This window comes from Rhopilema esculentum, chromosome 8 (assembly GCF_057945365.1).
Source record: "Rhopilema esculentum isolate cy_ngs chromosome 8, ASM5794536v1, whole genome shotgun sequence".
In the NCBI taxonomy this organism is placed as follows: domain Eukaryota; kingdom Metazoa; phylum Cnidaria; class Scyphozoa; order Rhizostomeae; family Rhizostomatidae; genus Rhopilema; species Rhopilema esculentum.
The window spans coordinates 11,223,306-11,366,929 of NC_142822.1; the positions used below are offsets into that span (position 1 = coordinate 11,223,306).

At 37.0% G+C, this 143,624-nt stretch overlaps 9 protein-coding genes across 18 annotated transcripts in view; 2 read left to right on the forward strand and 7 right to left on the reverse strand.

Annotated features, from left to right (window-relative positions):
• Positions 1–8,852: 8,852 nt before the first annotated feature.
• Positions 8,853–26,346, reverse strand: LOC135694683 (uncharacterized). Of its 2 annotated transcripts, XM_065213511.2 has the most exons (3): positions 25,041–26,346; positions 17,403–17,446; positions 8,853–12,505 (listed from the first exon to the last, which is right to left on the reverse strand). In XM_065213511.2, the coding sequence occupies exon 3, from the start codon at positions 12,483–12,485 to the stop codon at positions 9,165–9,167; it is 3,321 nt and encodes a 1,106-aa protein (XP_065069583.2). In that variant the 5' UTR covers positions 12,486–12,505; positions 17,403–17,446; positions 25,041–26,346; the 3' UTR covers positions 8,853–9,164. The 2 variants fall into 2 exon arrangements, with proteins under 2 accessions (XP_065069583.2, XP_065069582.2); XM_065213510.2 differs by lacking the exon at positions 17,403–17,446.
• A 7,626-nt stretch (positions 26,347–33,972) lies between these two features.
• Positions 33,973–43,259, reverse strand: LOC135694682 (uncharacterized). The gene is made up of 2 exons (XM_065213509.2): positions 42,891–43,259; positions 33,973–37,440 (listed from the first exon to the last, which is right to left on the reverse strand). The coding sequence occupies exon 2, from the start codon at positions 37,418–37,420 to the stop codon at positions 34,160–34,162; it is 3,261 nt and encodes a 1,086-aa protein (XP_065069581.2). The 5' UTR covers positions 37,421–37,440; positions 42,891–43,259; the 3' UTR covers positions 33,973–34,159.
• Positions 43,260–45,559: 2,300 nt separating this feature from the next.
• Positions 45,560–50,765, reverse strand: LOC135694687 (N-acetyl-D-glucosamine kinase). Its single transcript, XM_065213517.2, has 4 exons — positions 50,569–50,765; positions 48,177–48,506; positions 47,522–47,926; positions 45,560–45,799 (listed from the first exon to the last, which is right to left on the reverse strand). The coding sequence occupies exons 1-4, from the start codon at positions 50,702–50,704 to the stop codon at positions 45,630–45,632; spliced, it is 1,041 nt and encodes a 346-aa protein (XP_065069589.2). The 5' UTR covers positions 50,705–50,765; the 3' UTR covers positions 45,560–45,629.
• A 124-nt stretch (positions 50,766–50,889) lies between these two features.
• Positions 50,890–83,042, reverse strand: LOC135694680 (uncharacterized). 4 transcript variants are annotated; one of them, XR_010517189.2, is made up of 18 exons: positions 82,704–83,042; positions 78,140–78,206; positions 77,055–77,512; positions 76,558–76,743; positions 75,029–76,264; positions 74,369–74,486; positions 73,893–73,972; positions 72,540–72,986; positions 71,423–72,121; positions 71,036–71,074; positions 70,330–70,503; positions 69,192–69,545; positions 68,523–68,823; positions 67,955–68,079; positions 67,640–67,738; positions 54,970–55,292; positions 54,020–54,405; positions 50,890–53,533 (listed from the first exon to the last, which is right to left on the reverse strand). XR_010517189.2 is itself a non-coding variant. In XM_089109626.1 (17 exons), the coding sequence occupies exons 1-17, from the start codon at positions 82,893–82,895 to the stop codon at positions 66,110–66,112; spliced, it is 4,626 nt and encodes a 1,541-aa protein (XP_088965752.1). In that variant the 5' UTR covers positions 82,896–83,041; the 3' UTR covers positions 64,436–66,109. The 4 variants fall into 4 exon arrangements, 2 of the variants coding, with proteins under 2 accessions (XP_088965752.1, XP_065069577.2); XR_010517190.2 differs by lacking the exon at positions 54,020–54,405; XM_089109626.1 differs by lacking the exons at positions 50,890–53,533; positions 54,020–54,405; positions 54,970–55,292 and adding an exon at positions 64,436–66,190 and having other exon boundaries at positions 75,029–75,825; positions 75,856–76,264; positions 82,704–83,041.
• A 1,719-nt stretch (positions 83,043–84,761) lies between these two features.
• On the reverse strand, positions 84,762–119,425 carry LOC135694686 (venom phosphodiesterase 2). 2 transcript variants are annotated; one of them, XM_065213514.2, is made up of 20 exons: positions 119,316–119,425; positions 113,883–113,956; positions 109,740–109,830; positions 108,386–108,416; positions 107,510–107,601; positions 106,177–106,256; positions 105,648–105,767; positions 94,010–94,085; positions 92,924–92,957; positions 92,685–92,750; positions 92,444–92,516; positions 91,863–91,971; positions 91,132–91,175; positions 89,575–89,644; positions 89,117–89,148; positions 88,466–88,539; positions 87,907–87,960; positions 87,503–87,569; positions 86,788–86,875; positions 84,762–86,462 (listed from the first exon to the last, which is right to left on the reverse strand). In XM_065213514.2, exons 2-20 carry the CDS (start codon positions 113,907–113,909, stop codon positions 86,383–86,385), a joined length of 1,308 nt encoding a protein of 435 aa, XP_065069586.2. In that variant the 5' UTR covers positions 113,910–113,956; positions 119,316–119,425; the 3' UTR covers positions 84,762–86,382. The 2 variants fall into 2 exon arrangements, with proteins under 2 accessions (XP_065069586.2, XP_065069587.2); XM_065213515.2 differs by lacking the exon at positions 119,316–119,425 and having other exon boundaries at positions 113,883–113,971.
• Positions 98,098–102,610, forward strand: LOC135694688 (uncharacterized). The gene is made up of 3 exons (XM_065213519.2): positions 98,098–98,543; positions 98,976–99,236; positions 101,424–102,610. Exons 1-3 carry the CDS (start codon positions 98,350–98,352, stop codon positions 101,590–101,592), a joined length of 624 nt encoding a protein of 207 aa, XP_065069591.2. The 5' UTR covers positions 98,098–98,349; the 3' UTR covers positions 101,593–102,610.
• A 125-nt stretch (positions 119,426–119,550) lies between the features above and the next one.
• Positions 119,551–125,066, reverse strand: LOC148959882 (uncharacterized). The gene is made up of 2 exons (XM_089109631.1): positions 124,150–125,066; positions 119,551–123,256 (listed from the first exon to the last, which is right to left on the reverse strand). The coding sequence occupies exon 2, from the start codon at positions 121,568–121,570 to the stop codon at positions 120,728–120,730; it is 843 nt and encodes a 280-aa protein (XP_088965757.1). The 5' UTR covers positions 121,571–123,256; positions 124,150–125,066; the 3' UTR covers positions 119,551–120,727.
• A 131-nt stretch (positions 125,067–125,197) lies between these two features.
• Positions 125,198–138,338, reverse strand: LOC135694685 (neutral amino acid transporter 9). 4 transcript variants are annotated; one of them, XM_065213513.2, is made up of 14 exons: positions 138,182–138,338; positions 136,074–136,249; positions 134,265–134,350; positions 133,196–133,259; positions 132,665–132,758; positions 131,713–131,883; positions 130,351–130,419; positions 129,826–130,008; positions 129,266–129,370; positions 128,781–128,887; positions 128,085–128,189; positions 126,955–127,103; positions 126,354–126,443; positions 125,198–125,716 (listed from the first exon to the last, which is right to left on the reverse strand). In XM_065213513.2, the coding sequence occupies exons 2-14, from the start codon at positions 136,242–136,244 to the stop codon at positions 125,548–125,550; spliced, it is 1,563 nt and encodes a 520-aa protein (XP_065069585.1). In that variant the 5' UTR covers positions 136,245–136,249; positions 138,182–138,338; the 3' UTR covers positions 125,198–125,547. The 4 variants fall into 4 exon arrangements, with proteins under 4 accessions (XP_065069585.1, XP_065069584.1, XP_088965756.1 ...); XM_065213512.2 differs by having other exon boundaries at positions 138,178–138,337; XM_089109630.1 differs by lacking the exons at positions 125,198–125,716; positions 126,354–126,443 and adding an exon at positions 127,893–127,977 and having other exon boundaries at positions 126,962–127,103; positions 138,178–138,337.
• A 1,936-nt stretch (positions 138,339–140,274) lies between these two features.
• The window catches only part of LOC135695208 (calcyphosin-like protein), a 6,210-nt gene continuing 2,860 nt past the window's right edge, over positions 140,275–143,624 (forward strand). The window contains exons 1-2 of one of the 2 annotated variants that reach the window (XM_065214204.2): positions 140,275–140,480; positions 142,853–142,949. In XM_065214204.2, the coding sequence (XP_065070276.1) occupies positions 140,338–140,480; positions 142,853–142,949 (240 nt within the window). In that variant the 5' untranslated portion in view covers positions 140,275–140,337. Of the gene's footprint in view, positions 140,481–142,423; positions 142,601–142,852; positions 142,950–143,624 lie in introns of those variants that run through there. The other variant, XM_065214205.2, reaches the window with a different exon arrangement.

Genomic DNA, 143,624 nt, shown 5'->3' on the forward strand with positions numbered 1-143,624 from the left:
CAAATCTGCAACACTGTCGATAGCCATTTAGACGATAACAGCATTGTGACTGACATGCAGTGGGGATTCGCCAAAGGAAGATCTACGGAGGGTATCCTCTTAAAAATGACCGAGTCATGGAAACAATCAGTTGATAACGGTTTGATTGTTGATGTGGTGTTTATAGACTTCCAAAAAGCTTTCGATACGGTTTCCCATGAAATTTTGTCGTATAAATTGCAAGCAGCTGGAATCTCTGGAAATTTACACGCATTGATTATGAATTATCTTACAGACAGGACTCAGTATGCTGAAATTAATGGTGAGTGCAGTTCAACAAAACATGTTAGGTTTGGTGTTCCCCAAGGATCTTTACTAGGCCCTAAGCTGTTTACATGTCAATGACTTACCATCTGCAATTACGCAAGGTGAAATGTACCTCTTTGCAGATGATACAACCGTTTATTGCACAGGCAAAGACTTGGAAAGTGTTGTAGACACATTAAACAGCATAATGGATGAATTACATAGTTGGTGCATATGGAACAAGTTGAAAGTATATCCAGGAAAATACTTTGCAGCGATGCTAATACACAATCTAACTCGAAACTTAAGTAATGAAGAGAGCCTTGCAAGAGCAAATTGGCAGCCAATCTCGGAGGCTGCTCACATTAATGCACCAGATATACTTTGGATCAGCTGATCAATCTATTGCATAGATGTTTCAGAAGAAAGACCCGGAAAAACAAAGAACAAGAAATAAACTCCAGTTCGAAGTGAAAAGATATAATACAAAGACTGGCAGAAATAGTTTCACATACAAAGCAACAATGATTTGGAATTCTATCTCAGACCAAATTAAGGACGCAGAAAATGTACAAACTTTCAAAACAAGACTAAAAAAGGTGCGTCAGACAATAAATGACTTCACTTTTCAAAAAGGATTAACTGGATTTTTAAACAAAGAGAATGATTTTAAATATTACTAGACTGCTAGTAAACAATTTTTAAATTTTTTTTATCTTTTACATGATGTAATTATTATTTCCTTTAGCCTTTAATTTATAGCAGGTCCACATCAGCTCTTTTGAATTGCCAGACTTTCTAACCTGCTTTGAAAAATAAACAATGTATGTAATGGCTTTCAGCTGATTGCCTACCTCTAAAAGGTGATGATGAGATCCATGATTTCAACCAAGTCCATTATGGTTGTGTTTTCCGGGAACAATTTAAAATCTGGTATTTCAACTCAAACGAGAACTTGCAGCCCTTGCAAAAAAGAAACCACGCAACACCAAGTATTTGTCATCTGACATTTAGAATGAAAGTGTTCAAACCATGGCCGATATAGGAAGGAATCTCCATGCTTCAAAAGTAAGACAATCAGAGCTTTTTTACTATAATGATTGATGGAACCTCCGACAGCAACAACAATGAGATGAAGGTTGTTGTTATTCGATTTTTTCTTTCAAGAATGGGGAAATTGAAGAAAGTGCACTTGATGTTGGTGAATAGGGTCGATCTGTTAAAGAGATCTTTGCATTTGTACGGAAAGCATCAGAACAGTGACATTGGCTTTGATGGGTTAGTATCGCAAGCGTTTGATGGAGCTAGTGTTAAATCGGGAAAACGAGGAGGATTGCAAAGCTCGATAAGACAATTCTGCCAAAGAAATGTTCCGTACATTCATTGCTTTTGCCACAGACGACACCTTGCTGTAAAAATGTAATATAAGATATTCCAGAACTGAAAGAGTTCCTTGGTACCGTTTCTGGCTTAAAAAAAAATTTCAAAATTTTTAGCTGCCGTAAAAGAACAGTATATTGGAGGAAGACTAAAGAGATAAATAGAGACGAGATGGTCTGGACAATTAGTCGCGTGCAAAGCAATTGAAGACAATGGCGGTGATATACTCAAAACATTGGAACTAGATTCAAAACATTGGAATTGGTTTCTTATACAAACCGTAACTGATCAATTCAGTTTCCTAAAACATTTTATTCTGGATGTGCTAAAGCCTTGTGAAATCGCAAACAAAGCTTGAATTCAGCCATGTCATGGATAGCCTCGGTCCATGAGACGATAAGAGAAACAAGAGGAAAGTACTATGATGTCAGGATTCAGAGAATCATAGAAAAGAGAAATGGGGGTAATCTGAAATTTTTTATTCTATTTTTAGTTAATTTCACCTTTTTGATTCATTTTATTTCATTTTAATTCATTATATTTCATTTTAATTCAGTTTATTTAACCATTCAAATGACTTTTTAATCATAAAATTTAAGAAACTCAGCGGTCTGTTTTTAATTTGTTTCAGTGGCGTGTTCCTCTCGGTCACCTCGAAACAAGAGCCTGCCTTCTCGTCGGCATGATAGCGTGTTCACATATGTTATGCCTTATCGCTACATTAATAATATGCGATCAGTTGTGACCAACTGTATCAACCATATGGAAAAAGACTTTAGTCGCCGATTTTCGTCAGAAATTTTTTAAGGGTGGCATTCAATAGAATACCCTCTTCGAAATTAATCAAAACCTTGAAACTTTTCAGATTTTCTGCTGATTTTAGTTGACTAGGTAATCCATTCCGAATCTGGGGTCCAATGGATTTAAAACTAGGTCTATGAAAAGAGCAGCTAGAGAAGGGGCAATGTGTAATCGTTTGTGGTCCATAACTCAGTAGTTGCAGGAAAGGGAAGTGAAGCCCACGACCCATGATTATGAACAGTTTTTTGTCACCATTATTAGATTAGGTTATTTTTGTGGTAGGCGCCACCTGAAAGCAAACAAATTGCTGTGGTTGTTTTCAACTCTCCACATATGTAGGGGTTTAGAAAAGTGATTGTGGACGGTAATCTATTGGAGTCTAAGGGGTGAAAACTGAGGTAAAACAGTTAGCACTACAACGTTTTGCCTCTGCGGAGGAAAACTTGGGATATTTGCATTATTTGCTTTACAACCGTTGGTAAGACCATTTTTGAGTGCATTCAGTTGAAAACGATCCCCTCACGCAAAGAAAGGACAGGTGATCACAATTTACCCTTGACCACATTAACAAGTCTTGGCTCTTTGCAATCAACCACAATAATGATGCTATAATTATTTTAACAACTTCAATGGTTAGTTCACGTTAAACTACATAATTTCTTATGCTGGTATTTTTTTGTAAAGTGATATAATTTACAGGAAAAACTAGCCGAAACAACGGTACTACAAGAACCACTGATCTCAAAAAATAAGTCTTCCGTTTGACTTCATTGTTGGAAATGCCGACAGAAAACAATTTTCTGGGTATAGAGATTTGTGTGGCTTTATCTGATAAGGATGCAAATGGAGAAATAAACAGCAAATATCAAAAGCTAAGTTGTTTTTAGATTAAGCGCTGACTGACTTTTACTATAATTCTTCTTCAAGGTTTAGCTTTTCTTTGGTTTGCTGCATGAATTTGACTTATTTTATTTCTTCCAACGAATTCTGCATGCTCCGTGAATTATTCGAGATGGCTGATTTTTTTACAGCACCACAAAACCACAACACCACAATTCAGATTTATAATTTCACTAAACGGCAACAAAACAACATTAGAATAACCCCTGAGACAAGATGAAGTTCTGAAGTACCCTTGACCTTATGTGGAAGCTTTTCGTAGTTAAACGTAAGAAATATATTATTCCATTTTCTATGAAATCAAACAATCTCTTGCACCCCATTAAGAGTTTTGAGCCCCTGCAAAGAGTTTTGGAAGTAAATTATCTTTCCTTCTCAATCCAAAAATTGCATTCTAGTCTTCAATAATACTTTAATCGTCATTCTTTTTCTCTTCTTTAAACCAGTGTCATCGTCAGTTTGCAACAAAATCCCAGTTTCACTTGGAAAGCCCTGTTCGATTCACATTGTAGCATGGCTCTTTTAATTCATATACAACGTTTCAAGAATATGCTTTCTTCGCTTCAGTCACTTTCTTTTGACTATGATGATATTTTAATGTTGATGATTATATTAATATTACAGTGTTTCTAGACCTACAAGATCGGGGAAGCTGTTCTCTTTGAGGAGAAGTTTTGTGTCTTTTGTTGGAAGCAACATGTTGTTTTATCCTATCCCCCAATCTTTGGGTTGTGCGCAGTGGCGGACTGTCTACCATTTGACCCAGCGGGAAAGCAATCAAAAGGGCGCCAATAGGTGCTAGAGTTGCTTAACTTCGAGGCTTGCAAAACGGGCTTTTTAGAATGTTGGAACATGCTCCACGTTGAGTATCAAAGTTTTTTATTGACAATTGGCATTGGCATGAAGCAGATTTTCAGTCAATTTGCCTGTATTTGAAACGAATATAAAACATCACAATAAGGGTCGGAAAAAACAAGGTAGAAAACTCGATGCAAAAATTAATATATATATTCTCCACCCTGTTCTTTCGGATCTTTTTCCGTAATTTAATGCTCTGAGAATTGTCAGCCGAAAAAGCTTGTAGTAAGTTGTCAAATGTTTCCTTTTTAAAAGCTATTTTAAAAAAATACACCTCTTTAAAGGATTTCAGAAAATATTGCAAAATTTCCTGAACAAACTTTAGGCTTCGATGAATTTTATAATAACGGGAATTGGGAAACTATGCAATTAATTTTATTATTCCTCAACTTAATAGTGAACTTAAACTTGTTATGCAAACGTACTTTGGATAGGAGGCCATTTGATTACTGTAATCAATTATAGTTCTATGCGAAGATTATTTGCCTCCACTTTTTCAGAAAAAATAACTTGAGGCAAAGGGTGCACCGGGAAATTTCCCGGCGTTCCGGTCCCGGTGGGCCTCTAGTTGTGCGTCCTACATATAGCCTGCGTGCAGATTCTATTGTTTTCAACTCGGTTCATTAGTTTCTGCCTTTCCATTGAGTTGAATTATAAATTCATTGTTATGCTCCCAGTAAAGCTCAAATATCAAGTGATCGAAGCAACAGTGGAGAAATTAAAGCCAATTTCCGTGGTTTGCAGTCAAGGTATTTTATTTACCAGATAGTTTTTTGTGGTATCACTGCATAGCAACATTCTTATCATGAAGCAGGTGTCCAGGGATTTACATGCAATAGATAATTCAGCATTTTGCATTGTATAGCACTGACATGCAGATCCAGCGCTGAAACACAAAAATGGTCAAGTGCCTTTCTAATTCGTTACCTTGCAGGACCTTCTTATTAAGTTAATCGATTCATTATATGTTGTACTGTTTTTCTCAAGAATAACAAGCTCAATTCATTTGCAGAAATCTAAATTCTTGTTTAGCCATACAATTCAATCAAGTTTTCATACCAAGCCTGTTTTGCAAGATGCCTTTTTTACCTTCCAAAAAAGACGTAAAAGTTGTGATGTGATATGAGTGCATTATTTTGGATCACTTGTTATATTTTTCTTTAACATTTTTCGCGTCTTGAAAAAGAAAAGGGTATGCAAAGTTTTCATGATCTATCTGCTAACCTTTAAATTCGCTTCCAGCTTTAAAGTTCCCCAACCTGTTAGGTCAAAGCTTTCCTTTCCTTCACTGCAAGGCTCTTCGCAAAGGTTGCATTTGTCACCATCATATCTTTTCATTGTTTTGTAACCGTAGAAGCCAATCGTATCAAATTCCAGGATTTTTTTTTGTTCTAGACGCTCAGTTTACTTTCCTCTCATCCGGGGGGTAGACGTAATAATCTTGAGAGTCTGAATTAACTATTTTTTGTGCCAAAAATGTTGAACTGCAGAGGAGCTTAAAACAATATTCTTATAATGCCATTTGCACCAGAGTTTTATATTTTTGATAAACAAAATTGAATCGTTTACATCAATTGCAGCATAAATGATTTGAATTTCTCTTCTATTTTCATAGAATAGCCTCAGAATGAGCATTTAACGCTTTTTGAGCCACAGCCATCTGTTTGGGCCCCTGCGGAGGTGTTCCTGGCATTTTCAAGAGGAACCCCCAACTTTATTTTGATGCTTTATCGAAACAAGCAATTATTATTTCATGTTCTGATATCTGATGCCAAAACAAAATCCCGGCAATTTGATTACGTATCCTAAAAAATTTTCCTTTACTTTGAAAAGCAAGAAAAATATTGTTTGCAAGAAAAATTTTCTGACAGCATGAATCAACTTTTCTGCTTTGCCTAGGACCTTTCACTCTTGCAAATTTCGACTTGATCCTAGCCATGGAAGAACTCTAATTTTCCTCAAAAATGGTTTCTTCTCACTCAGGTAGCTTTTCGTTTCGTTTTTCTGTTTAATGCTGATTATTATTTGTCTGGAAGGATTTGAGCTGCACAATCATCATTTGGGTTTTTTTGTCTTTTAAGGGTTGTAAGCGCAAACGCCGTAATACTTTGCCACTGAAAAGATTGAGAATCTTTTTAAAAATTAATGACAACATTCCTGTAATTCTTTGTGGCAACTCGACTTTCGTTTGACAAATTTTTACCTGCTGGCATAGTTTTCATTTTTATTATTTGTGCCATTTTTCCAACTTTGTTCTCTATAGCGTTAGTAATCAAGAATTTTGCTCATTAAATTTCAAACGCATTCAAATGTTTGGTATTTTCTTCACAAAAATTCTCCTGAAAAACTTTCCACAAGAAGCTTGTTGTTTCTGTTTTCGGCGTTTCTGTTTATAAATATTCCTGGCATTTCTGTTAAAGGTTTGCCTCCTCTTTTATTGCTGTACTCAGATAGGACAACATCATTATCTTTTTTTGATCATAATCAATCAGTTTATGAGTTTTTATCTTTTTCAACATCAAATTGATTTTTATTTTTTCCCTTGTATTACTGGAGTTTCTGAGTGCCCAGTACTGGTTTCTTTTGTCAAGTTTTTTATAAAAAATAAGTGTATAAAGGCTTCAATTCCTATCTTTGTACCCCCAACGTTGTCTAATTTTTGCAATAACTTTTTAATTTAGGAATTACTTTCTTAGTTGTAGAAAACCTTCTTTACAAATTCCAATTGACAGAATTACAGGCTTGTTGAACCGTCGCATAACCACACAACTCCACATTCATATGTGATAGCAATGGTTAATCAATGGAGTCCTCATAAACATCGGACACAACTAATTAAAGTTCCTTTTTTATAAGATATGTGTAAAGCAATTTAGAGGCTAAGATTTCCTATGAAAAAAAAATACATATATCCCCATTCCCCAACATTGTCAAAATGAATGCAGCATTATTCGAAATAGTTTGGAAAAAAGGATTAAGTTTCTTATTTATCAGTTTTTCAATCATCTCTTTTCACTTGACAACATGGCTTTATGCCCCATAAAAATTTTGGAAAAGGCGTTTTTCCAAGAAAATAATTCTCACTTTCAGCGATTAGAATAGCAAAGCTCTTTGCTAATTAGGATACTATGAGCTAAATTTGTTTTAGGCATGTTAATCATGTTTTATTTTTTCTTCGTTTCGATTGCCTTTTTATTCCTGCTTGCTAATGTTGTATGGACATTGTTAGCCAGTTTGTAAATATTAATTTAATTAAAGTAAACATGGCCTATTTTGGCCTACTTGGAAAAGTGACCTACATTCAATATGGACAAATTTTCAGCCTAAATTCAAAATGGACAATAGGTTTTGCGTTGTAAAGCTACCTTACAATATCTGCCAATTTCGACTTCGGTATGTCTGAACCTTGCTGACACCTTTCTAGTGCGCCTATCAAATAAGCGTGGAAAAGATCTACGATTGTTTACATCAACCGAGGAATTACGCTTGTTAACTGGTGAAATTTGTCCTATTTTATTGATTAGAGACCTTCACAGTAATTTGATACTTGATTTGATATAAACTCGATATCAAAGAACGCCTTTTAAATAGTTATAAGATTTCAGCTTTCTTAGCATATGACCTGTTTTTTGCTGTGTGTATTAAGTCTTCTCGACCGGTTCCTTAAAACAAGTAGGAAAAGAAACTTCGAGTAAGCGTGTAAAAAGATTGCCTAGCATAAAAAACACTATCCGGGACTAACCAAACAAAAGCGACATTCATACGCTCACGTTCTTGTGCAGCGAATCGTTTTATTGATGCGAAAAAACTATTTTGCACAAAAATCAATAACTTGATAGTACACTTAGATTACTTGAAATTCATTGAAATGTAAGTTCTGTAAGAGGCTGATTAAAAGATGTCTTGATGCTGCGTAATATAGTATTTACATAAGACGAGTTGATTTGTGATCGAAGGATTCAAAATGCAAGGACAGGAAGGACAGGAAGGACAGGAAGGACAGGAAGGACAGGAAGGACAGGAAGGACAGGAAGGACAGGAAGGACAGGAAGGACAGGAAGGACAGGAAGGACAGGAAGGACAGGAAGGACAGGAAGGACAGGAAGGACAGGAAGGACAGGAAGGACAGGAAGGACAGGAAGGACAGGAAGGACAGGAAGGACAGGAAGGACAGGAAGGACAGGAAGGACAGGAAGGACAGGAAGGACAGGAAGGACAGGAAGGACAGGAAGGACAGGAAGGACAGGAAGGACAGGAAGGACAGGAAGGACAGGAAGGACAGGAAGGACAGGAAGGACAGGAAGGACAGGAAGGACAGGAAGGACAGGAAGGACAGGAAGGACAGGAAGGACAGGAAGGACAGCCTGCACTTTGTCCTAACCTTATGACGTTTGATTTGGTGCCTACGTGCCTTCTGTGAATGTAAAAGTTTAATGCATTCTCAAATATTTAGCTAGTTTCATAGAAATAGAGAATGTAATGAAGGATAAAAAAATTGAAATGAGAAACGATAATCGCAAACAATCCGCGGCTGAGCCGTGTTTGATAATTTATGGGCTCATCAGTTATTTGTAGATTGTTGAATTAAAATAAATGTGCTTAGAAATAAGTAGTGAATAATTTCGGTATTAAACAACAAATAATGGGATTATTAAAACTAATTTTGTATCAATATTGACGACGTTCAGAATTGCAATTCGTACCAGAAACGTGGTTACAAATATTCCATTTAGAATCATGGGAGAAGTAGAATTTCAACAGAAACGCATTTATTAATTCAACATTGAAGAGATTGCAAGGAAACAACCACACTGATTCAATATGCATTTATCTTCAATCATTATCCCAAAGAAAAAATTCGTACATTTAAGGAAAAGAAAATTGTTTTGATAGTTTTTAAATGGCTTCATAGTCAAAGATTCGAATCACCAAACACACCGTCACAGTATCAGTTTAAACTTCGAATACCTGATCAAATGCCACAGGAAAAATGCATTTTCAAGGGTTGATCTTGCAGCATCTGTAATGGTAGCGAAAACTTCCTGCACCCCACCATTTCCCTCTTCTATGCTGCAGCCTGAAATACGACAGGAAATAGCGGTGGCCGCAAGTGACATACTGTCGATCCAGATAGACGATATTGCCTTTACCATCACTTGTCCAGCGCGTGTACCTAGAATAGCAGTAAGAGCGAGTTTTGTGTCTCTGGAAACGCAAATAGCAGCAATTGTAGATGTACCTGATTCTGTTACCAGATCGATTCCTGGACAGACTAAAACCGGAGAGGTAGGCTGAACCCGGACAATGAACCGATTGTGCAGCAAGGCTCTGTCCACGAGAATTGTGAACGGCATACGAGTATCTATTATATTTTGCACGGTTGTAGCAAATGTACTTATTGAGCCTGCAGCGAAAATGAACCGGTATCTGATCCGATTTCCAATCCTTTGGAGCCCAAATGACTTCATTACTGATCCGGACGGACAGTACGGTCGTTGTCTATCAAGGTACACTACCCTTCCTCCTCCGTAGCTATTGAGTCCGGTATATCGCCAAAAACAGCGCTCATTGCAATGCTGCTCATCTTGCTTGTCTCCACAATTGTTATCATAATTGCATCTTTGGTAAGAAGGAATACACTTCCTTCTACGAGAGCAGTGATATTGGTTTCTGCAACATCCCCTAAAACATGGTGCATATGAATATCTTGATCCGTAACATCTTCTCCCTGATCCCAATTTGTGTATACGAATTCCACGATGACGCTGTTTCCTAGCGCCATAGCCACACCTCAAGCAATGTCCATACCGCGACCAGTGTCCCCAAACACAGTCTCTGTTGCCACAGTGATTGCCATAAAAGCCTCTTTTACAATGACACCTCCCATTGAAGTTAATGCATTGCGTGGTTGTTGATCCACGTCTATAGCAACGACATCGATTGCAGCCTGAAACTTTCCTTCTGCAAGAAGTCCGCTTGGAGCCAACAACATAATAGTTTCTGTTACATCTGTTTGTAATTTGCATCCCAGGGTGTAGATAATGTCCTTTGCAGTGGATGTTTGCAGAGTTCACAATGCTGTATTGGCATGTTTTTCCCTTAATGCTTGCAAGCTGAGCAGCTATTCGTTGCTTGTAGAATTGGTCAACTATGTTTGTTTTCCTCCCAACAAACTCAAGTGCTTGTGCCCATACCATATAGCCAATCTGCTGTAGAAGAATCAGCTGTCGCCAATAGTTATCAACTCTCCGCTTGTAGGCCGATGTACAAGGCTCTCCTGCTTTGTTTTTGGATTCCATGAAAGTCAATAGCAACGGTTTATGCCGTAAAAGAGGCTTGTTCAATTTACCGACTAACATCTGATTGAGAAGGAATAACGGTTTACGTATACCACGAGAAACGTGGAGTACCTCGTTTGCTAGAGTCTTGCCTGCGACCTGAAGATTTTTCTCGTCCTTGTGTTCTACTGGAAGTTGTTCGAAACGATGTGAAAAATATTCGATTGTGTGAATTGAATCTTTGTACTGAGTTATGAAATTTGCCCACTTGAATTGATTCGCAATGCCAAAGGATAGACTGTTGAATTTTCGTTGAATGCTTGCTTCCAAATTGCTGATACCTTTCTGAATATTAACAAAATTGATGCCAACAAACCTTCTGAGATCTTTAATATCAAAATAGACATCGCTAAGAACTGGTATTTGAAGTGTCGTGGTAACCATCATGTCGATTGTTTTGGCAAGAGCTGCTTTCGAGTGCTTTTCACAAAGGTTCCCTTCGTAAAACGGTTTGCATTCACAATACTGTGCACTTGAGTATGGATACTGCTTACATTGTCCTTGATTCTTACATGCTAACATGCACCCTCTTCTCTTTGCTTGTTCCGTTGACTTTAAAACCACAACGATGTAGGCCAAAAAACTTCTTGTTTGGCGTCTATTTACTTTGTAACGAATAGTGTACTTCCTGTTGACAATTATCAAGTCACTCGTTTTCGTAACCGCCAATTCACCATTTTTCTTCCGAACTGTCAAACTGACAACATACTTCCATAGGTTCTTCATTTTCAAATGCTGTCTAATCGTAGCAAGAGTCTTACAGTAGTCTCTACTGGTTCTAAACAAAGCTCGATTTGTCACGATGTCATGTAATCCGTTTAGAATGTCATATTTCTGCCTATCATATGTGCCTCTTTTGTCAGCAAAGCTTACGATTAGATTTCGTTTTCTAGCATTCTTGTCACTTGGCATGTACCAAAAAGCACCGTATACATTTGTAGTGCAGTGGTTCTCTTTACCATAAGCGTCATATGAAAATGCAACGACATCAAGCCAAGGGTATTTCAACTCCAAAAATCTTTTCACTTTCGCGTTTGCTATAGCATTCGTGCTCGATCCAATTTGGTACTTACTGTTCCGTATGTCCTTGATCATCTGTGTCTTAATGTTATTAAAGCACTGCTGTTTCAACTTCCAAGACATGCCCCGCAAGTCATAAATACTTTTAAGCCAATCGCTCATACTTTGGGTAATACTGTGTTTGCTACCAGTCAATTTTTCATACAAAAGGAGAACTTGTTGGCCTTTGAAAGCTAGCTTAAACACACCGTTAGCAAATTGGTTGATCTTTGAAATGTCACATTTGAACGTTTTCTTCACAAGAAGAAGAAGTGGATCTCCAAACAATGAAGTGGGCTTGCTTGAACCATGCAAAATTTTGTCGAGATGAACTTTGACGTTAAGTGACGCAATATAACGTTGGGCGATTCCTGTGCGAATTCTTTTGCAGTTGGCCTTTGTGGTGCATCTTGTCTTCTGCAGTTCATTGAAGAGTCGCATCATTTGCTTATGTCCAAATAGTATGGCATGGGCAGATGAGTGGTAAGCAGCTCTTTGGTTTTCATATGTAATTAATCCTTTGATGTTATCTAGCTCAGATGTGATTTGGTCGAGTTTGGTATTGACAAGAGTAAACTGTTTCTTCATGTACGCCAACTCTGCAGAATCCTGTTGCGGAAGGAACGCAAGAATAAGCGATACAAATCCTCCAGCTGCACCAAGAAAACTTGTCATTTTATCAATCACCCCAAAAACCTTCGATGTTTTAGGATCTCCAAACTTCGCTATTGTCTCTGCTATTTTTTCACCAGTCGTGAATCCAGCGGTTATTGCTGTCTTTTCACTGCTGGTGAGATCCTCTGCTGCATTCGAGGCAATCACCACAGCAACGAGGCATAGAAAGATGCCTATTTTGAACGTCATTTTGCAATCGGATTTAGGGCCTAAGAAAGTTATATTCTTTGTAAATATTTTTGTTCATAATATATCGGGGCATAAAATTTATAATCTTATGGTGCATAATCTTATGTTTATATAAGTAAATCAGTCAGAAATTTGGAAGAATTGACATAGGAAAAGCAATAAAAGTAAGAAATGGAAGTCTACAGTAATTAGATTGAAAAAAGAGTATGAGTTAGCGTCCCTTTTGTTTGCAAGAAACAAATTTGTCTCATAAAGAGGCAGGAAATTATAAGAGCCGAAGCATTAAAGAAAACAATTTTGACCTTCACCCGCACTCCCCACCTTATTAGCATCACTGTCTTGCCAGTGTTTTCGTTGAAATCACGCAAATTCTGATGATTATGCCCCCTTTTTTCTTATTTAATTTTGTTTTTTTTAACAGAAGTGCCTTGCTGCAAATTGCAGAGCAGCAAGGATCTTTTTAAAAACGGTATCCAGATTAAAATCTCATAAATTGTGTGCTTTAAAGAGCCTCAAGTCCCACAAACAGCTAATAATCTCATAATTTTTTTTAAATTGGGCAGGGCTATTTGGAGTTGTTGCCTAAATCTTTACTCAACACTATTTGGAGTTGTTGCGCAAAACTTCTGACACTGATGTTGCTTATGTCTTTTTCTAAACAAACTATTCATGTCAAGCAGCAAAGGTTTTATGCGGCATATGCCAATGACAAGTTCTTACAGTTTGTTTGGAGGAAAAATCAACTTGGTTACTAGTTTCATCCAAGCGAGTGAAGCTGCGGCCCAACCTGCGGGAGCAAGATGTGGAATGGGACTAGTATTTCGCGGCAAAATGGTAGGAAATGCGCATGCTCTATTAATACACTTTCCTCTGATTGGATTTAAACTTTGGGCGATAAACAAACGGAATAGACCAGGCTGTGGTTACGGCAAGTACCACCCGGGCCCGGAGAAATTGTGATTGGCATTTTCAGTTAGCTATAGACCTGGGTGTTCAGAATCGCGATGGTTAACGGGAATCTACTGGTGCGTCTTGGACCTGGGGGGCCTTTCTTCTTAGCCTCTTTGACCTAATGCCTCTGCGGAGGAGTTTTTTGATAGTTTGTTGTTTTAAACCACCAAAACGCAATCTGACTATATAATTTTATTGACAACACATTGATAATCATCAATTACAAGTTTAGGCACCACTGGGGGAGGGGGGGGGGTGATTTTGCAGGTCAACTGACTTATAACAATACCCTTACGATAGCAATTCTATATTAAAGTGCCTGTGACATGATTCTTTTTATTCTCTTAATTGAAGCGTTGCACTGCTCTCGTAGTAGATCTGAACTTTTTTCTTTAAATAAAAGCGTTTTGATATTGAAATTAAGCAAAATAGTGCGGCCTATCCAAGTCGCTTTATCATCATTCACCGTTCTCTTGTGACGTCATGGGAGGAACTCGTTATTGTAACAATGTAGGCGCAACCTTCAAAAATCTCATCCTCGCTGCCATTACTTTCTCTGGAAATATCGCTCATCTTGGACCTGTTAGATTTCCCTCATTGACTACGATATAAAAACTCGAAGGAGGGGGCGATCGGGTCCCTCCCGTGACGTCACTGTCTACTCATTCTGAAAATCAAGATGGCGAATTTTGGCGTAGAAGATCGCCAATAACTCCTTCATTTCTCTCTAAACGTAAAAACTAACCTCAGAAATAAAAATAACAGGCCTTTTTACATTAGAACAGATAAACCCAAAAGTACGAAAATCATGTCACAGGCACTTTAAGGAATCAGCACAATTTTTGGATATGTGATTTTATTGCCATTAAGCTGTTATTTTTCGGGGAAATTCATCTTTGGGCTTATTATATCACCTTTTATCATCAATGAAAAAACTGCTAAACATGGCAGATTTAAAGTCCCCCGGAGACTTTTATAAATCATTTCGGTCTTTGCGAATCTCAAAAACTGAGTCCTTCGCAAAGACGCCTGCTAAAAAACTAAACCAATAACACACAAATCCTTTTGGATCTGTTTGGACAGAGGTTCATTATACAACTTAGGTTCTGACCTGCCTCTGATAACGTTTCTGTGCAATGGCATGCTAAAAACTGCTCGCGATATCAGCAAAAAGAGAAAGGATTATCCCCTTTGCATCATGCCAGATAGTATTGCAAATGCAAATGGTTCTCAACGAAAAACAGCTTATAAAAGCAAGCAAAGCAAATCTTTTTCAAGAAAGCTAGTTTGGTATTGATCCATCAAAGAGAAAGTCAGCCTCCAAGAAAGATGTCTCAGCGTTTAAAATGGAACTGATGGCAAGCAAATGGAAGCTGACAGAGATTCCTCAAACACATGAACAGCTTACATTGACATTTTAAAAAGTATACCTACCGGGTAAAGTAAGGTAGATATAGTGGGAAGAACCATACCGGTATGATTATGCTGTTAAGAGAAGTAATTTTGGGTAGCAGAGGGCAATGCTTGGAATTGGTAGGTTGCAATGAAATTTACTTCTCTAAGGAGGTGTAAAATTTAACCACATGAGTAACCTGGTGAGTAATGAACTGATGGGTAGCCAAGAAGAAGCGGACGATAAAGTGGTTCTATGCTTAGGATAGATCACCTGACAAAGCAACCACTGCTTGATCATCCTCCGCAAACACAGCTATCAATGTCATTATGATTGGAATCTTTTAGAAACGGTAAAAAACCAAGGGTTTGCTCCTGAATAAAATTGACCTAGAGCCCGAGGTGAAACAGAGCCTAATAGGCTTGCTTTCATGCTTTTACTGTAAAAGACAATGTTTGATCCTACGCCATGCAAATTAATATTATTGCAAGAATCTAGAGATGTTCTGATAGTGCACAGCTAAAGACACAGGACATTTAATTGCACAGTTTGAATTCTAATTGAAAAATCAAATGGCTCAATAAATAATTTTCGGATGAAACGGAAGATTGTTGACCTACCCAGCAAGGGATCTATAATTTAATTTATTTTGTTCGATTTCTTATACATGCTGTAGATCGATTGGTCGAAATTGGGAAGATGAACAAAAATAGAAGTTTTCACTGCATGTTCCGTATAGTGGTTCTGTACATATTTTTCTTTTATGGTAAAGGGCGACAGCCTGTCAAGAAAAGAAGTCATACCTTATGGACAGAATTTTTCTAAATTGAAAATAGCAGTTTTCCAAATCGCACCTATAACCTTTTTAAGCCTTATAGTGTAATTATCAAGCCTCAATGACATACCATTACCATCTATGGCAAAGGGTATTATAAGTCAGGTGGCCTGCACATCAACCCATCCCCCTCCCTTCTGTGATGCCTAAACTTATTATTGATGATTATCAATGTGTTGTCAATAAAACATATAGTTAAATTGCATTTTGGTTGTTTAAACAACAAATTATCAAAAAAGTCTTCCGCAGAGACATTAGGTCAAAGAGGCTAAGAAGAAAGGCCTCCCAGCTCCAAGACGCACCAGTAGATTCCCGTTTACCATCGCGATTTGGAGCACCCAGGTCTATAGCTAAATAAAAATGCCCATCACAATTTCTTCGGGCTCGGGTGGTAATTGCCGTAACCACAGACAGTAGAAAGACAATAGCCGTTTCAGATAGTATCCCCAACAATATCAGGATCAAGGGGCTAAGGATCAAGTGATCAGCCCCTCTTATTCTGAAAAATTAAAATTTTATCTAAAATCACACTGATGGAAAATGAAATGCTTACTACAGAGTACAATGAGGTAGCAAAGACTTTTATGAATACTTTGTTAACAATAGGGACCTATTGCAGTTTGTTGAATTATAGAGGCAGTTTACACGAGTTAGTTAATGTTCCTCTGACTGTCATTCTTCCAGAGCTGACGCTTCCAGGGGGGAGTGATCAGTGGCGGGGTGGCTATGTTTTCCCTGGGGTGGCCAAGTCGATTTTTGCGCCCTATCGATATATCGTGATTATATAAAAGCATGTGTTTCTAGAAGGGAAATCGATTTTTGCTACTTGAATCCAAAATTTCATAAATAAGTTTTGACTAAAAATGCGAATATGAATGGAAAAGTTATGTAATCCTAACACTCGGTAAAATATCAAGCTATTTTGAATTGTCTTATTTTCGAGAGTCGGCCTATTTTCGAGGAAATACGTAAGGAAAACATAAAATACTAATCAAAAGACATTTTGTTCAATTACACTGATGTTTCATACAGGCTACTGGTTTATTATATCCAGAATACCAGCTTCAGGGTAAAATAACGTGGAGTAAATTTTTGTTTCGGACTCCTTTCTTTTTTAACGAAAGGTAACATTTCGCCACTGCTTATGGGCGATTTTATCAGCCTAGTGTCATCGCATATATGATGTATGATATACAAACGTGGTTCAAGTTTTGTTATTCTTTAGTGGTTATTAAATAGTAGTTCTTTCAATGAATGACTTCAAAGTTTCAAGAATTGAATCGCACTATTGAATCGCACTATTGAGGCGGCACGCACAAAATTGAATCTGGGGTTGGGCTAAGGATCAAGTTTAGTGACAAAGGAGGACCTACCATGGTTGGGTGCGACGCGGAAGAAAATTTTTGAAATCAAGCCTTCTAGAATGGCTAAAAATGCATCTCCCAGAATAAAATTTAACAAAATACTACGTGTACGATCATTTTTTATGTTCCTAGCCGAATATTACAAGCAAACAATTTTGGCGCCGCTTTATCTCCATTTGCGCCCCTATTCAGGGGGCAATGGCCCCCATGGCCCTCCTGGCCCCCTGGCCCCCTGGCCCCCTGGCCCCCCTGTCACCACGCCACTGGATTGATACCTCTTAGACCCTTGCCTTCTCGATTAATCTATCAAAATTGTGTCAGCAATCTCTTAAAAATTTGCAAATTTACAGAAGAAAGGAAGAGAATTTTCTTACATTTGAATAGATGTTCTCGGTTGTTGATACTGTTGCACCAATCACTGTTAGTAGAAAAGAACGCATAATTAGCCGAGTGAGATTTATGAAAACTGACGAGAATGATTGATTCATCTCTCTCTTGCTAAAGTTCAGGTGTAGTCTGGCCCGGGTGGTAAAGTGGCAATTTCCATCAGGCTCTCAGACACGAAAATTAAGATAAAATTACGGGCCTTTTCTGCAAAAGTTGGAGGACATAAACTGAGACACTAAAGTCACAGCCAAGGCCCCTAACATGCGTGCTGGCTTCTCAGCTACGCAGGAAAATGAAGTCTCCGCGCAAGCCTAAGGGCCCGACAACATCCAACATCCACTATATAGAAATTCTATTTCAAATTTTACACAACGACGAGTCCGTCATGTATCCTAGAGAAATAATTTGAAACCTGCATGTAGAGATCAAGGAGCTGTTGGTTTTAGGTAGTCGTCTGGAGTTGTTAGTGTTATAATTTAGTTGCAATGACAAAATGACCTTCGATACATAATCAGACGTTCACCAGGGACCTGATCACAGAATAGAAATAGAGTTGTTTCTATTCTCTGGTCATATGCTTCTTGAATTGAGAGAAGCGCCAAGTTTTTGGAACCAACTTTGGCGAAAGAAGCAAAATAGAAAATTGCGAAAACAAATTTGAGGTTTCCTTTCATTTTAATTCCATATGATACCAACAAAACAACAAAAGAAAATATATTTTATTTGTCCAACGCAATCAACAGCTAAAATTTTCTGGATATTTCACAAAAAAACTTTCCCAAATTTATTATGTAAGGAAGTTTCGCGTATCAGTCATTCGCGAAATTATACCAGAAACGCTAAAAGGCTTTCTTCCCTCGGCTTTCTTCCCTCGAAAATCTCTTTTCAATAAGTCAGTTGTACTACATAAAGCACCTGAAAAAACTCAGAAGAGCTTTCCAGCCAGGTGCTCTTTTCTCAATTAAAAAACAATTTCTAACACAAATGAATTGAACAACTTTGAAAATGTTTTTTTCCTGCTATTGTTCAAAATTTCACTTAGATGTCATGCCTGAACATCATTTCTAGGGCACATCGCCTCAAGGGTTGAAATCATTAGGGACCCCGAGAGAGGGTCACTAAGTATGTTAGGCCTTCAGACTGTTTTTGAAAGCCAAAAAAATATGCCTCTAATTTTTCTGGTGTTGGCTATAAATATTTTTTTCTTAAAAGCAATCATTTGTAACGCCTGTCTTTTTTATAAAAGAAAAATAGTCTTCACTTTCCAAATCTCCTAGCTATAAAGAGAGCAATTTAAAAAAGAAATTGAAGTAGTGTCTCAATTTTATCACAGTAGAACAACAAAACAGTTCTATTCTATGGAAAATAGAGCGTCAGTTTTATTTTCTGAGTATGATTCTCAACTTTTGGTTGATCGGTAAGGAATTTGAACAATTTTAGAAACCCAAAACACCCAAGCACAAAGTAAGTATCTTTGGGTTTGAAATCACCATAACAAAATCCATCAAAATTGTGCAAAGAAAAGCTCTTTTATCGCAAATATTTTAAAGGAACGCCTTTCATCAAAGCACTATTTTCGTGTTTTCGCAATCACGGGTTTCAGGAGTAGGAGAAACTGGAAAGTTTTTTGTTCAATTGATATCTTAGTTACAAGTCCTTGATATATTTTCTATCATTTTACTCGCGAACTGTCAGCTTAAAACTTTCTGTTACAGCTATTTTAATTTTATTTAGCTAAAAAGAATAATGCGGCTGTAAGACCATTTTTGGTGAAGTGTGCAATACTGTCTGACCATAATTGTAAAACTTTAAGAGAATATTAGAGCATAACTCCTTATGAGTGTATGATGAGGTATACATACTTTTTATAGTTATAGTTAGAACTTCTTAGGTTAAATTTCAGGGCCAGAGGCACTAGATACGCCCCTCTGGCTGAAGGATTAGAATTACCAATGTGTTCAAAATGTTCCAAAGATTCAATAAAACAAAAGGAAAGATTATATATAAAAGGACTGTATATATTAACTCAAAAAGATAAAGCAATTTAAAGCATAAAATCCATAATTTCTTCTTTGTTCGCTCACAGGGCCTCTTTTAACATTGCAACTAGTGGGGTTTCTGCCCCAGTAGGCCCTTCATCTGGCCCAGTAGTGAAGCAAAAAAATCTAATTTTGCCCCAGTAGTTAGGGGCCCTTTTCACATTATGTACCATGATTTGTTTTGTTGTTTTCATTTCCATTGTTCTTTCAACTTTGTGCAAGGGTCTGCGACTGGGACAAGTTTCTCCCGTCTCTTCTCTCGAAGCTTTGACTGCCCTCAAGAGCCTCAGTTTCGCCTTTTGATCTCGATTACCAGGAATTGGTCAATTCAATTCAATCTGCGAGCCTGGTACACATGCCACTCAAGCACGTGCTTTTAATATTTTTATTTTCGATCTACCTATCTCAAATGACCTATATCTAATCTCGTAATTTCAAAATGAAGAAAAAAGAGAAGAGTGGACACCAAAAGCGACTCGAAAGCAAGAAAAGAGCTTTGAAGGATTGTGCCTCAGCTGTGGGTCAGAAGTCGATTTTCTCAATGTTTGGAAAGAAGGATAGCGACACTGTTGAGGTTGAAAATACAGCAGAAGTACTAGAGGAAGGCCTACTACATGATGAATCCTCGCCACCCCCCAGCAAAGTGGCAAAGAGTGACACTACAAATGTTACAACTGAAAATGCAAAACAACAAGATGAATTTGGAACTCACTGGTACAAAGGAAAGAAATTAGACTTAAACTGGCTTATTATGTCTGAGAGCTGTCTTGAAGTTAGATATGAAAGAAAAGACAAAAGGCAAAGGCCTATCATGAAATGCCTTGTTTGTAACCAGCTTGAAATGCATGTTAAAAGGTTCACCGTCAATGGTCGAATACCTGTGGCTCAAGGAATTCGTGTTGATGGTAAGGACAGGCTTCGTTTGATAGTTGACCATTTATGTTCTGCTGCCCATGAAGAGGCATTACGACTCCAAAAGCTTGATGATGCTTGGAAGGATATGTCAGATGCCCATCCCTGGGTACGAATAGTGAAGAAATGTAAAGCTGAGACCTTACAATTGCTTCTAAAACTTGCAGTTGATGTATACAATGACTGCAGAGTAGAAACTGTCAGTGCATGGAGCTGGTCATCAAGATCTTTGTCTGGTGATCATAGCAACAATTTGTTGCACATATTTAGAGATAATGGATGGGATGCTGATTTTGTTCCTTACAATCAACCAGGCTCTGCCTACCATTACAGAGACCCTATGACATATGCTGAAATTATCAGTGAACATGAAATAAAAAAAGTAGCAGATTTGTTAAAAGAATGTGTCTGCTATTCAGTACAAATTGATGGCAGTTCAGACAAACAACAAGTGGATTCCAAATTCATCACTGCAAGATTTCTCCCACAAAATGAAGTTTCTGTGAAAACTGTATTTCTGGGTATTTCAAGTAGTGACCTTGGGGGTGCAGATGGTTTGCTTGATGCACTTACCACTTGTTCAAAGAGTGTGGGAGTTGATACAGAGAAACTTGTTGGAATAACTACAGATGGTGAAAATGCCAACACTGGTAAGAATGGTGGACTCTGGAAACTTCTAAAGGATTACACTGGAAAAGAATTGCTCACTGCATGGTGCATATGCCATCGCTCTGATTTGGCTTTGGAGTCTGTACAGTCTGAAGTTCCTGAATTGTCATTGTGGATGACCAATGTACTTGCTGTTTCCAAATTTTTCAGACAATCACCTCGCAGAGTAAAGTACCTTCACAAAGAAGATCCCAAATGTCTGACATTTCCTAAGCACTTTGAAGTGCGATTTGCTGAGCACACTTTGAATGTGCTGAAGGCAGTGCTAAATAATCTTGAAGCAGCAAAGCAAGTGTGGACAAAGATGTGTTCTGGTGAAATTCACGCTGAAAAAATTGAAAAAAGAATGGCTCAAGGCTTTTTAGATAAATGGAAACATGATGGTCAACAGTTTTGGTTAACAACTTTGATGTTTGATTTGTGCAAAATATTTAAGAATCTCCAGAAAATTTTTCAAAGGTCACACCTAATTTTGTTGGATATTATAACTGCAAGAGATGCTGCAGTTGAGAATCTCAAAGTAATGAATGAAATACCAGTACCAGGTGGGAGAGAGGAGAAATGTCGTGGAAACTTTGAAGAAGTTTCTTCTCCAACTAATTCAAGACAGAAAAGAAACATAATGAACAAATATGTGACAACAACACACAGGAATGACATGGCAGTGAGAAAAGAGATTGTCCAATCAGCAATAAATTTTTTAGATGAGAGAATGAACCTTGAAAATGATGGAACTTTAAAAAATTTGATGAAAATTTTAGATGTCAAATCATCTACAGAGCTCATCACAGCAAGCAGAGATTTAGCCAGTCAACTATTTGGCCCAGAAAAGATTGAAGATTTTGTCTCTGACACATGTATGTCATGGAGGAAGATAGTTGCCATTGAAGATCCTGCTATTGAAGACAATGGCACATTTTACGCATTGAAATTAAGAAAAATGGTGCAAGCAAGCTGTGGTCTTTTGAAAACATTTCTAGCATCGTTTTTAACCTTAACCCCACATAGCATGGGGACTGAAAGAACAGTCTCTCATTACAACAATATCAAGACCTCAAACAGAGCTTCACTTAGCCAACAGTCAATAAACAGCATTATGCACATCTCCTTAAATGGTAAAGGAACAGCCTTTTATGATCCAAGAAATGCAGTTGCTGAATTTTTGAAGCAAAAAGAGAGGCGTGACAGACAGCCTGACCAAGAAATATATCAGACTAGAAGTTTTATTAAAAAGTTTTTTCAAAAAGACAATGGTTGTTTATAATTGCTATTAGTAACTTTTTCAAAAGTGTGGACCTCAATTTGAACACTTAAAATGGTTTTGCATGTTAAAATTTCTGTTATGTCATATACATTTTATTCAAAGTTATTATAACAATGGCGCTATTTTTTCTGTGTACTGGCTTGGGCCCTAAACTAAGATTTTCCCCAGTAGTTGGTTTTGCTTAAAAGAGGCTCTGTTCGCTCATGAGGGTTCATCGTTGTTTTCATCGTTTGGTAAATAAGAGTCCATAGTTTCACCTGAGAGTTCTTTCTTGCTTCGATTTCTTGAATGCGTTCAAATTTCATTATACTTCCATTCCACTTTTGGATCACGTTCGATTCAAAAGCCATGCAGCAATCACCGTCAATCAAATCATACAAAAATTTAACTCAATAAAAGATAGCTTGTAACTAAAAATGGAAAGGTCAAGAAGGAAGCAAGGGTCAGGGGCTAGCGGCCACTTTTTCCCACAAAGACAGGCTTTACAAATACTTGCTTTTTGTGAACAAATGTTTATAGCCAACACCAGAACAACTAGCGGCATATTTTTTTATTTTAAAAAACAGCTAGAGTCTAAAGGCCTAACATACTTAGTGACCTTTTCTATGAGTCCCCCATATTTTCAACCCTAAAACGATGTGCCCTTAGAATTATGTTTAGGCATGACACGCCCTTTCATCAAGCATGACACGCCCTTTCATCGGGCATCTAAGCTTCATACCCCCCGCCATATTCAAGTTTTGTACCACCAAAAGATTCTTGGAATTCAAAAATTTATAATCCCAGATATAAAATGAGAAAAATAGGATTCACTACAGCATTCTCTTTTTCTTTTATTTATTTCCATTTTTCTGAAAACACTTTTTTGCGAATATTGAGGGGGATGGTTGGTTTTGAAGCCCAGCAAAATTTCGTTTCAGCAACAAACTCAGTTCAAAAGCAAAGAAGAAGCTAAATTTTGAACACAATAATTCACTGCCTGACAGTCTAGTCAAAAGACTAACTTCAACATGAAGATTCTAAGCCTACAATCCATTTTTGGCAGACGAGAAGAAAAGAACTGACCTGAACAAAGGATTGTGAAATGAAAAGTGTACTTAAATGACGCCGGACCGAGGTTCTTCTTCTGCAGATGAATTTTCACTTGAATTCAGTAAGAAGCAAATTTTAAATTGATGTCTATCTTTTGAAAAATAAACCTATACTTAAAGACGTCCTTTAGGGTGCTTACTTTTCAAACAAATCTATGTTAAATTGTAGTAAGCCTCTACAGCTGAAGTAAAAGTGGGTAGGGGTGACATTTGAAGTTGCATATCATATATTTGTGGTAGTTGAAATAGTCTAGTTAGACTATTCAAGATTTTGGTCCAATCTAGATCAATCTAGACACTCTATTAAAATACCTGACCAATCTAGGTACTCTATCAAAATAATTTTATTTAACAACAAAGTTCAAAGTCTGTAGGGGCAAGTTCACGTATTCTGCAGAACAACTATTCTGCAGCTGATAAGGAGAGGTACAATTGAATAATGTGTCGCATTATCAATGAAAACAACTTCATTAGCCAAACCATTAGACGAGTAAACAATTCAGGTAGAAAAATACACTTTCATACTAGCAGTTCAGCATTCAGTTCATCGGTATTCAACATAGCAATCAGTAGCCCGTCAATCTCTTACAAATGCAAATTCCGCTGACATTGGTTCATTCTCCAACTCCAAAATTTCGATCACACAACAGTAAATTCAATTATGCTTTCATCGTCCTTGTCAAAGTCTAAGAAAATCTAATTTATTAGGCCACCATGATACACCGTGCCTTATACGAAGGCCAAAATTTTGCTGTCAATATCATTGGTATTGCCAAAGCAAAAAGGAAATCCAAATTCACATCACCTCACCATAATACTTGAACTGGCCTCCTTGCAGAACGAGAATGCACAGGGCAATTCTTGCAGTCCTGCTCTCCGAAATAGCAGGACCACAGGTTTTCAAAACAATGCTCTCTGACTACGTAGGTGAACCCTCGACCAATCAAATCACAACTGCTTACGAAATGTTATGATGATCATTTCGATGAGGTCCGGCTCCTGAGATTGAGCAGGACTGCTCTTTGTTCTAGCCTATCTTGAATCAGGACTAAATTTTCAAAAGCACGGGACCTTGAGATTAGCACGGGATTCCTCTATCAGCTGACGGAACTGGGGACTGTTTATCAAATAGAATGTGAAACTTTATTTTTGCAAAGAAAAATTGTTTATTGTTTACAGTAAATCTAATCTTTGGAAATTCTTGGTCCTGCTTAGCAGGACCAGCCGGACCTTTGGCTTCGCCACTGGCTGACTGTATTTTGAAAGCGAGAAAGGCGGAGGTATCAGCAAAAAGAAAACTTCCGTGAGTCACAAGTAACAACTTTATTTTCCATTCTGCTAAAGAAGTAGAGTTGTCCCCTCTTCCTGTTACCTGTGTCTACGTCAGTATTTTGGAGAAATCTTTTGGTTCACCATTATTAGAATGGCCTGCTGGGCACTTATTTAAAGTTAGTGAAACTTGATGCCGATTGTATGCATAAAGTTTCTTTGCTCAAAGCCTTTCGCTTTGTGCAGCGTAATTCGCCTGGGACTCTGAACCAAACTAATTTTCTTTGCATCGTTTTCATTATCGTCTGAATCAAACTGAACATATCGTACGGAACTTTAAGATAAAAATGTATCGATTTAGGAAAATGATTGAAAGCTTACCTTTATGTGTCAGCCCTTCTCTCTTCCTTCTCTTGAATTTTCTTGGAAGAAAAAAATTTGGAGAATGAAAGACCTTTTATACATTTATCTGCCGGGGGTTGTTGAAACAAGATACTTTACAAGGTCGTAGTCCAGACGGAAGTATCACCTATCAACTGATACATTGTAATACAGACTCATGGATGGATTGATAATTTTTGCAGTCTCTCTACGTTTTTAGAAGCCTCTTTAATTTCGCAGTAGGCTATCCTCTGCGCAGTCCTTTTGCTGTTGCTGTCTTGTAAATGAGCGAACAGGACATGCACATTTACATTTCAGCAACAGCAGAAAACATCAGACAAGCAACATTATTGTTCTTTTTATTGCAAAAGGAGATTTTTGTGCCATAGATGTAGCAGATCAGTCAACTCTCCTGGTTACGCCGGTAGACCTAAAGTTTTGCTTGCTTTCTCCCAGTCTCCCGATTTATTAACTTTTTCTCCCTGTTTTTCCTTGTCAACAAAGGTATTCTGATAACAAAAATGATTGCAATGGTGCTCTTCATGACAAACTTTTTGCCAGTGTTTACTGTCATGGCCTTCATCTCTACCCTGCTCTTAGCTGTCTTAATCAATTCTTTAGCTTCTACATTTGCCCACGTGCTCAAAGCCTTCACATATCCAATTCTTGGTCATTCTCTTCCTTTCTTTCCTTCTACCTTTCCAGTAACTGCTAGTTGTTCCAAGCCTTCTCTTCTCATTACGTGCCCAAAAAACTCCATCTGCCTTTTCCTGATTGATGTTAGAAGTCCTCTTTTTGATCCCGCTCTTCTCAAACTTCCTCATTGCTTGTGTGTTCATTCCATGAAATCCTTAACATCCTCCTCAGAAACCACATTTCCGCTGCCTGCACTCGTTCTACCATTGTTTTTAGATGGTCCAGCATTCACAGCCATAGGCAAGCACAGGATAGATGTAGCATTTCAGAATCCTGATTTTAGTGGTCATTAGCATTTTTCAATCTTTGAGTATGCTTTGCATTTTGTGAAACGTTTGTTTGGCAATACCGATTCTTCTTTTTATCTCTGCATAATATTTACCGTTTTTCTGTTATGAAACTTCCTAGGTAGATGAACTTTTCTACTTGCTTGATGTTGTTCCTCTTTACCTTTAGATTACATCTTGGGCGTATTCTGTTTTTGCTGATGAACATGTGACAATGATACGGATATCACTATATTAAGGCAGCGAACAGCTTCCTGTTCTGGAGAAAATGTTTGAGGAGCTTGGTGTTTCCCTCAAACAATTAGCAAAATATTGTTCTCTTCACCCAAGATTTTTTAGGCCTTTTCTAACCAACCTCTCAACTACAAGATTCCACCAATTCCATTTTCAAGCGAGATAATTCTCGGAAATAGCGTTACGTAATATTTGTTTTAATGAGAAACAAATGTCAAGATTGTGCGCCCCGGTCTTATATCGATTAGGAAATTCCGATTCGCGTTGATTTTTTACTAGGATAACCTCGAACTTGCTTGAGAATTTTTCTGCAGGGGCAAACAGTGTCAATTTTTATTGTTCTGATTGTCTTCAATGCTTGTGGCATTTCTGTCTAAAGATTTGCTTCCAATTTAATGCTGTACTTAGACGGAAAAAATATATTTTCATCTCTTTGTCGAAAGTTTTTGTGGATATTTTGAACTGATATGAGGCACTTGAATGTACCTGTTGATTGTGGGGAATTTGGTCTATTCACTTAATTTGGGGCATAAATTGTTCCATTAAACCCCCAGTCCACCCTTTTGCATTGTCCATGCATGGACACCGTTTCTGTCAGCGGAAACACCTCGTGCTTATCTCGAGATTCTGCTATTTGCTATTGTATTTTGGTCACTTGTATGATACCCTATGTTTGATCCTGTTTCACAATGGGCTTTTGAAATTTGATCCTGCTTTACAGTAATAAAGTACAAAGAGCAGCAGAACTTAGTCAAAATGATCATCATGATATTTTTTTAAGAATTGCAACTTGATTGGTTGTCTTCGAGGTTCACCTACGTATTCAGATGAGAATTTTTCCTGAACAATTTTGCACCTGCCGTTTCTGAGAGAAGGACTACAAGGATTACCCTGGACACTTCCTTGTCCCTGTGCAGTGCCAGCAAGTAAGCCAGTTCACAAACCATCGCGAGGCACTATTAGGCAGGGAATATTTCCTAACAAACTGGCTGAGAGGGTAACTGGAGGCTTTTTATTTATCTCAACTTCTTTGGAGTAATACCCTTCAGAATTTTTAGATATTAGGTATGACTCATATGAAATGAAAAGTTCACGTTTGCTGAAATGTGGCAGAAATTAGAAGAGACATTCCCTTAGCTTAAATCAACCCAGTGATGTGCTGACCAAATTTCTTTTTCACTAACTATTTCTCCATAGAAAATGTATTAAAACAATAAAATGGATTAATATATACACACTAAATGAGACGAAATAAGAGCAAATAATGACATGAAAGTATAAGGGAAATTAAGCTTGCGGAAACTTATATCTCAGGATTTCGCGTTTTTGGGTGAATCCATGAGCTTCTTTTTGCGAAAAGCCAATTATAGGTTAATCTTTTGTTTGTTATAATCTAACTACAGCTTCTTTTGTTCTCCTTACAACAATAACTCCACTTTATTCAATTAACTTTTTGGGGAATCCTGCTTGTCCGCTAACACCATACTGCTTAAAAGAGTATTCAACCTGCAAGAAAAATGACCAGGTAATATTTAACAACATATTAAGAGCTGCCAGAAATCAGATTTAATGTGCCTTTGGTCGGCTTAAATCTCGTTGGGCTATCCTAAGAAAGCCAATTGACATAAAACTGTTTCATATACCAATAGTTATCTATGCATGTTTTATGCTTCAAAATTTCAAAATTTCAAAATATCAAAGCTGAGCATCGAAAAAACTTGGTCAAAGCACACATGACTGAAATTTATAAAACGGTTGATTGCCAAGCTAACAAGGACGATTCAATTTGTTTATGTGACACTGACGAAGGAGAATTAGTCCAAGAAATTATAACTGTTTCCCTTTGGAGTAGTAAGAATGGTGACAGCCAGACTGAAGTATATATCTGATTTGAAATAAAATTAAAAATTTATGTTTTAGTACAGAAAAACGATACAGACACATAGGAACTTTTAAATGCTTTATAGCTAAAGAGCTTGTTGTTAACAACAATTGCAAAATTGGAAAGCAGCAGATGGCTTTTGTGTCTGCCTATACTATGGTTTCCTTTTAACATAACAAATGTGTGTTTTCTCAGAATATACTGTCATGAAGTAAACAATCTTTAGGACAGGTTTTTATACAAAGAGTGACTTTTTCAAACTCATCAGTCTTCAGTTTCATTCGAATTCAAATTGGTGGAGTGCTTTCCTCTCTGCCTGTCATATAGCAGCGACAGCCTTAACATTCCTTTCATTGTAAATTGATGCAGAATTGTGTGGCTGTGGATAGTTTTGATACTCCATTACTGGCCTCTGTTGAAACATACTCCGCTTTAAATCTGAATTTGGATAAAACATAGACTGTCCTGGTGAAAGACAACGAGCTAAGGCTTGCATGGAATTTGCCCTTTACTTTTCATAGCATCTGTGAATGCCATTGGAACTTTTCATTGCATTTGTTAGTTCATAACTGAGAGCAGCATCTTTTTTGACTTCACTTAATAACACAGCATCTCTCTGAGAGACTGACAACTTCTTCTCCAGTTGTTTTCTTTTGTTTTCTACTAGTTTTTGTATAATTGGTGTAATTGCGTTTCTTTTACCAGTTTTAGGTGTTAGATCATTATCATCAGACAATGGAGAGTTTTGGCAAAATTCTGGCCATTATTTATCATTTCCATATCCTGAATAGTCTGAATTTTTAGTAATCTCATTTCCAGGACTGCCCATAAAATTAACTTTATCAGTTTCAACGCCACATTCCAAACGTACTGCAGATGGAGACCCCCACAAATAGCTTTCAGAATGTTGCAATAAAATCTTTCTACTTCCACTCGAACTATTAGAGAAACGTTGTCAAATGTATCCTTACTTGATACTTCCTATCTAAAATTCATTTTTTTTCTCTTTTCCTTTCTTTTCCTCGTCTGATAATTGCTCAAACTCCTCAGGTGTAGTTTGTTAGCAATAGTAGTGCAGAGTATCGGGCTGGCCTATTTTCATCGAAATCTTTGACTTTGAACTCCTTTGCTGCACGGTAGTTTTCTAAACAGCTTAGTAGGTAATCAATCATCGATGACATCCACCTGAAGGTCTTTCTTCTTTTGTTTTTGTCAGTCATACCCTGGGTCACATTTTCTGGCTCAATTTGAGTGGAAGCCATTTTGGAAAAACTCAAGAATCCCGGAAAATGTCCCGTCTTGTCGGGATGATCTGAGTTATACTAGAAGTTATTCTGAAATATTTTGCAAAACAGTTGAGCTTTTTTCAAAAACTTTTCGCATGGGTGATAATTTTTCCCTTGGCCCCCCTTTCTTTCCAACCTGTGTCGGAGCCTTTGATGCAGAGAATAGACACCTTAATTGTTTTGAATTAGAGTAAAAATAATTTCTTACTTTCAAAATCAAAATTTATTATCACGATTATCATTAATTACCGCTTGTATTTTTAACAAGCTGAAATTATGATTACATTAACTCAACATAGCCGTACATTTTATGTTAGCGCATGCCTGAGGTCTGCGCTCACGCTACGCCACTGACGCAAAAGCCTTAAGCTATCCAATGCTGTCTCTCTACATTGGAAAAGTTCCTTGATGCAAAGGCAACCTTGATGCAAAGGCAACCTTGATGCAAAGGCAACCTTGATGCAACGACTTGATTGTGCCATCCCCTTGATGCTGTGAATGTTCAGTGCCAAGCCCAACAACAGATGCATCTGTCGTTAATGGCTTTCTGCTGATTGCCTACATCTAAGCGGTGATCAGGGGCGGTCTGGCGTCAAAATCGCAGGGTGGCTAGAAAACTCAAAAGGCCCGGTTTAGGACGTGGCGGAAAAATTGAGCCACACCGACGAAAAATGTGGCCTTAAAATACGATTAATTTAATAAAAATTGACAATAAAGCAATGCGCTAAACAGCAGCAGTATATCGATTTTAATTCTTAAATTCGGACCCAATTGGATCCATACCTTTCCTCTCGTGTAAACAGGGTTTAAAAGCATGACGTTAAGTTAAGTGATGTAAAGTTAAGAATCAAGATCAAAATTTATTTAAGTTCTCAGAGCTTCAAATCTTTTTGAAGAAGTGCAGATGGATCAGCGAATTGGTCAATAACTTGCTCGAAATCAAGTGGAAAGTTTCCTCTTCGTTTGAAATTATCAATAGCTCTGAATAATTTTTCACAGGAAACTTGGGTGCAGCTAAATGTCATCAAGCATTTATACGCGTTGTAGAGGGAAGGGTGTGCTGTTAGGTGCATGTTGTATTCACTAATAGTTTTATAAGAACCAGTATATTTAGGTACAGGCTGACTGTTCTTAATTTTTGCAAAAATCCGAGGCTGGATTGTCATTAATATGTTCTTAAATTAATAGGGTGTAAGCAGTGCGATTGCTAGCTTTTTCGCTCTTGGGAGGTATTCAGGCATCATTTGTTAACAACATGAGTGAGGCAGCCTTCATTTGACGACAAGATTGAATATTCACCGAAAAGCACCCACATATGGCTAAAAATTTTCGTTTTTGGGATAAAATTTTGTTGATAATTGCATTATACAGTAACTCAGCTTTAGCTTGTTCTTAATTTGATTCCCACCTTGAAAGTCACATTCTTTTCTCTATATATTTCTTCTCTAATAGCTTGTTCCTTGAAATCATCTTTTTCTGGATCTCCATTTGCACCAGGCGTTGTTTTCAATTGAACGATAAGCTGCTAGTATCAATTTGCAAACCCAGCAATTCTGACATTGTCTAAACGAGAAATCTTGAAAAGAAGGCTCTCATTGCTCTCCTGCTTCATTTTTGTGTCAACAAATCCTCTTGGCTCTAGCATTGCTAAATCCTGATACAGATCTTTATTCTTCGAAAACCTTCCGTCTGTCTCCTCGACTCCTTTCGACCCTTCTCTTATTTCCTTTTCCGAATATTACACTATTTTCACTTATTGAAGCCCTCTCCCAATAATTGCAGCTTAAGCTTTATGTCCTGTATAACAGTGTACTAAATGGAAATAGATACAATGAGCAGCCGCCCCCTCCTAATATGAATTTCGTTCCCACAGTACTGTTTCTGACATTTAAATCAATTCTTAAATCAATTCATAACTAAAACATGGATGTTTTTTAATCAATCAATTTTTGTCCATTCCAGGTCAGATACCCTGGGTACAAAAGCCACATAAATTAGAGGGCGGGAAAAGAAATTAAGAGTACGCTTATCCGCTTCTCTGCTTGGCGCTCGAAATATTGTGGCTTTGGTACCCAGGGTACACGTAAGATTGAACACATGGCTGAAATAACGGAAACCAGGGTTTGGGGTGGATTGAAGTGCGTGTATTGGGACTTTAATCGCAATATAATCAGTCTAGGGCATTAAGTATTTGACATTAAGTTGTAAAATGTTCTCCAACCCGGAAGGGCCCGTAAATATTTTGTACACAGGGCCCGGGTGGCGATCGCCACTTTGCCACCCGGCCCAAACCACCCCTGAGACCCTTCGCAATGGACAACTGAATGAGGGAATTAGGTGGGAAATGAAAAGGGGGCTCAGGGGCTTGTCATCGGAAAAACTTTTAAATACGCTTTTTAAAAGTCGAAACATGCTCCAAATTGAGTATCAAAATTTTTATTAACAATTGGCATTGGCATGAAGAAGTTCGCAGGTAATCTGCCTATATTTGAAACGTTTAGATCCTTTCACTCTTGCAAATTTCGACTTGATCCTAGCCATGGAAGAACTCTAATTTTCCTCAAAAATTGTTTCTTCTCACTCAGGTAGCTATTCGTTTCGTTTTTCTGTTTAATGCTGATTATTATTTGTCTGGAAGGATCTGAGCTGCACAATCATCATTTGGGGTTTTTGTCTTTTGAGGGATGTAAGCGCTAACGCCGTAATACTTTGCCACTGAAAAGATTGAGAATCTTTTTAAAAATTAATGACAACATTCCTGTAATTCTTTGTGGCAACTCGACTTTCTTTTGACAAATTTTCACCTGCTGGCATAGTTTTCATTTTTATTATTTGTGCCATTTTTCCAACTTTGTTCTCTATAGCGTTAGTAATCAAGAATTTTGCTCGTTAAATTTCAAACGCATTCAAATGTTTGGTATTTTTTTCACAAAAATTCTCCTGAAAAACTTTCCACAAGAAGCTTGTTGTTTCTGTTTTCGGCGTTTCTGTTTATAAATATTCCTGGCATTTCTGTTAAAGGTTTGCCTCCTCTTTTATTGCTGTACTCAGATAGGACAACATCATTATCTTTTTTTGATCATAATCAATCAGTTTATGAGTTTTTATCTTTTTCAACATCAAATTGATTTTTATTTTTTCCCTTTTATTACTGGAGTTTCTGAGTGCCCAGTACTGGTTTCTTTTGTCAAGTTTTTTATAAAAAAATAAGTGTATAAAGGCTTCAATTCCTATCTTTGTACTCCCAACGTTGTCTAATTTTTGCAATAACTTTTTAATTTAGGAATTACTTTCTTAGTTGTAGAAAACCTTCTTTACAAATTCCAATTGACAAAATTACAGGCTTGTTGCGCCGTCGCATAACCACACAACTCCACATTCATATGTGATAGCAATGGTCCTCATAAACATCGGACACAACTAATTAAAGTTCCTTTTTCATAAGATATGTGTAAAGAAATTCAGAGGCTATGATTTCCTTTGAAAAAAATACATATATCCCCATTCCCCAACACTGTCAAAATGGATGCAGCATTATTCGAAATGATTTGGAAAAAAGGATTAAGTTTCTTTTTATCAATTTTTCAATCATCTCTTTTCACTTGGCAACATGGCTTTATGCCCCATTAAAATTTTGGAAAAGGCGTTTTTCCAAGAAAATAATTCTCACTTTCAGCGATTAGAATCGCAAAGCTCTTTGCTAATTAGGATACTATGAGCTAAGTTTGTTTTAGGTATGTTAATCATGTTTTATTTTTTCTTCGTTTCGTTTGCTTTTTGATTCCTGCTTGCTAATGTTGTATGGACATTGTTAGCCAGTTTGTAAATATTACTTTAATTAAAGTAAACATGGCCTATTTTGGCCTACTTGGAAAAGTGACCTACATTCAATATGGACAAAATTTCAGCCTAAATTCAAAATGGACAATAGGTTTTGCGTTGTAAAGCTCCTTTACAATATCTGCCAATTTCGACTTCGGTATGCCTGAACCTTGCTGACACCTTTCTAGTGCGCCTATCAAATAAGCGTGGAAAAGATCTACGATTGTTTACATCAACCGAGGAATTACGCTTGTTAACTGGTGAAATTTGTCCTATTTTATTGATTAGAGACCTTCACAGTAATTTGATACTTGATTTGATACAAACTCGATATCAAAGACCGCCATTTAAATAGTTATAAGATTTCAGCTTTCTTAGCATATGACCTGTTTTTTGCTGTGTGTATTAAGTCTTCTCGACCGGTTCCTTAAAACAAGTAAGAAAAGAAACTTCAAGTAAGAGTGTAACAGGATTGCCTAGCATAAAAAACAGTATCCGGGACTAACCAAACAAAAGCGACATTCATACGCTCACGTTTTCGTGCAGCGAACCGTTCTACTGATGCAAAAAATCTTTATTGCACAAAATCAAGAACTTGATAGTACACCTAAATTAGCAGAGACGTGGTTACAAATGTTCCATTTAGAATCATGGAAGAAGTAGAATTTCAACAGAAACGCATTTATTAATTCAACATTGAAGAGATTGCAAGGAAACAACCACACTGATTCAATATGCATTTATCTTCAATCACTATCCCAAAGAAAAGATTCGTATATTAAACGAAAAGAAACTTTTTTGATAGTTTTTAAAAATGGCTTCATAGTCAAAGATTCGAATCATCAAAAACACCGTCACAGTATCAGTTAAAACTTCGAATACCTGATCGAATGCCACAGGGAAAATGCATTTTCAAGTGTTGATCTTGCAGCATCTGTAATGATAGCGAAAACTTCCTGCACCCCACCATTTCCCTCTTCTATGCTGCAGCCTGAAATACGACAGGAAATAGCGGTGGCCGCAAGCGACATACTGTCGATCCAGATAGACGATATTGCCTTTACCATCACTTGTCCAGCGCGTGTACCTGGAATTGCAGTAAGAGCGAGTTTTGTGTCTCTGAAAACGCAAATAGCAGCAATTGTAGATGTACCTGATTCTGTTACCAGATCGATTCCTGGACAAACTAAAACCTGAGAGGTAGGCTGAACCCGGACAATGAACTGACTGTGCAGCAAGGCTCTGTCCACGAGAATTGTGAACGGCAGACGAGTATCCACTATATTTTGCACGGTTGTAGCAAATGTACTTATTGAGCCTGCAGCAAATGAACCGGTATCTGATCCGATTTCCAATCCTTTGGAGCCCAAATGACTTCATTACTGATCCGGACGGACAGTACGGTCGTTGTCTATCAAGGTACACTACCCTTCCTCCTCCATAGCTATTGAGTCCGGTATATCGCCAAAAACAGCGCTCATTGCAATGCTGCTCATCTTGCTTGTCCCCACAATTGTTATCATAATTGCATCTTTGGTAAGAAGGAATACACTTCCTTCTACGAGAACAGTGATATTGGTTTCTGCAACATCCCCTAAAACATGGTGCATATGAATATCTTGATCCGTAACATCTTCTCCCTGATCCCAATTTGTGTATACGAATTCCACGATGACGCTGTTTCCTAGCGCCATAGCCACACCTCAAGCAATATCCATACCGCGACCAGTGTCCCCAAACACAGTTTCTATTGCCACAGTGATTGCCGTAAAAGCCTCTTTTACAATGACACCTCCCATTGAAGTTAGAGCATTGCGTGGTTGTTGATCCAGGCCTATAGCAACGACAACGACTGCAGCTTGAAACTTTCCTTCTGCAAGAAGTCCGCTTGGAGCCAACAACATAATAGTTTCTGTTACATCTGTTTGTAATTTGCATCCCAGGGTGTAGATAATGTCCTTTGCAGTGGATGTTTGCAGAGTTCGCAATGCTGTATTGGCATGTTTTTCCCTTAATGCTTGCAAGCTGAGTAGCTATTCGTCGCTTGTAGACTTGGTCAACTAGGTTGGTTTTCCTCCCGACAAACTCAAGTGCTTGTGCCCATACCATATAGCCAATCTGCTGTAGAAGAATCAGCTGCCGCCAATAGTTATCAACTCTCCGCTTGTAGGCCGATGTACAAGGCTCCCCAGCTTTGCTTTTGGTTTCCATGAAAGCCAATAGCAACGGTTTATGCCGTAAAAGAGGTTTGTTCAATTTTCCGACTAACATCTGATTGAGAAGGAATAACGGTTTTCGTATCCCACGAGATACGTGGAGTACCTCGTTTGCTAGAGTCTTGCCTGCGGCCTGAAAACTTTGTTTGTCCTTATGTTCCACAGGAAGTTTTTGAAAACGATGAGAAAAGTACTCGATTGTGTGAATTGAATCTTTGTACTGAGTTATGAAATTTGCCCACTTAAATTGATTCGCAATGCCAATGGATAGACTGTTGAATTTTCGTTGAATGCTTGCTTCCAAATTGCTGATACCTTTCTGAATATTAACAAAATTGATGCCAACAAACCTTCTGAGATCTTTAATATCAAAATAGACATCGCTAAGAACTGGTATTTGAAGTGTCGTGGTAACCATCATGTCGATTGTTTTGGCAAGAGCTGCTTTCGAGTGCTTTTCACAAAGGTTCCCTTCGTAAAATGGTTTGCATTCACAATACTGTGCACTTGAGTATGGATACTGCTTACATTGTCCTTTATTCTTACATGCTAAAATGCACCCTCTTCTCTTTGCTTGTTCCGTTGACTTTAAAACCACAACGATGTAGGCCGAAAAACTTCTTGTTTGGCGTCTATTTACTGTGTAACGAATAGTGTACTTCTTGTTGACAATTTTCAAGTCACTCGTTTTTCCAACTGCAAATCCGCCATAATTCTTTCGAACTGTCAAACTGACAACATACTTCCATAGATTTTTCATTTTCAAATGCTGTCTAATCGCGTCGAGAGTCTTACAGTAGTCTCTACTGGTTCTAAACAAAGCTCGCCTTGTTACGATGTCATGTAATCCATTCAGAATGTCATACTTCTGCCTATAATATGTGCCTGTTTTGTCAGCAAAGCTTACAATTAGATTTCGTTTTCTAGCATTCCTGTCGCTTGGCATGTACCAAAAAGCACCGTATACATTTGTAGTGCAGTGGTTATCCCTACCATAAGCGTCATATGAAAATGCAACGACATCAAGCCAAGGGTATTTCAACTCCAAAAATCTTTTCACTTTCGCGTTTGCTAAAGCATTCGTGCGCGATCCAATTTGGTACTTACTGTTCCGTATGTCCTTGATCATCTGTGTCTTAATGTTATCAAAGCACTGCTGTTTCAACTTCCACGACATTCCCCGCAAGTCATAAATACTTTCAAGCCAATCGTTCATACTTTGGGTAATACTGTGTTTGCTGCCAGTCAATTTTTCATACAAAAGGACAACTTGTTGGCCTTTGAAAGCTAGCTTAAACACACCGTTAGCAAATTGGTTGATCTTTGAAATGTCACATTTAAATGTTTTCTTCACAAGAAGAAGAAGTGGATCTCCAAACGATGAAGTGGGTTTGCTTGAACCATGCAAAATTTTGTCAAGATGAACTTTGACGTTAAGTGACGCAATATAACGTTGGGCGATTCGTGTGCGAATTCTTTTGCAGTTGGCCTTTGTGGTGCATCTTGTCTTCTGCAGTTCATTGAAGAGTCGCATCATTTGCTTATGTCCAAATAGTATGGCATGGGCAGATGAGTGGTAAGCAGCTCTTTGGTTTTCATATGTAATTAATCCTTTGATGTTATCTAGCTCAGATGTGATTTGGTCGAGTTTGGTATTGACAAGAGTAAACTGTTTCTTCATGTACGCCAACTCTGCAGAATCCTGTTGCGGAAGAAACGCAAGAATAAGCGATACAAATCCTCCAGCTGCACCAAGAAAACTTGTCATTTTATCAATCACCCCAAAAACCTTCGATGTTTTAGGATCTCCAAACTTCGCTATTGTCTCTGCTATTTTTTCACCAGTCATGAATCCAGCGGTTATTGCTGTCTTTTCACTGCTGCTGAGATCCTCTGCTGCATTCGAGGCAATCACCACAGCAACGAGGCATAGAAAGATTCTTGTCTTGAACGCCATATCGCAAATGGATTCAGGGCCTAAAATTAAAAGTTAATTTCAATAACAGTTGACATGCATCTTAAAATTATACTAAAACTGTTGTAAGTTTAATGAGCTGAAAACTCTAGCATATTTTGATTTGAATTTAATACACAAAACACAATCAATGTGTCTACTACGGTACACACGCATTTAATCAAACATTTAGCTCTTGTTGTGTTCGAAACTTTTTTACCTACGACCTACGTATGATCATTAATCTTTATATTCCAAGGAAACATCTAAATTTTTAGGTTTATGAGTTACTTAGGACCCCAAGGTTACTTAGAGCCTGCAAACTTGTGCGAAAATGCCTTGACAAAGATATCTGTGAACCTTTTCAGAATTACTTTACTTTATTATGTTTTGATGGAAAAAATTTGAAGCTAAATATTCAAAAGGATATTCAATAGCTATTTCAAAAGATTTTTTCAGTTCCGATGTCGTTATGTTATGTTAAAATTTATGAAAACAATATAGAAGCTTGTTAAATTTTTGTCGGAAAATCCATGTTTCTCACCCCTCCTGTGAATTAGAAAGAAATAAAAAATAACAGGTACAAGATGAAACGTTTTCATAACTGAAAATAATAAACAAGTGGGTTAGGCAAAAGATTTAGGGATATTTAATGGAAGTGATATAATTTATCGCAGGTACATTTAATACTTTTGGCAACTGTTTGTTCTGCTTCTTCCCAATCGCACTGCTTCATTTAATCTCGAACTTCTTAATTCTTAAATACGATCGAAATACAATGTACGCATCAAATATCATATTTACCATACCTGATCCGCTGTTTGATATAATTTAAGCATAACTGATAACTTAGCACCATAATTCATGAAAATGAAATTTTCTTAGATATTCTTAAAATTTAGAAAAAGGAAAACGTTCCATTCATTAACAAAATTGGACCACAACCGACACACTGTTGCAAATAGATGCGAACGCCATAGTGTAAATCTGTATGACATACATACTGCCCTGTATGTTGCCTGTAATCACATTTTTTGGTAACATTCAGCAGCTTAAACTTCTTTAGCCCAAGCCCACAAAGATGAGAAATTCTTAACAAAATTATATTTAAGACTGAGGCAGTCAACGATTTCATGGACCTTTGTCATTATTGTCTCTAATATTATGTTATGCTAGTGTTGATGGAGAGGCTGGACTATTACTTAGACATTTTTCAATTGAGTTATTATTTATGGGCTCTAAAGCCAAGGGCCCCCGGGTCAGTGACCCCCCTGACCCCCTCTCTTCAGCAATGCTGATATTGTGCCATGTATTATGATAAAAATATTACTTTAAACATCAAGCTGTCTCTTTGAAATGAATATCTTTCGAGATAACAACCATTTTTTATGATATTTTTTTGAATCTTTACGATCGTTGCGTCGTGTGGCTTGAAGCATCTAACCTACACTCCACGCTCCAAGTCTAAAAGGCAGACCTTTATCGATCAACAATTGGTAATGGAAAGGAGTTATTTTTCAGGAATTATTCAAACTAGATAAAATTGGTTTGTATTAGCTAAATATCATATTTTAGTTGATTTGTCAGTTTTAGTTGTTGAGCTCTGTCACTTAATTTGGTGGCAATTTTTTTCATTTAGTCATTGCAAATATTTGGGCAATTTTTTTCATTTAGTCAAAGCAAGAAAAGAAAATGTCCCTACGTTTTGAAAGCCAAATAAAACAGGCCATAACAAATTGTTTCTTCGCGGTTAACCCACGTGTTGTTTACAGTACAAAAAAGGCCCTTCCGTCCATTCAAAAGGACTGCGTTCCTGCCACAAAAAAAGTTCTGTTGTGTATGAATTCACGTGCCAGTGTGATTCTGGCTACGTAGGACGCACCACCCAAAGATTGGAGGATAGGATAAAACAACACGTTCCATCTTATATTAGAAACAAAACACATCCCCAAAGAGAACAGCCACCTCGGTCTTGCAAATCCAAAATTACTAATAAAACCTGCGATTCTGCTATCGGGCAGCATTTGCTAGAAAACCCAGATTGTGCAAAAAACTATAATGGCGACATGTTTCGGATTATTGGTAAAGCCCGATCGTCGTTCCACCTAGCAGTTTTAGAATCTATCTACATAAGCACGAAAAAACCGCTACTGTGTAGACAAAAGGAGTTCGTTTTCACCTTAGGACTCCATTGGTAACATTCTAATAGGCAAGCGGCACTGATTGGTCAACCTTTACAGTCATGTGCTCGTGTTTCTGATTGGCCTATTTCGATCCACAACTGGGTATATATATTTCTTAGCGTAGAGTTTTCGATCTATGTTCTGACGTTTTAAACTCTGAAGAGTGTCAGACGAAAAGCTTTAGTTTACTAAATGTTTGCTTTTTTCAAAGCTATTTACAACTTTTGGGATATCAAATTTGGTCCAATTGATTAGCAAGTTCCACTTAATCGGAAGTTAATGTTATCGTCCTTAATGATTTTTACAGTAATTCAATCCATCTTTCAGGAGCAAGGAACGTGCTTAGAAAACATGGAACTGGTTAATGCAACCACAATGAAAAGAAACTGCCACGTCAAATAGAACTCGAGGATATCAAAATGGATCTGGGTGGCAATTCTGAGTTTAATGCTATGCTATCATCAAGCAACTGCCTACATGGCATCCAGCACTTTGTGACAGACCGGCAAACAGACTGGTAAATCGGTAAAATTCAACACAAAGACAGTTTGCAATGTTGAATGTTGCAACAAGGGTACAAGGATCCCTAAAATCACATCTTTTTTGAAAGATGGCTGCTTTGAAATGGTACCAGATTTCTATAAAGCTTTTTGTTGAATTGCTCGATGGACAACGCTTATTAAATACATCTTAAATAGAATACACGATGACTTCTGCTGATTGAATCAGTTTTTTGTTATGCCAAGTGCAGACATTTAAAAATCTCCTTCTAAGTCTTTTCTAAATCAAAAACAGCCCAGCCCCGAGTTGACTTTCCTGCGGCCTTGCAGCTCCCTCCGATCCCCATCCTTTCAAAATTACAGTGCTATATTGCGTTTTGAAACTTAGGGACAAAGCCTTATAATACTTGCTGTTGAAAAAATGAGAGGGCATATCGGTTTCTCCCAAAATGTTCCAACAGTGGGGTCCCTGGTTTTACACTGTCACTTTGTAATCAATTGAAATTTTTGACAATTTATCAAATCCTTTTAAGTTCAGAAGCGGCATTGCTGGTTCAAACGTTCTTTTTATAGGGATAGCAGGTAAAAACTAAAAACCAATGTATGAATAAATGTGTGAAATCCAAAAGGAAAAATGAGAAAAATATAGATAAGGAGTAGTCACTACCACCTGGTTACAGCCTCAAGATCAGAAAGGGAATGATTGTGTGTGCCTCTTGTATGTTTGAGATATTAGCTTGAAAATGGTCAGAAAATTATAAAAAAACAACTCAACAGTCAGAAACCTGCGAGGGACAGTTCAGGGCATTGATTCGATATGTCCATTTCTTGTAGACGCCCCTAGCAATCCTGCGTCCAGAATCACGGTTGCAAATGTAAGGCGATACAGATATGAAATATATATGTTATAATATTCAATGAAAAGTGGCTATTGACGCAGAGTGCTTTAAAAAGTACTTTAGAGTGTAAAAGTACATTAACATGGTACGGCGTGGCTCTGGGAACGATGGGCTGGGAGAACTGGAAAGATAAAGTGTATAGGCGACATAAGGTCAGAGTCGGCGGGGTTGGATGTGGATACGGGAAGGGAGGGCCAAATGGGTTGGGAAATGGAAGAAGTAGGGTACCTGGTCTGGAAATGGGTTCGTTTGGATAAAGTGGATGGAAATGGACAGGGCTGTTGAAGGCTTGGGACAAGGGGGAGTTGTGGAATGCCTTTTCTGTTTCAATCTGTTTCTTATCATTTCACTGGGGGTGATAAAATACTTTATGAATTGAGAATAATTGATCTTTATTTCATTTTGGTTGCTCTGGGGAGAAGATTATCTACAAGGCAGCAGGCACATGGGAAAGTCTTTTAGAATGAGAGATGCTACATTATTGTATTGGTTCAGAATACGAAAAGAAAAAGAATAGAATAGAGCAAGAAAAGAAAATGTCTCAGGAGAAAAAGAGCCCTTTGAATCTGGTAAACAAATTAACAACGAACGTGCAATGAAGAGGCACTCGATGGGGCTAAAGTTTTGCTTAGCGCATTTCTCTGATATACAACAAGCTCCGAAAAACCCCTCTCTCTGCAAGCCTAATTCTAACCGTCTAATTCTAAAAGTCTAGCCGGCCCATATTCCGCGCCCAACTGCATGATTAAACAATTTAGAATAAGTTTAGCACATTGATTCGATCTATTGATTTATTTTGTTACATGATGCCGTCAAAGGAAGGCCAAGTGGAATGGCTCTTCTGTATTTCAATAAGATAAATCGTTTCAAACTCATTAAAAGTTGTTGTCTTCTATCTGGCCTCCGGTTTTGAAATCCAGGTTGTAGAGATATTGACACGTAAAGGACCCTTAACTTCAAATAAAAGACTCCCTGAAACGAACATACTCCTTGAATTAACCCCTTTTTCAAATAAATAGCTCCTTCAAATGAACGCTCTACCCCAAGCAAACAAATTTGAAAATCTCCAAAAGGTAAGCAAGAAACAGAGAAAAGAAAAAAATGAATAAAAAATCAAAACGATTTCAACTTGTAGCGAAATGGTAAGGGAATATCGGCCTAAGAATCTCAATATTTTCCCATCCATCGTGCGAGCATTGTGACCAACTAAATTTAGACTAATATGTGGCAATTGTGTAAAAGCCATGTCTATGGCAAGAACATTTCGGTATTACAAGCACCGCTTAAGGTGACAGCAAACACGGTCGTTAAAATTAAAGTCGTAGAAATTGGCTGTGTGTATAGGGACACTGGCACTATATTAAAATGGAAGGGACACAAATGGAAAAGGGCACTTTGACTCAAAGAAGGAGTTATTTAAAAAATTTCTTAACCTAATAAATGAGGTTAATCTAAGGAACATGCCCCTCACTTCCGAAATTCCCGGGCGTGTGTACGTGGCGTTTTTATTGCAAGCTTCGACTCTGAATGATAATATAGAGTGAATTCCACACTATGCGCTTAACCAGGTTCGTTAAAAAATCTTTTTTTTAAATGTGAGTCCATAAATTTGACTTGAAAATAAGTCCTTGAATAAAAAAGTGAGATTTTACGTAAGATAGTGTTTCGTTGTGCCACTAAATACATCTCTTTAGCAATAAGACGACGTTAAGAGGTTTCTAGATGATGAGATATATTTTATGAGAGAATCACTTAATATTTGCACGCAAGAAAGTGTGGTATTGAAATTAAACAACATTATTTTCGCTTCCAATGAAAAAGTTTTAATGAACAATAAAACATTTGTTCTCCATTTGTCCTAATTTGCAACGCCAGACGAAATGTCACTTACCAAGTCTATAAAACGTCTTGCCCACTGCCCACCTCTTTTCTTTATCCAACAATTCTCTTTACTTCAACCCTGCTTATCTTGGTGCAACCTGGTGGAGAATACCGAAGTCAAGTTGAAGCATCCTTTAAATGTTGTTTGCGCTGCAAAGGTTGTTTGTCGTCGCAGTTTTTCACAGCCCAAAACTCACAAGATTTCAAAAATAAAAGATTCGTGCTGCTCTGGTGATGCCAAAAAGACGCCAACGGCAGATACACAGGGTAAATCTCCCGACGGCGTGCGTGGGTTTTCCAAAGGGGATTTATCTCATGCCTTTTTCTTTTACTCGAACACGCCCGACTTTCCCAATGGACAATGTCCCATTTGGAAAATAAGGATGAAAAACATTGTCGGGATCTGTTTTTATGAAGGGGGCCTTTTCAAAACAGCCTTTGAAAAAGTAGTAAATTGGAAGAAATTTATACCTCTTTTAGGGGCCCCCCTCCCCTAAAAACATCAAGTTTTTCCCAAAGACACCGAACAGAGTTTGTTTCCCAAAAATAATCTATGCTGTGATTTTTGGATGACTTTTTATATCAAGCAAAACTATAAACTCTATTCAGCTAAGGAGCTTTGAAGGGATGGGAAACAAAGATTCAACATACTTAAACGATAGACTGTTGATGGATATTGCAAATTGTATTAATAGATCCAGTGCGAGCAAAAGCCCAAAGAGGAGGGGCCTGATTGCCTCTGAGACAGTAGGCAAAAAAGGGGTCACTAGTCATAAAACTGCATCCATTTGAAATTCTTATCAACATGGAATTACAAATCAAATCTGTACTGGGAAAGTTCAGCAAGGCTTTAGGAAATAAAATTCAAAGTAAATAAAGAAGATTTTTCCAAATTATATGAAATGAATTTTAGGTTTTTTGCTTTGGGTAGGATGGGACCCATGGGACCTAAGCATTGGGGCTACCCCTGGGCCTTCCGTGGCTCGCGACAGCTCGATACCTGTTAAACAACTACCTGATAGAAAAAAAAATTTCACATAACATTAATATTAATAAAGACACAAAAACAATAGAAAACAGATTTAAAAACCTTTTTGCATAATTACCGAATGCTATTCAATTTTTTATCAAAACGCCTTTTATAGGGACAATTGATGCAACGATTTTTTGAGAAGGAAGGGTAAGCCAACAATCCACTGTAAAAAGTTGCAACAAACTTATGCTTGTAATATATAAATGCATGAATGCCACTTGCCTCCGTTTCAGGTTGAATTTTTCAAACCAAAGAATACTCACTACAACCTAAGAACAGATAATTTTTTGAAGCTCCCTGAAACAAATACGTTAGTTTATGAGAAAAATTCTTTATCACTTAGATAAAAGTGCTAAAAGCACTAAGCAATTCAAAAACTTGAGCAAGAGCTAGACGGGGAATGAAGTTGCGAAACCTCCAATTTATCCTGTATATGATCAAGTTTTTATCTTTCATGTATCTTTCCTTTGTTTTGTTTATATTTGTTAAAACTTCTGCCTACGTAACATTTAAATAAATTAATCCCTATTTTGCTTTGTTTTCGATCATAGCCAAGTCAACTCGTGGTAGATGGTATGGGAGCATGATACCTCCTTAAACAAGGGTTTATAGCAAATCGTTGTCTTCCTTTGCAAATAAAGAAGATACCACTTAATAGAAAGTTTTATGATAGGCAGCAACCATTCTTTGCAATTTCAAACATAACAATCTGCCTTAAAAAGAAAGATCTTTGCATTACAAAACAAACCCTTCAATAAGCAAAGAGGTTTTTGACATTTAGTGCAGCTTTTTTCCCCTTTTGTTCCTTTCACCCTCAAATATTATTTTCTTCGTTTCAAATAAATTTTTCTTCGTTTCAAAAAAGATCACGCGACTTGGATATTCAGTGCAAAAATTCACATGCAAAACTCTGCCTTTCCAGGCTTTCCAACTCTTGTCCCAGCTGAGAGTGCCAAAAAGCCACCCACCTCAAGGTCGGATTATCGAAAAGCATCAGTGATCTTTGCCAAGACAGCTCAATTCTTCGCGGTGGATACATTTAAAGACAACAGCTTGGCATACTTTTCCAAGAGAAACCAGGTTTTTTTCCATAATCTATGATATTTCAAATTCAGTATTTGTTCAAAAGATTGGTAATTTTGTTCTCTGAAACTGGACAGTAAGCCTGTTGGTACATATTATCACTTATTTGAAAACGAGGGCATTTCATTATTTTAGAATATCTTCAAAAGTCATTGGATCACTGAAAAGCTGCTGTTTATCAAAAACTAACTCTTACTGCTGCAGCCAGGTGAAAATGATCTCAAAATATTTTCCGGAGAATATCGAATTGGAAGGCTTTCATTTTGGCGAATGCTAGGCTATGTTCTTGTTTCTAATTATTCAGTTCACAATGTTGATGGTTTTCAATATCTGACAAATTTAAAAAAGATGACAGGAAAAAGACTTCATGTTCCGAAGTATTAACATAAATATCATCTTATATTGTCACGAGATCGAAAACTCATCAAGTTGGAAGATGTAAATAGTTACATGAACTGACCATTAATTGTATAATATTTGTGTGTGTTTGTACTTTATTATAACAAACAGCTCTTTCAATAGTCTTGAACAACGGAACACTAGAAGTGAATATGCTTTCTCTTTCCTCTCCGCGGAACATTATTCTTTAATAAAATATTTGACATTCTTCGATAAAAATTTGTTTGACATTATCTACGCTTTGTAATGAAAAAACTCTTCCACCATGACATCGTGATCGGCTGGTAACGCTATCCCAATCTTCTTTGCAGCCCACCAAGTGGCACCAAATGATGCCTTTGCACACGGACGGTACTTCAACAAGACAAAATCTTTGATTGGCTTTGCAGCACCATTAGAAATACCTAAGAAAAATTAAGAAAATACACAGCGAGAGTGTACTCTTTGGTGTCTAGTTGGAATAAGCGAAGGGGGGGGGGAGGGGGTGGAAAAATTTACGAAACATAACAAGCGGATGGGGTGGAATAGCTGAGGAGGGGGAAGGGGGTTGGGAAAATTCCCAGGAACTTAATAACCAGGGGGTGGAGAAAAGCAACAATTCTTTAAATATTAAATTTTCTTATAGAATACCACAGAAACTGTAATAAAACAGAAGGTATCAAATATTCTATTTCAAAACTTTAATAGCCGAGGGGAGGGGGGTTGGAATAAGAATGTCCTGGGTGGAAAAAATCAAAAAATTAATTAGCGGGGAAGGGACGTCTATTAGGCACCAAAAAGTATACAAGATAGCCTCCATTAGCCAACATGATTTCCCAAAGCAGTGAATAAGTGATACAGTGGAAACCTGATATAACGGACTCTGAAAGGAACCAGGAAGTAGTTCGCTCTATCGAGAGTTCGTTACAGAAAGAAGAATTTTTTATTAGGTCTTTACACGGTATGCGCCTCAAAAACCCTTCCGTGCGAATGTTAAGGCGATGTTCTGGATTTTTAAAAATGCTTTCTCAGAATAAAAGCTTGCAAGAAGAAATTTTCTAAATCGAAACACCATCTTGGCAAAAAATAGCTGAGCGCATTTGAACGAAAAAGGAGTTCGCGTGCTCTATCGTCATATTATACGCGCTGGTGACCTAAACCCTAAACCCCCTCCCCCCCCCGGGGGTCAATGTTGGTTTAGGTGGTTACGGAATAAGTGGGGACTACAACATTGGCTACCAATCCCATCACAATATTGATTCGATGGGAAGGGGGGAGGGTAGGTGATTTGTAAGTGTCATCTTCTTTGCAAGTGTTTTAGCATTTTGAAAATCAATTACCTTCTTTTATAATGTGTAATTCAAATTACTCTTAAGGCAATCTCCTGAAAAGTTTACACATGGAGGGGGATTTTCATGAAAGGATCTGAAATTGGGCACGAGAGTCCATTATATCTAAGGGTTTGTCAAACTGTGAAAACTTTAAAAAATTGTAAGGCAGAATCGAAGAGAACAGACATTTAGTTTGTTAAACCAGGTACTTCGCTATATCTGGGGTTCGTTATAGCTGGGTCCGTTATATCGGTATACCACTTTGAGACATCAACAATGTTGTCAAAACAGATGAAGTCATAGAGTATATGTATCTTTGCTCAGAAAGAGGGCAGCTTTACACTAAAAAGGGGTTCATTCAAAAAGGGGACTAAAATAAAAGGGGCCTTTAGGACTCAGAAAAGACCATCAAATGTAGATTTCACAAATAAAATTACAGTGATTTGAAAGTGGAACTGGATTGGTTCAATGCTCTCTAACTCAGCCAACATTAGTTTCTTCAGCTGTTTATCACAAGTATTGTTACCCGATTCTTAAGTTATGAAAGTTGAGGAATTCCAAAAAAATAGAGTTTTAAAAGCATACAGCACAAGATTTGACCAAATATACTGAAGGAATAGTCAAGGTATTAGGAGCACCAAGATGTGTTCACAGTGACTGCAAATGAAATTTGTACAAGATATATGATCTAAAAATTCAGCTTCAGAAAATCTACAATAAACTGATTGAGAAACAAAAAAGTGTTATTCAAATTTAAATATATATACGAATGGGTTGTACTTGAAGAAAATCAGGAAAATGCTCAATAAAACATACCTTCCAAGAAGCCATTTTTCAAGAAATCCCAGCTTTTCCAAACTGAGCCAACACACAATATTTTCAAACTTTTGTCTTTCTCGAGCATACCACACTCCATTTTTGGAATAAGGGCCTTGATGTGCTTTCCTAGCCCAACCCCTGCTTCTTCAAGCACATGTAAGCAAAGAGCATCACCCATTTCAGCTCCTTTTACAACAGCCTTCCCACAAAACTTTGCATATTGCTCTTTATTAAAGCCATACAAATGTGTCAACAAATCTTGTTTATGCTTCAAATCAAAGTATGCAAAGAGTTCTTTCTGTATGTAATCCACAGGAAATGGGCTGATTTCAAATCCATCATCATGGTTGAAAAAGATTTTTACTGCCCTATGAGTGATCCAAAAAGCTGATCCTTCATCGCCTACAAAAGAGTATTTACTAGATAAATCTGATGCAGAATTTATTTCATTTTGAAGTCCGACCGTTTCTTATGTTTATTGCATGTTATAAACTGATGTAAAGATAATATTCAATAATAAGCATTGAATCTCCTTCCAGTGCACAAAGCAAATTAAAAGTTTTGATGATATGTCCTGTGTCTTAATGAATTAACCATGAACTCATTCACTCTTAACTCATTCAAAAAAGCAAATCAAAGAGGATGTACTCACCCAGCATATGGCCCCATCCTCCACATTTGTACATTGATCCACAAGGGTTCATGAGCAAACAGTTGCTCCCTGTGCCAGCAATCAGAACAATTCCTCCCTTGTCTGTTGCTGTCTCCAATGATCCTACAGTGTCATTGCATGCAAAGCACGCCTCTGTGGCATTTGGAAATCTTGCAACAAGCTTCTCTTCCATCTCTTTCTGCTCTTCTCTCTTATCAGCACCACTTAGTGACAATCCAAGAGATTTCAGCTTTGTTTCCAATGGTATGCCTGCCTTTTTCTTAGCTACCTCGACAAGTTCATTAATTCTTTCAACTGTTTTGTCTAAACCTGAAAAAATAAAAACAATGGTCAAAAGATTTAAGTCTAACCTGCTAAAACTAACCTAGTTGGTCTTGAATTTGTTGCTACCTAGCTTCGGAAGGGTTGCTTTAGGATACTGACAAGCTATGCTTATTGAGCAATCTCCTTGTCTTTTTTCTCAATTTTTTTGAACACGCCTTGTTATTCCTGTATTTTGAATCATGCAATCTGTACATGGCCAATAGGGGACTTGCTTGGCCGATGGAATGCTTGTTTGGGCAATGGGGGGCTTGTTTGGCCAATGGGGGCTTGTTTGGCCAATGGGGGCAATGGAATCCAAAACTTTCAGATAGTAGACTGCTCCAGGAACCAGCGGGCTATGCTCACAGATACCATCAGGCAAACATGTCCTCTTAAACTTGCAAAAAGAAAATTAGGATAGAAGCCCAATTCAGTGTGTTGAAGCTACTTCAGAGGCCGTTTTCATGGAGATGAATGCCAGCTGTTTTTAATAAATTGCCTTGTAATTTGAAAAGTAACAAATTGTCTTTAAGCAAATTGGCTATTGGAGGCACCTCAGCATTTTAAACAAGTTATCTGTTGGTGTTCTAAACTGTATCAAAAGAAGATGAAATAAGACTCAAAAATGCTTTACATTATAATTTAACTGTTTAAATAATGCACCTCCAAAAAATGAAGTACTCCCTCTCAAGTTTTGCCCAACTAAGCGGCATTGAGACAACATGAAAAAACTAGATAAAATGAATATATATATATATATATATATATAATAAAAAATAGAATATAGACTAGAAATGAGACATGTTCTCTGTTACTCCGAGTTTTGTGCTTGAGCACTCGTCAGACAGACTATAATGAAGAATATTCCTGTGATATAGTTGGTAAGAATAATTCCTGTGAAGAATATTCCTGTGATAAGGTGTGATAAAGTTAGACAAAAGAAATTTTATTAGGTACAGGTTAATTATTTAGGTGGAGTTCTATTGTTCATGAGATAATGAATGTGGTTTTCATGCAACAAATAATTTCTACATGATTTTAGAAGAGGTTTCTGAAAATAAAATAATTTAACAAGAAAAATGCAAGCTTTTAGGAGCTGTTGCATCTTTTTGTATCATGCTTTCACATAAAAACAAGAGCTAAAAGAATCCATTTTAAACTTTCCATTCCAATTGATATGTTTGAAAACAGGAGTAATTTGAAAAGAAAGACATATAATACATCTTTTTTATGAAAAAAAGCAGAAACAGTAATTGGATAGAAAAAATAAAATAAATGCACAGAAAAAGAAATAAAAAGTCAACTTCAGAGAAAATTAACAAGAAATTAAAAGAAACAAAAGAGAAAAAGGTCAAGATATGGCCCTGTGCATGCGATAAAAAGCATACCTGGGGAGTTTCAGGGGTGTGTGTGGAGGTGTGCAGCTAATACTACCAGGACTGTGGGGCTCTGGGCTGTTAGCATACCTAAGGTCATATGTTGAAAGCACAATAAACTCCCTGACTCCCTGTCATCTGTGAATTTTACCAATTTAACCTATAATTATGACACCTTGTCACAAAATGGATCCTTTTAGCACCTTTCCTCCTCTCGTGACGTCACCTGAAAACAGGAGGTGCAAAAGGGAGACACTTTGAAAGAAGTTGTAAAATATTTATCGTGCTCTTCATATTTTTATGTCATGCTAAAGATCTAGGCCATGTATAGAACTAGAAGCTTTCTTCTTGATCTTTGCCTCCTCCATTCTAAAGTTGACAAGATTCATCTAGAGTTTAAGGTTTCTCACCTCAGATAAAACAATGGTTTCTAAACAAAAGGTGAACGAGATTACTCGTGAATGATTTGTCTCTCCAAAGTGTTAAAAGTGTCATGTTTTAAAAGGATAATGTTCCACCCCTTTAGAATAGTGTCACACTTTGTCAAATTCTGCAATACAACGAATCCCCTTCTATTGCATGATGCCGTTTTTGTTACAGTGTCATTTCGCTTGACTTCCTTGTTGTTGAGAGAAGATATAACGCACATTGTGGATAGCTTGAAAAGGCAGAAAAAGCCCCGTACTGCATACCTACAAGCCATTGATTGGTCGATTCACCCTCCGATCTGGCAACAACAGCACCCGTTTCGTCTATTAAGACCAAGTTAGATCCTGTTCCACCCCCTTCTATGCCTCCAAAATACATCTTCTCGGGTGCAACTGCCATTTTCGAGGTGAGTGGAGTGGATTCGAGAAATCACATGATAGCTCCCCCACTGGTTTTTCTATTTCCCTGACCTCATTTCGACATTGTCTCGTTCTAAAGAACAACATTTCTTGGAAACATTAAACATGGTAACCTCGCTTCCTCGAGTGTTTACATGTGACATTAGCACCTCTAATTAGAGTCATTACAAGAAAGGATGGTGCAGCAAATTAAGTGCACACTAAATTCATGATAACTAACACAAAAAATGTCAAAGTAATTTTCCAATAGCCTTAAATTTTTGATCCGAGATTTCCTTTACATTTATTTCTCTTAATAGAATAAACAAGTCTTTAGAGGACCAACAAATTAACGCTTAATAATTGATATCAAAGGGTCCCTGAATATATCTAAACTTTAAAAAATTAATTAACCGTCATATCAACACAATATACCCCTTAAACAAAGTAAACGTTTGCATATACACAACACAATCTGATTCAAGTAAAGCTTTTCCATAAACATTGAACGAAAACTCTCCGGCGTCATCGACAAACACTTTAAAAACAGGCCACAAAACATTTCAAAACAAACGCTGTTAAAGATAAAGATAAATTGGGAAGCATAATTAAGAACCAAAACAACGACATTCACACTAACGGAAGAGCGGTAAGAAGAAGACCTACCATTGCGAGAAATGGACAAATGCCAAAGGAATGGGGCCGGCCAGACAGGGCCAGTCTAACAGCATAATATACATTGCATTGGTTTACAGCATAGAGGGTAACGTACGTCACTCTAACCTGATTAAATTTTTCAGGCATTTCCTATCAAATTGACAGCAAGTATATGGCAAAGGCCTATTCTTACCTTCCAAACGATGTCTACATTGTCAAGAAGAAAAACTTCCCATATTTAATTTTAGCACGTGTTCCATCTTAAACGAAAAATTGGGATATATTCCTATATGCCAAGAGTCGTAAGATTAAACAATGCCAACACTCTTGTTGGGTAATTCAAATTATGGACTGATAGAGATTAGAAATTTTCGACAAATTCAATGAGTTCTTACTAATCAAACCAATCAAACACACAATAATTCCTGCAAAGAACCATCTCTCCAAACAACAGCTTGATACATACTTCTAATCACCTTTGGTAATTATCCAATGTTTTACATTGGCGAGTGTCACAGGGAAAGTGCTTCAGCATTTTGTGTCTCCTCGTTTCTATGAAATTTTCAAAGCGGTGAAAATTGATAATAAGCCCCAGCCTTGGCATGCCAATTTTTCAAAAATCTTCTTTGTAATCAATAATAAATTGGGTTTTCATTGATAAGTGACAAACTAAAACAAACGAATGATATTTCGATATATTTATGGACAATATTTCATATATGTATACTAAATGTTTCAATATTTCATAAGTTTCGTTTGCCATATTCTGCCATAAAAGCAGAAGAAAGATAAACAGGAATGACAATGCGAAATTGTAAATATTATACAATTTCTTTCCAATATCATAATAGAACATAACAGACCAGAATTCCCAGTTCCTCAATAGAATGTCATGTGTTTGTAGAGGTGGTGAATATTTTACATTGAAGTGGCAAATAAGAATGAACTACACTGGAATACCGATACAAAAAACCCTGAAGGGAACCAGAAAATGGTTCGAAATATCATTGTTATATCAGGAGTTCGTTAGACCGGGAGAAAACTTTGTTTAGGTCTTTTCGCAGTTCATTTTGTTGTTTAGGCCTTTGGTGGGCTTGTTTAGGCTACCTCAAACTTCTGTGCAGATTTTACTCCAAAACAAACAAGCTGAGTTCAAATATTACTACTTTGTTTAGGTCTTTTCGCAGAAATTTCGATAGAAAACTTTGTTTAGGTCTTTTCGCAGTTCATTTTGTTGTTTAGGCCTTTGGTGGGCTTGTTTAGGCTACCTCAAACTTTTGTGCAGATTTTACTCCAAAACAAACAAGCTGAGTTTCAATATTACTACTGGTTCGTCATTGAAAATGAAAATCTTAATGTTCCTCTTATGATATTGGAACCAAGAGATTGGCAAAGCTGGTATCACTTCATTTCTAGTTGTCGGCTGAATGACGTCTTCGACTGCTTCACATTTTTATTTGTCTTCTTCTGCTTCTCCATCTGGGTCTTTCAATAAAACCTTGTCATCATTCATTGTCAATGTATCATATGTATGAATGTATTCGTTAGTGTCAATGTCCTCATTTGCAGATATTTTTGAGGCAATCAAACTTTCATTTCGTGCTCCAATTCTTTCAGCCAGTGCTTGAAATGTATCATCAGCATGTTTTGCTGATTACAAAATGATATCCCAAAGATAAAGTGATAAATGAATACGGGGGATAAACAAATAAAAATTGCAGATGAAAAATTTATGAAAGTTCGTTATATCTAGGGTAGTTGTGATGAAGAGACATAAAATTTGGTTCGTAATAACGAGATATCGTTATATCCGGGGTTCGTTATACCGAGAGAATTTTGTAAGAGTTTGTTAGGCAGAATCTAAGGGACCAGACATTTAGTTCGTTATACTGGATTCCACTGTATATGATATTGCCAAATACGAGATAAAATAAAATTGTTCAATCTTATTACAAGTTTATAAAATCTTTGACATTCTTCAATAAAAATTTGTTTGACATTATCTCTGCTTTGTAATGAAAAAACTCTTCCACCATGACATCGTGATCGGCTGGTAACGCTATCCCAACCTTTTTGGCAGCCCACCAAGTGGCACCAAATGATGCCTTTGCACACGGACGGTACTTCAACAAGACAAAATCTTTGATTGGCTTTGCAGCACCATTAGAAATACCTGAGAGAAAAGATTCGTAGAAATACATTTTATGATGTCATCATTTGAACAATCCTTAGGTTCCACTGTAAAGAGTATTCTTTCATGTTCAAAAAGTCAATGAATAAATGAATAAAAAACTGCTTATTGATACCAAATTGGAGCTTTAGAATATAGCTCCTCTCCTCGGCTATATGCACTTATGTGAGCAGGGATTTACGCGAATTCTTCCTAATTTTGATACATAACAGGATGACCCAAGATGAACTGCTTTGTAAAAGCGGTTTTGGAGCATTAATGTAATGCTATTTCAATCCGAACAGAACTGGACACCGAGACTAAAACGGCAAACCAAGCTCTGAAAATTGACAATTTTCTCCTTGCTTAAACAAGAAACGAAAAGCACGGTGATTGACGAACAGTCCAATAGATTTCATAAAAACGGAATGAAACCCTTTGAAACAAAATGAATAACATGGACGGGCAAAAGATCGGAAAAATTCTCACATCTTTCGAGAAGCAATTTTCAAGAACTTCTTGCTTTTCAACTGAGCCAACACACAAATATTATCAAACTGTTTTCTTTCTCGAGCATGCCAAACTCCATTTTTGGAATAAAGGCCTTGATGTGTTCCTTAGTTCAACCCTTGCTTCTTGAAGCAAAGTGCATCATCCGGTTCAGCTCCTTTTACAATACCCTCCCAGAAAACTTCATGTACCTTCCTTTGTTGTAGGAACTATATGTCAAAAAATCTCGCTTGTTGTTCAAATTGAAGAATGCAAAGAGTTCTTTCCGTATGTAATCCACAGGGAATAGACTGATGTTAAATCTATCATGATGACTCAAAAAGATCGTCACTGTCCTGCCCTCCAAAAAACTGATCCTTCCTCAGCTACAACGAAAAACGGATTTTACTTAAAAAATCTGTTCAAAATACTGCATAAAGAGAAGAAAATACTCTTTTCGATAACCATTTCATTTTCTTTCGATGCACAGAAAAAAGTTTCGAATATGAAAGTTCCGCTATCCTCCACTATCTTGTTTTCTTCCAGAAAGCTTTGAGGCACTACAGAATACTGTAAAGATGCACCCTAAACGCATTTTCAACATTTTTACTTCCTCAACAGAAGGCTCTCAGAATTGCAGCCCTTGAAATATTATTTCTTTATTCCTCCTTCCATTTTCACTACTGGCATAAACATTTCATATCCAGCATCATGCCCATGCTAATCAGGTCAATAGAAAACAACTCAACACATGCAATAATCGTCAAGTTAGTGGACGCTTTGAAGAGACTCTTCTTTTACCATATTCCCTCTCCCCCTTTCGTCTTCCCAAAGCTCTCTATTTAAAGACATAACCACTGCACATGCTGGTTATGGCTACTCAATACTGACTTCCTCCCACAATCCATTATCTTTCCAACAGACCAATCAATACAAGAGGAATTACTCACCCAGCATACACATCCACGTTTGTACATTGATCCACAAGGGTTCATGAGCAAACAGTTGCTCCCTGTGCCAGCAATCAGAACAATTCCTCCCTTGTCTGTTGCTGTCTCCAATGATCCCACAGTGTCATTGCATGCAAAGCACGCCTCTGTGGCATTTGGAAATCTTGCAACCAGCTTCTCTTCCATCTCTTTCTGCTCTTCTCTCTTATCAGCACCACTTAGTGACAATCCAAGAGATTTCAGCTTTGTTTCCAATGGTATGCCTGCCTTTTTCTTAGCTACCTCCACAAGTTCATTAATTCTTGCAACTGTTTTGTCGAAACCTGAAAAGATAAAAACAATTGTCAAGTACATAAACAGTCTACGTTTTTTTTTCTTTGGCCAATTGTACGAGATCGTAGAGAAGGCCTTAATTTATGAAGAATTTTAGGTATAATTTTAACACAGGAGAGTTGAATAGACCTACGAAAAAGCCCAACACATGATTAGCCTGATTTGTATTCACGAGATTTTCGCAAATTTCACAAAAATATAATATAATTCAACGAAATTAAGATGATTGATGGATAATAACATCTTCTTCACTTAAAATTATAGAAATAAAGGTTCTTCAATCAGGCTATGTAGCATCTCAATTTAGATTTTGATTTTTAATTGGCGTGTAAAAATAAAAAAACATGCAACGAAGTCTTTAGAGCCTGGCGACCAAACCCTTCAAGAAGTAGTCAAGTAGTCAATAAAACTTAAAAGACACTGAAAATTCCTTGTTTTGCGATAAATAATACAACAATAAGGATAACTAGCATCGATGTTTGCTACATGACCAATACCCGGGACAAATACTAGAAATAAGTACTGCACCGTACAGAAAACGCCTATTTTCCAATGCGCCAAATTTTCACGAGCACGACAGTGCGTTTAACCATTTGAGCTATTTGTTATTTCAAGGTACATTTACTCCATGAGGACAACGTGCCTCGAAATTCCGAATAAATATACTTTATCTTAATACAATGGGGGCGCCAGCCACTAAGCTCTGGGGGCTGGGACAAAACAAAAAATTTAGGCCTCGCCGATTTGCTATCAGAAAACGCCCTTTTACCAACAGCTAACGCCAATCTCATACGAATGGAACGCCTATGACGAACTTTTGGTTATGTAGAGACAGTTTAAAAATCATGGGACTATTTCACAAAAAGTAAGTTGTCAAAATATTACTCCTACTTGTTGTATTGTTTCCCAAATCATGAAATTTACCCCCTATACTTTACGTCTATACTTCTTAAAACCTTGACTCTTAATTTTTAGCAACAGTATCTTTAATAATAACAATGTCCCCAATTTCAAAAAATCCACTGTTTTAGGAATTTAATAATCAAGGTGATTTTTCAAAATGCTCTGGCATACCGCCTATTAAAGATGGATACAATCTTAATTGGTCGTAATTTGTTCGGTGTCATAAGAGTTCTCTTGGAATGATCAACAGATCAAAGAAAAAAAGTTCAGGATAGCGGGCCTCTATTTCTCCTAAACCTCATGAAAATGTTAAAAATCAGTTTGCCTGCGAAATGTTCGCATTTCCTTGCCTCCTCTCTAAAGATTTAAGTCGCATTTCTTAAAAAATGTCGGCAAGACATTAATTAAAGTTTCAAAAGCTGTTTTGTTGCTCACTCAGTTCAGGTCATGTTTCTACAAGGGAAATTTAGTTTATAAATCTGAAACATGATTTCATTTCCTTTCAAGGCTACAAAACAAAATTTGTTAACACAAAAGCAAATACCTGATATCAATTTTCTTTATGGCTTTACCGAATTTCCTCAAATAAACGTCTATTTTAAAATGTCTATTTCCCCTAAAGTTTCTCGGTAGAAGCGCCAGCTGCAATTCACAACGAGTTCCAGACCTTATTTAAATTCAAAAGGATTGCGAAAAAGAAAAGCGGGATCTAATTTGACAACTAGTGCCTGCTTGTTACCTGGCTTTAGGAGTAACGCAAGAACATGGGTATTTTCAAGACCACGACGATATTGTACCAATTGTTTTTATCTGCTGTACAGTCCGTTTGCAAAAATAAAAGAACTTTCAGTAGGATTAGGAGGATTGTTTAAGTAAAATTTGCTTAAAAGAGTGCATTTTCCAGGGAACTGGAAGAATCTAAATTCAAAAATTTTATAGTCCTTCGGCGGCACAACTTTGGTGCTGCCTAGGGTAGTAACTAGATTCATTGCCCATCCCGATGTACTGTTTTGACAAAACTATTAGAAAAAGTCTGTCATTATCATATAAGTCGCAGTTGCGAACTATATACCACATAACTAGATAGACCAAAAGTGATTCAGAGGTTCGTGTCAGCAACAAAAGAATTTCAGGTAATTATTTTTTAATTAGGTAAATTCGTAGTCCTTCCCCCTCCATCCACTCCCCCCTCCAACAAAGCTTGCCTCGCGAAGGCCCTGATTCCAACATTTAATATATTTCAATACTACAAACATGCAAATTAGTTTATCATAATATTATTTGTATAATACATTTAATTATTTATTAAACAACAAGATAAAAAGCCCTCTTAATGAAACAGCATGCTTTACCCTGGGTGCAAAAGCCTAGAGAAATAGGCGATGAGGAAGAAGTGAAAGAGGGAGAGTGGAGGAGGGCGACGATGGACTTTTAAACAAAACAATACATGTGCTGTTCACCTTTATAAATGAAACAGCATAATGTGGTTCTAGGACAAATAAATGGGTTTCAATGAATTTTGTGAATGAAGAAAAGTGAATTTTTGTAACTCAAAGAACTTTTTAGCTTGTAGGTGAATTAACGTTAAAAGCAGCCTCTGCCTACAAAAAAATTATCAAATAAAAAGTAGCTTGGTTTCCTGGTTGCTATACTGTTAATAACGAAGTGTGACTCCTTCCTATCCAGGATTCCTTCCTATCCTCGCAGAACTTCTTACGGCCAGAACAAACTCTTTGCATCAACTTCCTTTTTATGTACGAAGAACTTATTAAGGGGTACTTTTTCAATATCAAAAATGCGGAATGATCGGTAAAAATGTTCACAAAAGGTGCAGTACTCATAATAAAGGTGACTAAATTTTCCTTTAATTAATGCCTAATTTGAGTTTGGCAAGAATTCCAAATGCGAATTGACGTCCAGGAATCGAATAAAAGTAGTGCTCAATACTAAAGTGTCTGCAAATTACAACTGAGATCTTACGTTTATTAATTATTGAAAACTTAAAACAACTATATAGGTGTAAAATTGGAGAAAAAATAAGGGCTGAAAGTAAAAACTAGATGAAATCGTCAAAATGTAATTTAATGTAATAAATAGAAAGTTCTTTACAAGGAATTAAAAGTTGCATTACTGGAATGATTTCGACTTACCTGCGCTTCGTCATGACCGTGAAATTGAATTCCAGGTGAAAGATTTATGACGTCATTTTCGCCCAACGCCCATTGAAAATCAGAATTCACTCGGTCACTTTGTCTATTACTCCGTAATTGCATGAATTCGTTTTATATTTTGCGTACCCATTAATACTCTCGAAAACGGAGTCATTAGATACAAAACGGGAACCATTCGAAAATGGAGTCGTTTGAAAACGGTGTCATTCTTTCTCAAATTCAAAACGAGTCCGAACGAGGAATAGGAAAATGGGCAAAAAAATGATGCTAAGAATGATGTACTTGCGTACCACAGCAAACAGCTTGGGAGAACCAAACCAGAAATGGTGTATATCAAGGTACCAACTTTATTAGCATAATATGTCTATTTCACTAAATTAAGTATATTTATAGGAAAGCGATTGCCTTACAAAATCTCGAAGGATGTGCTGGAGTTGCAATAATTAGCCAACAAGATTACAATTACAATTAGCTGTTGATGAGGGGAATCTGCTTGCCTATTCTGAAGCCACCTCATCACCCCGTTAACACATTCAATTCAGTAGTAGGTTAGAATCATTTTGAGTCAGATTTTCATTCAACTACAGGTGGTAAAATAGAGCTGCTGCCTTCAAAGGCAAGCGCAACTATAAGTCTTTGCACAAAGTTTTTGCACAAAGTTTAAAGTTTTTGCACAATGTTTTTGCCAGATCATGCGCTTCTTCTTCTTATAGAACAAAGGACTCGTGACGGTCACGGTCATAATGCAGTCGTTCTATCAAAATGGAACTTGGCTTGAATAATGCTAAGCTTAATTTTCTCTACGCGTAAAGTAGGGAGCGTCGAAATACAGAAAACATTTTTGCTAAATTAATGCCATAAATATAAAGAAACATCATTTAGTTTTTATCTTTTGGTTTGAGTGTTTTCACCAACGGAAAAAGAAGCTCACTAAAATCTTGGAGAGGGAAGAGGGTTAAACTCTGCTTGACACCCTTGGAACCACACCTGGATGCATGTCTTCAGAACAGAAGGCCTTTTTCAATGCAGCGGAAAATTGATGACAGAAAAAAATAAACTTCCTGTTCTCACAGAACACATAGAACATACTGGACTGATTCTAATAGGCAGAAAATTCAGGCAAAGAAAAGAGAGACAAATAAAAAACTTTTTGGCTGTGGGAAAATTTGAAAATGGCTTTGGAAAAAGCAAACATTTCACAGCATATTGAAAGCTTTTTCGGCTGACACTCCTCAGAGTATAAAACGTCAGAACAAGGGCGAGATGGAAAATATATATGCAGTTGTGGATCGAAATAGGCCAATCGAAAAATGATCTCCTAACTGCTTCTGTCTACACAATGGTGGCACATTTTATATGTAGATCGATTCCAAAACTGCTAGATGAAAAGCCGACCGGGATCTGTCAATTATCTGAAACATGTCGTCATTATAGAGTTTTGCACAATCTGGGTTGTCTAAAAGGTGTTGTCCGATGGCAGAATCATTTGTTTTAACGGTGTTTCTAGGCCTACAAGATCGAGGAGGCTGTGCTTTCCTACGCGCAACGGAAAATTTGTTAGTGTGACCTTCACAAAACTGAAAATTCCCTAGGTGAGAGCCAAAATTGAGATCTCTGAAGTCCTTGGCCGCATGTTAATCTTTTGCTTCATGCTTCTTTGAAAAAAGCTTTGAGCAAAGTAAATAAAATAGTACTGAATATGCCAGACAAGTAATAATGAATAATTGAAAACAATCAAGGATGTGCCTAGATGTATGAACTAAGCGAACCAGTCAGCTTTCAAATGGAAATATTCATTTGATTTGGCTGTTGAATCTCTCTGTCAAGTATAAAAAATTCCACAAGCACTTTCTTGTAAAATATCCGCATTTCTATCAACATTCAAAGAAAACTCCATGTAATTTAACAGAGGCTTCAACTGTCAGTAGCTCTTGACAAAAATCTCTAAAAGAAAACTCTTGACAAAAAATTAACTATTTCGCTACTAGTTGGCATCCGAAGGAAGTTTTTGTGACACTAAAAACCTGTGCTTATCAAGCAATTTTCTGTTGCTTTCTTATATATGACAAAACTATTTCAACCTCAAATACCTTTAAGCATTTTAAGATGCAGTTCATTGAAGAAAGACATTTTCGACAAACTTGAGCTCATTATTATGCTTCAATTCTTTATAGTTTGTTTTTCTACAATAGCATATAAAAAAACTCCAAACTCCAACCTTGTTAGTGCGCCAGCGTGTTCACGAGGCTGAAGATTCGACATGAGCTTCAGTCCGGGAATGTATAGGATTGTTGATGAAAGCCCAGGCAGAATTGAGTTGGTTTTGACAACAAAAATTAGATATGGAATTAACTATTTCGATAAAACTGTTTTTCTAAGTGAAGTAATTTCTTGAAACAAAAAATGATGACATACTTTCTACAGATTGGAAAATCCTCTACTGAACTTCCTCAATTTTTTTTAAACATGCATGGCATAAAAATTATTTTTCTGACAAATTTAGCTCCTTTAACAGTGACAGGGCCAAGCGCATTGATTTTCCTTGTTTCAGCGGAAACTTCTGCCTGAGGCGCTCTTTAATCGTTTTAGAAAGTCAGAAGATAGTCATAAAAACCAGTTTCTAATAGAACCTTTGCAACAGGGTCGCTTAACGTAGAATCGTTTAAGGTAAGGTGGCTTTCGGTAGGGTCGTTTTAGATAGGATCGTTTTTGATAGGGCCGTTTTTCGAAGCAGCATTTAAAGGACGCGTATTTGCATTCCAACATTAAAAAGGGGGCTTTCACATGCCCCCTCCCAACTTTGAATTGCTTTAGACGCGTATGTCCCCAACCGTCAGGGGATACATTAAAAGTCAAAATTAACGAAAGGTACGCAATAGTGACAAAGCTAAACAATATAAACATTGCACCTGGCGAAAAGTATTGTAACGAAATCAATCCCGGTGTCAAGATCTAAATATCTGCCTGGTCTGGGATGGCATCATAATTCAAATTCCATCACTAGATTAACAAAGAACCGTGGTTCAATTTCATTTCAGTTCCCTGTGTTGTAGTAAAGATTTCGAATATTCTCCAGAGTTTAGACACATGCTTTCAGGAACTGACTAACATACCCAAAAATCCATAGATATTTTGCCTTACCCTCTGATCTGGCAAAAACAGTCGTTACTTCGTTCAATAAGTCCCTATTCATCCTGCAACACCCCCCTTCTACCCCTCAAAAGTAGATCTTTGCCATGAAGCATCCACCACGTTCTATCTTCTCATTGTTTTACACGAAAGATGGTTTAGCAATAAACACAATCCGGAGGAAACCCGGGTTCTTTTCATAGCATTAAACCCCTGAAAGAAACTCTCTTTTTATCGGAAGCAAGCAGGGTTCACGATTCCGTTTTTGTGATTATATCGAGAATGAGATGTCAAACCGGACAAGATAACTCAGGATGTTTAAACGTAACAATGCACGTAATCAGTGAGAAATAGCTTTTTGTTCAACTCGGAAATATTTCAACAGTCGGGACGTTGCATTATCCGAATTTCTAAATACGGCAGAATTAAAGATCACTAATAAAGATAGTAAGTATTGGAGTATTAACACACTTCAACCAAATAAATTATCGAAAACCACAAGTTAATTGCAAAACAGAGTTGGAGACCGAATTTCAGCGAGATACATGACTAGAATAGAACTCCAAGCTGCGACCGTGCATCGATGTTCTACCGAGATGTTCTACCGACTGAAAAAGGAAACTTTTAAATAAGGAAAATCCTTGAAAGGGAAGGTCCTAAATAAGGAAGCTCCAATATCAAAAAGCCCGTAAACTTTTAAATAAGGAAGCACCCCAAGAAGAAAGCTTTTGGAACTACTTAACCACTTGTTAATAAGAAAAGTCCTAATTATGGAAAGTCCTAAATAACGAAACTTCAAAACTGGGAAGAAAACTGCTAAACAAAGAAAGCTTCCTAACAAGGAGCTTCTAAACAAGGGAACGCCTTAAAAAGAAAATTCCTTAATAAGACAACTCCTAAATAAGGCGATTTCTAAATAAGGCATTTCTAAATAAGGTAACTCCATAACAGGAAAAGATCTTTATAAGGAAGCTGGAAACTCAAAAATAATGAAGATCTAATACAACGAAGGTCCTACATCAAGAAGCTTCTGATAAGAAAAACTCCAAAAAAAACTTTGCCTCAAGGGTGGTGAAGAGTTGTGTTGCATCTTTACCATAGACAAGCAGATTTTTGATATCTTGTTATATATTTTCCACCCCTTCCGTTTATCAACGTTTTCTAACATTTTGAAAAAATCTTCTTCAAAATAAAAAGCCCAGAAACACCAGATGCCCATTGAAAACAATAATAGACCATAGAAAATCTGTTCTGGCCATTTCCATAGCACTGCTTCCCACAGTTTAGATAAAGATACAAAGCAGGATGAAAAATTGGTATGCCATGCAAGGCAAACAAAAATGAATCAGTTTCTTTTTTTTAATTTCGTTCTTCCCTTTTGATCTTGTAAAATCCGTACCGATTATTTGTTTTTGCACAAAGTGCAGCTCGTGACCTGGAACAATACTTATTTTGCTGTGCTGACCAAGAATATCAGTGCTGACCAAGTCTCGTCAAACTACCGGAATTATTTTAAGAATGCTTCACATGAAGATGCTTTTCAAATAATTGTTAGTGGATCTGACGATTAACACGTTCCACAATACTCTCTTTTGGGCTGCAGGCTTTTTAATATTGATTTGCGATTCTTTATTTCTACAAGCAATGTAATACAATCTTTTAGATTGCCAAAGATTCGCCAATGGATTATTCCGGTGCTTACAATTACGTTTTCAGAAAAAGGAGGAATATCGACCGAGAGAAGGGTTAAAGCTTTTTTGCTGACAGATTTCGCCTTTGAACCGAAAGAGTTCCAACAAAAGCATTCAAAAAGTACCAACGAAAGCATTCAAAGGGTGTCAATGTTTGATCATGCATATACGAAAGTGCTTTTTTGGCCGATGGCTGTAATCTTGCAAATAGTTGGCAGACATAATTTCATATAACGGAAACATCCTGAATTGATCGTAGACTCTGACTTGCGACGAAATACGTTGAAATACATTAAATGAAAACCAGCTTTTATCAACTTCACTTTCCTGGTATTTATTTTCATTCGGAGAGTATGAATTGACAGATAAGGCTTCTCAGTCCATTACCTTAGTTTAATTCTAAAGCAAATGGTCGTCCTTGCAAAGGGGTCATCCCATAATTTCATGTCAGAATGAACGGTTTCTTTCCAGGCAAAAAAAATTGCCAATGACGATTTTTCTAGAATCAAAGAAACGTGTCCCTAAAACACAATTTTAAAATTATTTGCCCGACAACATTTCCTAATGTTTCAAAACTTTCAAAATTTTAAATATTTGCGTTTTTTCTGTGCTTCTTTGCTTGGGCAAATAAATACAGGTAAAATCAGAACTTAAGGGTGAAAATTTTAAAGTTTATGCTGTTTTTTCTGTGCTTCTTTGCATGGGCAAATACAGGTAAAATCATAACTTAAGGGTGAAAATTTTAAAGTTTATGTGATGAAAGAAAGAACAACATGGAAAAAGACTGCGATTGTGCGAAAAGAGAAAGTGAATAGAGAAAGCGAGAATGAAGATAATTTTACATGAATAATAGGATAAAATGGAAACTGAAGAATGAATCGAATCGTATGCCATTTAGGAAAGAGAAGAAAGCAAAAAATTCTTCAGTTCCTGCTCAGGAATTATCATCACATCTGTTACTTGTCTTCAGTTGATATTAAAGCCTTTCTACTAGAAGCCTTTCCGCCATGTGCATTTTCGTTCAATGACTGGGTAACAGTCATAAAGAACGACTAAACGCGAGAGAAGCGCGAGTCACACGCGTATGGAAAGTCCAATATTGTCAAAGACTTACGAGCAGGAAAAACAAATGACAACGAATGGCAAGCATATTGAACGACTGAACGCAAAAGAAGCGCGCATTATATGTGTACGGAAAGTCAAATCTAGTCCGAGACTTTTCGAGCAGGAAAGAACAAATGACAACTAATGGTGATTACATGGTAAAAACAAATGACGGGTAAAACAGGGATACATAAATCAATTTACCAGCCGAGGTTCAGTTGGCATCTTACCCTACAAGTGATACAAACTACAGAAAATATTGAATAAAAATAAAACTATTACAATGTTAAATAAACCTTCATCACTGGTACCAACACAGGAAACAACTTAGCGCCTATTGGAATTGACCGAGTAGAAAAATGAAAAATGCAAGATAGTGAGAAATAAGGCCTACTTGTGGCAGCGTAGTAAAAATAATAAAAAATCTGAATGGTTTGTAAGTCAAATGCGGGTAAAAACCCGAAACAATAATAAACCAAAAAAATGTTTGTAAAAATAAAATCAAGAAAGAATATTTCAAAATCGAGGGAATGATTAACGAAATAATTTGAGCAAACATGTACTGATCCTTCACTAAGAAAAGTTGCAGTGTCTCTATAATAAGTTTAGAGGGTTTTCAAATAAAAAGTCTAAACGTTATGGGAGATTTTGACAATTTTTTTAAAAAATATATCAGCTTTCGCAGGACAGAATATCTGGTTACGCAGACTATAAATAAAAAGAATATCAACAGAAGGAAAAACGCCAAAAAAACAAAAATGAGGTATAGACACTGGAAAGCAAAAAAAAGTGGGCGACATGAAATATTAGAAAGAGGAAAACATCAGAAGGATGAAGAATATAAGGAAAATATAAATCAGCGAATGAAAGACTGATGGACAGACAAAGAAAAAAAGCAACAAACAAGGAAGTCTAGAAAGCTGGAATTTGTCAAATGGGATAGCTGTCTACGTATTATTTTACACTGGAACGGAAAAATAAAAATATGATTTATTAAAGAGATATATCAGTTAATTTCATTGGTCAAGTACGTACATATAAGCAGCACTGCAATTAAGGATAAAACGAGAAAAACATTTGAATGAAAAAAAGCTTAAGTTGCAACAAACATGAAAATGCATTGGATACAATCGAAACGAGCTTCCCTGCATCGTCACTTTAATAATCTTGGATACTTAATCGTTTTATCTTAACGCTCATTAGAGTTATCAAGAGAAACGAGGACCCACCAACTGATTAAATAATAAATAAAAATAATAAACCAAACGTAGTTTCCAGTGTGATATCAAAATAAAAATAGACACGGCAGCATTCGCAATTTTTGAATACTAAAGAAGCCGTCTTTCAGCTAAAGGAGCCTTCCTGGGTGGTACCAGATGATGAAGGGGTTTTCCATCGTTCCAAAATCCGAGTCTCGGGTTTTCCATCGAGTCCATCAAGATTGTCTTTTGAAGATGTACTTTTACTGTCCATGAAAAAGGACTAAACAACACGAAGGCAGCAATAATAACAGAAACAAAACATAAAATTGCAATAAAAGAGCTTAAAATGACATTTGAAATAACAGTCATGCGATTTTCAATACACGTTTATTGGCAACTTGACTGAGTCAATAATTACTGCCGCCGTTTTAATGCCGCCATTATAGACAGTTCCGTAAGGACAAGTTCAGCTTTCTTTGGAGCCAAATGTTTCTTGTTTTAAATCAGCTAGCTCCCTTGGATAAAATCATTCTCAAAATCGTATCATACTTCGAAACAACATCTCACTGCTTTACGTTTGCTAATAAAAAGTACTTATGTCTTTCAACTAGTATCGTGGCCTTTTATGAGACGCCAACACTGGCTTTGGATCGTCCTGCCGTTTACCTCCAGCCGGGTCACGTGGTGCCTGAGGAATCAAGAATGGAATCGACTCACCAATTCAAACTGCAAAAACTAACAAAGGGCGCCATTTTGGAAATAGGCAACCTAGCTTGACTATTGGCATCACTGACAATCCTCGTTCAACAACTGGCCTATGACAATCATTCTTAGGGCATCCGAGCACGACCTCCAAGGTAGCATGCGCACAAGTCAAAAAAACTTAAAGAGCCTTATATATAATATTATAAGAAGAAAATAACAATGAATAATAAATGATAAAGAAATATCCATTTATTAACTCAAAAACAAAGAAACAAAAAGAAAAAACTCAACCAATCGAGAGTATTTGAAAAGAAGATATATTTTTTAACAGTCCCAATCATGTACAATAATTTGAGAGGAAATGATTATTGAAATTTTTACTCGAGTCTTTGAGAAAATTCTTCGGCTTCTATCTTATGTCGATCTTATGTCGACTCAAACTTTAGGAATTTCTAACGAGGTTTCTACTTTAATCCCTTTTTATTCAAAACTCAATTTTGAATTCTTTCTCTCAATTGAAAATAAGAATTGAAATCCTCACAAGAATTTAATTTTTGATGTACAAATGTCAGTTTGCGCTATGAGGGGCTGCACCGGCGCCATCTTGAAACGATTCCCCGTGACGTAATAGGAATGACAATATCGTTAACTAATGGTATGACAAATGGTGAGAGAGCAGTAAACTTTTAAAAGATTAGATGGGAAACAAAACAGCATGAGAGGAGAATTAAGTGTTAAACAAAATAGAAAAAAATTAGTAAATGAATAAAATATATATGAATATTTTGCATTCCAGACTATAAAAGATATAAAAAAATAAATAAAATAAAAGGATATCAACGAGAAAGTGGTCGAGATACTGCTTAATATAAGACACAACATTTCCTGCACTGCAATGGAATGGTCATGCACAGTAATTTTTGTATTTTCAGAAAAGCTTGAAAGGCTTAAAAAATTGAAAGTAAGTTACAAATAAGGCTAGATACGTTAAAAATAATAAACAAATATAACATTGAATAGGAGTAAAAACTAAAATTAAAATAAATCTCCAAAATAAAATTTCAAACTCAAAAAATAAAAAAAATCAAATTCAAGATTTCCAAAAACTGAGAAGATTTAAAGGTGATAGAAGAAGTGTGTATAGATGATTCAATAATTAGCTAGTAGACAGAATAAGTAAAAAGTTGCTTTATTTTTTGTAAATAATTTAAAATGAAGCAAAAAAATAGTAAAAGTCATAGAAACATGAATAAATGAAATTGCGGATCTCATCGGCTTAAAAAACACAAGATAGATCCCATTTCTTAATTGATTGACAAAAAGCGGCAATTGATTGACAAAAAGCGACAATTGATTGAATTAAGCGGCAATTGATTGAATCAAGCTGAACCGAACCCCGCACAGCAACCAGCCAAGATCAGCTAATACTTACACTGGAAGATGTGTACAGAACAGGTTTAGCAAAGTGTTGAGGCCTTTCACTGTTGGCTGCTTGCGTCACTGGGTACATCCAATTCATCCCGGAGGGGGCCTGAAAGGGCATATTAAGCTTCAACCCAGCATTTGGCATATAAGAATATAAGAATATAAGAACATAGGAGTATACGAATATATCAAAACCAAACCCACAAAACAGTGGCGATATAGTAAAATGTTTTGGACACTTGTATATACGTGAAATGAAATGCAATTTAATGTCAATAGTCTGAATCGCAGAGACGAAGCATCCTAACAAATCAATACATACCAGAGAACTTTGAGAGGCAGGTCCTGGCTGCTGTTGCTGTTGTTGCGGCCCTCCAATATGTCCCACGACCTGCGCACCACCTTGTTGTGGGGCGTTCTTTGAATGAAGTGGTTGCTGTTGGAAAGCTAAAAAACGAAAGAAAGGATGCAGTTCTAAGGTCAGTTTTTCTTATTTTTGATTGTGCAGGAAAAGAAACGTTTAACAGCATCAAAAAAACAATACGGTCGTTTTGTGATTAACTGAACGTCATCGAGGTCAAGTTAAAGTAAGAAGATGTGCCTCTTGCAAAACAAAACTCCTGATGCTTTGAATTACTCAAGTATGGAATCACGGATTGCCTTTAACAAGAACTTTACATACGTTGGCTAACTAAATTAAATCCAGTCAATTTAGATGTTGGGTATTCAATGGCCGAATCAAAGACAGGTTTATGTAGATGTGGCTAGTCCAGAAGACTATCGATCGTAGAAGAATACAGGATGTAATTGCAAGAATAAAAATGGAAACATATTTCCATAGAGACAGAACAAGATAAACTTCTAAATAGAAGCAAGGCAAACCGTATTACCATAGCTACCAACAGAATGCTGTTGCTGCAAAGAATGTTGTTGTTGCTGCTGTTGTAGTGGCTGTTGGAATTGTTGCATCTGCTGCGTGCGTTGGCCTGGGAATTGTGACTCTACTCGCTGCTGCTGCTGTTGCTGTTGGCCGACAGTTGGCAACGGAGCGACTCCACCCAACCCGCCATGACGCGAACTCAATAACTGGTTGTCAGCTGGACGCTGAGGTGGCATTTCTTTATGCTGAACAGGCCACGGTTGTTGCATGTTGTTAGGCTGCTGAAAACCGCTGGCAACAGGCATTGCCGGCTGAAACAAATGCAAACAAAATAAGGAGATCTTAAAACCGCAAAAAATCAGTGCCCGACATTTGTAACAATTTTCATGAAAGGAGAAAACGCCTTCTGGCACCAACACCTTACAATGGTGTTTAATTCAAGCAAAAAAGAGAGAGAAAAATTGGCATCTATCTACTGCTATTTGAAGCTTAATAATTTCGAAGATAATAAATCAACATCTGAAAGGACTTTACAACGCCATATAGCCTTTGTTCAAAAGAAATTAATACCATTGAACAAAATGCGTAAAAGTATAAACAAATAAAGGCATCTTGTCTCTCTGGGCAGGGACAAGACAAATTTGGTGAATACCAGTTCAATGAAAAGTTAAAGAGTCACCTGGATAGAACTCGGCTGCATTTGGTACTGTCCCTGCAGCTGCTGTGGGATTGCACCAGGTGGCTGTTGGAGGTTACCCCCTGGCTGCTGTTGTACCGGAGCAAGGCCATGCTGGGGCGCTGCAGCACCAGCATGTGTCTGCTGTGGAGCAGCCTGCTGGGCCTGCCACGGGGGAGGTGGCACGTTTTGGGGCTGGAACTTGGCAAGCATGCCAGGCATAGCTTGCTGAAACTGCGAGGCAGACGGGTATTGTTGTTGCGTTGCTGCTTGCTGTGCTGACAGCTGTGGTGAAATTTGCTGATTTATTTGAGACTGTGAAGGTTGATGTGGTTGTGTTGCTGGTGATGGCTGGGGCTGCAAATAAAAGTATAAGATATATCGATTTAAATTCACAGACTTTTCGGATAAACTTCAAAGCCACTTCCGCCCGAAATAAAGAAATACAGGACTGCTAAAAAGCCTAAACGCCCAAATGGGAGATCAACATAGAAAACGTTTTGTCAACCAGCTTTGCAACTTCCTGTATCTTTTGCCATCCTCTGGCCTCGAGAATCTAGTGGTATAAAATGACTTCTGAAGGTCGAAGATTTCACTCTCATCAACTTCGACTCCATAAAAAAAACAAAAAAAACCAACCAAAAGGGAGAGTCAACTTGAAATAAAGCCATCAAGACGCAAGCCTATCTACAAATTTACTTTAAAAATTTATCACAGAGCACTCTGAAACACTTAGAAGAGAGACTGAGGTAAGAGCCTTGTGCAACAACAAAAGCTATATTTCAGATACATTACAGTCGTATTTACACTAAGTTCGTACAATAATGTCGTATAGAATCTAGTAACGAAGCTGTGATAGCGAAACTGTACGAGCACGCCTTAGAGTTGCAAATGTGCAATGATTCACTGATCCTGACTCGTTGATCTATTGACTTGATTGTTGAAATGACACGAATTGGAATTGACATGAAGTAGAAACTGGCCTTTACTTGCAGTATTATCCGTCTAATTCATTGTATTCTTAAGCCTTTAGGAAACTGACAAGTATCAAGAGAGGAAATATCAACATTTGCAATGAAAATAAATCTAGTGAATCCCATTAGATATTTCGATGCTAATGCAAAAGGCATCAAAGTAATACCTGGACGACAGGAGCTGTCACGGAGCCTGGCTGTTGCTGAGCTGTGCGTGTCGCCTGTTGGGTTTTGGCCATTTGTAGAATGGACTGCATGTGTTGATAATATTGCTGATAGTACTGCGCATATGCTTTTGCCTGCGCGGCCAAATTCGCAGCGTCCTTTGAGCCCGGAGCAGACTAAAACAGACATAAACAGTAATTGCATATATCACTGTTGCATAAATATTCTGCAGGCGAAAGCTTATACTATATTGAACTGCTGAGAGCTCAGAGCACTGACGTCATTTTTCCAAAGCAAATTCAGTCACGTCAGAAAAACATCAGATTTTCAGGAGGGGTCTAAAGACTTCCCTTTTGAACCTGAGTAACCCGAACACGAACTCCTTGTTTGAGTAGCATCAATGGCTTTTCTATTTTGGGTGTTACTTTCTCTAATGAATGATTGACCTAATGTATTACTTAGTATCTTGGAAGGGGTTCGTGTTGAAATATAGAGGAAAGGAAAAATTGCATAAAAAATAAAAATCAATAGAGATATTGGTTCTAAACAACTGTGAACACTGACAAAAGTATAAGCGGATAATTTGATTGGGGGGAGGGGGGGTTCAAAAGGTGTGAGATAAAGAATGGCCCGTTAATCCTCAACTATTTGCCCAATATAACGAAGATTTTTCCTTTCGATGCACATGGAGAAGGGGGAATAACTTACAGGTTGCTGGCTGATTGCTTCTTGTTGCTTTGCCAGTTGCTAAAAACAGAAAAGACACTGATTAAGGGAGGCTTTCAAAGGAAGGATGGTTGAAGTGTTTAAGGATAATGTAATTGGAGCATTTTTAGGGCTTTAAAAAATGGAAAAATAAATGCGCATCTTGTCGTAAAAATGCAACACCTTAGAACACAACATAGGTCACAGCAAAACGGGAAAATTATAAGAGATGAAAAACAGATTGAAAGGACCATGAATAAATTGAAAGAACCATGAACGACAAAAGGTAAGAAGCAACATCAAAATTGTCTACGTTGTGTCGTGCTTTTTAGCCAATAAAATCCTCTAGACGCTCAAAAGGCCTGATTAGCTGAACATGAAAGTGCATACCTCATAATACTGTGCATACTGCTGAGCTGCCGACGCTGCTGCAACATAAGTATCTAGTTGACTTGCCACTGGTTGAGTAGCAGCGCTTCCTGGGGCTTGCTGCAATGAAGGCACACCTGGTTGTGAGGCAGCACCCTGTTGCAGTTGGACCGCGCCTGCAGCTGGCAAAACATTTGCCCCTGGTATTGATGGCATCTGCAATGCAGTCATTGCTGGCACAGTTGGCATGGACATCGCAACACTTGTCGTTGTGGTTGTCATCACTGGTGCTGATGAAGGAATAAAACTGGCAGTTGGTTGGTTTTGAGCTGGAAAGTAAATACCTTGCTGCTGCGGGGCTGGCGGGGCTTGCACTGGTTGCATCAAGGTTGGTGCAGATGAAACAGGTTGTCCTGGAGCCTGCTGTGGAAACAGTTGCGTTGGAGCAGAGGAAGAGCTAAGCGGGCCCTGCATTTGCGGCGGCATTGTGTTGGGCCCGTGTCCTGGGAATTTTGGCTCGCCAAGAGGAGGCGCAAAGCGCTCTTGTTGTGCTACTGGTTGTTGCTGCTGCCATGGAGGTTGGGGGAATCTTTGGTCCTGTGGCTGAGACATACCTCTGGGGCGCTGATCTTGGAAAGCTGTTGGTGCTTCAAACCTTGGTGGTGGAACACCATGGCCAGACATAAAGTCATTTCTAGGCATTTCCTGCAAGTCACCAACCTGTCATATGTATGTAGTTGTATTTCACAAACCGATATCATGTTATGAAAAAATTACCGCAAAATCGTCACTTTATTCTCACTTGGCTAAGATCTCTATTGTACGTTTAATTGCGCATGCAGTTACACAGTGTTGCAACTTCAATCAACCAAATGCCCCAGTGTTTTGGAATTAGATTTGCAGAAAGCAAGTAGACATATAAATTAAGTTGAGCTGGTCCAGTGGTCTTCTAGCTTTCAAAAATTTTTACGTTAAACATTTATTATCTGTGTGTTGGCTTTCACTCAAAGCCTGCTGCATAATAATAACTAAAATGGTTACATGCACAAATTCAGACCTGAAAAAATGAAATATCGCAGCTATTTATAGCACGAGCCTATTTATAGCACGACAAACATCTAATACCAAATATCCTTACCTGAGAAGGCAACGGCAGTGGTTGTCTATCATGGGGCGGGGGACCACTTCCAAAATGGCCCTGAGCAGGAGGTCCCTGGTTTGGTCCATAATTGGCCGGCGGCAGTCTTTCACGTGGGAATTGCTGTTCAGGTGGCTGTTGTTGTTGCGGATGTTGATCAGGTGGTAAACGTTGTCTTTCATCAAACCGGGGTTGAAAAGGTTCCCGGATGTCATTCCTTCTGAAACGATCTACATCATCTCTTTGCACCATGTCTCTAGGGAAATGCTCTCTTTCATGTCCTCTCAGTTCATCATGAAAATTACGGCCTCGTTCATCTAAGTGCCCTGCAGGGGGAATACCCTGTCTTTCTCTCGGCCACCTTTCATCAGTGGGAGGTTCATTGTAATCTTTTCTTGGAGGAGGCTCTTTCCAAGGCGCTCTTTGCTGGAACGGAGGTCTGGGCTCCTTGATTTGGAAGAGCAGAAAACAAATTAGCCTTAGACAGTAATCGAATTGACTAAGAGTACATTCGAAGTAACAGGTTGAGCCAGTTAGAAAGGCCATTGGCATACGTTATAAAACTTTGTACAATACCTTTTGCAGAGTTATGTTCATTTAGGATTAGGACCCTTTACAAGCAGCGCTATTGATCTACGTGTAGAGCTAAATTACATACATAAAAACAGAGTTATGTTCATTAAAGATTAGGACCCTTAACAAGAAGCGCTATTGATCTACGGGTAGAGCTAAATTACATACATAAAAACAGAGTTATGTTCATTTAGGATTAGGACCCTTAGCAAGCAGCGCTATTGATCTACGTGTAAAGCTAAATTACATACATAAAAACAGAGTTTTGTTCATTAAAGATTAGGACCCTTAACAAGCAGCGCTATTGATCTACGTGTAGAGCTAAATTACATACATAAAAACAGAGTTATGTTCATTAAAGATTAGGACCCTTAACAAGCAGCGCTATTGATCTACGTGTAAATCTAAATTACATACATAAAAACAGAGTTTTGTTCATTAAAGATTAGGACCCTTAACAAGCAGCGCTATTGATCTACGTGTAGAGCTAAATTACATACATAAAAACAGAGTTATGTTCATTAAAGATTAGGACCCTTAACAAGCAGCGCTATTGATCTACGTGTAAAGCTAAATTACATACATAAAAACAGAGTTTTGTTCATTAAAGATTAGGACCCTTAACAAGCAGCGCTATTGATCTACGTGTAAAGCTAAAAATATCATCTGTACAGCAATGCAACTAAAAATATCACCATTAACAGCCGTATAGGATATATGAAAGCAAATATTGTGAAAAAACAAAATGAATGATATAAAAAACCAAGTATTGGTTCTAACCTCTCTTGGCTCATTTGGTGTATGTTCTCTTGGGTATCCTCGATGAGGGGAACGCTCCCGCGTCCAGGGCTCTTCATGTCCTATAAGACATGATCAAATATTCCAAAAGATTACAATAAAAATTTCCTCATTGCAAATGCAGATATTCCTATTAAAAAGCAACGGTAAAACACTGGGAAAATTGTACCATTGCTCAATTTCTTTTTATCTAAATCTTCTTACTTCTTATGCTACAGATTCCACAACAATAAAAAAATAGTCTACATATTGCAGGCGGCAACATCGTTTATAAAAAGTAGTTTCTATCCTTACAAAGCAACTTTAAGATTAAAAGGAAATGGCTGCTGAAGTGATAACAAGATGAAAGCGACTTGCATGAAACTAGTAAGAAATGTCGAAGATCTGATTCCAATAAAAAACAGAGTATAACACTTGATCGAGACTATAAAAATTCGATGTATATAGAAGAGACAAACCAGGAGGTGGCCCTCTATGTCCATCGCTGCCAAACCGTGACTCTCTTCCTCTTTCGCTACGTGCATCAAAATCTCGTCTTCTGTCAAAAGGAGGCCTTCTTTTCGGGTCTTCACGTTGCTAAGAGAACGCAAATTTAGAATTGTACATGAAAGCATTCTTACCAAAAATGAACATCCCAATGCAAAAATTGACCCAAAATTCGTCTCCCTCTTTAAATGCAATTCAAGACTGAGCTCTCCGATACAAACATTTTTCGCAAAAATCAAAATAAAAACGCCGCTAAATTTGTAATTTGTATTATATTCGACACTGGCACAGTCCTATCTAGCCCAAACTTTTCATGCTTTAAAAAGCAAAAAGCTTGCAAAAACTAAAGACCAGCTGAAAACAGCATTGAAAATGCAAAAAAACAAGGGAACATTCAAAGGATGGACAAGTTAGATTAAAACTCAAATTATCAATCGATCTGGTAAAGTTGATCACCTTGTAGCAGAAACGTAAATGAAACGGCACTAAACATAAACCAGGCAAAAAGGGACTTTAATAAACACAGTTAAATAAATGCATTCATAGCTCAAGTCTCTCTCTTCAAACTCTTCAAAAATGCCAAAGTTTCGCCACCATTCATGTGAAAAAATAAAAACAATTAAAATTCAGACCTCATTTGGAGGCTCCCTGGCAGGACGACCTCTCTGATCTTGAAAGTGAGGCTGCGATCCTCGATGTCCGTCAAATCCACCCGGCTCTTCAAACTCATTATGCAATTCAGCTCGATCACGTGACCAGCTGTTTCTTTCCGTGTCAGCTCGTTCTTGCCCTTTGTCCCAAATCGGTCTTCTGTTATCCGGTACATCTCTCCAAGTCCGTCTTTCCTCCATCTCTTCTGGCTCGTGCCAAGACCTGTTCCTTTGACCTGGCACCTGTCTGTCGTCTTTGATGTCACGTGAGGGAGGATTGCGCCTGTCAGAGTCAAATCTAATATTTTCTCTAACTGGAGCACCTCTGGGGTGAAAAGGAGGCTCCCTTCGAAGTGGCTCATCAGGCAGTGGCCTACCATGTGGACCCTTCGAGGGAAAACGGTCTTCAGGTGGAAAATTGGGTCTGTTTTGATCTGGTATGGAAGGCCCCCTGGGCCTTGGTGGTCTAGGTAAGGGCCCTTCTGGTTGCCTTCCTCTAGACTGAGGGTCAGTGTGTAGTAGTGGTCTATCTTGGGTAGGAAACTGACTCCTAGGCCTTGGACCCCGAGGTCCAGACGCAAAATCTCCAGAAAACCGTGGCCTTTCAGAACGTAAATCTCCCCTTAAATTTCCTGGTCGAGGCGGCCTACCATCCAGGGGAGCAGGTGGCCCCCTAGGATTGGATTGACCAAACCCTCCTCTTTGAACAGGAACATTTGGTGGCCCTCTAGGGCCGACTCCCCGTGGTGGTCCACCTAGGGGCCCTACTGGGCGTGGAGGTCCACCTGAGGGTCCAACTGTGCGTGGAGGTCCACCTGAGGGTCCAACTGTGCGTGGTGGTCCACCTTGGGGGCCCACTGCTCTTGGGGGTCCACCTGGGCCTGGCATTCTCTGTCCTCTTCCACCCACATTAGCACCAAAACCAATATTTTGTTCAAACCCCATATTTCGAATTGGACGGTTCGGTGCAGGCCTTGTTGGTGTTCCAGGGTTCCTTCTAAAGTCGATCGGGCCAGGAGGTCTGGGCCCTGGGGGACTAGGCAGTAGTGCAGCCGGGCGTGAACTCTGTGGCAGCTGTTTGGTTGCCGTACTTATCTTGTTTCGGGGTTGTTCTGGCTTCTTTGGAGGGGCTGCAATATCTTTGTTATTATTTAGTCTTGTCTCAGTTGATGACGTAAGATTGTTGGTCACAGTGCTCTCTACGACTGTTCTTGTTGCCTACAAGAAAATCATTGTTCCTTCAATTAATTGTGTCTAATTACAGACAGGGAAGAGAAATCCGATATCTTGACAACTTCAATACAATTTTCATTCAATTCATATTTTTCAACAACAGTAGCCTTGCCATTTTGCCGATACTACTTTACATAGAACCCAATATAAATATGGAAGAGTTGGCGTATGCTTGACATCCCGCCCAATTTGTCCCATATCTCAGGCCCCCAAATGAAATAGACTTCTGCCCATTTAGTGTTTTAAAGAGGAACTTGTGGTCAGAAAAATATATTCACCTGAAATTGGGGTCCACCAAACGAGGTTGCAGCCAGTCGACCAGGCGAGCTAAATGAGACCCGCATCGTTCCGCCATTAATACTGTTACCGTCGAGTTCTTTCCAAAGCTTTTCCGCATCCTCTGGGGATTTGCAATCAACAAGCGCAAAATCACATGGTTTCCCAGTGGAATCGTTCAAAGGAATCTGCAATAGAAGCATTAAAAGTCTAGTTAGAGCATCAATATTTATTATTGAAGAAAAAGCAAGAAATTACATATGTAAGCAATATATTTATTGTTAATTAGCCGAGCTTAAAGAGAACCCTGAGGCCTGGCAGTAAAAGAGCATCAAATGCCAATGTCGTGCTCTTTTCATAATGTTTCATTTCTCAACCATATTTAGTAAAATTTAGTAAAAAGGATGTGGTGCTAAAATTTTGCAAAAATCAACCCCCTTTTTTAAATATTGACGACTTAAGACAAAACAAAATTGAAATTCCAAAAAAATATTCCTACCTTGCAGAATGGTACTTGGACATGTTTGTCAAAAAGCTCTTCAATTTGTTCACTTTTGGTACTTGCAGGAAACTGGTTGACATACAGAGTCTGTGACTGCAAATCATAGTACTCATTAAGACCAGGGTTCGCCAAATTTACCCTCAAGCCTTTGTGCACAGTACCAAGCTCTTTCAAGGCCTTTTCAACAGCAGCCTTGTACGTGAATTCCACAAATCCGTAGCCTTTGCTTTGGCCAGTAAGGTCACTTCTCATTAGAATGACGCGTTCAACTTCGCCAAATGGTTTGACAATGTTTTTAAATTGCAAAGCGCTGTAGGAATATGGAATGTTTCCCACAAACACCAAGAATTCGCCTTGAGAAAACGAAGCTGCAACCATATTTCCACGAAATAGCTTCCCTTTAACAAACGACATTGCTTTTTCGGCCTCCTCCGTATTTTTCAATAAAACATGGGCTAAAAGGGCAAAGATAAATGGTAAATATCAAATCATTGGGCATTGGGCCTATGAAATCAACCTCTAAAAGAAAGCTTTATCTTTATCTTGCAATATCCAGACCTATGGGCACCTCCACAGACTGATTATTTTTCAATTCCCAGAAGCCTTCAAAACCGTTCAGACGCTAAAACCCACGCAACTAATACTCCAACAGCTAGAATGAGAACATTGTGAGCAAAATGTTGTGTTTCAATTGAGCATGTTTTGTTTCAGCTTTTCAAGCTACCTTCAACTTTTCAAGCTAAAGGATGCAGTTTTTTCAACAAGTTCCAACTGCAGACAACAATTACAACACCAGGTCCATAAAATATTCACAAATATGAACGCACAAATATAAGAATACTATTTAGAATTCTACAGTACAGTACAAAAATAAATACAATTACACTAAATGATGGCCTAAATAACAATAAAACGTTCAAAATATCACCAAATTAAGAATCATCTGCATCATTCATCTGGCACTAAACCGGCAACAAAAAGAAAACATGGAAAGCTTTCTAAATCTTTATAAATGTAACCAAACGATCTTAACAATGGAACTTAGAGATGCGCAATTTGATGAAAGATAACAAAATACATACCAAAACCTTTTTCGTTAACTAAAATATACACCACATCAAAGTTTTTCAACAATGTCTGTGACAATTCCTACAAAGAAGGGAAAAAGGTACAGGTCAAAAGATGAAACATCACTGGAAAAAGATGCAACGATGTCACAGAACATATAATGAAACATTAGTATCAAGAGCATAACAATAGCAGAATGAAGAAATATCATATTAGTGCAAAGTCTCTTATACAGTTGCCTAATTGTGAAACCAATCTTATTGAGATTCAAATTCCCCTCAATCTGGACTATTGTTTTATTTTTGGAATAAATTAAGCAGTTGTTTTGTCAGCCAATGAAAGTGCAGAATTTTAATTTTACACCAATTAATTGGTGAGAACTCGAAAATAAATTAATTTCGTGCGCGAGTCGAAAAAGACAAAGATTGTCTTCTTTTGTTTCTGGTGAGAAACTCTGACGTAGTTGGTGAGAAACTCTGACGTAGTTGATGAGAAACTCTGACGTAGATTATCCATTGAAAAAGAATAGCGAAATTCTGGTGAGAACTCAGGAGTTCTCACAGGCTGGACGATTCAATTCAATCAAGTAAAGTAGGGTAAACAAAGCCTGCGAAGATCGCAGTAAATCAAAAGTAGATTGTCTCAAAGATGTGGAAACTTCTCTAGGTTCCTGCTATCAATCATTTATTTTCTTCTTGACCTGAGAATTATTTGGGTTGCAATTTTTCAAGCTTATAATAGTCGTGAAGTTATACCAAAATGTTTTTATTTAGTTCAATCAAGGAAAAGTTGTTTTCCTTTGCTGTGCAAGGTTTCAGGTTTGTGCTAATCCTACTTTTAATTTTTCTTATTTTTACTTCATTTTTGCCTTGTGATAAATCTATACCAAGCTTTCGACCTGTGACAAGATTAGTTGCATCTTATAGATATATTTTAAGGGCTTTAAGTCTACTAGAGTTTGGCCTTACTTAGGCCTTGTAAGTCTGCATTAATTTGACTATCATATACATGGTTTTAAACAAACTGAGCTGGCTGGCTTTTTATTCTGTTGCATCAAAAAGTAGTATATGTTGAAACATCCCCATAATTAAGTCATGTTAAATACTAACCAGGTTTTCCAGGCACAAATTTCTAATAATACTCATTTTCAAATTACGCCCATTCATGCAATTCCTTCTTTCCAGTTTTATTTCTGGATCCGCCTCTGATATGAAAAACACTGGCACAAAGTTTGCAGGCAAAAATTTGACAATCAAAAAGTAGAACATGTGCATTACAAAGTTGCTTTGGAGTGCTATCCACTGACAAAGAAATAAAGACAAAGCAAAAGACAAGAAACTGGAAGGGATTTTTTAAGGAAGATGGCAATTGCAAGCTGATTAGAAGGAATCTAGATAGATAAATTAGTGCCTTTTTGTAAAAATGAATCACAAATATCATGAAATGGTGAGAAATTGTATTATATTTATCAATGTTTGTCCAATTATGAAAAATATTTTAAGAATTGGTTTCTTTCTGTTTTGGAACTTTGTGCTTAAATTTGTAATTAAAGGTTTGCTAAAAGTGCAGCTGCCTCTTCATTGCTTGATGCACATGAGAAAGAGCAAATGGAGACAGGGAATGGATAAACCATTTCTGAACTCATCAGCTTTTTAAAATCAGAAACAGGGTTTTATGTCCGATTATTAAAGACCTTCTAATAAAATATAAATAAGCAATGAACAATGCATAAAAAATAATGGTTCATCAAATTTTCAGTGGTCAAGGGAAGACCTGCATCAGGAGAAATTTCAAGACTTGTCATGAACAGAATCAATTTCTGGGCTTGTCATCTGGCCTAGGATAATTTGACAAAGCAGGAACACAAAGATACCAGTTATCCTTAGTAACAGTACTAAAGAATAAGCAACCCATTCAAGAAATCTTACAGCAATTTTGAAAAAACACATTCAACTAAAGGAACTGATCGGAACTCAATGGAAATTATGTATTATAATCATGAACACGCCTTTACGTGAGAAATAGTCCACACGAGTGGCCCATTGCTCGTGCAATTTCTCTTGAACTAGCGATCGCTCTGATAGTGAACAAATCGACCCTGTTATAAGGAACCCTTTTGTTTGAAGTAACACCAAATGAAAAATAACTGCTGCGATGACCTTTAATGCACTCCAAGAAAGACTAAACCCCCTTTATAAGTGTGCTTGGTTTATGAACTTTATGTACATCGTAAAGGTCATAAAGACGTTATTGATGGATGATTGCAAATGTTGTTCCATCCCTTTTTAAAAAAGCCTTTACTGTCCAGATAATGTCTTAAGTGCTATTGTAGATCAAATGCTAAGTACCCAAAGTATTCCTAAACATTCGCTATGAAATTGATTTTCAAATGCATTTTTATGTTGAGATGTGACTAAGTCAGCTTACTTAGATTTCCACATGAGATATTGTCTATGTCACTTGCTTGGTTCACAAGAGATACAATTTACCATTTGGCACAAGCAATCAAATGCTTGTGTGGTTGGGTTTGCGTGAGTGCTGACGGGATTGCGAGTGATCCCTGGCATCAAACAAAAAGGCCTGCATGAAAGAATATTTTGTGCCTGAAAGCAAAAAGTCAAGTAAAACTATGCTTGCATGTAAACTTCAAGGGTGCAACTTGTGGTCAGACATTGATGAATTGGTATTGATGTTTGGAAAACTGCATTTCTATTAAGTTCACAGTTCCACTCAGTCCTGATACAACAAGTCAATTGGTAAAAGCAGATACCATATCAATATTTTCCTGAACTACAATTGCATGTAAAAATGAAAAGAGGATATTTGAATCGTTAAAGCTGTAGTTTTTCGACAAAAAATTGGAAGATTTGCTTCTAGCAATTGAGCAATATTGCCTTATTTTTACAATTACTTTTTGTTTGGAGGAGATAGATGTCATGTGCAGGCCAGAAACTAGGTATCTGCAGCAAATATAACATACAAAAATGTCAAATCTGAAAATCAGTACCTCGAAAGTATGCAGGGCAGAAAAATGTATTAAGCTAGGTATTTTCCCATGTTTTTGTCCTTAGACTGTATTGCCGTTTTCTGTTTTTGCAGGTTTGACCATTCAAAATCATACTTTTCACTCTTTTCCACATGCAATAGTTTCATCTTTAGGTATGATTCTACACATGCACACCTGTTTGCTTATTGTTTTGATGTTGTGATAGAAATTAACATTTCATAGAGTTGCCTAGAAATTTTTGTGTGAATGGGCTAATCAATTTATTTCGTCCAAATTCCACTGGTAAAAAGGCAGTCTCTTGGAAGCCTTAAAAAATTGTGCATTCCCCTTTTTGCCTAAACTGACTCTGTTATTTCAGACCTTTTTTCACTTTCATTTTTTTCATTTAACGTTTAACAGTAATAGAAGCAAGTTATAGTTAAAAAAAATCAAATTTCCTTTGGATAGTGCATCTTAAATAAACTGCTCAAAAGTGATTAATTTAAAGATTGAAAGGCAATTAGAATCTCAGATGAGTGCCAAAAAATTAGAAGGTAAGTGCCAAAAAATTCTGAAAATAAGCATAATCCAAGAGTTAGCACCATCTGAAAGTGAGTGTGATTTTTAATTTCCAAAAATACATGCTATGCTGAAAGTAAGTGCCCAATGAAAGTGATGCTATCAAAAATAAAGCCAGATAGGTGCCATAGGCTCCAACACAAGTTGGAAAGTAGAAGGGTGCAAGGCAGGAGCAAATAAAAAACTCATAACAGAAAATTTTGTTAAAAACATCTATTGTTTTGCAAATATGTGGGGCATAAGAAAACTGACCAATCGCAAGTCGTTATTTTGATGTTACTTGACAAGTTGGGTATACAAACCCCTTTTCATATGGACACATTACCTTTAAAGGCTTTACATGCTTGTACCTTTAATGATGTGCAATGAAACATGTAATCATCATTTTCCGTCCATTTCTATCCAAAAAATTTATTCACTAAATGTTATGCTTTACCAAGGGTTCATATATATATTTATAAATCCATTTCAATTCAACTAGCAATATTTACCTGGGTCTTACATTAAACAACTGGTAAAAACGTGTTTCATGATATACATTCATGATATGGAAAATATCAGCACTTGTTGCTTCTCAAGAGTTTTTTTATTAGATGCATAGTTTTCACAACACAATCCTTTATGTATCTTTATATGCTGGTAAAAGGTTCCCCTTCATATTTTTGTATTCTATATCAAAACAGAGCATATAAGAGATTTTTTAAGTTGCCTGTAGAAATTTTTGACATTTAATTGCTTCCATATAATGTTTTGTGCAAACCAGTTAATCGCATGAAGTTTTTTTAATTCTAACTGTTTCCTAATTTGTTTTGCATCGAGTTCCGACCTTTCTTATATTTTTTTGAATTCAAGTACTCATTTCTAATTGAAAGTTTATCATAAAATGAGTGTACACTATCTGAGATTGTAGCGAAAATAGATTCCATTCACTGATAGCTTAGAATCCAACTTGGCTGAACCTAACTCGGATGCCAGTTACGCTCAATTCATAAAAAAACTAACTGAAAGGTTACCTTTGTCGAGCTGTCACGCGGTATTCCACCGATCTGTATCCTTCTCCTGTTATAAAACGCTTTCCTCGACTCATCGATTGCGACCTTCTTGTCCTTTTCAAGCAATGTGGGAAGTTTGCTGGCAATTGGGCCAGTAGGCCCTAGAGATGTCATCTTTTCTTCTGGTTTACCGGGCGAACCATTGAGAACCATGATGAATAATCTCGCTACAAATAACTAATTAAAATTCCAATCACCATTCGCACAGTAAAATCCAGGATCACTTTCCACATTCACAAGCGGCCATGATTTTCCCAACAAGATTCGACATCTGCGCACATTTGCATTTTCAAAGCTCATCCTCCTTTTCATGTCCAATACGAGGCAGCACATTCTGTTGGCAACCATGGCTGATTTTGAAAAGTTCATTTTTGAGTAAAAAGAAAAGAATAGATTTTTGTAGGAAATCACTTCGTTGAACTTTGCTTTGCAATTTTCAGAAATTTTCTGAGAATCAAAATGCTAAAGAGCTTCTTTTTAAAGTTAACAGTGACATAGAACAGAACACCTAATCAAGGGCGATCTTCTTTTTCATGTCAAGCAAAGATTATATACATATTCTGTTTTATGGCAGTCGTGGAAGTAAGAAAAACAACGGTCCTGTCTCAGCTTAAAATTCTTTGAACAAAGCTAAATTAACAGTAATCCATTACGAATTTTCAAATGGCTGTATCACATAAAACATGCAACCGATTTAACTGATTTTCTAAATTCACAGACATTTTAACAAGCTTTTTCTGCTCGTGCGTTCAAAATTGAAGATTTAGTGGTCAATCGTTATTATCCTACGACTTCAATATTTTGCGACCCTGGTGGTTCTATCCACAAGGAAAACAAGTAACAGCTTGTCATTGCATGGCCAATAGCAGAAAGAACAATTTTTGAAACAATTAAAGTATTGCGCATACTGCAAATTAGATGAACACATATTCCTTGCACAACACAAAGTTTCCTTGCTGGTGCCAAAGATGCCACTCTTATGTTCTATTCCAGTGACGTTGCCATTATGGATCATAGATCAGAAAATTTACTTTGGGTCAAAATCTTACCATGGATCAAAAAATTTAAGTTGTTTAGCACGGGGCCCTAGGCCATGGCCTAGTTGGCCTTTGGGTTAATCCGGCTCTGAGAGTAGAAATAAACAATGCACCTAAAACTCAACATCGAACATGAAATTATTCTCGCCGTTTTACCAGCTAAGGATGGTTTTACATCTACGTTTTACAAAAATCAAAGTCAAACAATCTAAATAAACAATATTGGTCTGCATTAAATAAAGCAGAAGATCGTGAACCTATCCCTAGCTCGTGGAATGATAATATTCAAGTCCCAATACCTTTAAATGTAGATGGGAAAAGAGTCATCAAGTTGCTGCAAAACCTTGGCATGCATAAAGCTCTGGGCCCTGATGAAATCCCCTCCAGATTCCCAAAAATATATGCCCTAACCATATCACCAGTCTTAGCAAAGATGTTCCAAAGGTCTCTTTATCTAGAAGTTACCCAAAATGAAAGGCGAATGTTACACCAGTCTTCAAAAAAGAGAACAGAAACGACCCTAGCAACTACAGGCCTATCTCACTCATGTGCAAAGCATGCAAAATCCTTGAACATATTGTTTGTTCCAAAATTGCTGATCATCTTGAAACCTACAACGCATTGTATGAAGCCAAGCATGGTTTTAGAAATCGTTGTTAGTGTGGAACACAATTGCTTTTTCGCATTGATGACATCGCAAGCTCGCTAGAGAGAAGTGGCCAAAACAATGTTACACTCAGACTTCCAAAAAGCTTTTGATAAGGTACCACATAAGAGAATCATTCACAAGTTGGAAAATTATGGAATTAGTGGGCATCTGTGCAAATGGATTTTAAACTTCTTGTTAAATCGTTGTCCTTAACAGCATCAACTTCGAAAAAGTGAAAGTAACATTACGTGTCCCTCAAGGATCAGTCTTTGGCCCCATTTTATTCATACTTTTCATCAATGACTTACCAAAAGCATAGAAAAACAAAGTGTGTCTGTTCACTGATAACTGCATTGCATACAGGAGAGTAAATTATAACGAAAATATCAAAACTCTGCAACTAGATGTCAACCCTGGACACACGTTGATAACTGCTCTCTTAAGTTGAAATTTTTTATATATGTTTAATATTCGAAATTATAACCAGCCCTTTTTCACTATTCATCAAGTAAAAAACATGTATTTAATCTTTCATAAAAGTGTAAAAAAGTACTAAAAATAAACTTGATATATAGATTAATCATATATCAACGTGGAGAGGAACTGGCCACCCTACCACACAATGCCGTGGTTCGGGCGGATGCGCCCCTAACAGCACATTCCCCAACGTTCGATATGAAATAGGGGAATAACCTTTACCTTTACCTTATACATCAATTGAAATCTATTCTAGAAGAAATTTTAAAAACATCTTTAATTTTTTGTTGCTAATTATCCTAATAATTTTTTATAATTTTTTATTATTATTGAAACATCTAAGTAATAACCATTGTAGGTTCATGTATAATATTAGATAGATGAAAGTGTTTAGGCGATGTGGTCGTGGTTTTTAAGACGCAAATATAAGTCAGATAAATAGCAATGCAGTTTATATCAAGAGAAAACAACTTAGCACGATCTACATGATGAACCAAATCGATGCTTAATCTAGCAGTTGTTTTCACAGAACAGCTTTTTTATCGCTTTCGTTCCCAACAATGCTCATATCTAAATTTATTCACATTATGGAAAATAAAAGCATACACTTTGAAATGACGCATCGTTCGCTGTAATTTATTTTGGCGTTTTTCATACAGGTGTTCTGGAATTTGTCTACATCAAAACAAAGGGTCCCGATATCTGTAGACAGAAAGGGCATTCGTTTTGTCTCTTGGACTCTTCAACTGGATGAGAGATTGGTCAATTGGTCTTCGATTGGTCAAGAACAAAGATCCAATCAAACACGCTATTCTTCCTCTCACGTTATTTTCAATCTACATCTGGATATAAATTTTCTGCTTACCTTTGGACATCATCTGATGAGACTCGGATGAAAACTATTTTAGTGTGACCCGTTTTTCATTTCTCCGTGCTATTTTGAAATTTATTCTTTGAACATCCAAGAAACAAAAACTACAACATCAGATTGATGTGTAAACAAAACAAAGAAATGCGCAAATATATTCGTAAATTGTAGCAAAGAAGAGATGAATGTTCAACGCAGAAGGCCTTTGGCCTAAATCTGTTGAGGCTAATCAAAATATTTTTCTTAGGCTCTACCCTTAGTGCAAAATCTGTGTAGTTCTACCAACGTAAAAAGCTAGGTAAATGCCGCCTTGATACTTGCTGGAAGTCGCCCTCATACTTCATATTCATATGGAAGCCGTGGAAAACTTTAGGCCGGTGAGAACCCCGATGTGACATATACTCTCTGCGAGATTTAAAGGGTCCATGTGCCAGTCTTCATTCTGGCAAATCTTAACTCACCTGAGTCAAAACTGTCAGTCAAAAAACTGATAAAAACTTATCGTATATTTCAGTTAAAACCAGATTACAATTTCTTATGTTTGTCTCTAATAAAAACTCGTTTCATTTCTTCTGCTTTTTGCTTGCCATAGCAATGGTTGGAATGGAATCAATTGGTAGATTTTCTCAAAAAGTAAGAAAGACTTCCAAATGTCCCATTATTTGGTGCTGGTTTCACATTGAGTATTTCTATGGAGTGAAAGAGGGATGTTAAGGCGATCGCTTTAGAGAAATGAAACAAATCAAAACAAAGCTAAAAGCTGAAAACGCTTGAGAAAGATCAATGAATCCGGTGCAGCATCAAACCAGGTTTAGATACACCCATTTGAAAGTTCCTACTAAGTTAACATTCACTATGAAAATGACAATTCTAGAAAAAGGGCAACAGAAGCAAATTTAAGTTGTACAGGAATATGTTGCAAAGGTAGATTTGAATTCGTCTAAGTAAATGCAATAAGTTTTTGTGTAATAAAATTCATCCAAGTAGTGTGCAGCATGTAAAAGATATACACACCAGCAATGAGATTATAAATCTCAATGTTTTCAAAAGGGCGAGCAATGAGGCCTCTCTTAAATGCAGGTCCATTGGCGACAAATATGCCCTAGAAGAGAAGTTAGATGAATCAAAGGTGTGTGCATAACAAAATACAGAGGTTACGACAACGTACACTTGCAATGAGGATAGGCAAAACAAATTAAAAGCTGATTCGGAAAAAATAGAAATATGTTCTGTGATACCATATGAAAAGCGACATTCAATAAGTTATATCAATGTAGCTGCTTTGCTTGGGAACCGTCCATCTGATCCTATTGGAGATTTTGTATTTCTGCGATCGTAGAATACTTAGCTTTAGATGACTGCTAGACTTGAAGAATCGGAAAAATTTACAGTTCCTGTTCAAAGATAATTAAAATACTCAGCTTCCCCAAAACCTCGGCATTTTACAGTCTTTAACACCCATTGAGTGTTTTTAATTCTCTAAATAAGCAGCTGGAACGTTGAAAAAATGCCATTCTGGAGTAAAAAGTTTCTGTAGGAGTACCCCAAAACCAATCATAATTGCGTGCAATCTTTATCTCTCTGAGATCGTGCAGTGTTTTGATACCTGGCGTCCAAGAATTGAAGCTGAAATAGGCAAACCATCTATCCCGTAAATAAAATCAAAAATATTTATTGCATGCCAGATATAAATCTAGCATTAGAATTGAAAATTACTTCAGTAACAAACCCTCATATCTGCATAAGAATTGTCATAGCCATGGGTGCCCCTGTAGCTTGCACGGCAGGTTCCATTTCTGAAGTAGGATGTAAAGCAAAATCATTCAATTTCTTGCTAAATCGAATCAAATCATAGCATAAAATCAAATGAAATCATTTCATCACAGTATCAAAGGAACTCTTGCTTTTGTCTGGAGAGCAGCCTGTTGTTAGAACTAAATATTTTGTTAGACTTAAATATGGATATGGTTCATAATGGCAATGATTATTAAGGGCAGTGTGTTGGTACAAGTAGCATGCTCCCGGGGGTTTAGCCCTGTCTATCACGAACAATTGAACTCAGGTCAGCATGGACAAACTTTCTTTAGGTCCATCAATTAGAAGCTGTTTTACAAGAAAAACATGAAAATTTGCCTCATCAATATGCTCCAACCAAGATCTGGGATAAGCACAACATCTCCAATGCGCCTGCAATGTACACAATGACATTGAAAAAGTCCAAGCAACTTCAAACATTTATCAATGGAAGCAGCTAGAAAGTGTCACATGCTCAATTTTTAAATCAAGCTAAAGGAATCAAGAAAAGACATTTTTTGTTCAGGAGAGTAGAGGAAAAATGTAATCAAATGATGATATCAGAAAAGTCTACAATCTTAAATTCTGTACTTGAACTTTTAAATCTGACAGAACACCAAAGAATACCTCAAAAGGAACAAAATCGACTACATCGGTTGCAAGTTTGCCGTGAAATGACTATTGGCTTCATGATCTTAAGAAGCAGCAGTTTTAATGTGTAATTTTAAAATAAAATATATTTATTTTGATATCAACCCTTGACTACTTTGCTGGCCTGTTAGTTACATATGTGCTTGAAAGATGGTAATTTTGATTCTGAAATTATTTCAGCACCAGCAGTGTAATCATAAAAGCTAAAAATTCATTTACAAGGCAAGGAAACTAAGACGGGACTGACCTGTTGTTGGTGTAGTGCAGTCTGTTTGGTAAATTGCCTCCGTCTCTTAAATATGCCTTCAGATTCTTGACACCCTACGAATACAGGAGCTCGTTAATACAGTTCTACTGACTATGGCAAATGTTACAATGAGTTGAAAAAGAGGATACATCCTTTGAAAAAGAATTTTGTATTCATTCTCAGATTTCTAGCTTGGCAGGGACAACGGGCACCTATCCCGAAAGCTCATTAGACTTTTTTCTAGGTGTCTTAAGCTAAACACTCATTTTTACATAAGTAGTAAAAAGTAGCGTAAGTTTGTCTTTGAAATTTGTTAAGTTTTATCTGGAGAAGATATGGTGTTTGTTAGTAAATAGCGGAAATTTGCTATGAAATAAAATGTTTCGAGTTTGAAATCAACCATAAAATCATAAATTTGCTTGACTTTTTCGCTTGACTTCACTAATTTCGAAGTTTGCGGAAATGGGCTGCAAGAAAGGGGACATTTTTCCTGGATTTTGAGGCTCTGTTTTGAATAATTGGAGTCTGCGCGCAGGCTAAATTATTGTGGAAACGGTAAAAAAAATTCACGCGGAAGTAAAACATTACTCTAGTTTCAGAACGAAATTTTCAATAAAGTGGAACGAAAAGTGAAAGTTTGTTTAAGCTCACCTTTAGCTGCTGGACGATTGTTGCAGCAACAGCTATAGGACGCAATTGAATAATTAGAGAAGAAAATGAAAGAGACAAACGGAGAGACAAGCAATTAGGTGCTATAAGAATATTTCTAGAAGAGATTAAACAATTTCAAGTTCTAAATGCATATGGCTTAAAAAAGTTTTCTGAGGCAAAGGTATACATTTCAATGTCAAGTCAATGTCAAATTTCAATTAATTCCATGAAATCTTAATAGTAAAATCGCAAAATCAAACTGATCAAGCCAAACTTCTGTGTTTAATTGATGCTAAGCATATTATCGTTAATAATTATCAACATACAGATCTAGCTATAGGAAAACTTTAACAATCGAACAAAGTTTCAAGCACCTAGACATAGCATCGAAATTGTTTAACTGGGACTATGACCGACATCATTATATTGTGTAAGTTACTCAAAGTAGCTTTTCTTACATGAATTATCTGTGTATAGTAAAGACGATGCACCTAGCCCAACTACTCTTGTCCCAGTAAGTGAAATGAACTGCCAAAGAAAATATTGAAAACAAAATTGAGCAAGGAGACAGCAACTTTATCTTTACAACCTTTTATTAAATGTTTAGATCCTTTAGTTTGAGCCTTTTAATAAAATGGCGAGAAATCAGACAGGTTATTTCATTGAGATATACATGTAACAGAAAGACAAGACGACTTTAATGAAATGAAATCAGAAAAACTTCAAAAGTGGAATATTTATGCCATGTGGATTCGCATCAAAGGCCTGTCTTTTGCTTCCTCGACGTTAACATACTACCTTTTTGAAGCAAATAAGAAAAGTTGCCAGAAATAAAAATTTTGTATCATACTCATACATTTTTCTGAAGTAGAAGTTTTCGTTTATGGATTAATGGCATTATTTCAAATGCAAATTGGATAGACAAACATTTCACGAAAAGATGCAGAAACAAACAATTCCACATTTTGAATTAGAACAAAATGTTCAGAAATAAAAGCAAAACATTTCCTAATTTTCTTTTTCTGTCGTCATTAAAAATATAAACTAGAATTATTGCCCGCAACTCGCGCGCGATAGCGCGCGAGTGAAGGGCTTATAGTCTGCCCCGCGTATAAGTAGCATATGGAAGCTTCAGTTCATGTTGTCAGCACTTTGTCAGCAGATTTTGTCACTTTTCTGCTGCCATGACAACTGTCAATCAATTTCATTGTCAATCAATCGGCTTTGTCGAGAAGGTCGTTAACCGCCACCTCTTTGTGCGGAGGGGAATTATCTTCGGAGCGTTGCTCTGCCAAGACTCTGTTAAAGGCCTTCGGTTTTTTTGGCACGAAAACGGTGCTGCATCACAGCTCGGTTCTCCGCAATGGATGGAAGTTTTGATTTGAAGTTTTGGGAATCAAAACCAGTCGAATGCCACACCTTTCTCCCAAAAACTCGAGACCATACGAGCAAAAGTTATGATTGGCGTGACTATCGAAAAATAAATGTCAAACCCTTGAAAAACTTTCATGATTTTCAAAAGGGCGTTGGACTTAAATCAAAGGCAAACTGAACGCCAAAAATTCTTGATAAAAAGAATAGTTTAGCATCAACTAGAGCAGCTGTTTTTATAAAATTGTGAAAACCCAAGATGGTGTCTTCTTCGAATATCCTGACCTGAATTTTCAAAACAATCATTATCAAGGAACTAATTGTTTGCGGGCAGTACTAGCAAGAGCTATTTCTAGTATGTAGTTAATTTATAGCTTCTTCTTTCCAATTTTTGTAATTTACGTAAGATATCACAAATGGGACGTTCACTAGGAAACGTTGAGTGTAAAAATGATTTGTTTGCTGCTATTCTTGTGCTGGAGGGGGCGTTTATTTGTAAACAGGAGGCGTTTATTTGGAGTTAGCAGCTAGTCTCTGTGTTGATAATATAATGATGAAAAATTGAAATGTAATATGACATTAGCAGGCCAATAGTAAGGCAGCCTTTTTCAAAAATAATCTGGATGTCAAAGGAAAAACCGTACCTTATCTAAGTATATTGCACGGGAGCATGATATATTTGTCATTCCTGCATAAAATAAAATCAAGATTCATTCTAGCAAGATGTTGCCCTGTATGGCTTTACACTTTACATTAACGTGCAACCAGCCATCGGAAGAAAACTTTTCTACAAGATTTCTGAAAGATTTTCAATCTTAAGTTTTGTAGAAGAAAAACAAGACAATAGCAGGGTCGTTATATCCACAGCAACTGCACTGGACAGATGATACTGTAGCTCAATTTTCAAAAGAAGTGGCACAATCATTTTGTAAAGAAAACACTGATGCGTTCCCCATTCATCCATAAACTTACTTCCCCTTTCTTTCAAATTGTTTTCAATCTTGCAAAAAGGCCTAAAATTGCAAATTAAAGATAAAATGATTTTGAGTGGGTCAAGCATCAGGACTGTCTTTGCTTTCACTAAACGTAGCCTCATCTTTCCTCCCATGGATAACATAGTGCCACAGTTACGAAGGCAACGAGCCCGTTACAAAGAGCAATGTGAATGAAAAATTTTATTGATAGGCCTAGGAAATGTTAAGTTCCCTTTACAATATATAGACTTTGATTTAGAATAACTGACGGGACCTCTTCGCATTTTTCAATGACTCGGCCATGGTTGATGCTGCAGATTCGGTTTTAATAAAGCAAGCAGATCACTTCCATTGGCCATTTGAGAAATCGAACGAAAAACATTTCATGCTTGTGCACTCACCATGATCTGACGTCATCACTATATTTACACATGAGCTGAGGTTTCTCTTCCTGATTCCATCGACAAGCCTCCCTATGATGTCGTCCACTCTCTTGATTGCCTTGTTTACCTGGATGCAAATAGAATATTTACTGTACACCATCATAAGATCGTGGGTATATGCCCATTTATGTCACACCCCTTTGACAATTGCTCTGATCGATATGCAAGATTGATGCTTTTGCTAAAAAAATTTTGATGGAGTCCTTTAAGAATTTTGTTGACAGAATATATCATGGTGTTGCTGATGTTTTACCAAGTTGATAATTTTGATGGATAGGATCTTAACAGTACTTCAAAAGCAAAACTCTTTGAAGATTTTTGTCTAGAATTCTCGAGAAACGGGTGGCTAAAAAAGCAAGATTAAATATGTTGTTACTAAAGTCAATAGAGCAGCACAAATAACTTTCCAAATAGTTTCCTGGGAAACTTGGAGAAACATAGCCTTGCTAACATCTTGTAATTGTGGAGATTTGAAGAAAGACAAGGACATTTAATAAAAGCAAACCATGTGATTGACAATGAATAAAGTTCGTCTATACCTCGGCAGAATCAGGCCCAAAACTATGGCCTTGTTTGTCAGGTTCTTCAAAGTAAGTCAACAACAGGTTGGGCCTAGAGAGAAACAAATTATGCTCAGCCTGTAGGTCAAAAAACAATCTTGCAAAGTTTGCAAAAGATACTCAACTCACACAGACGGTGTAATTAAGCTAAAAGCTAAAACTATTCAAATCATAAATAGTGTATAATTATTGTAGATGTTGCATTAATAAAAAGTGTTACCTTTCAGACGGGTCCATTTCCAACCATTTGAGAACTTGGTCTACTCTGTCTTCAAAAGGCACATTGCTGAAAGAAATATTTATACATACCTAACGAGGCAACAAAATATTATAAGTGTCCATCAAAATTGGTCCGTTGTCTTAAAAAGTAAAACCATTTTCTCCGAAAGTATATGGATGAGCTTGAAATACAGAAAGAACTAAGTTATAGAAAATTTAGAAACTAAAATAAACATTTACCCATTGTATCTTTTCCAATAATTAGGCAGCAATCCTGTATGGTAAAACAGAAAAGAAATATGTTGGACAGAAAAAACCTCGCAAAATGTCAGCGTTGAAGAGGGCTGATGAAGTAAATTTTATTTAGCGTTTATTCGTTCTTTGGTTCAAAGTTTATTCATCAAAAATGTGTCCATTGACTCTCTGCACCTTTTGTCTTCTTGCTTTTCGCTATCTATAATTATCATTTTATTTATACAAGCAAAACATAATTAATTCTATAAAGAAAACATAATATAACCAATGCAATTCACAATGGGGAAAGACAAGCGGTCATCTAGTTCCCAGTGTCAACGATATTTACATATCCTTGTATTTTACAGGAATATTCAGACACAACAAAAATGAGAAGGGGGGTCGCTGCATCGGTGTTTTCTCATGGCATTATCCTCATGTCCTATTTTATATAAACAACAGGGACCAAAGCAGTCAATTATTTGCTGCCACAACTTGCTCTCTTTCTATTAACATTGCAGAATTGCATAGTACTGAATAGTCGATAAATAGAATGTAAATTGTTGCAGATTCTCTTAAAATTAAAGGTATGTAAGGTTGAGTGACATAGATCGAAGGTTTCAAATGTTCTTTTTAAAGAGACAAAGACCGACAATATAAACTCCAGCTTCTAGCCTCTTTATGAAATTCAAACACTCATTGTTTCTTAAGAGTTTTTAAACTACGATGTCAAGAACTTTAACATTAAGGTTGTTATATGCAAAACAGTGGTAGTTCGTAATAATTTTTGGCTTATCAAAGCAGTAATGGGAGTCTGGTCATGGGTTGAACTGCAAAATAGTACTTTGGGTTACCATAGCGACTCTTCAATTACCAGAGTTTCAATGAAATGCTATGGAGGCCATCAAAAAAAACGTTTGCAGGAGGAATGCAATTGACTTTGGTCACGTCTTTACGCCTTATTTATGTTAATATTTTGAGTGCAAAATGATTCTACTAGATAGAACAACCCCTCCCCTGCATTTTTATGTGAAAAAAAACAAGAAAGATAATTTGTTCTCCACTAAATAATAAAATTATGACTTTTCTTACCACCAATGTTTACCTCAGATCCAACCCAAAAATACGAAGCACTTTTCAAACCTTGCCTTCTAACAGTATTCCATATCTGAAAGGCAACAAAAGTTGTAATTAATGATTTCTACCCATTCATAGCGAAAGGGAAACTGCAAAATTTCATTATGATAACAAAAACACTTTGGTATTAGACATATGCCCCAAAACACTTCGGTATAAGACATTTGCCCTTTTTAACCTTAAAAGGGCTAGATCTTATATCCCTTCTCAAAATAACCGTTGGCTTTTTAGGGAGAAGCTAAAAAAGAGAAAGCTGTCCTCGCACACTCCAATCACGGTTGTGGGAAAATAATATTGTGCTTTGAAGCATGGGTACCACTTTTACTACCATATAGTTTGTACTTAGATATTAGATTAATTTTTTAATTGACTGTAATCAGAGTATAGTTCAGAGTATAGTTTAGTAAAACTAGAGTTTTCCGCTTTGTCATTTATAGAGTAAACCAGAGTAACGTTTTTGTTTTGTCAATGTGCCCCCTCCCTTTGTCCGAAAATGTTAATCAAAACATGAAGTGTAGTTTTTAATGCTTTTAAATGTATCAATGGTCTATCAAAGAAAATAGAAAGGTACCCTTTACAGCCAGTTTTTCATACAAAATTCGGGTAAAAAGAGGAACCCCAACCAATGTAGTTAAGGCAGCACCAGAAAAATGCTTAAAAGGACTCAAGGCTGGACAAAAAGCTTAAAATGTGGGTAAAATAATATATATTATACATCTTATAGGGGACTGATTTAAAAAATAGAAGATAAATCGAGAAAGATTTAGTTGGAACAAAAGGTATTAAAGTACCGTAAATTCTCGAATTAGTCCTCTGAGGGCTTATTTATTTTTAATATTTTTGGCTGGGGGCTTATTCGAGGGGGGCTTATTCGAGGTCGGCTTATACGAGGAGGGCTTATTGTAGACATTAAGAAGACATTATTAAAAGACCTTGTTTATTTTAGTATGAATTTCTTGACGAGCATTTAATTAATTACTACCAAAAGTGTGAATTTGTTGTGATAATCCAATAAAACGCCATAGGCAACCTCAGATGGGAAAACTTATCAAATTGAGAGGTCCAATTTGAGAATTTACGGTAGCAGTGGGGGCTTTTTCGAGGGGGCGTAATGACAATTTGTAGTTCTAGGGTGAGGGCTTATTCCAGGCGGGGAGCTTTTTTGGGAGGGGGGCAATTCGAGGATTTACGGTATGACATTCCCTAAAGCAAACAAGGGAAGGTGAAAGTAGCGCTATAGGGTTATAGTTAGCATATAACTCAATGCAAGAGGGGGGATCAATAGTGGATGCTCTAAAGTCACAAAACAGGCTCAATGATGCAAATCGTGATACCAGCATGAAATTTTGCACACCTACTGAGTTTGATGCGCTGAAAAAGATAAGGGTCAGACCCCAACTCAAATTGCCCCCGAATGCTATTTTTAGAATGTGGTAGTCGGAACCATTCCACTTAAAGAGAATATAGCATAACATTGCAAACAAAGATAAAAAACTGACTTTTGGCAAATAATAACAATAATAAAAATAATAATAATAGTCAATTTATTTACAGTAGGTGGATATAATATAGCTATCAATGTACAATTTATGTACAACCTAATTTAGGCCTACTTTACAAAAATAAGATAAACAATTTGATGCGCTGAAAAACGGTAAGGGTCAGACCCTAACTCAAATTTGCCCCTGAATGCTATTTTTAGACTAGGGTACTAGGAGCATTCATTCAAATGTTTGGAAGATCGTTTGGGAATTTCGATCCTTTCAACCCGAAGGCCAAAACCAACTCTGAATCTTGGGCTTGACTTCACAATCTAGCTCATCATCTCAGTTGAAGCCTTTTCGCCATACTTCTTGCATTACCAATTTTGCTTTTATGACGAATGGTGCCAAGAAACCAAGTGGGTCAAACAATGTTGCAATGAAACTTAGAGACGATCTTTTTGTGATTATTTGCTTGTCTTCAGGTGAGCTTGCTAATCATGCTATGTAGCCATTTGCTGGATGCTTCCTGGCAACCATGAATACCGCACTCTGCTTCGAGTACACTGACTGCCACTGTGGTCATCAGCAATACAATGAAAACACAATTTGAATTGATTTGCTGCATTCCATCGTTGACGAATGACATGACATTTTCGAAAGACATGACATGCCCACACACCATGCTTACTAGCGCATTTTGCGCAGTTGCTGTCTACCATACATCCTACCAGTGTCACCTGATTTACTCACTCGAAAATGAGCTGCTTGTTGCTTGTCATCAGTTGCTTTTTTCGCTTATTGTTGTGTTGTTTGTTGTTTTATGTACTGTTTTAGTTCTGTTGTTGTTGTTGTTTCGCGCCTTTTATGTAGATTAGTTAGGCGTGGGTTTAGGAACTGGGAGGAGGTTTTTTAGGAGTTAGATTTTGGTAGTTGGATTTTAGCTGAAGCTGAGTTGTCGTGGATTGAGAATTTCCCATATTGTAGAACTCGATGGATTTTGTTATGACCGCTATTTCATTTACTCGCTGATTTGTAAATATTGTAAATATTGCTGTTACCTCGCCTTTTTTTATTTCTTGTCGTCTGTTTCGCATTCGCCATTTCATTTCACGGACAAGGATCGATTACCATTACACTAGAACAGGATTAATATAACATTATTACACCATGTACTGTTTCTCTTGCAACTATGTAGAATTCAGATTCTTGAATCACCAACATCTTCAGTTTCACAACGCATCCTCTTCTTTGATTTTCAAAGATCCATCGATTGTACTGAGTCAACAGCGTTTCTGGAAGCTTCTTCAGCAACTTGATGTAGAGAGATCAAATTCCTAATTCTTTGTGACGTCCAGCCTCTTGCAGATCCACTTTCAAAACATCAAGTAAATCTGCCAATTTTTTCGATGTCTTTTGAACACCCAACTTTCACTGGCTTAAAATTACCCAAGTCCTCCAAATGAATTCCGATCCCCCTTCTCCTGCCACCAAATTTTCGTTCTAATCTTTCCTTTGCAGCTTCACATGCAGCTCCTGAAAAACCATCATTCTCAATTGCTTCTAGTGCAGCAGCAGGTAGATGTTGCCTCAATTGCAGCAGTTTAAATTCAGGTGTAGGAGGAGCTCTGTCCATGCATATCAGAAATGTAGCTGTCTCACTGCAGCTGTCTCTGCATGTTCTGACCAAGTTATTCTTCGTGTGAATAACCTTTGTGACCACTATGAAATGGTATTGACTGGTGCAGTTGATGTGCGTGTTCCTCGGGGTTTATTGAAAACTGAGTTCTTCATATGCCACCAAAATTTACTGACTTGTGTTGTACTTTTTTATGTCACTCAAAATTGTGGCAAATTTGAGAAAATTCAAATTTTGCTTCTTGAAAGGGTATATCAGATGGTTCATAATACCTTGATGTTTCAACGTTCATCTTTTGGTGCTTTTGTGATTGGTGAGATTCTGAAGTCCTACTCGATTCTGATTCTCTTCGTTCATTCAGATACTCTTGTGCTCTGTTGTTTGCTTTTTCGAATTCCTGCACCAACTGCTCCATTTCCTAAGTGACCTTGTGCCTTGCTTTTCCTTCCTTCTGCAGTTCATAATGCTCTGAAAGCGAAACCAAGATATTAAATGCCCTTTCTTATGTGATGTCCAACTTTGCTTACCCGTCTCGAACCTGACTTCTGCTTGGTAAAATTGCTCCCTTGCTAAAATTGAAAGATTTTGGTGGGCTCAGCCCCTCTTTGTAAGGGCCAGTATATGTTTGGTTGGGTTAGTGTCATTTCTCTGTGTTCAGCAAGCATGAAATTCTTACTTAGGCAATTCTTAGTTTGGCATGGTCAATTAACCCTTTAGCATGCTATTGATTTTCCATGAATCAGCATTTTCAACCAGTCTTTTAGAGCTGGCAAATAGCTTGGGTGTTTCTTTATAAACAATAACTAATCTTTAGCGCAAAAGCAAGTTTTCAGGGTGTGACGATGGTCGTGTTTTTGGGTGTGGCTTCTACAGCATACCCCCCTTCCTAGCTTTATAGGACGCTGCTTATTCCTTATAAACTATGAATTGAATGGTATATTGCACTGTTTTTCCTTCTATTTCTTTTCTTTTTTTCAATTTTTCCCCCTGCCCCCTTTCCTCTCGGGGGCCCTGCTCTGGACTGTATTTGTCTCTTCCTCATCGAATTCCCCAAGTTCTTCTTTCATGTGACCAGCTCATGAGACCCGGCCTCGTTTTGACGGCACATTTCAACAAATTGTGACCGGCGTCGGAAGAAAATTTTGTACAGATTCATTTTATGTCGAATTTTATTGATGTTGAGGAGCGCGGGCAGCAGAAATTCACAAAAGAGTATATTTTCACAAAAAGATGACGTTAGAAGCAAAGATGAATCATGGAATTTAGCCTTCAGAGATCTAAACGAGAGTTCGCTGTGGACCATTTTAGGCCATCATCATGACAAACTGGAGAAGACCAAAACATTGGATTTGAGTTACAATTGTCTCGAGTATCCTCTCTTCAGCAAACATCAATGGCATATGGTTGCTTTTTTTAATATGCCGCTTCACCTTGAACATTTAACAATTTGTTTAACCCTCCACCAAGGGCGATATATGGTTTACTTCCATTTTCAAATTTCAAGGGTCTGTCAGTTTTTGACATTTCTGATTATATGCAAGTTGAACCAAAAGGACACACGTCAATCAATCAGTCAAACGAGTCTTATATTTTTTCTGAGCATCATATTTCAGTTTTATGCTGCCATTTAAAGTAACACTATTTTCAAAATGGTTTTGAAAAAAGCAAACATTTCACAACATTCTACTGTAGTAGGTTGCTTGTTGTGTGTTTCGTGAAATGTTTGCTTTTTCAAAGCCATTTTAAAGCTCTGTACCGCCAAAAAGTTGTTGACACTTATTTCCTTAACTTAATTTCACAGAAAGCTCAATTGCATTTGTATGATTCAGCATCTTGAGACCCTCGTGCTGGATCATAACAGAATCAACTGCAACACAACCTTCCCTTCTTTGCCAGACTTGACAATGCTTTCACTGAACTCAAATTTAATTCAAAATTTAAGCCTTTTTATAAAAAACTTGGCCACAAGCCTGCCAGGACTGCGTTACCTGAGTTTGATGAAGAATGGAGCTGCACCAAGTTATTTCAATGGTGGGACTGTGGAACAGTACCAAGATTACAGGTAATCTACTCATTGCATTGTATTTCATTTTGGTTTTCACAAATATTTCATTTTGGTTTTCACCATCTGGCACATTAAGCAGATTTCAAATGATAATCAGAAATTAACCTTGGTTCCAAAGTTTTGGTCACAATGAGAGTGATCTAATTTCTATTGAAACTTTGAATTACTTCCAAAATAAGGGATTGTTCCATTGTAAATAATTGCAGTGCAAAAAGTGAAATATGCCAGATAAGCAGTGTATTTGCAGCGGTTTATTTTGTCCCATTTAAATTTGTTTAGTTACTATTATTAGCTACTCCAGGGCCCATGCTACAGGGGGGTATGCAGTGGCGAAGCCAAAGGTCCTGCTGGTCCTGCTGAGCAGGACCAAGAATTTCCAAAGATAAGGTTTACTGTAAACAATAAACAATTTCTTCTTTGCAAAAAGGAAGTTTCAAATTCTATTTGATAAACAGTCCCCAGTTCCGCCAGCTGATACAGGCATCCCGTGCCAATCTCAAGGTCCTGTTCTTTTCTACGGCAACCCTGTATTTTGGTCCTGCTCATAACTATGATACCCTATGTTTGGTCCTGCTTCACAATGGGCTTTTGTAAATTTAGTCCTGCTTCACAATAGTCTAGAACAAAGAGCAGTCCTGCTCAATCTCGGGAGCAGGACCTCGTCGAAATGATCATCATAACATTTCGTAAGCAGTAGTGATTTGATTGGTTGAGGGTTCACTTACATAGGTCAAAAGGTATTGTTTTGAAAACCTTTGGTCCTGCTATTTCTGAGAGCAGGACTGCAAGAATTGCCCTGTGCATTCTCGTTCTGCTATGAGACACTAGCAAGGAGGCCAGTTCAAGTATTATGGCGAGGCGATGTGAATGTAGATTTCCTGCTTGCTTTGGCAATACCAATGATATTATTATTGACAGCAAAACTTGCCTCAGTTGAGCTGCATAAATTTTATTTGTAACAAGACAAAGTCCAAAGTTCGCGAAAAAGAAATGGTGAACACGGCCTTCATATGATCGTTTGTTTGAGGCACGGTATATCATGGTGGCCTAAACGAATAAGATTTTCTTAGAATTAGACAAGGACGATAAAAGCATAATTGAATTTACTGTTGTGTGATCGAAATTTTGGAGTTGGAGAATAAACCAATTTCAGTGGAATTTGCATTTGTAAGAGATTAACGGGCGACTGATTGCTATGTTGAATACCGATGAACTGAATGCTGAACTGCTAGTATGAAAGTGTATTTTTCTACCTGAATTGTTTACTCGTCTAATAATTGTTCTGCAGAATTTGTGAACTTGCCCCTACAGACTTTAAACTCAGTTGTTTATTAAAATTGTTTTAATAGAGTATCTAGATTGGTCAGGTATTTTAATAGAGTGTCTAGATTGATCTAGATTGGACCAAAATCTTGAATAGTCTAATTAGACTATTTCAACTACCACAAATATATGATATGCAACTTCAAATGCCACCCCTACCCCCCTTACTTACTACAATTTAACATAGATTTGTTTGAAAAGTAAGCACCCTAAAGCACATCTTTAAGTATGGGTTTATTTTGCAAAAGATAGACATGGATTTAAAATTTGCTTTTTACTGCAAAAAAGTTCATCTACAAAAAAGAATTTTTGTTCATAGGCGTTTCCTATCGAATAAGGGCGTGTCCTTGGTCATACAGCAGGACAAACAATTTTTGGCTAGCTTCGCCACTGGGGGTATGGCTAACTATAGGTTTTAAATCTCCTGTTTAGGTATTAAATAGGTAACCCTCCTTTTAGCCCTCCCAACTTTAGATAGGTAGTGGGGGCCCTGTACTGTGTTGAAATCTGACAATTAATTATTTCTAATGCCTTTAGCATTTCAAACATGATAAACTAGAGATAAATGTGTAGAAGCTTAGGGGCTTATTTGAGGGGGGACTTATTCAAAGGGGGCTTATTTGAGCATGGGGTCTTCTTCGAGGATTTATCGTAATGAAAGAGCACATGTTACTACTATGAAACAAATTAGTTATTTTCAGTTTCTGAGAAATGTTTTTGATAAATTTGGCCTAAAGATGGAAATGAAAACATAAAATCTAAAGTGGCCTTGAGAACAACTAATAAATTAATTTGATAAAGCAAGCTGTTATGCATATTTTCATGTGACTTCTTTTCACTTATTTCTTCTGTCATTGATAGGTTATTTATTACAAGCCATTTTGTGAATCTAGAAGTTCTTGATGACCGTAAAATTACAGAAGAAGAGAAAGCCAAGGCTTATGCTGTCTACGGACGAAGATGGAAGTTAAGAAGAGGAAGGCTTGCTTCATACTCTAATGTAAGAAAGGGACATGTAACTCAGAAATAGTTAACATGTGTTGGTCTAGAAAAAAATCCAAATTTAGTAGCAGAAAAGAATCTATCATTCAGTTTTGTTAATATTAATGTTAATATTGTTTGTTAATGTCTAAACAGTAATTTTAATTTCCAATCATGGCCATACAATATTGATGTCAAGACAAAAGGGTATATGTGGTGGACTAAGACGTCTGTAGATGTGTTGCTACGGGAAAGGGGTCTCAAGAGACAACCCTATAAATGTTCCATGCAAATGCCTGTGTATTTGAAACATATTCTGTATTTTTTACTCAATAATTTGTCTTAGTTTTCTTAAAATATTATAAAAATTAGGGGACAGCAATGGAATTTTTTTGAATAGAACAATAAGAAACAAAAGTTCTAGATAGAGAAGTTTGAAGATGTCTGATAATAGATTTTTTAAGGCAGATTCTGGCTTTTCCAAAACATTATGACTATTATTTTTCATACTTTAATTTTTACACAATGAAAAATTCCTGTTGGTAAATGTAATTTGAGGGGGAGTGGTGTTAAAGTTGACCTCAGAAAGAGGAAGATTCTCCATTTTAAGATAAAACCTGACAAAGAAAAAAGGAGCTCACTTTGTTATACTACATCAGTAATGTATAGGACCTACTTTTTAGAACTTCATCGAATCATTGGATGCATCACTTTGATGCACTTAAGGCCTTTCAAGTTTTATCAGAATACATTTGTTGTATTAAATGTGTATGATCTATGTATGATTTTAATTGTAGAATATTTTAAATATTTTGCTACCAATGTACTATTCCAGCCTCTTATTTATATGACAATGACAATTTAAAATATTTGCAGTGTTCTGAAAGACAATATGTGCAAATTTCTGACATGATCTTTAGTATTAAAAAGTAGGAATAGAATGATTAACTGGACAGAGTAAAATTACAAAAAGGCTTAAGATTTTTGTATGCACAAAAGGATGTTTTTTTTCAAAATAAAATTTTGTTTTTCTGTGCTTCCTTTCAAACCAAATCCACTAAAATTGAGAGACAAAGGTATTTTAGTGCAGTGAATAAGCATTTAAAAGATTTGTGCCTCTTCATTTACTGTTGACCCAAAGTGAAAGGAGGACAAATCGCTCGGTTCCTGATCAGGCGCTCTACCCACTGAACGATGATTGTTTTTCAAAACACTATTTTCAGATTATTCATTTTGGAAAAAAGGCGTGGTCAAGAACTTAATAGAGTACCGAAGTGATGACGTTCCAAAAATATAGTTCTTAATATGTTTGAATTTTGCTCCCATAACCTGAAAGAGCATCATGAAATACATCTAAGTAACTTAAATCATAACTTTATGAACCAGGCCAGAATAGTAATCCGTTAGCAAACTTGAACTTTTTTATTGGCCATATCTCGCCTAACTTTGAACAAATCTAACTGATTTTGCCTATAGAGAAGTATTTTATGTCATTGTTGTGAAATTAAGTGAAGTTAGAGAATTTTACACGGCACACTAGGCAATAGCTTCAGTGATACAGCGGTTGAAAATACAAAGTGGCCCAAGGTGCTTTTACGTCCAGATCTTTAAAGCTTTGCTCAAGTTAAAATAACTTTTGGAAACTTTGGAAGTTTCTCAGCTGAAGCTTTAAAATTGAAAGCTGAAGTTCCCTCTAGTGAACGAGGAAATAATTCTCATTTTTATCTTTTTCCATTGTGTTTTCCTTTAAAGCTTTGCTCAAGTTAAAATAACTTTTGGAAACTTTGGAAGTTCCTCAGCTGAAGCTTTAAAATTGAAAGCTGAAGTTCCCTCTAGTGAACGAGGAAATAATTCTCATTTTTATCTTTTTCCATTGTGTTTGACATGCTCTAGACCAGTTAATGTGAGCTTCTTGCTTTCCGTGAATAGAAGTCCCTTAGCAGTTTTTGCTTAGAGCCCCAGATGCTTCCGCTACACCAAAGTATATAAAAAGTAATATTCACTATCACTGAATCGCGCATAGATTTCTTCCTAAACTCTTTATCTTTGCAAAGAAAATAAGTTTTCTGTCCACTGCCGCCCCACCTCTGGCAGCCCAGTACAAGTACATGAGCTAAGTATATACTTGTATACTCTCCAGCATCTTCATGCCCGATCACATCTCAGCAAAGCTTCGAATTGCAAAAGTTGGAGTTTATTGCCGAGCGACAGAACTGACGGATCGACGGTCTGTCATTGCTGACGAAAGCTCCTCTTCAGTATAGCCTTCTTGTAGACAAAATTTTATTAGTGTGCGAATGAAGGAGAGACCACGATAGCAGGCTGCTCGACGAACCCCTGAGGAAACTTTGGGGCGAAAAATCGAATTTCCCGTATACCGGGGCGAAAATATTAGCCATCACTGATTTGTGTGTTTTTTGTTGTTTATTCTCGTCGCGTAGCGGTGTCCTTATATACTACTAAATTTTTATTAGAACGTTTTCCTTTTGCTTGCATTTTCACACCCGCGTCTAAGTGCCCCGGTGAGAGGTCAGATTTTTGCCGGGGTGGCAAATTTGAAACCGGGGATCCCTAAATTTGTACCGGGGACAGTGTCATTTCAAATGGGGACATAAACAACAGGAACATGGCATGTGTAATTTGTCTGCATCGAGCATTCTTGTGACTGGACGACTGCACATCAGCATTGACACTAGCTGCACATTATACAATTCGCAATTATGCAAACATTGGCAAACATTAAAAAGAAAGTTTGGAAACGTAGCACACTCACATTTTTCAGAACCCTTTGGTTTTTTTTCTTCACTTTCTTTTGAGTTGGTAAACGTATAATACTAGCTACACTAAAGCTAATTAAAATCAACTGAATATATTAACAATAACCGAATTCAACAACGCAACAAAAATAGATGAATAACTTATAAGATATATCAATGTAAAGTAGGTTTCTTGTCATTTTATATAGCCCACTTGTCCTATAAATGGTTTACAAATCCGGCATGAGCAAGAAATCGCAGACATAGTTTTGATACTTGCTTTAAAGGTTGTTTTATTTGAGCTTGAGGTTATTTCTGTGGGAATTGAGTTCCATACTTCTGGACATCTGTATGATACAGTGTCTTATCCGTATGATGTTGTGTTTGGTTTATTTCTAGTGAAAGTGAGCCCCCTGAGGTTATAAGGTGGTTTAGTTCTGCTAAAAATATCTTCCATGAAAAATGGTTTTTCGTGATGAATAGCTTTGTAAATTTCTGTTACAAGTTGCTTTAAATTCCTTCTATAGATTGTAACTGCATTGTCTTTGAACAGAAGTTGTTCAAAACTAGATGAAAAATCGTTATAGGCTATTCGCAATGCTCTTTCGTGAATGTTGTAAATAAGTTTATTGTTTTTCTTACTACAATACATTCATACCAAGGAACAGTAATTCAAGAATGTCAAAACAAATATTTTCATCAAAAGTTTTCTTTTATCTTCGGGTTTTGGTACCGCGGTTTGCAAGACTTGTGACCTGGGAGGATCTTGCAGGGACAGTTATTTTGTACTGCAGAACCGCCATTTTGATGACGCCATGCAAACTTTAAATAGCAATAACTGGTTATCTGCAGGTCTGATGCAGTTTATTCTTTAAAATTTTTTGCTCCTATTACAATGCCAAACAAGATGGTTGGAGCGATTTTTCAAAAGAGAGAATTAAAAATTTTGATGACCGGGGAAAATGACGCCATCGATCACGTGACTTCTATGGTGTTACAAAAATGTATCCAAGGCTTAAAATATTCAGCAAGGTTGCTTGAAAGTACCTAAATCAAGAGCAAAAACTAAGGTTAGGCACTTTTAAAAATTCCCTGTCTTTTTTGCAACAATTGTAATGTATCAACATTTCTGTAGTAGCTGAACTTTCAAAGTATGGCACGAAAGTATGAACTTTGAAACAGAAACGCATAAAGGCAGCATATAGAAGCATTTATTTTTTGACCACACCCTTAAAAAGGTAGATAGGCCCTTTTTGTCGGCAAAAAGCACTTCTTTACCCCTCTAAAAATATTGTTTGTCTTTGCCTCTGGAAGTAAGTAAGTCTCCAGAATAATGCAGAAATCTTACCGGTTCACCCTTCCACCATTTACTGTTCAATGCTGCCTTGCTCCCGATTCTGAAATATTCACTGCGATCTTCGCTCAAAAAGCTGTTGCTAACGATTCCATGCGATTCTGGATAAAGACCCTGGAACAATATTTAAAAAAAAATTATACATCTTATATGAAAGCCTGTTTTCTATCAATCTTTTTTAACTAATTTACGCGACAAAGCAGAGAATCGAGAGGAGGAGGTGGCTGGGGCGAAAACCTCAGGCTCCAAAGCCTAATTGGACCGTGAAAAGTTCAAAACCAGTTTAGGATAATTGACAATTTGTATCCATCTGTTTTACCCCTGCAGCTCAAGCTGCCTCTGGACATATCTGCAATGGCATGGCGTAAGCAGTCTGACTGAGGAGCCATATTCCATAAGCCATATTCCATTAGCCAATACAACAATGAATATATAATTTTGGTAGAAAGAGAAAGTATCATGGTAAAAGCCTGAAGAAATCTAAATACATATCATTACTGAAAAGCAATCAGGATTCACTTACAGTTGCGATGGTATAATGATTTGGGAAAGTTTTGGTTGGAAACTGCGAAGTCATGTACTCTGCTTGAACGCCTTCTGAAGCTAAGGTGAGATTGAAAATACTGAGTTATGGTTTGAGTTCGTTGTCCTCTCTTCATAGAACTACTGTGCAAAGTAAAAATATGGGAAACTTCCAACAGAGGGACGTTCTTAAAGGAATGGCCATTCAAAAAAGCTAGCTTTGATTGATGCCAGGGGTGCCAAAGCGATCAAATACTGGATGGGAAAGGGGGATCAAAGACTCTTTTACGAGAAAAATGTTTATCATAGCAAAACTGTTCGACAAACCGAATGCTTGTCTTTTCTCGTAGAAACGTTTCCGACGAATCCAAAAAATATCAAAGAGGGCCATCTGCTCTGAATCCATCCATGGATATCGCAATTTTGGTGAATTTGACTAAAATTATGTCATGCTACAAGGATTCTTGATTTACTAATTATAAGAAGCACCTTCCTGATCTCGGAGTCTTTTTAGTTTTCTATTCAACCTGGTGTGAGAGCAAAGAATTCATTTTACGAAGTCGGTAGATCAGATGGAGTAGCAAACCCTTCCAGTTTAAAGTTTTGTTAATTCGGTATTTATTAACTGGTTTTTCATTTATTTATTCGATACTGAATTTATTCGATATTCAAATTATTCGATACTCAAATTATTCGATACCTAAATGATTCGATACTCAAATTATTCGATACCCAAATTATTCGATACTCAAATTATTCGATACCCAAATTATTCGATACTCAAATTATTTGATACAAAAATTATTCGATATTTAAATTTTTCGATACTCAAACTATTCGATACTCAAATATTCGATACTCAATTTATTCGATATTTAAATTAGTCGATACTCAAATTATTCGATACCCAAATGATTCGATACTCAAATTATTCGATACCCAAATTATTCGATACTCAAATTATTCGATACTGAATTTATTCGAAATTTAAATTAGTCGATACTCAAATTATTCGATACCCAAATTATTCGATACCCAAATTATTCGATGCAAAAATTATTCGATATTCAAATTATTCGATTCTCAAATTATTCGATACTTCATGAAATGCATTGTAGGCTGTCACAAGGATCGGAGGGCCTACCGAGGCTTTAGTCCTTCTTAATGCGCGATATGCTTCGCGTCCTTGGGCTGCCATTATCAAAAAATAAGCTATGAATAACAGTCGGTCTGTAGAATACATAGCTCCTATAAATTTACACTGCTATCGTTGGTCTGTAGAATACATCGATTTTACACCGCCATTTTAATAAATAGTAAAAAATAGAACTTACCAAGATGATGAATATTTGGTGACAAACTTCTGTTAAGATAGTCTGCTCTAAAGCCATCCATTGATATCATTATCACTGCTGGCCTGCTGAAGCTAGCAAACAACATTTGAAATCTTTTTGGTACATAAAAAAATTTCATTTTCGCACATTAAAACACAGTTTTTAATTATGAAAATTCGCTTCTTTCCTGGACTGTCCTAAATTGCTAGATGCCATACAGGCCGAGCTGTACCCGCTTTTCTGTATAGAACAGCAGTGTGTGACTGTGTGTTGTTGATGTTACTGTAAATTTTATCTGTCAGTTTTGACCCCAAAACCCAACATTGATTCCCCACCATCGACCCGAACAGTCTACCCGAACAATAGAGAATCAAAAAGTATGATGCAGCAAATCTACCAGCGAAGTCCCTTTCTTATAAACTACACCAACTCAACAGAAAATTATAAAATATATTCCCAATACCTGTTCCCCATGAAAAAGTTGCAAACTTAATGATTTTGTTGCTACTAAAAGGTTTTACTTTTTCGGATAACTCCCCAAAGGGAAGATTCGGTGTCTTCGATATATGATAATGACTATTGTCAAGTCTACTGTATCACTCGCTCAAATAACTGAACAAGTCTGTTGAATCTCTATCATTATCTTTTATTAGATTACTTATCAAATGGATTCTAAACATCATTTCCTATTCATGTTTCTGAATGTAAGGAAAGGAGAAGTCTTTGGCGGGAAGAGCGTTTGGCAAGCATCTTCAAACTTGTGGAATGAACGAGACAAGCAAAGTATCCTTTGATGCCATAATGTTTTTGTTGAAAGGAAAATACGTCGAGTTTAAAGGGTCTACAGTGGAAACTGAAAGTAAAGTTGAAACTTACCTTTTACAATCGTAATTCTTCTTTGCTGAGGCTAGATATAAAGGAAATATAAGATGTCAGATTTCACAATACAAAAATCTTAGATTTGTTAGACAAGTATATGGGGCTTCTCTTAGGTGAATAAACTATATGGGGCAAGAGGGGAAGGCCCTTGAATCCCTTTGTATTTTGCGAATGCAACGTAGCTGGCTCTCCTCTTGTCAACAATATCCTCCATGGTGACAACCGATTATAAAGCTGAGATTTTCATGCGTAGTGAAGTCCACCCTGGGTGCCAGAGCCACAAAATTTCGAGCGCGTAAACAGAATGCCAAGAGGAGAAGATAGATGCACCTCCACTTCTGCTCTCCTCTCTTTTATTTCCGCTCTAGAACTTATGTTGCTCTGATATCCAGGGTAAGTGAAGTCAACAGATTGCAAAGTTTTGAATTATCTACAGTTCATTCCTCAACTACTGTCAGCACTGGACATACCTGCAAGGGAATCAGGTGCGACTTTCTTGCTAAAAGACCTGGGCCTCAAGCTAAAATTACAGAAACGAGGCATTACATCTGAATGGTCTGAATAGAAAAACCCTGACTTTTTCAAAAGACCTTTTCTTTGCACAAGCAAAAACAAATATAATACACACACGTATTTCCGTTGCATCCTCTGCTAAACTATAAAATACTGTGGCAACATTGGGGAGGGGGCTATAGAGAGCAACGAAGGAACTGGTCACCCTACCTACCGTATTTATCAAACGCACTCTTTTTACTGATTAAAATACCCTGTAATAAACGTCCCTATATAAGCAAAACTGTTAAATAAACGCCCACTCTCTAATGAACATCAAGAGAAATTATTAAAATTACCGCAAAAAGAGCAGTTTAGTGTTTTCTATTAAAAAAGACATCATCATAAAATCATTTCGATGTTTCACATTGCCATGTTCGGATTTTGGATCAGATGATGAAAAAATATCGTGTGGGGAATCAGTCGTACAAGGCAGGTTATAAAAAACCGTCGCATCTTGTGATGACAAGGGGAAAGAGGATCCATTTGAAATGACAGATTTCGACGTAGAGGAGGATGACTTTTTAACCAACTGACACTGAGGTAGATGAAGTAACAGTGAAGTAACAACTGACACTTAGGTAACAGTTGATTAGAGTTTTTACTTTTCAGATCTCGCAATGATTGATTTGGAAAAAAAAATGATTTGTCTTGCAGAAAACCATTATCCAATAAACGTTTATTTCTAAAAACGCTTTAATAGTCGCTTCTCCTAAAGGCCAAAGATTTTTATAAACTCGCATGCGTTCAATAGATCAAATACGGTATTGATGCTTTTGGCCCAAACTTTTGAACTTACCTTTACCAGAATTGGATTCTTTTTCATTGTTCAACTTTAAACCCACTGCAACACCAACTACTGTAGCAACAACAGCAACACCAATCAGAAACTGACAAAGAGAACATTAATTGGTTTAGAAAGTGACTCGAAAAGATTGAACTTACTGTCTTTTATAGAAATTCCGCCCTTGAATGAATCCACAACACATAGCTCGTTATATAAGCTAAGCGACGATCGTTGAGTGTGACGTAATTTTAAATAATGCCTCTCTCAACAACCATCAAATTTTGAAATAACTAGATCATAAAAGGCTAGCCAAGCCCTTCCTTTAGAGAAACAAATATGCAGTAAGTAAGAACGATTAGGGATTTAAACTAAATTTGATAATAGTGCTTTTAGTCTTGATGTTCTGTGCAATATGTAGCCACAAAAATGGCTCTATCAGCATCAGATCATCAAAGTTTGCCTGTTAGCCGAATCTACGCTATCAGATCATCAGAACAGCTTTTGGAAATCGCTCTTCTTTCCTGCACAAGTATATGCCGTTATGTTTTCATCAAAATCACAGAAAAGTTCTTTTCAAGGTGAGCATTTTATCAACAAATTTGGCAATGACTGTTGATATCAATAAAACTTCTACAAAACGTACTATCACTTCAAAATTCTAGCCAGTTTTAACCAACGTTTTCAGTGGAACTTTTGACCCTTTTGCCAACATTTTTGTCTTTCTGCAACGGAGGGATCCGCTTGTAACATCTTTTCCTTTAAGCTAGTTTCGCCTTTATCATTTTGTTTCATTTAATTTTAATTATACATGAAATCCATTCAGTACAAAGAAAAGTTGTGATACACAAAAATAAAAGCTACATTACGATAGAAATTTGTCAGAGTTAAGCTAATATAAATTGTCTGATCTTCCATGGATTCGTGCCGAGCTGATTCCTGTTAGCTCAATAGATGAAATCTTAGTTTTTTTTCAAGTCTTACGATAGAATCTAAAGCCTTTAGGGATTTTATTCCAAGCAACTGGACCAGTGTACAAAATATTCCTTTTGGTGTACTCTAATGTTAGTTTTTGCACACGGAGATCCTGTCTATTTCTTGTGCTTTGTTATGTATGATATATTTTGATATGACAGATCTTTGATGTACTTATTTTATAGCGCTTCAGGACAGAGCTGATTGACAATTTCATAAGTCATAACTGCTCGGTCTAACGTCATCAATTGATTTGTAATCGAACAATCGATTACATTGTATCTAACTACGAATCAAGTATCAAACAATCTTTTGGTGGTACAAAACTTGAAAGTGGCTTTGAAAAAAGCAAACATTTAGTAAACTAAAGCTTTTCGCCTGACACTCTTCAGACTTTAAAACGTCAGAACATAGATCGAAAACTCTACGCTAGGAAATATATATACCCAGTTGTGGATCGAAATAAGCCAATCAGAAACACCAGCAAATGACTGTTGAGGTTGACCAATCAGTGCCGCTTGCCTATTGAGAATGTTACCAATGGAGTCCTAAGGTGAAAACGAACTCCTTTTGTCTACACAGTAGCGGTTTCTTCGTGCTTATGTAGATAGATTCCAAAACTGCTAGGTGGAAAGATGATCGGGCTTTACAAATAATCCAAAACATGTCGCCATCATAGTTTTTTGCACAATCTGGGTTTTCCAGTTAATGCTGCCCGATAGCAGAAACGCAGGTTTTAGTTGTACTTTTAGATTTGCAAGACCAGAGTGGCTGTTCTCTTTGGGGTCTGGGGATGAGTTTTGTTTCTAATACTAGACGAACATGTAGCTTATGGTCGCAGAAATTATCTCCTCGCTCCCCTCACAGGGGGTCTCATCTTTCGGTTTTGCCCTCCTAGACCACTCGGTGCCCTGCATATCAATTATAATGTCCATGAAACTCGTATGTAACTTACGTTGAATCGCTGGTAGTAGAATTTAAACGGTAGGAGAGAATCCTTTGTCTCGCTCTTGGCAAGCCAAAGCCGCTTTCGTGGGACGCCACAGGACGGAATTGTATAGGGCGGTTGTCCTCTTCCTCTCTTAAAATTTAGCAACTTCCTTTTTTTGTTACTTTTTCGCCCTTTTCTTGGCGCTTTACCCCCACCAAACCCCTCAATGCACCTCTGGCGCTTTTCCAGGTAAATGATGCTGAGACATTTTGATACAATGTTTTAAAGGTCCTTTTTTATCGTTTAGTTTTTATAATTCCATTTACTTAAACACGTAAGCTTAAAACTCTTTACTTGGGGTTTACAGTCGTTTAAATTTTCGCAAAGTTCCACGGCCGGAGACAGTTGTTAATTTGCTTCCCCCAATGCTTTTCTTTATAACCACAACGACTTAATTCAACATAGATTTTCGTCTCCCATAGAGAAGATGTATAGTAGGAGCCTCATGATACAGCACTAAGCCCCTTTTAGGACCAAAAAGGCTCCGCGCCAACATTTTAGAGTACGATTACAAAGGAAAGAGCAAACTTTGGCATTGAGCTTATTTTGAAGTTCTTTCGAGCCTAGGTTCAGAATCATTCTACCGAAGGACAATTCACTCTTGTAAAAAGGGAACGAGATTTACACCAAAACAAAAGGATTTCTAAGGATTTACTTATAAAACAATCGAATTTCTATCAGAGGTGTACAAGATTCCAATGGAGTAGTTTTAGTGGCATAATAGAGGTATATGGGACTCTTTGGAAAAAAATGAGACGGGTCTCCATTTCTCGGATGGCAAGAAGGTCCGAACAATTGGGGTACTGCATGTCAAACACAAAAGCAAGGCGTAAAAATAGACCACTTTTCAGAAAAGTGGGAGGTAATTACCCTCACCCCCCCCCCCCTCCATACCACCCCTTGACGCCGCCACTGGACACATTTCTCGTTAACAAGGAAAAGCTGAGCTAAATGCTTCAGTTTAAGAACGTTTCGAGCTTTTGATAACAAGATGAACTTGGGCCAATCTCAAAAACATGGATATCTTTGGAGCCCATTTGATTGGAGGCCCTTAGTTATCAAACAGAGGCGCCGTAAACTGCGACACGCCACAGAGTGACTTGCCCCTCGCTCTCAAAGATAACAGAATGCTATCTGTTGATAGGACTATATAAACGTTTTTGAGAGTTTCTGAGTTGATACAGGCATCTTATCACAAAACTGCCTTGGGATGGCTTTACTTCAAACCTCATTAGTCCTACTTCATGACAATTTTTATCTTGTCAGAGTCCAATCGTAAGTAGCATTTCTAGCAAGGAACTAACCCTGAGAAAATTGCGCTGCTCAAAAGTTTCCTGTTCAGAAGGCTTAATCAGCACTATTTAGTCCTTTAATTCAACATAATAGGCATGCAAATTTGAGAAACTGGAAGATATTAGATACAGCTGTCATCAGAGACGCGAAACCGCTCAAGGACTAATCTTAAATACTTCAATGATCAAGGAATTTCTGAAACGGTCAAATAACGGCAAAATAAGAATTTGATGGTTGAGGGCTTGACATTTAGATTTGAAGAAGCTTTTAACTGCAAATAGAACAGCTGTGAAAGATCGGCAATTCTGATAACGTTCTATTCATCACAAGAAGCTAATGATAGAGTTATGTATGGACAAAAACATTGAGATAAAAATACTGAGGTTGAATCGATGGACACGAAAATCCACCCATGCTCGATTTACCTATGAATATCAGTCTATAACAGTTTCCAGATAGAAAATAGAAATTCATCTAAACACTTGTACAAATCCAGGGCTAGACAAGAAAGTGTAAAACTATGGAGAAACACAGTTAAGTTCGGCTCGTCAAGCATTGAAAAACTTTTTGAACAAATTCTTTTATCTCGTCTTGAATATCGAGCTCTGTGTACGATCAGTCAACAAAATTTGTAGAAAAGTAGATGTTACATGAAGAACATAGTGAGATAATTTCTTCTTTTTGTGTTACGAAGCCCCAAAGAAACGACTGAACAAAGAACAGCAAACGATGTCCTGTAAACAAAGTCCAGTGCTTATAAAGTTTTACCATTTGGTCACCTTGTTAAGTGTATTTGTTCAGTGTTGCCAAAGAAATAAGTAGTTAGATGTATATATGTCTATTATGATTCAAATGAATATTATCATGATTCAAGTCTACTAAAAGAAAATTAAACTTACGATTATCAAGACTTTTTTTCGATTCATTGTGAAATGTCTCGGGCAACAGTCAATTCCTACCAGAGAAACAGGCTCTGTAAAAAAGATTACTAAAATGGCTTAGTACGGAGTTAGATCTGCTGATAAACAAAATGTAGCATTATTGTTAAATGTAGAGAGCAACACTTGAATGCAAAACTTGAATGCAAAACTTGAATGCAACACTCAATCAAAAATTAACCAAGAGAAAAGAATATATATTTTGGATCTACGCAAATAAATGAGGGGCTTTTGAACTTCAATACGTCAGATGGGGGCTCTGTCTTTGGTTGAAATGATACCTGGTAAAGGGGAAAGTGGGTCGGTGAAAAAGTGAACTTATAAAAAAAGAGTGTATTCTATTAAACTGCATTTATTATTCTGTAATTGGCTGCTCTTCGATTTACTCCAAATCATTATTCATATTCGTTTTCTCCTAATAATTATGTTTCTGATCACAATTCACGTCTTTTCTTCTATTCTCGAAACTCTAGGCCGTTCCCTTCTCATCAAAACATCATGTGACGTAAGAATTTGTCGGCGCCTTTAAAAAAAAGTGATGAACTCGATTTTACTCTGCGTTCAGAGTAAAATTTCCAATGATAGAGGATTAACAGCAGATAAGCGCATTAAATTCTGCAGCGAAAATGGACAATTTTAGTATGTTACACGATCACTTTTTAGCATGTTGGTCCAATATCGAAAAAAGTGATGGTAAAAAGTGATCGTGTAACCCGGCCTTTAGAACACTTTTATAAATCCCATTTTAGCCAATGCTATGCTTATCTCTTTGGTCAATATGTAACAGCTTTTAATTAACTGGCATCCTCAGGAAATATCATTTTATTCTACTTAGAATTTCTATCTTTCTCCAATCTTTTCCACAACCAAATTACCACCATATGGCAGGTTTTATTTTAAGCCTCAGTGATAAGATAACCAATTTGTGCAGTGATAAATCCAAAATGTGCTGTGATAAATGGAAAATTGTGCAGTGATTAATTAGTTGAAACAGCAACATAAAGAATTCATACGACAAAAAGTAACAAAAAATAAACAAACAGAACATAACGGTAATAGTATGAAAAGCAAAGCAAATAAATCAACAGTTTCTGGTGTATAATAAATAGTTCACAGTTACTATGTTTTAAAAACGTTCTCTCGTGTCCTTTTCATGTTTGACAATGTTTTTATTGATATCAACTTGCTTGATATCGTCATTTTGCTCAGATATCGATGCTTAATCTAGATCTGGTGCAACAGCAGCATGAACTTCCCTTATTTCGTCATCATCAGGTTTCCAACCTTGTGAACTTTCCCAAGCTTTCTTGAAATCAGCTGTCCAATTTTAGCCACGTGGTCATGACGTTTTTCAGGCTATCCAACACCTCAATTCGGACTGCCCAAAAACTACTTTGTTCAGAAACAAATTGATTTCGACGAATATTTCGCCTCTCCAGGGCCTCCGAAGAAAGGGAGGGGCAGGGGGGCCATGGCCCCCTCAATTTTTTGCAAAACAATAGACCTTTTTTAAAACCTTTTGATATGAATGTTATATTTTCTCTTGGCCCCTCCGCTTTCCAACCTGCATCGGAACCCATGCTCTCTTTCTGCCATAACGTTGTCCCGAAAAAGGTACAAATGTCCTTGTTATAATTGGTACTAAAACCTTCCTCCCAACCTCCAAGGAGCTCTTTCTCATTCAGCTTTTCTAATTTTTTTAAGAATTTTTTCGACTCTGGAACAATGTCTAAAATAGTAATGTCGTCACTTTGTAACCTTTTCTGAAAAATTTGTAAAAAAAATTGGACGCCTCCTAAAATGCAAATCAACTGCAAATTGTTTTTGTTTGACAAAAATTTACCGAAGTTCTTTGCCTGTTGATCGTCAGACATTGAACAATAAACCATGGGAGCTCTCCACGATACTAAGATCGAGTGGATCAATTGAGCAGTGAATTGTGCCCATCTGATCTCAAAGAGCTTTGGAAAATGCCTTACATTCAACTTGCTTTCTTCTGCGGTATTTTGTAAGTCAGCCATTCGAGCTGCTGATGTATGAAAAACTGTGGAAACACTCGAAAGCTTTCATATCAACGTTTCAACCTCGGAGACCTCTTTGCAGAGGTCTTTGTTAGCAAATGCAGAGATGGCGAAATCTCATGAGCTCTGCCCCCTGGACCTCGCCCTTGACCAGCTGGGGGGCTTACAGCGCCCCCAGACCCCCGTTTTTCCCATGCGTTCCTTTGACGCGCACCTTGTACAGCCTACCTCTAGAGGTTATCTTTTTATGAAACCACCCTGATTGTGCAGTGATAAACATATCTTACTTTTACTCTGCATAAACATATCTTACTTTTACGCAAGCCTGTTTTACAAACACCAACTTTTCCTTTCCTCTATTTGGCTCAGACAACTCTTTCAGTCACTGTTGAACATTTGTCGGAGAAATTCGTACCTTACCCTACCTATCTATATAAACCCAGCCACCTCCTCTTTTGACATCTTTTGACATCTTTTGACAAAAAGTATTGGCCGGCAAAACGGGGGACCGGAAATCTTCAAAACGGGGGACCGGATTTGAACATTGTATGATTTCCTCCTTGATCCTTCCCAGTCAAGAGAATCAAAGTGTCTACTTTGAAATTCTTATATAATGATAAATTACGTCCAAAAACATTTATGACCAGCCAAGTTTGAACTTTCTGTCTAGAGTCATTTTCCTAAGTAACACGATATTCTCGAAAATTTTTGCGATCAGATTTTACAAAATTATATCCTAACACCACAAAGCAGCTATTGTAAACCGAAGTTCTTCTTCTGTTGATGTTCTTATGTTCTGGATATATTGATAAATAAAGTTTCTGTTATTTCTCTACTCTTTCTTATTTTGGGACCTTTTGTCATTAAAAAAATTTTACCCACTGCACTAAAAATTATCAAACTTTGCAAGTTCATTCCTACAAAGCGGTGAGACATTAAGAAGTTGTTGTTCGGTGTTGATGAAGAAAAGCTTAGAATATCCTCTAGTCACAATCTATCTTAGATGCGCTGATATCTTAGAGGTTTCTGGCATCCCTAGAATATGTATTTTCATAATTCCTCTTGCGGCCAAACCACGATGGCCTTAACTAGAACCTTTCACAATCGTAGTTTTTGGCCCCTCCAATTTCAAATACGTTTCGCTGGTCATGAAGGCCAATACTACTCCAAGTTTAGGGATATTGTCCTTCTCGTCATTTCTTGGAGTTTTAAGGTCGACAATTATTTAAACAGCTCAATACTCGCTGTTTTATGTGGCTTCTGCGATAAAATTAATAATCCTCACACAGTATTTACTAAATCACTCAGTAATTTCGCTATTTCGATATTTCATTTGGGAGACAACATTATTTCATATTTAAAAGCTAAAAAACCTAAATATTTATATTTTTCCTCAAAAAATCGCAATTATTTCATATTTCAAATACCCCTCATAGGGTCTCACGTAGCGAGGGGGGCGAGGGGCGGCCGGTTATGATATCTGAGAAAATTGCAAGTCTGCAATAAAATCAGAACCTCGTGGATTGGAGCGATGGTTGATATTTCAGACAAAATTATAACGCTCTAAACCATTGCAAGAAACTATCTGCAAGAAATATTCTGAAATTCATTTTAAGCTAGTTTAAAGGGGCAAGGTGGGGCAAGGCTCTGAAGGGACAAGGCTCTGATGAGGCAAGGCTCTGATGGGGCAAGGCTCTAAAGGGGCAAGGCTCTGATTGGGCAAGGCTCTGATGGGACAAGGCTCTGAAGGGGCAAGGCTCTGATGGGGCAAGGCTCTGTTGGGGCAAGGCTCTGAAGGGGCAAGGCTCTGATTGGGCAAGGCTCTGATGGGGCAAGGCTTTGGTGGGGCAAGGCTCTGATGGGGTAAGGCTCTGATGGGGCAAGGCCCTGATGGGGCAAGGCTCTGGTGGGGCAAGGCTTTGGTGGGGCAAGGCTCTGATGGGGCAAGGCTCTGGTAGGGCAAGGCTCTGGTGGGGCAAGGCTCTGATGGGGCAAGGCTCTGGTGGGGCAAGGCTCTGAAGGGGCAAGGCTCTGATGGGGCAAGGCTCTGTTGGGGCAAGGCTCTGAAGGGGCAAGGCTCTGATTGGGCAAGGCTCTGATGGGGCAAGGCTTTGGTGGGGCAAGGCTCTGATGGGGTAAGGCTCTGATGGGGCAAGGCTCTGATGGGGCAAGGCTCTGGTGGGGCAAGGCTCTGATGGGGCAAGGCTCTGATGGGGCAAGGCTCTGATGGGGCAAGGCTTTGGTGGGGCAAGGCTCTGATGGGGTAAAGCTCTGATGGGGCAAGGCTCTGATGGGGCAAGGCTCTGAAGGGGCAAGGCTCTGGTGGGGCAAGGCTCTGGTGGGGCAAGGCTCTGGTGGGGCAAGGCTCTGATGAGGCAAGGCTCTGGTGGGGCAAGTCATCAAGAAGGTAGAAAACCAGAGTAGAAGGTCAGCTAAAAATGATAAATTTTCCATAAAATTATTTTAGATAGATTGATTTTAAAGATTTCTGCTTAAAGTTCATATTTTGTGGGTGGAAGAGGTTTTTATATATTAGCTAGCTTGCTGCTGATTTTTTGACACTTTTTAATGCATGCTTGAATTTTGAATAAAAAATATTTCCCCAGAAATTAATTGAAATTTATATGAATTAATAAATTCAAACTGCAATTTGATATGTATTTGCGTATAGGAATAGTTTAATAGGATTTTCAAATTGAAAACTTGGCATTACCGTAAGATAAAAATGAATGTTCTTGGGGAATCGCAGTAATGTGATAAAATTATTGATCCCCCCTCCCCCCAAGAGAAAATTCCCCCCGAAAAGCTCCCAAGCCATGCAGAAATGGGCCCTGTGAGTACTGAGCAAACAAAGACCGCCGCACACGGTGAGCAAACTGCCACGAGTGACAAAAGATATCATACTGGTTTGATTTTCTAAAAATTCGGCACGTGAGGCAAACAAAATTCACACAAAAATACCGCCGCACACGTGAGGAAAATGGCTGAGCTAAAAGTTACTCGTGCCATTTAGCTCAGCTAAAATCTCTCGTGTGCGCCTAGCATTAGCGCATGTATGGGATGTACTGTACAATACTGCATGCTTCCATCGACACCAGAGCAACATTGCCGGTTGAAAACATTTGAGGAAGCAGAATTGCTTTTCATAAATAAAGAATTCTCAGAAGGGCTTAATCTGAAGCGAAACTTTAACTGTGCGACACAGCTGACATTGTGCCTGCTGTGATCATAGGAAAATACTTGGAACTCGGGGTACAAAAAAGTGACTGTTTGATTTACATCGGCTCAACATTGCACAAGCCATCGTTTTCGAGTGGCAAGGCAAAATAGAACAAATCAAGATACAGCAAAAAAATCAAAAACTGCAACTTACAGTAGCGTCTCTCGAACACAGAACGACAGCAGAGACAAAAGCACAGAACTTTGTCCGTCAGAGCAGCTTTGACCAGCTGTTGTAAGTCAAATACTGAGCTACTACTTCCTCTTTTTGGTCGAGGCTATTATTTGCTGAAGGCGGCTGGCCGATTGGTCAATGTCATTACAATCAAGGACCGAGATAAAACTTTTTGTTTGGGGGGAGGGCAGCAGAACCGGCATGGATGGGGCCGTGAGGAGTGTGAAACCCCCTTGAAAAAATCATGTTTCAAAAGCTAGAAGTTTTGCCAGTTTTGGGATGTTGGTCGGCAAATTTCCAAGGGATGCTTGGTCGGCAAATAAGATAGGATTATTTTTCGGTAAATTTGACCTGACTGTGAAAATACCCTTTCACAACAATACCCATTGACGGTCCGGGGGATACCTGATGAATAGATATAACAAAAGCTGTCACTAGTGGTGCCAAACCAAATTAATTTGGTTATGAGAAAAGTTTTGCTATTGAAAATTTTTATGCTAGAGATGTTAAATGATCAACTATAGATCAATATATCTAAAATGTAAATAGCTTCGATGAATCCTATTTGAGGCAGCAACAACTGGATTCCTTACCTGATAACCGAAAATCTTAATAAATCTCATTAATATCACCTAAATATGCAATAAGATTTCAACAAAACAACAAAAAGATTGATGATTAATAAGTTACCTCTCCGGGTTCCAACAAAAAAAAATTTAACAAACAACAATTTTATCAAAATATGTGGCAAATACAGCTATTTTCTATAAAAAGCCACACAACTGTATCTGTACTGAGAGTTTCTTAGACTTGCCAGATCTTAAATAAAGATATTCCATTAGATTTTTTTTACTAGAAGATCTACGACTAAAAGTCTCTTAAATACTTTGTTCTTATTATTAAAGTTAATATGTTTTCTTAAAAGTGATTTCTTACAAAAAATATAAGTACCCAGACATTGTTACAATCGGTGCACCTCGATAAGTGGAACTTTCGCAATATTCACGGGAATTAATTCCTTTGAAATATGCAAATGATATTTTTGCCAAAATTAACTCAATGGAGGCTTTTAATAGCATCGTCCTTGTCCCCATTTACCCGGAGTTTTGGTTAACTGGGGCATTCGCTAAGTGAAACAGATTTTGCGGAACAATATGCCCTCGAAGTCCTAATGAATAAGATTATAATTTACTACAGTTAATTATACATAAATATCAAACTTTAAACGAATGTCACAAGTCGGTGGGTGAAAATTTACCCAGATGATAGTCTCCTTTTTCACTTAAAGAAACAAAATCATTTGCCACCAATATCAAATCCAATTTTTCTGTTGTTTCCTCAATCCAAACTTTCTGGTGTTTCCGTCATCAAATGATTCAATCTTGACTGCTTCATATTTGTACGTAGATATGTTTTTGTCTCCGTAGTCCGGAAAAACTCCTTTCAGAAATAGCATTGGTCGCAGGCACTGCTAGAAGCAGCTTCAGAACTATTATAACTTGTGCTAACAGCGATTTTTGACCCTCCGACATTTTCTTGCAATGCTCCCATACTTCTTTGAAAGAAGATGTTTTTGCTGCAGGTTTGTTTGCTCGTAAGATCATTAAATGAAAGGCTAACAACACTTCCTCTAAATCTTCTTTGTAAAACTTACAGACCAACTCGAATTCTTTTTCAAAGTTGTCGCCATTCCAAGCGTGAATCAATAAGTTTTCCAATTCAATATACTCTTTGTAGCCATCCTGGTCAAATCTTTCTTTTATGGAAGAGGTAATTGTGTCTAAGGCTTGGTAGCAAACTTTCTGCTTCTGTATGAAATTCAGCACTTGCATAGCCTTCTTCATAACGAACAGGTCTTTTTCTGGGCCGCGGAACACATGATTGCTGATGTCAAACTGAGACTTCGCTTTCATTACCAGTCTCCAGAAAATATAGAAGCCCTCTTCTGTCCGAATGCTTTCGAATTTTTTAGCAGCCATTCTTGCTACTGCCTGCCCATCTGCTGCAGAGATATCCCCTTTCTTAAGTGTTTTCCTGAGGTTGTGAGAATGTTTCATTTTTTTCTGGGATAGCATGACTCCAAACAAGAAGTTGAATCTGTCCATCTGAGACTGAACGCCTTTAATACAAATAATCTGCTCCCTGTCCTTGAGGGTATCAAGGGACTCTTTCCATACTTGTAATAAAACTTGGTAATTACCGATGATAGCGCTAAATGTATATTCACTGTCCATCTTGTTGGAATTCTATGCAATCCAACAAAATCCTCATGCACCGCCAACTCATCATCAACATACCTAATGCAAAAAACACGTTGCTCCTTGTTAGCTTTATCAGTTGTTTCATCCATCATTGTTGTTATGAATGTTGCGTCATGGGATGAGAAGTCACCACTCTCTGAATCTGCAAAGCCATCAGTTCAAGTATCTCATTTTGAAACTGATAACAGGTATACTTGTTTCTAGTTTTGGTCATGTTTTCCTTTATTTCTAGATCATCCTCACCTCTTAATTTTAATTGATTCTTCTTCAGTCAATCCTTGAAGAGGCAATCCTTGTCTGACCATCATTTTTAACATTGTCACTGTCTTAAAAAAAAATCTGCGATTCTTTTGCTTCTCAGCAGTCAATGATCTTTCTAAATATTCTGCAATATTAGTTGTCCGATTTGGAAGCGCGAGGATGACTCGGGTAGCATCCCTGTGACATGCACTTGACTTTGGAAATTTTCTAAAGCCTTTTTCCAGTTCTTGAAACCAGTCTTTATGAAAGCCAATTCTGAATATGGAGCATTAATTTTTCTTTCTTTGCAAGTAGTTACACAGGTTTGGCAATAGGCAAGATCTTTGTGCCCATCATAATGAATCCACTGAAATTTTTTAAACGAGGAGTGCTGAAAAGACCTTTGGTGACCTGCAATGTTACACTTTGGGAAAACACAACCTGTGTCTGGTTCATACGCTCGTTCTCCAATATCCGGGAAGGAGAGAGTATCGTTATGTTTTGATTTTTCTTGCATGTAACCACCAACTCCAGTATGATTTTTCTGACTTTTTCTCGTTCACTGGGCCAAGGCCTAAGATGAGTTGCGTGCAGAAACTGCAATAATCTTCCCACTTCCCAGACTCTTGCTGGATTCGTTCAGTCCATTGCTACCTTGATTAGTAGATAACTTGCTGGAAAAGACAATTCTTTCCCGCTGGTTTTCGAAAAAATAGTTTAAAGTTTCTTTTCCTAACTTTTACGTGGTGGCAATTTAAGCAATGATTTGGAAAGGGAAATGATTTCCCGCCAAAATAAGTAGCAACAGCCAGAAAACTTAGTTCATGCAAGGCCCAGTAAAACATGTTGACAATTATCCTGCAGAGTTAACGTGTTAGAGACACAGGTACACTAAAGGAGGACCTACTAACATAAAGGAATTGTTATAGTATTCTATTATCAATGGTACCTGAACAGAGATGGTCCTTTAACCAGACATTACAAACAAACCTGTGATTTTGAACTAAACATATAAGTATGAACTTTGAATTTCATAGGGTCTGCTTGTATAGAGAGTAAAAGTTGAACTAGAAATAGAGCACTTATCTATTTCTCAAAGTACTAATTAATAATACAAAAGCGTTTTTCTCATGATACTAGAATTTCTGGAGGGGGGGCCAAGCCCCCCTGGCCACCCTGTATCTCGGTCCTTGACAGCAATTGTGGGTTAGAAACATTTTCAGCATCACAAAGCTTTTCAATTTTTGTTGTTGTGGGATTGGGTTGATTGGTGTGCTCTCCGAATTTGAAACTTGCCAGCTTTCTGTGTAATTTAATGTAATTGTATTTTAGAACAGGGCTCTTCAACCACTGTGGCCACGATGCACTATTGTGACGTTGATATTGTCTGGTGAGCTGCAGAAATTTGTCCAATTTCACCTAAACAAATTAACAAATTAAAAAACGTTATCATCTGCAAATAATGTGTCATGCTGTGTAGTCTATTGGTCGACAAATTAACCATGTAATACTCTCCCAGCAAGTATCGTAGAGCCAAATGATGTAGAGGGGGCATAGAGCCTTCTCTTTATTAAATTAACGTTCCATATTTTCTAGAGTTAGATCATCTCCCAATGTCTACTTGCCTTTTGAGTAGAAAAATCTTAGAAATAAAGAATTTATAGTAGTAAATGTTTGCCAGAATTTATTAAGATTTGATCCTGGCAGAAATTAGCCATGATATTCTTGAATTTCCCAGAAAAAAGAGGAGGGGCGCAGCCCCTTTTCAACATGTAAAAGGGGGCTGAGCCCCCCTACAACCCTGCTCCAAGCTATATCTACGACTTTATATCGTGCGTATAGGCAAAGAATTTCGTCTTTTGACATTTTCTGTAGTTGATATTTGATTTTTTCAATGGAAAATTATGCCTTGGATAAAAAACGTCTAAAACACTGTTTTAGATGGCAAACTGGGCCTTTTGTATACTGGTACACACAGTTCCTTGAAATTAAAGTATTTAACCCAATTATTTATATGAAACTGTTATTGTAAATTGTTATTATCATCAGACTGTCCACTTTCTTATGAAAGAAACAAATTCTGAAAAAGGCTGATTTTATAGAAATGAAAGCAGATTTTATAGAGATGATTTTATAGAAAGCAGGACAAGGCTGCTAAATAATTACAATTATACTTCTTGCCAAAATGATCTTTACAGAGCAGTGTTTAAAAGTTCAGTTAGTTGAAAGCGGAATGCCGGTTAAATATCATGATCAAACTGCAAGTATAAAAACTGATCAAGATTCCCAAGCCAGGAAATGTATATACATACCGAGTACATGACTGCAAAGGGTGCCTAATCTATGCCGTTTATCTATTAAAAATATTACCAAAAGAGAATGAACTTCTTCTGTCTACTTCTGGAAACGAACTCACTTTTTCTGTTTACACAATAGCAGTGCTTCCTATACAAATATCTTCGAAATAAACATTGACTATGCTGAATAAATCTTACTCGTTACTTCACTGATCTACTCGTTGGATTATCAGATTTTCATGCATGTGATCAAATAAACATTAAACATGTTCTCGTTGTATCTTAAAATGGCAACGAGTGGCCTAAAATCATTCCATTATCATGGTACGGAGACTGGCAACGATATCAAAGAGTTCCCTCGGTATAATCACTAAAATAAAAATAGACATAGTTGGGAAAAAATATCTAATTGACTAAATGCAAATACCTTTTGATCTAGCAAATCTAGCAGATTGTAAAACAACATAGACTGAATTGGTAACTTGTTTAAATGTGTACAAAATTTTTAAATATATAAAATGTTTGTGGATGTTAAGATTAGGGTTGCAGGAACTCTTAAAAGCTACCGCTTAGACCACCCGGGAGATAAGATTGTCATATTAGGGTGCACATGTAAGCTTAAGTCATTTCGTTCAATCTATATTGTCTGTCCTCTAAACTTCATACATTTTTAAAGAATTCATCGATAACGGGCAGTCTAAATAATATAGACTCAGTTTTCAAAACAGTAACAAAACTTATCAATGATTTCACACCTAATTGGCTTTTCGTGAGAACGGTTTTTTGGCATCCTGTCGTCAGAAAAGTTGGCTAACCACACCTTCCAAACTCTTTAATCTTTTCTTTGATAACCATTCACAAGTATCTAATTACACAAAACATGCTACGCAGAAAATATTGATAATGAGTAGGGAAAAATAATCTACCCAATATTGATAAAAACCTTTATTTGAAAATAGAAAAAGATATATTTAACAATGTTTACAAGCTGAACTCTTTTCCAAGCGAAAATATTAACGGTTAGTTTCCATCAGAAGCTCAAAACACAATTAGCAGGCGCGAGTGATAGAATTGAGCATTTCATTCAAAATTATTATAATTTACATGTTTCACTATTTTCATTTTTCTAACTGAATAAATCCGAATACATTAAAAAGGGCGTAGTGCTAGGAGGGATAAAGGGGTAACCCCAAACGAGAATAACTTCTATTTCTTGCCAGATTCTATCGATCCTAGTCAGTGACCAGTTTCAATTTCTGTTGGAGACATTTCTGGAAGAGCCCCCTTGCTCCTTCAAAACACTACACCCCTGAGTAGAAAGGATTTACCCCAAACTAAATTTCTGGTCAATAAACATTTACAATTACAAAAACAAGCCGATCAAATCGATCAATTATGATAACTATTATTATGTCATTTTATCATAAATTGAGAGGCAAAGTTTAAAAAGCCAAGGAACAGCAAGCCACAATGAATAATCAGTTTTGGCCAGGTCAAAGAGTTCTTTCTTTTTTCTATCAGCATGTAAACGATGCAAGGAAGGGCAAAAATGTAGGCAAGCCCACTTGTTGAACCAACATACCTGAAAAAAGATAAATGTAAAGATTATCTAAATGTTTCATCATCAAAACAGTTTAGCGTGTTGTACGTCAAAGAATCATGGGTAAAAACTAATAAAATTAAATAATTAAATAACGGCTTTGTACATTTGAAAGTTAAATATTATTGCAAAAGAAATCTTTGCATGGGAATTGAAGCTCACTAGTAGTTTGATTACTGCAATATCGTCTATGGCATTCGCAATCTATAAACTAAAACGGGCGACTTAGGCCGATGCACCAACGGCTGTCTCCGTTCTATGTAATTACGAGGCGCCAAAAGCCTGTGAGGGCCATGACATTGATCTCAACCAGAGGTGGTATTTCATTCAATAAAAAAAAGAATACAATAAATCTAGTTATGCATACTTGATAACTGAAACTGAAATTTATTTCCAAAGTTGAATTACAAATCAGCCAAAAAATAGAGTAAGTTGGCGAAAAAAGCTGCAAATTTTCCTAGCCAATTTTACAATTGAACTAGACGGCAGTCATGAGGCATTTGATAAAAGCACGGCAAGGCAGTCAATTTAACAGAAATAATAAATGAGAGTGATAAAGAACACAAACAGAAACAAAATCTTTAGAGACATTGCTAGAGCAAAGTAAATACTTTACTACCTTATAATGTGGCCAACATGCGGATAAAAAATTGCAAATACGATGCCGAGTCCGATCACGAGAAAGTTGAGAACCACAACGTGAATTAAACTGAAATGAGAAATTCATGAAGGTAGACAAATTTTAAGTAGCTTTTATGGGAAACCTTTCGACTATCATGAAATCATTTCTGGCAATTAATCAGGGTAAAGTCAGAGGAAGGTGACTTAATTTTTTGTACATGCCTCTGAGTTTTTCTCTGAGTTGACATCTTAATTTTTTTCTTTTACCAGATAAATACTTTTCATCGAATTATTTACATTTTTTTCTACCATTAAGACTAGACTGTATTTTTACAGCTGAATTTAAATCTTGAAATTCTATTCGGAGACAAGTGTCTAATGCGAAAATTTCCTGATTTTTTTGTTCTTGTTAAGGTGTAAACTATTTAATGTCTTTTATGAAAATAACACGAAAAAGCCCTTAACTATAATAAATTTTTACAGGCGAAAATGACGTAAAAACAAAAAATATTACTCGATAATTTTCTTTAGAATGGATCGCGAGCACGTGCTTTTAGGAGAGATTTTAAATACGAAGATGAAAAGACCTGACAACTAACCTTGGGTAGACATTTCTAAACAGCAAAGTGAATATTTGCACTCGCAAAATGTACATCAACAGCGGAAATACAGTGATCATTTGAAACAACAAGCAAACATGAGCACAAAACGTCATGACGTCGCCTGATGCAAAATTATCCAGCAATACCTAAAATTAATTAAAATATAAAAGAGGTAATGAGGCATTTATTTGAATTTATTGCGATTTTACAAGCAAACATTCTTGTAAATTCACGGCATATAGATAGCAAATAAACTTTTAGAATATGTTGTTTCATTCTATCGACTAATCGTTGAGTAGTAAGTCCTACATACCGAACTTGACATTGGCGCGAAAATTCACAAACGACTAAATTTTTTTATTGATAGGAACGCATTCTTTTTTAATGGAGTGGAGCATCACCAGTACTAAAGACCACACGAGGCGTCACAATAGAAAAACATTGAGTTCTGGCCTTCTTAATTTGTACTTCATTTTTTGATGAAACGTTCAATGCATTTTTAAATATACAACGCACTTTTCCGGACAAAACTTTTTCCCAGCCGATAAATAAGCAATTTTTTTCCTAAAACATGCTAAACGACATCTTCGGGGTAGCCATTCTCCAGACGAATTTCCTTGATTTTGCCAAGCTCAGAACCTAGTTTTGGAGCAATCCATCAATGTGCTAAGATTAATCGAGATTAATCTAAAGTGCATTTTGTCCCCATCTTATCGATTAGATAGATTACACACATTTTATTACCAAAGTGTTGAATATTCGGGCTCAAGAGTGCTAAAATTATATGAAGACTTAAGAATAACAGCCAGGCTCCAACACTATCAACACCATCTAAGTTCTTCTTATAATTCATAAAATTCAATAAAATTTAAACTTATGGTAAAACAACAGTAAGACCATATCAAGAAGATCATAAGTTTTGAATGTCTCTTAACTGCGTTGCCCTGGAGGCTTTGGAAGAACTTTCTCCTTTCAATTCCTAAGAGGAGTAATTTCCCCATGTTTCCATTTAGGAATCATCTAAGAATGTAAATAGAGTCAAAATTGAAAGTTATTAAGAATATCGAGGCTAAAAATTAGAAAATTCAAGATAAACTATGTACAAGATAAGATGGTCACGAACAAACCTGTTGAATGCAAAGTTTGGCAAGAGGAAAACAAGAATAAAATATGAAGCCAATTGAGAAATAAGTTCCAGTTGCGAGAGAGTAAGCGATGGTTAAGTCACGTGTCTACAAAAAGAAATTGATTGAACAGTAGGAGGTCGACAAAAGAGGACTGCACTTTGGGAGGTGATTGACTGCATATAATCAAACGACTGGTAACCAGCGCTGGAATTTTAGCAGGATAATAGAGTAGGTACTGCAATTGGACAAAAGATTTAAGTTTGTTGCCTAAGGGCTTGGCCATCCACATGAGAATCGCAAGGGAAAACGTGGCCTGTATTCTTAGCTTCTAGGAATTGGCACAAACAAAATACAAATCAAATGACTTTATCGATAAATCATTGTTATCATTTTAAAATGGCTTTGAAAAAGCAAAAAAAGCAAACATTTTACGACATACTAAAAGCTTTTTGGTCTGACACTCCTCAGAGCATAAAACGTCAGAATAAGGTTCCGAAAGAACTCGATGGAAAATATATACCCAGTTGTGGATCGAAATAGGCCAATCAGAAAAACGATTTCGAAAGCCATTTTCAAATTCTGTAACGCAAAAAAATTGTTATCATTTTAATAAATCGAAAAGCAAACAGTTTATATTACTGATAATTAGGAATGAAGACAAAAGATTGGCTCATGTTTGGCGTCTGGTGCACTTACATTATTTTGAGGCTTTTCTTGGTTTCTCATGATCGACAAAATTGCATTGTGAATATAGAAGGCCAGCCCCAATGTTCCAGTCAAGGCAGGAAATTGAAGGTTATAAACTAAGAAAATTAATGATTATTGGGTTACGGCAAACAGAAGAAATACGATATCAACAAAAATTTAAACAAGAAAATGGTCTCTATAAAGACCGTTTTAGGTGTTAATATCTGAGTAAAGATTAATCCAGTACATGCTCCAGATTAATCCGATAGGTTGCAAATATGTTTACAAAACGCATAAAAGATTTTTAGTACGTTTCAGAGTATTGCGCCAAAACTAAAAATTTTCCATGTTTGTCTGACAAATACATTAAATCAAAGATGAAAATTTACACAAAAAGAAAATAGCCATTGCAATAAACTTTATGGCTGAATAATTGCAAAAATAAAAGTTGAGAAGGATGACAAAGAGTGAATGGACAGTTGAATTCATATTACGTGGAGTTCTTTCCTCAGTTAGACTGTCCTCAAAATGCAGATTGGGACCCCAAGTGGCCGATTTCACACAAACAAATACGATTATGTAAAAGACGGACAATGTCCCTGAAAGAGAAACAGAACAAATTATAACCAAGTGGCTATTTCTTTAATCTTCCTAAAAAAATTAATTAATCCTCTGCACTTTTCAAGCATTGTTTTTAAAGACAAACATATTTCATCAGATAACCGAGGATGGAAGTTTCCTTGGAAATGTTGCACCTACAGCTAAGAAAAAGTATTTTAAAATTAAAATTGCTTCTTTCTTAAATAAAGAAAATTATCGCGAGGAAAAGCTTCAGTGGAATTATCATGAGAGAATCAAAATAGCAGTGTGTTATTGAAAAACATGGTTTAAATTTGTAGAAATTGTTTATCAATATATCATTATAACAACGTGTTTCAAATTAAATCGATGAAGTGAACCCTAAAATTTGACTAAAATCTAAAAATATTAATATGTACCAAAATATGCGTATTTATTGTATATAATCATGTACTTAAAAGTTAATGCCGTTTACCCAAAGCATTAAACTTTGTGAAAAAGGTGGGCGACTTGAACGATGATAGCGGGAGCAACACGACAAGCAGATAGAACGGCACAGTGAGGTCTTGCTGCCATATGTTATAAAACGCATCACTTCCAGAGGACGTCAGCGAAGTCGGTTTAGTGTGCTTTGGGCTTTCGTCAGCAGCACACAACACTAGCAAAAAAAGGGTTGGTTAAAAACTCCCATTTCGGGTTAATGAACGAAATGTTTAATTAAGGTGACGCATTTTTTTATTGTCGTAAAAAGTAACATTTGTTTCATATCAAAACATTACGCGAAGCTGAAACACTGCTAGACGACCAAAACAAAGACTGCGGCAAGACAAAACAACGATTGTCACATTTGTCACAAGCAGAAGCAGGGGGTGATAAGCGGGCTTTAGACCCTCCCCAATTATTTCCAAAATGTACTTAAACAAAAGAAAAATCGCCCTGCTCTTGGTTGTTACGGTTAACCAGGGTTTAATGAGAACATGTTAAGAAGATGTTGAAATACCTTCAGATAAACTCGATCCAGAGTAGTTTGCAAGACTTGTGACGTTGCCTGGGACCGAATTACTTTGATCTACAAGGCAAATAATCTAAGATTCAATTACTGAGACTTTTCGCCAGGGTATCAACAGGGCTGCGGAGAGGATTTATGGGCCCCGGGACAGGACGAAAGATTAATGGCAAGGCAAGGGAATCTTCACAAGGTTACGGGGAATGCTCCCTGAAAAATTTTGGAAGACAGTTCTTTTAAAAAATATTATCGTGGATAAATTACGCTGGTGGCTATTACTTCTGTTGGCTATTCTGATATAATTTAAGCAGATGAAACGAACCTAAGCTGATATCCAGAGCTGGATTGAAAGTAGCGTGAGAGAGGAAAGATGCGATTGATTAGTTGTCTTTTTATCAATCTTTTTATTAAAAACGGACATTGCTAGCTTGTCAAAATGCTTTGAGTCCTTTAAAGCAAGGATTTTGATTAGAAAAAGATATAAATATTTGAAGCAAGTTGACATTAGAATAAAAGTATTGAATGCTGAGTGGCAAAACCTTGAGAACCTGTTAGATGAAACACAACATTTATTTTCTTACTTGGTATTTAGTTGTAAGCTGAAGGGATTTTTGTGTATAAAGAAATTAAAATGAAAAAATGAAAACCAAGCATTAGAGATAAATGCGATTCGATTCGGCGGAAGAAGCTTCCCATGTAGCCGGGGAGCAAAATGTCACAAAAATTTCGAAGACTAATAGAAATTATCAAACTTTATCTCTATCTGGGGGAGAATTTCTGTGTTCAATTGCTCCTAGGATCTTGAAGTAGACTTGCTCGATTAGCGTAAAAACTAAGCTGTTACCCCAAATCAATTTTTGAAGTTTCAGCAGATTTGACGTTCGCCATCTTTGATGGGTCGTTTCGCATGATTGGATAATCATATTCGGGAATGTTTGATTTGCAATGCGAATTCGGATGAAAAACAAAACTTCCGAAAGCGTCAGATTCGGATGCAAACGTTCGGATGCGAGCTGCAGACAACGAGTTCGCATCCGAAATTCGAAATCCGGACGAGGTGGAAATGGGCCTTTAGTCTGCTATGTTTCCGGTGTTCCGTATTGTATTCGTTACTATCAAATTTTTATTGCGAATATATGAAGTAAACAGGCTATATCCAGTTTCTAAGTTCCGTTTACAGCAAAGTCATTTTAATCATCTCCAGAAATGTCCATTATGTCTAGCAATTGACTGTCACCCACGCTTTGTGTTTTGCTGTTGGTTCTTTCAGTGAATGAGTTTGACAAATCTGCCCTACCCTAAGCAAACACGGCCTAAGTCTTCGTTACAACTGGAAAATTACTTGAACTAACCTACCGTGGATAAACTGTCCAACGCTGAATAAAAAGTTTGACAACAGAACGAGGTAGACTGTTGTTGATCCAAGAAGCGCTACCAGAGAGGACACAATGCTGCATATTTTCCCACTCTTACCAAGATAATGTTCACAGACATCAGTAAATTCAAGGGCCTCGAACTTTGACTTATCTATAAGGAAAAGATGTGGAAATGTTAGTAGGGCACAATGTTTAACAAATAAACTTCAGGCAGCATGGCATTCTAAAGACTTTTGACAGGGAACTTGTTTAGGGTTGAAAACTGAGGGAATCAATCGCGAGAAATCTGAGAAAAATATTTTTGACTAAATTTCGACCTTTCTTTTTATTCTTAATCTTCTTCTTTCTTTTTATTCTTATTCTTAATTCTCAATCAAATTTGAGTCGTATTAAATCTATACTACATTCTTAAATTGTCTCTTTAATCCGTTCAGCGCTTTAGTACCTTTAAATTTCAGGTAAGATCTTGTATGACTTTGAAATGGGTGCATAAGCCATTCCCACGACCCAAACTAAGAGTATCGATTGCGGTGAGCTCCCGCATGTCGATTGAATAATGACGTTGTGTCGAATAAACGTAATCGAGGAATGTTCCTAAGCACGATGACAATTGCCATACTCTTAAAGGTGTACTAATACTGCGACAATTTTACTAGCATCCTTTACAAGCTCTATGTTCCTTTAAATAAATCACTAAGCCTTTACCTAGTTTTATACAATTAACCTTTATCACAGAGCTCGCAATTTGTTAGTCTTTACGATCTTATCTCGAGCCTACGGTCCTGCATTCTAAGGCTTAAATGGAACTGCTGAATGTATGGTCTACTCAAACACAGTGCATCCTACAGACTGAAGTGGCAAGAACACTTATTGAAACTATATTCATAATTCAACATATTTATTCGATATCGCTGTAGAAATGTAATACCCACCCATGTAATTGGCACTTTTCAAGATGAGATAGCAGGTGTAGAAGCAGATGAGACCCATGGTGATAATCAAGGCCATGCCAAGGACAAATCCGCTCTGAAAGAGAGCCAGAAACCAAAGTCGTTCTTCAAAGCAAACTCATAAATTTGAGCGTTATCTAATATGGCATGGAGTTTGACACCAGTCCCATTGGTGTTAATTTCGCTCACAATAAAATGGCCGTCTCTTTCAATGCCATGCCATATTTTAAAATCTGTAACTTGTAATAAAATGGAGAACACTGATTGGTTAAAACAGAGCCAATCGAGTGTCTATAATTTAATTTCTTCAATCTTGCCATCATTCAACTTTTTGTTTATCAAATTTTCTCTTTCAAATGCAATCAAATGGATTATTTACACAGTAAAGTTTCTGAATTTTTGGTTGCTGTATATATTGTTTGGTTACCTTGAGATCCCATCTGGCTTCTGTTCAGATTAAAAGAAAATGTCTTTATTTTAATTCAGTTGCGTTATATTTGAAGAGAGCCTCACCTGTCCAATGGCCCAAGGCAAACTCAGTAGTGACGTACCCATCATCGTATTCCAAATCGCAAATCTGTAAAAATAATACACTGAAAATTAATCAAGAGCATAAATAAAAACAAATTTATTAAAGATCGGGATATTTCAATTGGAAAAGGTATAATTAATTGACTTCTTACAATTTAAAGTGTTTCTAGACAGTGGCTGTGGAGGTGAAATACATGTGCATAGATTAAAACATTGTAAAGTGTTGCATTGTCCGTAATGAAATATAGGGTTTGGTTTTAAATACCCTTCTGTAGCATTTCAAACATAAAATCTTTATCAAATACCGTTTCCCCGCATATAAGCCAGCCCTGTATAAAGACCCATTGGCTTTTACCCGGTTATAGGAGAGGGGCAAATCACTATATGAAAATCTCGTACACCTATAGTAAAATCCTGAAAAAGATAAGAAAATCCATAGATATCCTTTTGTTTTGGATGAAATCTCGTACGCATTTTCCAAGTGTGAATTTCCCCGCGGGTTAAGGCGCAATGGACCTTTAAACGAGAGAATTCTCATTTCAGGATGAATATGTTAAGAGATACCTACGAAAAAGGGAACTTAAAAAAGATTAAGTATTTTTTCTTTTCCAGTGACATCTTTGACTATATATCTGCATTTCTAAGATATGCATTTTCCTCAAGAACTTATTTGTATAGGACATTGTTGCACCATCCCCCCTCTTATTGTCTTTTCGGCTACTGAAAAAGAGTTTATTCTGAACAACAGCAATACAGCGAAATTTCGCTCCATATCATCAACTTATTTTTGGGTCCTATTTGCTGATTTCAGGGGGGATTTTAGTGTGTTTTTCAAATTAAAAATTCCAAAATAGAAAAAAATTCGCAAATAGGCCTATGGGCTTTAATGCGGGGTAATAAAGTGAGTCCTGAACAACAAGATGCTGCTTGCAGGGTTGATCTGGTCTTTCTGACTAGCCAACACCATTCACTGGGGTTTTCAACTGCTCAAATGTTGTGCTTGATATAGCATCTCAAGGTCTTTTTCTCGCACAAGAAGCAAACTACTTACATTGTTATCAAGCTGCTTTGTTTGTAGCCAATTGATGGCAAAATTGGCAGGAAGAGATATGGTGGCAGCACATGATCAGGTATTATCTTAAAAGAATGAAAATGAAATTTTAACAATTGCTTTCAAATTAAAACCGTTCTGATTTATCAACGATTGCCTCGGTTGGCACTGCAAAAAAACATTGTTTCACCAATATCTAACAAAATGAGGTAGTGAAGAATAATACCATTACAACAAGCAAAAAACTCGATGAGAAGTGCTATGGTGAAAATTTTAGTATTAATGACTTTCCTCGCATTGGCATCATGAAAAATACATCATAATAACTTCAATAAAGGCATGCCATTGCACAACAAATTTACAGGTTCTAGTTAGTGATAATACCAATCCTATTTTGAAAATACATCCATGCTAGTGACAGATTTAATTAAGATAAGACCATTAAGATCATAAAACATTTTGGCATTAAAAGTTTCCCATTCTCAACAAAAGAACATTATAGAAAATATAGTTCTGGCATCTAAGAACTGATTGTGAGAACTGATAAACAAACCAAGATTAAGTGGAAAATAAGAAAAGCAGTTGATGAACTAAACAAGTGAGAAGACAGAGAAAATAGGAAACCACATTGAATACCAGGGAGAATTAGAATAAAATTGAGTGTACATGGGAAATTTGGTGAGATTGAAGATGTTTAGGTTGCTGCTACGCAGTGTATGTAGTTCAATTATCCTGCTACCATGGAAGTTCAATTATCCTGAAGATAAAAAATTTAGATGTTTGTTTTTTGTCATGCTTAATTTCGGAAGAGATAGAGCCTGTGAATTTGCTGAGTTTGAAATAGGCAGAGACTGAAATCCTGAAATTTGAGCCTGAAAATTCAATAATTCTTTTCAGTTCTGTACAATACATTTTTGGTTTGACTTGTAAGTATTAAATACATTTGTATGTATGATTGCATCAATCTGGATTTATTTTTCCTTTGGGATATTTTAATTAATGTGAATAATTATCAAGCAAAATGCACTGTCACAAGTATGGGGGAAGGACATGTGCCCGCTGCTTAACAGGGGCCAACCCCACTTACAATAAAAATTAAAAACAAAAATAAGTACATCGGATCATTAACATCAGTGATTCAGTTTTGATGCAGTTTTGTCCACTTAAAAGCAGGTGACCGGATGTACTTATGCCCTGAGGCAATTGGTTTCACTCCTTCTCATGATGTTTAGCATCTTCATTTTGCAAATCATATTTCTTCATTTCTTCTTCCACATGTTCTTTCCAAGTATTCCTGGGTCTTCCTCTCTTTCTCCGACTGTCAACTTGAAAAGTTAGCACCTTTCTTAGCACATCATCTTCTTGTCTTCTCAGGACATGTCCATACCAACGCACTCCATTTGCTTTTGCTAGGTTATTCGCAATCATTTGACAATAGAAATCATGCATGGACTAGAAACCTCATTGCCCATGAGGAGTTATACAATTAAGTGTGTCCAAAAACATGTAGCCCCTGAATCGAGTAGATAGCCATATCTGCCTTCAAGCAAAGATTGTTCTATTTCTATATGCAGTGTGTCTTATTTTTTCTTAAATTTCTAAATTACCACGAAAGCAGTACTATTTTTGGCAATAATCAATGTTACTGACATAAATGTTTGTGCCCTCTTTATCAATTTTGCCTGCCCCTTGTTAAAACCTGTGTCCGGACCGGCGGCCCTGAATCAGGTTGTTTGGGTGGTGGAAAACATTTTGTACATGAGCCTAATAGCATTGTAATTAAATTTCAAACAAAAATTAGATTCATACCAATTCTTGTCTTGGATAAAGCTTTGTGTAGTACCGGTATCGAGCATGCTGAGCAAGATCGTTTAAACTCTGTTCATTTAAATCTTCTGCTGACCGGTTTAAAGAATTGACTAAAAATGGTTCCCTTGGAGTTGAGGAATCCCCTTTTAGTAAGGGTTGTTTTTCGCTCATGGTTTCTAGAAAACAAAGAAGAAGAATTGTTAAATTACTAGACGAAAAAATTTTCTACCTTACATTAACCAAGAACGTTATTTAATGAGGACAAGTATATTTTTAACTAATGAACAAAAGTATAAAATGCCCGATCTATTGTGAAAGTGAGACCGAAGAAAAGGTCTTTCCTGGGATACAAGCCTGAGTGAAACCACGAAAAGTAATCCAAACAAGAAAATTCTCTGAAATTTGTTATCAAAGAGATTTTTGTTTGCAGTCATAATCAGATTCATGGTCAGGATTTTGCCATTGACCAATGCCATGCTCTGGAGAATTTGAAGCCAGCAGTCATTCCAAGGTTAAGCTCTTTCTGTTGCTCTATGGAAAATTACTTTATGGTCTACAAGATTGACTAATTACGTAGAGCTAACCAAAAATACCATAGAAGGGTGCACTTTGATATGCAGGTTGGTTATGGTTGGTAACTTGATAGGAAAAATGAATCAATGACCTTTTTTGAATGTGGGCAGTTACTGGAGTTGGATGTTTGATCTCAATATTTTTAGTAGCAACATTAGCAGCTCAGGTCTAAAAACATTTCTTAAAAGCTTTATATACAAATGCTGATATCTTAAAATCTCTTGGTCAAGAAATGTCATCAAGCATAAACCAAGATAAACAAATATTTTACAAATTTAATTTTATACGATTTTCACTGCAAGCATTCCATTAGATTCAATGGTGCAGCCTGCCACCAAGGCTTTTCCTTAATTTACAAAAAAGCAAAAGCTTTTTCCTGATTCTCAATGCCAAAAGCTGTTATGGTGAAATAGTGAAGGGTTTTCTTTTATTGCAAGACAGTTATTTAATGACTAATAAAACTTATAAACATAAAGCTTACAAAACCGTTTCATGTAAATATATTGTTTTTGGTTATCCTTATTTTTGTAAAGAATGCTAATTTAACAAATTTATTCTATTACAACTCCTGAATGTTATTTATGGCCATGCCCATTCTGTTTGTGACACACCCATTTTAATCACCTATGCAGTAATAATTTCTAGAAAGTATCTTGTGTGTGGAGTTGCTGCCGCACTTTCTACACAAAATGCATTTCAGAATAATTATTGCAGCCAGTTTCTTGCAATACTTTAATACATTTTATTCTTTATCTGGCCCTTTTTTTAGGCCCATTAGACCTAAGGACCTTATGCAATGTGCCACCTGTCCCTCTTTGTGAACCATCTTGAGATTATCCATAAGGATTAAAATGTTTTTGGCCTTTTAAAAAATGTTGCTTGCTAAACCTATAGGGATTTGAATAATAGCCACTGATGGTAGCTCTAGGAAAGCTTAGTTTCATCTTTTAAACATAGAAATTTCCTGTGAAAAAAAATTGATATAAAATGGATTAATACCAAAAGAAAAACATTGAGAAAGTCAAGAATCACTGGGAAATTTGGCAAACACTCAAATTATCACAAGTGACCTCTTGCCCCTGAGCTCTCCTCAAAAAGAAAACTGCACCATTGAAATCTAGACCAGCTTCCCCCTCCATACAGTGCCCATGGAAAGTAAGTCAATTTTGCCCTTGACCTCAGGCGTTTATAATTTCAAGGTTTTGAGTCGGCAAAACCAAGTAGTGTACATTTTAAGTGGGCACTTGAACTTTGAAGTTTTTTGTCCACAAGGTGGAGGTGGGCAATAACAGATTAATATTATGACCTTAAAGTTCTGAGCAGGTTTCAATTCTGTGTATTACAGTGTTACAACATTTTCTGAAGTGCTTCAGTATAAATATGAATCCAAATTTTGACGAGCCTAAACGCTCTGCACCAAAGATCTTTCTAACTAGGGTGACATTTCTTTTGACCGTAAGTGATGATGACAAAATGTGACAAGACCATATCCGAGAGTTGCCAAAAGAAGCAAGTCAAAAAAGGTCTTTACTTGCTTTAATCTCTGCAGAATTACCAACAAATCAAAACAGTGAATATCATTCTTTCATCATGCTGTGCTTGTCCTTTAATCTGCCCCTTTTCTTTGCCAAATTGCCATCATCTTTTTGGCACTTGCTCAAGTTCAAAGAGCAGATACAAACATACACCATGTGACTTGCTCCTCCGCAGATCATCACAATTGAGATTTTTGGGCAAAAACTTTGCCCATTAAAATTTGCTTTCAGGTGGTGATTTATTCAGGGGGGGAGCTATACCAGGGTGAGGATTAATGAAAACTATGAGACTCGTAAAAATACCATTGATTTAGCAAGAATAAAGATGGGTTTTTTCAAAAAACTTTCAAAACATATCTTAGGTTCTTGGCAAAGGGTGGGAAGGGGCCTTTTTAACTTTTAAACTAGGCGAAATAATGCCACCCAATGAAGCACTTTTTCCGCCTAGTGAGCTGAAAATTGACCTCACAGGGCGGCAAGAGCCTTGATATATTGTATCAATATGTATTCACATTGGGGCACATTGTTTAATGAAGAAAATTTCAGGGAAAATCGGTTCTGTGAAAAAAAGGAATTAGGTAATTTTGGCACCTTCACTTCTTACAAACAGTAAAGAATTAGGCAATGCTAGTTGCTTCACTGGTTATGTATGATATCCCTCCCCCACCCCCCCCACCCCCCTAAGCCTTACTGATTTCAATACTTCTTGTTAGTACTGAAGCCAAAAAGCAGGCCCTTCTTAAGTAAAAGCGTACTTTTTGTCCAATTTTCCTCCAGTCTTTCGGGAGAAGCGTCAACTGCAAATCACAAGTGAATAGGGTTCAATTGACAACTAGTGCAGGCACGGCGCCCCCACTTTTTCAAAGGTAAACATTCTTGACCGTATTTTCAGCATTTTTTAAAATAGAGTATGAAATTAAAAAAAAAATGTTTATTTACTGTTTGGTTTTCTTTGATCTATTTACTAACTTATAAAGGTATATTTCTATTATTTGTCTATTATTTGCATCAATTCAGTAGATAATATTCTGTATCATTGCGGTGTCTAAATTTTGGATGTGTAAACATTGGCTGCGGAAAATTCTCGACGCAAACAGAAAGATGCACATTGCTTACTGTTCAGGAACTAAAATTCTCTTAATCAATACAACAGCTTCCTATTTCTCACATGAACCCAAGGGCGCCCTTTCTTTCTCTCTCCAACGTCTGTCACTAGAGTTTTAGAATGACACCTCTCCCCTTCCCAAATTTTCCTTAAAAATCGATGATCAATGATTTTCTGAGAATCATCGAATTTTCAATTCTGAGCGGTAAAGAATTATGCTAAATTTTAGTCTGGAAGATGCATTTTTAGCCATTCCAAAAGGCTGAATTTCAGAAACTTTCTTGCACATTGGACCCAACCATGGTGGATCCTAATATGTCGATATAATTTGTCCTTAGCCCCATCCTCCTCCCCCCCCTCCCCCCGGCCAAATTTCCTGGCGCCGTCCCTGCAGTGCTGTTGGTTAGCTGGCTTTAAAAGAAACGCAAACGCAATAACATTGAAATTTTGCCAAGCCCTTTCAAGGCGGTAGTCTTTCCTTTGCGCTTTCGACAGTCTAAAGGGATAAGTTTTCCGGGAACCCTGAAGTAATATGCGTTTGAGAACATTAAAAAGCGAAGTAATATAGAAACAAAAGGATATCAAAGTAACTTTTCAAAACTGGTTCTATAATTGTAGTTCATCTCCAGTTCATTTAAAGAGGTTTAGTATAAGCTACCTGGGTGCTATATCGGTCATTTTTAATAAGAAAATAATTGTATTTTAAAAGCAACAAAATCTCAACTGTTCCCACACAGTCGCCCTCGCTGTCACCTCTCTACGGTGTTAATTATTTACTGCACAGGCCGATAAGAGAACATACTTATCAAAGAAACGACAAGTGACAAAGAAGGACCTGTCAGTGATGAATATATACAATATCAATCGCAAACTAACCACATATGAGAAAACAATTCAAAACACGGAACATTGCGCATAAATTATGCATCGCTTGCCTTTTATATTGTCACCATTGGAATTTTCAACAAACAAATCGACTGGATTGCAGATTAGGGACTCATTTCGGTGTTAGAATTTTGTGTCGAAGAAATTGTCTGAAATCCGAGTGAAGATGCCCCACACAAGCAGAACAGATTTTGTAATGCGCCAGAACTTGAAAGCAAAGATGGGCAAAAACGACTTTTCCTGTCCCGTTGAAGCCTTGCGCATGAAAATATTGTCCAGAGGTTGTCAAGCGTTTTTAAGCTTCGGCAGGTAAATTTGTTGCTTTTTCTTCACAAGCCAGGAAATCATGTAGAAAATTTGCTCACTAAAATGTTATGCTATTGATTTATCTTCGTGTAGCGATTTTTAAGGTGCGATTCTTCTAACTGTTGGTAAGATCAAGTGGGATTAGAAGTGTTCTAACACAAAGATATAAATAGGATGAGCAAACTGAAAAATCTTCTAGCCAAACCCGTAAGAGTAATAACATGTCATATATAGAAAAAGCTTTCTGGTCATTCAATCTTTAAAAAGTTTTTGCAGCTAAAGATTTGTTATTTCTAATTGTTTCTTGTTGTTTCTTTTGGCTAATTTCTTATAGGTAGCACGAACCTTTTGTACATTTGTTATCTAGGGAAAGATCATAAAACATAATAAGGATTTACCTTTCTCAAAAGAGTTGTCTGGTAATCGCCAAAACTTTTGGCCCAGTATCAAGCTAATGAAAGAGAGAAAAATTCCAAAGCATTTTATAGATGCAAGCAATCGATATTTGTACAATGCATAGATTTTGTCTATGGTAAACTGCAAATGTTTACAAAAACGTCCTTCATCTTCTGTTATTTTAGACAAAATTAGGCAGCATTTATTGGAAATATTAGTATTGGATTCAAATTGTTACGAAAAAAGAATGTTAAGTTAATATTCGTCTTTTAGAAGCATATTGACATAGATGCTTCACTCATGCGAGTAACAACGTCCATTGGGACTAAGGACTGAAAAATAAGTTTAATTTTTTTGGTTAAAACTTGCTTTCTATCTAGCTTTGTTTGAACGTTAGAACGCAAGGCAAAAAATCTGGCTAGAAACCGTACATAAGCTTTTGTCAATGGATGTTTTGTTTCGGAAAACGAGACCAGTCTAGGGGAGGTAAATCTAGGGTTTTAGTCAAACTATATTAGTTTTATTATTTTGTCTTGATAGGCTATAATTTGCGAAACGTTTATAGTGCCTTTTTATCTCCATTGACTATGTTATCTCAGAAGCTGAGAGTTGGAAATGCTAGAGACACCGTATTTGATCTGTCATTTCTTGAATGGTGAAAGTTTCCTTGCGAGAGAGCTAGACACTATGGCACCAATTAAGATCTAAGCCACATCAAACAAGGAAACAAGAAAATATTCACATTTAAAAGGAAGCTGTGCTGCTACTCAAACTCAAAGATTTATTTTAGCAAAATGTCAAGCTAATTACGAATAAACGTCATTCTATAGTTGTTTAATTACAATCGTTTTTTTAATTTGTAAGGTAGGATATTGCAAAAAAGTTAAACTAAAATGTCAATTTTTACTAAACTAACTGATGAACAAATGGAGAAATCTCAAGACACTATCAAAAACATGTGCTCAGATGACGTGAATGAACGGTATCTAAACATTAAAAATATTTTGGTTTGAATATTAACAGTGAGAATAAGCACAGACTTGAAAGGAAAGAATCGGCAAAGATCGAATTTTAGCTTTAATTAACCATGAAGTAACTCAAAAATAAACCAAATACAGTACAAGGAAATGAAAAGAGGGTTTGTAGAAAGTATGATTATTTGATTCAAGTAAAATAAGGTTGAGGTTCTACGAAAGAAATGACTTAACGTTTTCCAAAAGGTAATTTTCATTTTACTTTTGAAAGATGTTTCATGTCTGGCTGTTTTCTAATCTAGCAGCAGAGAGTTCCAAAATTTAACACCATCAATTGTAAGAAAATTTCTCCTAAAATTTGTATAAAACGTTTCATATCCTCAATAATATTCTTTTTTCCATTTCCATTTGTGTTGAGAAATGATTCACAGAAAAATTTTACATTCAACTGATGGGCAAGGGACAAGGGGCCAAAAGAAAAGTGGTTCTGGTTGTTTCCATCGGGCTGGTACGCCATGACCCTGTTTGTTTCCATGACGATTCATCTTTGTTTTCATCCATTGTTGTGCAAATCTTGAATTTGGCTGCGTAAAGGTTTCTTCAACAATCTAACAAAATGGCGGCCACAGCGAGGTCAAACGCAGAAATGAAGCGCAAAGCTAACCAAATGAAGGACAAAGCTACTTGTCCTGTCGAGAAACTAAGACTTGCTTGTCTTTCACGAGGAGCCGGGGGAATCAAAGGCTTGGGAAGGTATCACAACGTTTGTTAATTATTCTCAAAGATAAACGAGAGGGAGAGGGCCTTGTCGCGGGCATTGTAAACATACGTCTTCTTATGCTTGAGTGATGCTCAATGCTTTGTGTTTCGATGCTCGTTTCGCCAAACTTGCACGCTTAGAAAATGAGATAAGTTGAAAATGCATATAATTTTGTTGTTCTTTAAATTTATGGAGAGAAAATAACTTTGTTTGTTTATTAAATGAAGCTCTGATTCCCTTTGCAGAGTTTTTCGAATTATGGACGACGATGGAAACAGAAGACTCGACTTAAATGAATTCAAAAAGGGGCTCCGAGAATACGGTTTGATCTTAGAACCAAAGGTTTGTATTCTTTCGACGTAGTAAGAATTGGAAGCCAAAGCTTTAATCTGATTGGAAGATTTATCAGTTCAATAACATCAATGGAATATGCAAACGAAATCATTTCCAACACTTTTTAAACCACAAAAAATCAATTCCTTGGGATAGTTATTTCGCTAATGAAGGCAGCTGTAAATTAGCTCAATTCAGTAACCTTTTTGACTTCTACTTTACAAAATCCTTTGAAAATATACAAGCTACTAAAATCACAGTTATAAGTAACTACAGAAGAAAAGCACGACTTTCATTTGCTTTATGAAATAGTTTTGCAAAGACAAACAACCATTTTAATTGATATCATTTGTTTTAGCTTGTTAATCATGAATCTAGTTAGTGCATTGAAATGTTGTGCGTTTTTCTTGATTGGCTTTTTGTTGTGGCAACAATACATTGCATTATTGATTATAAAACTGTTCCAAATAGCTTACAGTAAATTGTGATGAAAAGCCTCATTATAACATTCAATAACTTGTGCCTAAATGATATGTGCCAAAAGAATGACAGATCACCGCAGTGGCAGTCAGCATAAGGAACCAAAGAATGCTCAATAGACCATTGTGAAAAGGAACTTGCTAACTTGGCTCAAAATGAACTGGTGTTGTAAACTTGAAAAAGCTACCTCTGAGATGAGTGCTG

Coding starts and splice junctions, on each gene's coding strand:
- LOC135694683 (XM_065213510.2), bottom strand. CDS start 12,485: ATGACGTTCAAAATAGGCATCTTTCTATGCCTCGTTGCTGTGGTGATT.
- LOC135694682 (XM_065213509.2), bottom strand. CDS start 37,420: ATGGCGTTCAAGACAAGAATCTTTCTATGCCTCGTTGCTGTGGTGATT.
- LOC135694687 (XM_065213517.2), bottom strand. CDS start 50,704: ATGGCAGTTGCACCCGAGAAGATGTATTTTGGAGGCATAGAAGGGGGT. Junction 47,927..48,176: donor AGGATGGGGCCATATGCTGG/GTGAGTACATCC, acceptor ACTCTTTTGTAG/GCGATGAAGGATCAGCTTTT. Junction 45,800..47,521: donor GAAAAATGGCTTCTTGGAAG/GTATGTTTTATT, acceptor AATTTTTCTTAG/GTATTTCTAATGGTGCTGCA.
- LOC135694680 (XM_065213505.2), bottom strand. CDS start 82,895: ATGGTTCTCAATGGTTCGCCCGGTAAACCAGAAGAAAAGATGACATCT. Junction 73,973..74,368: donor ACATAGAGGGCCACCTCCTG/GTTTGTCTCTTC, acceptor CATGTCTTATAG/GACATGAAGAGCCCTGGACG. Junction 72,987..73,892: donor CACCAAATGAGCCAAGAGAG/GTTAGAACCAAT, acceptor TTCCAAATCAAG/GAGCCCAGACCTCCGTTCCA.
- LOC135694688 (XM_065213519.2), top strand. CDS start 98,350: ATGTTGAGGAGCGCGGGCAGCAGAAATTCACAAAAGAGTATATTTTCA. Junction 98,544..98,975: donor TTGAGTTACAATTGTCTCGA/GTATCCTCTCTT, acceptor TTAATTTCACAG/AAAGCTCAATTGCATTTGTA. Junction 99,237..101,423: donor GAACAGTACCAAGATTACAG/GTAATCTACTCA, acceptor TGTCATTGATAG/GTTATTTATTACAAGCCATT.
- LOC135694686 (XM_065213514.2), bottom strand. CDS start 113,909: ATGAATCGAAAAAAAGTCTTGATAATC. Junction 107,602..108,385: donor AAGAATTACGATTGTAAAAG/GTAAGTTTCAAC, acceptor GTTGTTTGCTAG/CTTCAGCAGGCCAGCAGTGA. Junction 89,645..91,131: donor GTGCAATATACTTAGATAAG/GTACGGTTTTTC, acceptor TTTCTTTGGCAG/TTCATTTCACTTACTGGGAC.
- LOC148959882 (XM_089109631.1), bottom strand. CDS start 121,570: ATGGACAGTGAATATACATTTAGCGCTATCATCGGTAATTACCAAGTT.
- LOC135694685 (XM_065213513.2), bottom strand. CDS start 136,244: ATGAGCGAAAAACAACCCTTACTAAAAGGGGATTCCTCAACTCCAAGG. Junction 128,888..129,265: donor AACTGAGGAAAGAACTCCAC/GTAATATGAATT, acceptor TAATTTTCTTAG/TTTATAACCTTCAATTTCCT. Junction 128,190..128,780: donor AAGAAAAGCCTCAAAATAAT/GTAAGTGCACCA, acceptor TTCTTTTTGTAG/ACACGTGACTTAACCATCGC.